The 134,187-nt window shown below is 43.3% G+C and overlaps 7 protein-coding genes across 27 annotated transcripts; 4 read left to right on the forward strand and 3 right to left on the reverse strand.

Moving 5' to 3' along the window:
- The first annotated feature begins 9,708 nt into the window (after nt 1–9,708).
- tcf3b (transcription factor 3b) lies at nt 9,709–36,597 on the forward strand. Of its 17 annotated transcripts, none has more exons than XM_076726137.1 (21): nt 9,711–10,034; nt 12,949–13,045; nt 15,002–15,074; nt 20,510–20,583; nt 21,256–21,331; nt 22,456–22,496; nt 22,739–22,871; nt 23,569–23,615; nt 27,817–27,916; nt 28,008–28,108; nt 28,569–28,662; nt 28,810–28,868; nt 30,013–30,088; nt 30,615–30,676; nt 30,857–31,054; nt 31,561–31,669; nt 31,915–32,062; nt 32,320–32,373; nt 33,054–33,286; nt 33,406–33,557; nt 34,147–36,597. In XM_076726137.1, the coding sequence occupies exons 2-20, from the start codon at nt 12,971–12,973 to the stop codon at nt 33,549–33,551; spliced, it is 1,899 nt and encodes a 632-aa protein (XP_076582252.1). In that variant the 5' UTR covers nt 9,711–10,034; nt 12,949–12,970; the 3' UTR covers nt 33,552–33,557; nt 34,147–36,597. The 17 variants fall into 17 exon arrangements, with proteins under 17 accessions (XP_076582257.1, XP_076582252.1, XP_076582250.1 ...); XM_076726135.1 differs by having other exon boundaries at nt 9,713–10,034; nt 31,558–31,669; XM_076726132.1 differs by having other exon boundaries at nt 9,727–10,034; nt 28,539–28,662.
- Nucleotides 36,598–38,060: 1,463 nt separating this feature from the next.
- Nucleotides 38,061–40,153, forward strand: LOC143318139 (cytochrome b-c1 complex subunit 10-like). Its single transcript, XM_076726152.1, has 3 exons — nt 38,061–38,192; nt 39,002–39,141; nt 39,968–40,153. Exons 1-2 carry the CDS (start codon nt 38,131–38,133, stop codon nt 39,120–39,122), a joined length of 183 nt encoding a protein of 60 aa, XP_076582267.1. The 5' UTR covers nt 38,061–38,130; the 3' UTR covers nt 39,123–39,141; nt 39,968–40,153.
- A 299-nt stretch (nt 40,154–40,452) lies between these two features.
- mbd3b (methyl-CpG binding domain protein 3b) lies at nt 40,453–48,592 on the forward strand. Of its 4 annotated transcripts, none has more exons than XM_076726149.1 (8): nt 40,580–40,678; nt 42,945–43,013; nt 43,576–43,735; nt 44,389–44,526; nt 45,419–45,509; nt 46,245–46,422; nt 46,970–47,122; nt 47,270–48,592. In XM_076726149.1, the coding sequence occupies exons 1-7, from the start codon at nt 40,665–40,667 to the stop codon at nt 47,115–47,117; spliced, it is 798 nt and encodes a 265-aa protein (XP_076582264.1). In that variant the 5' UTR covers nt 40,580–40,664; the 3' UTR covers nt 47,118–47,122; nt 47,270–48,592. The 4 variants fall into 4 exon arrangements, with proteins under 4 accessions (XP_076582266.1, XP_076582264.1, XP_076582265.1 ...); XM_076726150.1 differs by having other exon boundaries at nt 40,613–40,678; nt 42,948–43,013; XM_076726151.1 differs by lacking the exon at nt 42,945–43,013 and having other exon boundaries at nt 40,453–40,678.
- A 338-nt stretch (nt 48,593–48,930) lies between these two features.
- Nucleotides 48,931–60,906, forward strand: LOC143318008 (unconventional myosin-Vb). The gene is made up of 35 exons (XM_076725886.1): nt 48,931–48,957; nt 49,645–49,755; nt 49,874–50,042; nt 50,588–50,732; nt 50,812–50,968; nt 51,056–51,199; nt 51,293–51,374; nt 51,470–51,577; nt 51,910–52,022; nt 52,138–52,406; nt 52,516–52,597; nt 53,025–53,165; nt 53,300–53,431; nt 53,506–53,589; nt 53,685–53,801; nt 53,890–53,987; nt 54,102–54,188; nt 54,390–54,710; nt 54,865–55,021; nt 55,132–55,371; nt 55,485–55,694; nt 55,863–55,956; nt 56,042–56,190; nt 56,278–56,487; nt 56,627–56,727; nt 56,835–56,949; nt 57,056–57,152; nt 57,554–57,679; nt 58,034–58,185; nt 58,505–58,594; nt 58,845–58,977; nt 59,061–59,349; nt 60,169–60,343; nt 60,455–60,535; nt 60,620–60,906. The coding sequence occupies exons 1-35, from the start codon at nt 48,931–48,933 to the stop codon at nt 60,779–60,781; spliced, it is 4,968 nt and encodes a 1,655-aa protein (XP_076582001.1). The 3' UTR covers nt 60,782–60,906.
- A 2,811-nt stretch (nt 60,907–63,717) lies between these two features.
- Nucleotides 63,718–106,391, reverse strand: unc13a (unc-13 homolog A (C. elegans)). Its single transcript, XM_076726154.1, has 42 exons — nt 106,036–106,391; nt 101,227–101,256; nt 101,004–101,103; nt 99,637–99,754; nt 99,292–99,415; nt 98,826–98,896; nt 98,499–98,553; nt 97,751–97,780; nt 96,634–96,829; nt 93,261–94,073; nt 92,487–92,580; nt 91,350–91,396; nt 91,094–91,172; nt 89,445–89,450; nt 89,098–89,172; nt 88,792–89,011; nt 87,776–88,003; nt 87,341–87,482; nt 86,703–86,872; nt 86,481–86,596; nt 84,963–85,126; nt 84,714–84,867; nt 84,427–84,495; nt 83,991–84,080; nt 83,696–83,830; nt 82,314–82,447; nt 82,025–82,110; nt 81,039–81,165; nt 80,810–80,906; nt 79,855–79,998; nt 79,688–79,765; nt 79,496–79,573; nt 79,267–79,355; nt 79,042–79,188; nt 78,516–78,639; nt 73,116–73,172; nt 72,902–72,982; nt 71,463–71,610; nt 70,582–70,638; nt 66,598–66,690; nt 65,399–65,558; nt 63,718–65,316 (listed from the first exon to the last, which is right to left on the reverse strand). The coding sequence occupies exons 1-42, from the start codon at nt 106,055–106,057 to the stop codon at nt 65,028–65,030; spliced, it is 5,337 nt and encodes a 1,778-aa protein (XP_076582269.1). The 5' UTR covers nt 106,058–106,391; the 3' UTR covers nt 63,718–65,027.
- A 1,031-nt stretch (nt 106,392–107,422) lies between these two features.
- hmg20b (high mobility group 20B) lies at nt 107,423–111,467 on the reverse strand. Of its 2 annotated transcripts, none has more exons than XM_076727323.1 (9): nt 111,395–111,467; nt 110,922–111,070; nt 110,256–110,456; nt 109,663–109,783; nt 109,442–109,491; nt 109,280–109,346; nt 108,923–109,138; nt 108,485–108,617; nt 107,423–108,099 (listed from the first exon to the last, which is right to left on the reverse strand). In XM_076727323.1, exons 1-9 carry the CDS (start codon nt 111,465–111,467, stop codon nt 108,087–108,089), a joined length of 1,023 nt encoding a protein of 340 aa, XP_076583438.1. In that variant the 3' UTR covers nt 107,423–108,086. The 2 variants fall into 2 exon arrangements, with proteins under 2 accessions (XP_076583438.1, XP_076583437.1); XM_076727322.1 differs by having other exon boundaries at nt 109,442–109,494.
- Nucleotides 111,468–114,013: 2,546 nt separating this feature from the next.
- LOC143318142 (elongation factor 2b-like) lies at nt 114,014–121,171 on the reverse strand. Its single transcript, XM_076726155.1, has 13 exons — nt 121,066–121,171; nt 119,811–120,025; nt 118,576–118,757; nt 117,905–118,116; nt 117,564–117,742; nt 117,293–117,398; nt 116,740–116,992; nt 116,375–116,570; nt 115,888–116,254; nt 115,393–115,746; nt 115,090–115,272; nt 114,667–114,799; nt 114,014–114,388 (listed from the first exon to the last, which is right to left on the reverse strand). Exons 1-13 carry the CDS (start codon nt 121,066–121,068, stop codon nt 114,195–114,197), a joined length of 2,577 nt encoding a protein of 858 aa, XP_076582270.1. The 5' UTR covers nt 121,069–121,171; the 3' UTR covers nt 114,014–114,194.
- Nucleotides 121,172–134,187: the final 13,016 nt, after the last annotated feature.

Here is a 134,187-nt window from a genome sequence, read left to right on the forward strand (position 1 = left end):
AATGGAAAAAAAAAAAGAAAAAAACTTGAATATTTGGTATCTGGATTGAAGGTGGTTGGAGCTGCCGCCTCGTCTGGACATAAACAAACACATCTCTGTTATACTACCACCATACCTGTTATATGCAGCTTATTGCATAGTCACACAAAGGTAGGAGGGGGTTACAGGACAGATCTCCCCCTACCCGCTCTCTGCTTACTGTCTCAGATCTTGTTGGGAGAAACGTCATTTGATCTCATTTTGGGAGACTCTTTTTCTTGAAAAAGAAACCTGTATAACAGTTGCAAAGCTTTCTGAGAAGGCTAGCTGTGCTGAATGTTAAACATGCAGTGTTGTATCCACTGCAGAATCTCTTTGTCTGCAATAACGCCCTGGCTGTGTAGTTAAAGGCTGGATCTGGTATCCATATAGAGCGTAAAAGATTATGAATGACGGATGAAAAGGCCAAATGACCATCACGCACTTTTGCAAATCAGTACAGGAAAATTTGTTGGCCTTAACATCTATGTCAAATCAAGACTATTGCAGTAGAGTGGAAAGAATAATATTGATCATAATAAGCATTCAATAAATCCATAGTTCAGTCAATGGTTTAACTTGGGGGAGAAAGAAATAGGCTACTATTTATAATAGATTGATTTGTAACTGTGATGATAATCCTTTACAGAGGTTTTTTTTTTTTCTGATGTACATTTAAAAAGGCAGAATATGTCCCTATTTTCAAACCTGGACATCAACACGCTGAGTCACATGAGGCAGAAAACTGTTGCTCCACTTCTGTCGATGCGTTTAAACTTTCATCCCCGTCGCACATCTGACCACGCTCCACTCTGCTCATCACAACGAGTGACGCCCCCCCAGCAGAACACCTGCGGGGACGTCACTCCCTGAATGGCCAGATGTCGTCAAACGTTTTTTGAACCCGCACGGTGCAGCTGCAGTTTTCTTCTCCTGCGCAATTCAGTGTGGATTTACTTTTCAAAAAAAGAAAAAAAAAACCCTGTCTCTTCACAGAGGGTTTTTTTTTTTTTCTTAGCGTAGCAGTCTGTCAGTCCATATCTGTTGGAAGCTGCAGGGGAGGGGGGCGGGGGGGGGGGGGGGCGTATAGGTGATTTTTGGAGAATTTGCACTTTTTGGCGATGAAAAGAAATTGTATTGTACATGAGACCACTAAATCCACACAGTCTAAACCATATAATTCCATTTTGTGTCATTTTTTTTTTCGTTCTGTTCCTCTTTTTTTTTAATATATCCAAAAATGTCTGGCATCTGGTTGTCTGGTTTAAAGAATATAAAATCTTTCTATTAAAAACAATGGTTGCAAAGTTTTGCGTGGATAATTTTGTCTCTTATTCTAACTTATCAACCATGATACATTAGTTTGTTACAGGAATAAAAGCATTAGACAGGTTTATCTTGACAGCGTTATCTGTAGTTAGCGATTTATGGTAATTACACAGTACTTTTGCATGTTACTTTATCCTGTCAAATAACTTCATTTTTAAAGTACAGTGGTGGAAAAAATAACACACTTTACAGTTAAATTAGTACCTGTCTGATTGCTTCACAAAGGTATGTTGTCCTTTAATAATAGCAGGGCTTCTGTGTGGGATACATTGTATTGACGTGTTTACGTTGCTTTCATTGTGTGCTGTGCATCATGCAACCACTGAGGACAAGGCAGTTCTCCACATCAACCACAAGGTGGCAGTAAAATCACTGATTATCGTTTGAGGACGCAGTGATCCTCAGTGCAGCCTCACATCACTGCTCTCTCTCTCTCTCTCTCTCTCTCTCTCTCTCTCTCTCTCTCTCTCTCGCTCCCTCACACTCATTACAGACCACGACAGCACAGATCAAGTTAGTATCTACATTTCGTCCGATGCATAAACACGGTCATGCATCCAGCCTTGCTCAGATTACATCAAAGCGTCGCTGTATGTGGTGCGTAGACGGTGTGTTTTGGCCTGTCGTGCATCAGGAGTACTGTACTTAACTAATTTGGTTCCAAAGGCTATTTGCTAATAGAGGCTATGGTGTTGTTTGAGGATATATCTGTTGAGGTCAGGCAACCTATAGTGATTTTAAGTCTGATTTGTCCCAGAAGTCCAGCGGCAGACTGCAACCATGGGCTTGTTGTCACCATGTCTTCCTGTTTGTCTCGGTCTGTCTCCCTGAGGCGATCCTGTGGGGTGACAGAGGTCATAGAACAGCTCATTAACCCCACCCCAACAGCCCACACATTGCTGCAGTCCTCCAGCCCTGGCTAACACACACACACACACAACCACACACACATTTTATAATGCTCCACTAACAGCAGTTAAGTCGACTTAAGCCCACTCCGTAAGCAGTAGTTTTCAGGGATGCACTATGAGACATGCATGTGTCTTGCATGTCGTATGTAGTATCAGTGCATCTAAATATGCTCCTGCCAGACCCCTGAAATGTGGCATACTCACTTTTCCCTTATTTATATGACAAACTGCAATGCATTTTTCTTAAATTAAAACCCCTTTTCAACATTTACTGTAGTATAAATCCACACCAGTTAGCATATGAGAGTATGCCATGTTTTATTCAGTCATGTTGAACCTGTTGGCCAGATGTCTCGAGGCTCCAAGTCATTAATTGTTATGTTTGTAAGGTATCTAAAAACACAGTGGGATATGTTGTTATTTTCCATGTTCAGACATCATTGTTGCAGTCAAAACATATTGGATAAGAGGAACAGCCGCACTTCAGGGGCTAGGAGATGCCTGGGAGCTGTTGTCTGGCGTCTCTAGTCATATTATTCCCTCACTCCATGCATATGAGCGTGCATGCATGTGTGTACGCATGTGCCTGCAACATTTCTGTTGACATGTTTGTCTATATGCTTATGCGCAAAGGTGTGGTTTTATAATCTTCCTTCGCTTGTGTGCATGTGCGCGCACGCCACCGTCATTAAGGCTCACAGTAAATGAGCCTCTTACTGGCCTCACAATGAACACTTGGAGACAGGCTGTAATGTAAAGGAAAACAGCAACACACACTCACACACGCGCACACACACACTAGCCTCATTTTCACCAGTGCACACCTTTCTCCAGGGATAGAAAATGCCCCTGCCTCTGCACACTGTGGGACATGAGTTTCATCCAAACTAGCTGCTGTCCTCAATAAAGCCCACGTGAGCAATCTCTGCAGTATAGATTTCCAGTTTCTCTTAGGGTATATTTTGTTCAGATCAGGTGTTTAAAAGGCTCAATATGACAATAATTAGGCAGCACTGAAGACATGTGTTCTTTCTTATGTTGATAAGGGACATTGACCTTTAACCTGTGCACCCCTGTAGCCCCCCCACCACCACTACCCCAACCCACCCATCCCATATGCCCCCAGCCAAAGCCCCCCCCCCCCCTCTTCTTGGTCTGTCCAGCTCCCATCAGGAAGGATAGAGGGGGGATTGGACAGGCTTGGAGCCTTGCCTCTGGCCATCTCTCCTCCTCCCCGGAGAACAGAGGACTGAGGTGCCTTTAAACCACTGCGGCAAAAACCCTACCAAAACCCTGCAGTCATTAATATGCAAAAATGCAAATGAGTAGGTAATTAAGAGCTGGAGCTCTCTGGAGGCTCTTTGATTGCTAATGAATTCTAATCTGCAAAGAAAGGGGGGAGGGGAGGAGAAAAAGAGATGAAAGAAATAGAGAAAACAACGAAAGAGAGAAGCCTCAACCCGAAAATTTGTCATATCCATAAGTTTTCATATCGGATTTGTTTCTACCTTGAAGCTGTAATGTAAATTCTTTGCTTAGTTATTGGAGACAATTACTTGATGATATGTATACAGGCCGGGAGTATTTGGGGGAATATAAATGTGTAATGAACAGCCTTCAAAACACATCCATCTCAAATGAGGAGATGGGTTTGTTGTATTTTTTCTCGTGAAAATAAGAAGTCATGTATTCCGGAGCAGATGACATTAATGACGGGTCTCAATGGGCAGCAATCTGTTTGCAGCGGACACAGGGCAGTCATTGTGCAGATATAGCTTATTAGAGGAGAACATGACAGGCGAGCACACACTTCTGACCAGCGGCCACCAAAGAAAATAGAAGGTCAGATATCTTAGCGCCGTGTTCTCTGCCGCAATAGCAGCTGTGTGCTGAAGTAAAGGAGATGTCATTTCATCACTTTTGTGAACCATAACACATCCCCACTTCCACTCTAACTCATTCACTATGTCACTCACACACACACACACGCACACACTGCTGTTATTGTTGTTGCAGTGCTCCCACGACACCAACAATCTCTGCTTCCCTCCCCCACACGGGCTCACATCTATCTCCCTTTCACTCCCTCTCTTCCCCCTCCTGTCCTGGGCAGCCCTGACATGCCTACTTCAACTGATTTAGAGTCAATTCAGCTTCTGATCTGATTGTTATCATGCGACTTTTCGCACACCTCCCCCTCCATATATGACTACTGTATTATTTGCAGATTGGGGTAGGGATTTCTTTTTTTTTTTTTAGCTCAGGTAGGAACACTTTCTCTGTCTGCTTGCTCTGTTTCTCTGTTTCCTCTCACCTTCCCATTCTTCATCTCTCTCAGAACAAAAACAACAACAAAAACCCTGAAATTCTACCACCACAGCCTCCTATCTGCTCTTTTCCTCAACTGTACAGTCTGGCGGTGGGTCTCTCAATTGCCCGGCTTTGTAAACAGGAAGCTGGTGTTCTGTTCACTGTACCTGAAGCGTGGGTGGCAGAACAGGGGCACCCATACAACTGCACAATAATGAGAATCCAAGATGGCAGGGAGGGGTCCCATAAAATCACCAGAGAGAACAGAGGCAGGCGGCATCCAGGAAAGTCATTGTCAAACGAGAGCAGAGAGAAGTCAAAGGGATTGTTGATTTAGCTTTTCCTTTCGTAAATAGGTTGTTGATTTGCTTTGTGTCTGTCTGTCCGCACTGGATCTAGAACTGTAGTGTTTGGGAGGATTAATGTCATGGACAATCCCTCAAACTCATTTTCTTTCTCAATGTAGAGCTCGGTGGGAATTACAGTTTCAGGATGAGGGAGAGGGACATTTGACGATGGTCCCGTTTGTGATGAAGTGAAATCTGGGTTCACTGTGTCCGTTTCCAGTTTGAATGCTGAATTCGAGAAGATATGCTGTCCTCGCTTGCTCCAAAACAATTGCTCTGCTCCGCTTATGTTTTCCAACTATTGCTGGAAGGGGATAGCATAACCTTGGGGATTATTGCCCTGTTTAAATCACTCACTCAGCTCTGCCCACATTTTATTGTTGTTTAACATGTTGGAAGTCGGTGCGAGTTTGGGTGTTTTCTGCCAGGCGAGCTGTAATAGGGGGAAGAAGCTTGACGGGAGTCAGTTTATCATGAGCACAGAGAGCACAACAGATAGATTCCCCCTGTCTCCTCCCCTTCAGCACAGATAGACTCAGAGCATGGGCACTCAGCCAACACTATCAATCTATCCACTCCTACCCCCAGCCTCTAACTCTTATTGGAGGACAGCTTCCAAAGGGGCAAGGAAGCATGAATCATAGCCCGGCTATGAGAAGCTGTTATGCCTCTAAATACACGTGTTGTGGCTCAAAATCACTCCTTCGCTTCACCGTCATTGACAATCTCGCAAGTGATTGTCACAACGCTGTAACAAAGTTGTAGCATTCGGGAGGCTGTTCGGGGAGAGGGATTGTTGGTCTTGGCCTAGTTTTCTTGTCTGATCAGAAACCTGTGCACCTCTGCCCTTCCCCCACCCAAACCTAAGCCTCTACTATTACAGGCTGTGAGGGGCTCAGTATGGAACGAGGTGAGCAGCTTGCCTCACCGCCGAGCTCTGTGTGCGTTATGTGTGCTGCCTATGTTTACGGGCTTATCGTTGTGTGTGATATAACCCGGTGATGTGGTTTGGCTTGCATGACTGGTTTCCTATGAGCAGAGCAGGGTGGCAATGAGGGCTAAAGGTGTATATCGTGAGAGCGCCGAGGCAGGTAGCCAACATTAAACCCAGCTCTGAGCCTGTGGTAACAAAACAATGCTTTTTGATTGGAGGTTAAAGCAGCTAGAATCAAAGGTGGCATATGTGAGGCGTCTGTGCTATGATGCAGGATTGCCCTCTTTATTTGCTCTCTACAAAGCCTTATTGATTTTTCTTTTTAATCCATCACAAAATAATTGTTAAGCTCAGTTATTTTGTGATGTGTCTTTTTTTTTTTTTTTTTCCTCTGAAGATCCGTGGTATTAAACGCACTGGTTCTGTCTCATCATCTTTCTGAACTGAGACGCTATCGTCATTAATTTGTGAGAGGATTAAGTGACTAGCAGACATTATTACACGCTGTTATTTCTTGTGTGAATTTATGTAATGCAAAATATGTGTTCATAGATAGATATGTCATTAATATGCACAAATATATGAACGATTAGCACCGATGTGCCAAACATATGCTAATTTTCCATGTGCATTTGTTGTTAATTACAGATATGAAGCTGGGAATGGCTCGAAGGAATCAGCGAGGGCATGCATGACAGCATCCCTCCCCACTCTGCCTATAACTGTCCATACTGTGAATGTATTTTGAGATTATAGATGAAATGTTTGTGTTTTTGTTTGGTCCTCCATTATAATGACGCTGTAAGCTTTTAGGTTACCATGTGGTAGATTACCCATAGTTACTGTGGATAATGAAACATAATTGAAGCATAAAAAATGAGCTTTTAGAGGTCAGCTTGTGTTATTTTATGCCCGTGTTAATTAGGAAGCAAACAAAATAGTGGACAGCAGCATTATAATGTTACATATTCCAGGCTGCGCTAATTGTTTTGTAACAGCTGAATGTAAAATTGCATTGCTCAGTATCAGGAATTACACATTAAAGCAGCTATTGCCTTTGGCTCCAATGAGAAAGTGGTGCCATTGTAATTCACTTGTAAAAAAAAATATATATATATATATATATATATATATAGGTATGATGGCAATATAGTCTAAGAGAGGATAACGCTTCGGCTTCCTGTTATACAACCGATTCCTATTTAACCACATGTCACCGTTAGATGCACTGTGTGTTCATTAAGGTGAAGATCCTCACTATATATGTTTTTTTTATTCTTTTTCATCCACCCCCTCCCTCTCTTCAGCCTAGCTGCCCTTGTACATGCTCTCCATGTCAGACCCAGCTGTTACTACAAACTACTTGGAGGGCTTACAAGCCTCATTGCTAATACAGACAACAGCACTATTCTTACTCAAGGCCTAACGTCTACTGGAAAAAGCGAGAATATGAGAGATTTTCTCTGCCTCCACTAGAAATTCATTTCCCCAAACAGATGTTTCCATCTGTTCAAATCTAATCTTTTGATTAATACATTCCTCAATGAAAGGATTCCAAATAGGTGTTAGATAAATAACTCAAGATGCCCTTTCTTTGATAGCTGCGATTATTTTCTGACGCCACGGCTGTCTTGTCTTTTTTTTGTGAATGTGTGTGTGAGTACCTGTGTGTGGATGTCTGCGTGTGTGCACGTGTGACCAAATGTGGATGTGTGCATGGTATGTTTGTGAAGGTATTTATGGCCCATATGTGCGTTTGTTCCGAGCAGTAACCCCATTACATTCCTAAGACGGTCCATGAGACTAATTAATGTTCTGTGCCGAGGCTTTTCCTTTACCCGGGGGACACCCGATGGATTATTTACCTATATGTCCTATTGACAGCAAATCCCCCTTCCCATTGGTAACCTCTGAGCAAACAGACAGTTTGAGGCATTAGGGTGCATAATAACACTAAGCAGCTATGTAGAATTTGCATTTGCCATATGTTAATCTTGTTATACATCTCACATCCAAGACATTTGCATCCTGGCCACTTAGAGACTTAAGTGACACTTAAGTCAGTGTGGCCTTTGTCGATAGTGACATCAGCACGCTTACATGTTGATGCAATCTTTCTCTGTTTGAAGGTTTCTGTGGCTTCCTGCCTTTCTTAAATGTTATATGTCTGGAATCTATGTCTGCATAAATAGTAGTTTTGGAGGTTGTAGACTGGAAACAAAGAGGGGATATCTTAACTTCCCTGTTCTTTGACAAGGTTTGCCCTCGGGGTAAAAACAACAGCTGTCCAACACCTACATACACTTTTCAAAAGAGTGGTTATTGTGTGTGTTTTTTTTCATGGCAGGGATGTTGTGTGCATATTGGATAAAGGCAGGAAACACATTAGCTACATATCAGGGTCATCTAATCTTATTCCATTGAAAGTAGTTCCTCCTCATCAGGGGGAGCAAATATCTATCGGCCTTGCTCTCTTGTAAAAGCAGCATTTTAATGTCAATTTCAACATTTGAACACGTTTGCGGTGATCATCCGGTTTGCCCTCCCTGTTTGAACTGTTTTCTCTGAACTATCCCCCCCCCCCCTCCCCACTACTCTGTGATCCTATACTCTCTGCTCTCCCTCCTCTCCCCTCTGCTCTGGAGCAGGCAGTTACTAGGGCTGTGTTGATCTTATGTTTATCAGCCCATTCACAAAAAGTCTGGATGTGTAAAAAGTAGAGCAAAACAATTGGCTGATTTATCTATTAGTGGACTGACAGATAAACTATCCGTTTTTAAGGAAAAATGGCAAACATTTGATGGCTCCAGCTCCTTTATCGTGAGAGTGTGAAGCTTTTCTGTCTCATATTTGATAGAAAACGGAGTATTTTTTGGGTTTGGAGTGGCGGTTGGATAAAATGAGCAATTCTAATATATCCCCTTGGGCTCTGATAAGCTATTTCAGCTGAGATATTTTTTTTTGACATTTTATAGACAAAACAATTAATTGCTTAATTGAGGAAATAAGCAGCAAATTAATTAAAAATGAAAATAAGTGTTAGTTGCAACTCTAGTGGAAATAACATTTCATAATTATATTTTTAATACTAGTCAGTTGGACAAAATAATTTTGGAACCAGACAATGTTTGGAAACATGTTAATGTTAACATCACATCCTGTATTTAGCAAATGGCGTACAGTTGTATTGATATAGAAAATAAAATGGTAGTAAGTGCTAATAATCAAGCTAGGTTTACATGTAGCATCATTTAAATATCAAGACAAAATTTTCCAGTAAAACCTGAAATTCTAATGTAGTTTACAGATGCTGTTATTATTGTAATGAAAAATAAGAATTTAATGTCGTGTGTTAAATGTATTGTTTTTGTATTTTTTAAAAAAAGGAAAAGGGGACACACCAACCAAAGTATTAAAATGATGTCAGCGGGCATGTTGGAGCCCCCCTCAGCCAGCCTCCCTGAGCACACAGGGAAAGTGAGCGTCAGGAATAAGGCGGGCGTAAATTGGATTTCCAGCCGTTCGCTTGCTGCTGTTGCTGCCAATCAAGCGTACGCGCTTTCCCATTGGCTGAGCTCTTTCGCATTTATCGTGCCATCTCGTCAAGCTGCTGCTGTGTAATCGCAGGTAACTTTCTTACGATAGCCTTCCGCTGGACGACCTAGTGCTCGCAGCGCTCCCGCATTTTGAGGATTACAGATACAGTAAACAAAACTGAGCTCCGCCATTAGACATTTCCGTCGTTTTGGCCATCGGAAGACGTTGAATCTGCATTTTTCCCTCCGTAAAAAGACCCCGTCTCTCAAAGGCGTTTGAAATCGGACACCGCTGGCATTGAGGCCCTCACTTTTGTGCGGAGGGATACGGTGTTGCGTCTGACAATGTGGACGGAGGTGGTGAAGATGTCTACGAGAAGAATGAAATCATCTCAGTTGTAACAACAAAAAAGGAAGACGCCAGATTAGTTACTATAATAGATTTGTTTGCACACAGACTTGTAACATTGAAGCAAACACGTGGGCGCAGTGTGAAAAACAGGCTTACCGGGACAAAAGGAAGACATCTGCGGTGCTCCAATGCGTTTCATGCACTGAGGTCGAAATTCTCTTGAAGTTTTATGTTTTTCCCCTTGCGAGTCTCCGCTTTTCTTTTTACTGTTGGATATCAGACACTTGGAGAGGAGAGGTAAAAACACCTTCTTTCACTTCATGTTTCGGGGGAAGTTGCATGAATTCGATTGGTTTCACTGACACGTATTTTGACGCCTGCGATTTTCGAAAAGTTTTCGGGAATGTGTGGTTAAAGCGGGGGATGTAAGTTTTTGTCTGGTTTGAGGTGGCGAGCCAAGTGTGTGATGGTCTCCGCATCGACCACGGAGAGGAGGAAATTACTCCTTTGTTCTGCAAAAAGACTCGACTATCGTTAAATGTTAGTCCAGCCGAACGAGCCTCGTTTTGTTTTTCAGCCTTCGTCTCGGCCACCAGCTCGAGCCCCTGTGCGAAAATACGAAATCTTTACGTCGTGTAACGTTGCGGAGCATTTTAGCTAACTTTGTTGGTGGGCCTGCGTGTATTTTCCACACAAGCCAGAAACAAACTTTCCATAAAACCCCCTTTGCTAGCCCTTTAAACATCCCTTTATGGAAGTGTCTGGCCACCAGCTAGACTTTTATTTTATTGCACATTTGGCAGGAAATTCCACATGCTCCCACCCCCACCGTCTCCTCCACTGAACTCCCTCATAATGCACGACTTGAACCCTGATATGTGGAAGAAAGAGCTCCGTTATTTGTTGCATGAAGTTTGGGGCTTTGCTCGTATTCTCCAGGATTGCGGTCGCTGCACTTGGCTTTGCACATCGTTTGTTTTCCCCACGAAGGCACAGCTGAAGAGGATGGTGAGGATGGTGGGAACATAGTTCAAAATACACGGTGAATGGGTTAGTTGTCAGCAGTGGCTCGTTCCCTGGATGTGGCCTAGCGGAGATGATCAAATAATGTGCAGCCTACATCCTGTGGAGCCCGACATGTTTACTGTCATTGTTAGAAACTAGTTGAGCCCAAGTGGATAATATTTAGAAAAACGTGTTTGTGTCTTAAGACGTTTACATCCGTCTCTTTCGGACAGAATCAACAGTTGAATTCGCTTTTCTGCCCAGTTCGGCGGCCCTTGTTGTTCCCGTAGTGATCGCATTGACGTGAACGCATCTTCTGGTCACTTTTTATTCTAACATTTGACAGCAAGAATAGAGACAAAAACCTGCACATCCCATGGGCGGAATTGTGCTTTTAAATTGCACATTTAAAAAAAAAAAATGTCAACAATAGTTAAAGGAAAGTAATGACATGTTTGTTTGTCAGACAGAAGGAACTTAATTTGGCCTTTTTTTTTATTATGATTGAAAGCCGTGGTTGACTGTGATAGATCTCATATTAGAGAGAAGTTTTTGCTGTTTGTTTCACTGGACGTGCAGCCTCCTTTGTGGAGAATGACCTGCCTCCTCTGCCTTGTGTGGGGTGACAAAGACCCCTAATCTGCTTGCTTCAAATATTGATCCAGCAGTAGCTGAAGATGCCATTTTGTTACATTAAGCCCCTCCATGTGCTCTCCTCCATTTATCTCAGTGGTCTAATGACATTTATGCACGTGAAGTTGATTTTAGTGGTGTGTGTGAGCTGTTTTGTCCTTGATAGGCCACCTTATCCAAAAGTTTGGGAAAGCAATGACAGCCATGTTCCTAGCCTGTTTCCACTTGGGGCGATGTGTTGTGTGTGTGTGTGTGTGTGTGTGCGCCTTCACTTCCTTTCCTCGTCTCAAGGTTACATCAGTTCTGCTCGCCTGAGTTAACCAGACTTGGACTGCACTGTTTGTCACCCATGAAGTGACTTGTGTTATTTTCATCCATGTTGAAAATGATTTATTACATTTAATGCTTTTGTTTTGCTCTCAAGTGGTTCCTAATTTCCATTTTCCTTTTTGTCATGAATTTGTGTGTTCAATGTTCCCCTTGTTTACATTTTACAACGTGCATTTCTTCTAAAACACCAATCCATTTTTTTTTTTGATTGCATCAATTTATGCTAGTGCTGTATTACAAAAGAGGCTGTAAAAGCACACCACCTGTTGGTGTCCAAGTGCCTCTATTCCTCCACTCGCTCCCCCTTACCAACTAGTTCCCTGTGAAGCTCGCAGAGCCACCGCTCAGCATCAGAGAGCGGCCTCGGGCTTGCGTTGGAATGCAAAACACAGGGTAAATCCAGTGTTCATGCTCACTGTGTCATTTGACAAGGTTCTTTCTGAGTTGACATATGGTAATTTGGTAATGACGTGTTTGCATACAGTCATTAGCTCTGCCTTTCACCCCTATTTCCTTGGGCTAACAATAGTCCCAATTATGTCTGCAATTGTAAATGTATTACATTCTCTTTTATGTAGCAATGATCGACATATGGTTGTGGTGTTTGCCAGGGTTGCGTAAAATGAAAGACACTTTTTTTTAAGTCATTACTTGGTAGTAATTTGACTAAAGGCAGAGTATTCATCATTGCATGGCAGTGCAGTTTGGATGGGAAGGCGGCGTCTAGCTGAAATTAGCATTTTTAAGTAGACCCGGCTAAAGTGTTTAGTGTTAAGTAGCCTAATGTTGTCTGTTTCCCCCTCATCGCGCCGTGTTTCAGGCAGGCAGTAATTCGAGCTGTATTTTTGGGCCGGCTGAGACTCCATAGACAATCGTTGATTTTCATATGCAACTTCTCAGATGCACCAGATTTTAACCTCTCGCCTGGACACGCATTTTAATCTTACATTGAAAAATGACATACACAAATTTAACGGGTTGACAATAAGAAAGTTGTTGGTTGCATTTTCTTTCTTTATGTATTTAATTTTTAAGGAGAAATGCTGACTTAGCCCTGCATTGGTATCTTATGGGGGACTAACAACTTGCCAATATGAACCATCTGTAGGGTGGTGATGTAGCAAAGGTAGAGTAGTTTGAATCATTCATTACCATTATCCTCTTTATTTTTTAAGAGCTACATGTAACTTCTTTGTGCTTGCTAGTGCCATTAAAATCCTGTATCTGCAAATTTCTCTCATAGGGTTTATTAGAGACTGAAGGGTATGAACGAACAGCAGCAAAGAATGGCTGCAGTGGGAACTGACAAGGAACTCAGCGACCTCCTGGATTTCAGTGCGGTAAGAGAGTGGGAGAGCAGTCTGGGTGGTTCTGGGTGGCATTGGGAGGAAGAGCTAAAGAGAGTGCGATACAGGTCTGGGTATGGGCAAAGGAGAGCTGGAGGTCTGAACGAGAGAAGTGGGGAAGGGGGCGAGGGAAGAAAATAAGTGGGAAGATCTGCAGCAGAAATTTTTGCCATCTTTTTTTAACAATAGGTCACGCCAGCTCGAGATATTTTCATCCCTCATTCTTGGCATGCAGATTTAGCGATGATTACATCAAAGTAAAACACAGCTATACCTCAGGGTGACTGGTGAAAATGAGTTCAGGCCTTAAATATAGGTTATTCAATTATGTAGGTGATGCAGAGACGCAGCAATAAGGACGTGGATCCTCACTCCAGTGAACTGGTATCCACCTGAATCAGGAACGACTGCAGGAAACTAGAAATAATTTCACCCCCCGTTCGTCTTGTTAACAGAATCTGAGGGGGAAATGTTGTTATATATGAGCTGCGTTGAGCAGACAGCTTCTGCATTTCTTTTTGTCAGAGATGCTTTCAGAGCTATCCTCCAGACATTATCTACAAAGTAGATAAAGGTGTTCTGCTCAGCTTTTATTTACCTGTGTTTCATTTTGTTGTGAAGCCTTTGTTGAGCTTTACATGAGCATCTCATAGGCCCAATGGAGATGTGTTAGTTTTTTCCTCCTGAATAGATTGAGTAGCTGGTATGGCTAAATTGCCAGCCCTGGATATATGGGGCACAACAGGTAATTCCAAACTGTGACTCCTAATGAATATTTGTCAGCAGACTTAATGTCCCGTGAGATTTCTTTTGACAAAGAACAGCTGATTAATACTGAAGTGTTTATGCGATTGCAGGAGTCGTTGACATTTTATGATGTGTAACACTGGGGAACAGCAGGACTAGCTTTATCTCTTACTGATTTATTTTTTTTTTTTAGCATTGTTGTGTATGAATATTGTTGACGGAGCTCCGTTATAATGACTTGCAATTCAGTCAGCTACTTTGTTATTGTAGTCCTATCCTCTGCCACACCATCGGTATTCAAAGGAAACCTTACCTCGTGGAAAGAAAAACACTCCTTGTTGTGAAGGGGGTTTGTGGGAGGTTCTCATTAGACAGTTGGGTTTGTGTTAGAAAAGCTCAGATTGATCAGCTGCCAATTTGTGTCGGCAGATGTTCCGTCTAAATTTGACATTGATAATTGGGTGAGAAACTGCAGAACAATGCACAAAACAAAATTCCTCGTCCTCGTTCATTTGCTGGCTAGTCAAAGAAATGCAGCGGACGCGCGGAGCAAAGCAAAGCTAAACATGTTTGCAGTGTCTGCGAGCAAATGCAGCGACGGCGCCCGCGTCTGCTGCTGGAGTGTGTAGACTCACCCCGTTAAAAACAGAGCGATCGTGTGTGGTGGTGGCAGATTGTGTTATGGTGTCCTAGTTCCAAAAAGGTTTGGTTTGGTTTGCATAGTAGAGTTTGACCACATAGCAGATATTGAGAGCCCACCGCAGCCTGACGGTAAAGCCCACAGCGGCTCGATGACGAAACCCTCGGCCTCATCACAGAGCTCTGAAAGTTAAAGTTGAAAGTCCCATTTCAAACTGTTGTGTATCTGTTTTGATAAAAAAAAATAAAACTCAGCTGGATTTTTTTAATACAAAATAGAGATTACTTGTGTTTTAAATGTGTTGTTTTGTTTGCCAGTAAAGACCACAGGAATGTTTAACGTCTTGAGGTCTTGCATTTTTTTTTTGCTTTACTGTTAAGCTGGAAGTCATGTTTTTAAGTAGTTTACAGTAGACTGATCCAAACTGAAATGTCTGTCAGGAAAAAAAAAACACACAACCATTGAACGGCATGTACATGTGATGTGATGTCTTAGTGGAAATAGGATGTGTGAAGTGTGCCTTCCTTTGCTTTGTTAGTTACGGTATCTTTCCTCTTTTGTAGATGTTCGCGCCTCCAGTAGCCAATGGGAAGAACAGGACAATGACACTCGCCAGCAGTCAGTTTGGTGGATCAGGTAAGCTTTTAAGCTTGATCTGGAAGCCTAAACTAAGTTCCTGCTTTGTGTGTGCTGCATGTTTTTGCTAATGTTTTGGCGTCGTTTCATTGATTTAAGCATATGTGATTTTTACTGTGGCTGCACGTGTTCTGGCAAAGCAGCAATGAACTCATGCAACGTTAAATCTATCACTGTGAATGCAAACATGGAGCACAAATCAACATGTCTTCACAACCTGGGGCGTCAGAAGTCAGCTCACCCGAATCTCAACGTAGCTCTTGTGGTTTCTAGCATGCAGGCAGTTTAAGCTTGAGATCTCTGCCAAACGCCTCAGTAGGTACAATAGAAGTGAATTTTTATTTGTGGCTTTACAAAATTGCATTTTGAAAAACTCAGCCGCACAAATTTCCAGAACGGTTAATCCATAGACTTTGCTGATAACAGATTTCATTGGAATAATTTTCTACCAATGAAAATGTGTTGTGTCTGTGTTTGTTTATGCTAGCATTTCTAATAGATTGAGTAGTGTGAGTGGTTTTATTAAAAATTCTCATTTGGTGGTGTGCTGCAGCTTGCTTTGTGCTTGTTTATGAGGTTGTCCTTTATTTGTAAAGAAAAATTATCCATTTGGACGTGAACCCTGGCCCTTTAACTGTCTTAAATGTGGCTTTGATGCTGGTTTGAGAAAGAGAAACAAAACCCGCCTGTAGCCTAAATGTTAGCAGGCCTGGGATATTCTTTGTATGAAGAATTGAAACTGTGCACGTTTATTAATATGTCTGCATGAGCTTTATTTGAACAGCTGCCTGATCACTTTTTTGCATTTCTTCAGATAGTCTTTAACTGTTTTGAAGTATCTGCAGTTTACCCCCTCAAGCACCTGAAGCCTTAGAGAGAGCTTCTCTCTCTTCCTGAATGTTATTAGTACGTCGTGTTACTTTCGTTCCTCTGTCACCCTGCCAACCTGGCGTGTGAAATCAAGTCACACTCCCCAGTGTTCCCCAGAGTGAGAACTTGGCCACTGAGGAACAAAGGCAAAAAAAGGGGCTTATGGACTTGAAACGACTCCCCCACCCTGAAGTGTAAAACACTCCTCCCCCAACACGGCACAGGGCTCTTACCCCCACTGATCTGCAGGAAATGGCTTGAGTCCGAGACAATGTCCCTCACCCCCAGCTCGCAGCCTCTTAAACTGGCCCAGCATGCAGCGAGTGGCCAGAGTGGAAGAGGGAGCTTGTTGAATAGAGGGATCAGCCCATGGAAGGCAGGATTCTGTTTGTTTCTATTACAGCAGGCAATTACTAAGCAGCGAGGAGTTAATTCCTTCCCCCCTCCTCACGTCCTAAAGTGTGGCCCTCGGTCATTGACACCCATTTTAATGCCATACTTCAAGCTGTCCCATTTAACTTTGGGAGGGCTGCAGGTACCCTCTGATAGCACTTGGGAGTCCAAATGCGAACATCTGTGAGTTCCAGCAGCCTGTGTCATGTTATAACACATGTGGTTCAGAGAACAGAGTGTGTGTGTGTGTGTGTGTGTGTGTGTGTGTGTCGGGGGGGGGGGGAGAAAACTGGAAGCTTATGATGTACATTTTTATTTTATTGTGCTTTTTTTTTTTTTTTTTTAATCTAATGGCTGCGTTACAAGATCATCTTTTGAAACTCAACCCAAAAAGGCTGCTTATTATTCCAGAATACAATATGGCTGCAGGCCAGGAAATCTATTTATTACAGAAATGATGACCATTAAAGAGCAATGTCCATCTATGACGTCACTTAGGCGGCTTGTGTATTCAGGGACCCAGCAGCGCGGGAACGGCAGCGAGCAGCCTAGTGGCCCACCAGACCACCTCTATTCATCAACACAAAAGTGCTCAGAGGGGTGCTAATTGCATTAGGCGTCCTTCTCCCTTCCTCAGTGGCCAGAGTGTGTGTGTGTGTGTGGGGTAGGGTGTGTCGGGGAGAGGAAAGAGGAGAGGATTGGCAAGAAGTGAGGGATGTTTGAGAAGTAGGGGAGGCAGAGTGTGACGGTGTGTGGTGGGAGCTGGCCAAGCCCACAAGCCTTCAGGCAGGCGTCCCCTCTGTCACCTCTGCAGCTGCTGGCAACGTCTCCAACCCCCTTCACACACACAAACACACGAGAAGCGAAAGGCTCGCTTCCCTTAGGTCACGTCGAACAACGTTGTGAATTTACACATGCGGTCTCTCTCGGCGGCTAGCTTACTAGCTACGTGTTTGTCGTCAGCACTCCCGGTTGTGTACCTGCACGCGCCTGCTGTATTGTGTCACGTATTTCACCGTGCGCGGGTGGGTTGTAGTTGGAAAATCTAAGCCCTCAGAAAGAGGAAATCTCAAAGGAGAGTGGCTTCCCTCTTCAAATAAATTAGATGTTTTCAGAGCCTGCAGCCGTGAGAAGGCTTTGTGGCTCAGAAAATAAATATTTTTCTGGGTTCTGGTTGTGAGTCAGTATTTGTCTTGCCATGTGACTTTCACTGGAAGTACATTCACGCTAGCCATGCCAGAATCTGGAAGGATGTGATATACGTCCAGAGAACCTGTTGTTTTCGTGCCAACCGGGTGCCTTTTCACATTTCCTGTGTGTTTGTTTAACGAGCAGATAATTCAGGGTATTTTCAATCATAATCTCATTTTCCCAGTTTGATCGTCGTGTCATTTGACTGTTCAAATGTTCATGACTTGCCTCACTTTGAGCTTTATATAGCTCCAGTCTGGCATAGATTTTGGTATTGGATTTGTTAGTTAGCATGAGCTACACTGCTTAAGCCTGCAATGCTGTCTTCAAATTATCTTTGATGTCCTGTAAGTATGAGCTGCATACAGAAAGGCCACGTTGACATTAAGCATCTAAATTTTGCTTAGCATCCCTTTTTTTTCCACAGTTGGCATACATAATGTTAAAAAAAGTTCATCAGTATTTGTAATCCAACTTATCTGAATGGTAGGTTTCATAGTACTGTATTACCAATATGGTACAATATCCCATTTATGTTGTAACCATTTTCTTCTATCAGTATGATGTAAATAGAGAAAACAGTGTAAGCTGTCAAAGCACATAAGGAGGCGTTTAGGCGCTGATGTTTAAGCACAACAGTGACTATTATATATGTCATGATAATCAATTGCAGCTATTTTAAAGGCATCAACAGTAGCTGAGAACTGCAGCGAGAGACAGCTTTGTTTTTTATTTATTTATTTATTTTTTTCAACGTGTTGGACAGCAGCACTACTAGGCAACCAGAGAAGCTCAAGAGTGAAAGAAGTGATGAAATGAGGATGAAATAAAGCCACGATTGGGCAGATCTGCGTCTGCCCTTTTTTTGAATTTCACCGAGAATGCAGACTCCTGAAGCGCTTACAGCAAATTTTTTAGGTCACAGGCAAAGAGTTGGTTTAAAACGAAGTACTAAAAATATTTTTGTTGGCCAAAAGAATTGATGTAGGGGTACATCGCTGACCTACTTTGAATGGGACATATCTTGTTTTTACAATTAGTCTTTTAAAACTTGCTTACTTGTGCAAGAGCAACACAGCATTTAGATATTATCATCTCAAATGTAGTGGGCTGGTTATTGTTTTGACAGCACGTGTGAAGCCTGCTGGGTCATTTTAAGAACTTTATTATGCAGTATTTTATCATTGTGCTTGTCTCTCAATATTGCACATGACAAGAGATTAACAACAATAGAAAGGTCTCTCTTCTGGCGTCGTCGGGCTCTCCTAGGCTGGCTGAGCGTCAGTGTCACCTCAGCAGCTCTCCACCTTGTTTTAATTGCCTCCGAGTTAATTACTCCAGTAAGTGTGAAACAATGTTGTCAGACTTCTCCTGCACAGCCGTGCTTTCACTCTATCCTCTGCACCCCCGCTGGCCAAATGGAGGCTTCATAGGCGGATGAGTGGTGTATTGAAAATAGCTGTGAAGATTATGAAGTTACTCTCTTAACTCTGCTCGTTGGCTCGGTCGGCCTATTCAGTTCAGGGTGTTGTTGTCGTCGGCGCTGGTGTGTAATTTTGTGGTTTACCTGTTACAGTTTTTAAGCGTGTCGTGCATGTGAAAATACTTTGTGGTCTACCAGCAATTTGGATGGAGCATGAGTGTCTTGAAGTGGGGGGGAGAGATGAAGGCGTTTGAGTTAAAACACATCTCTTCACTGCAGGCCGGATGGAGATGAGCTCATTGTTAGCGTCTCTCCTGTGAAGTGCATTTTCATGTCGCTAATTTAATATCACTTTCCATGGCACCGAGCTTCAGCTGAAGCGTCTTCATACAAATTCTGTCGTCTGTATTTAGCAGCAGCGGCGTCCTCTGCCATTGGACGTGGTTGACGGTGGTGGACAGTGCTTCATTAGTGCTGTGGCCTTTCAGTAGGGCCGATCTGACGGCGAGCGAGGCTGATCTTTTGAGTTCTCCTCTTCCTCCCTTCTCGCCTGATTCTCCATGCCACTGGCATCAGCTCCATAGATCACGGCTGTCGCAGCGTGTGTAGGTGCTTGCACCGCTCTGTTAGTCTCATCACTCATTCTCACTCATCAGCCAGGCTGCTGATCTCGCCCAGACCCCTCTCACTCTGCCTTCCCTCTTGTTCCTCCCTCTCTCCCTCCCTCCCTCTCCCTCTCGTCCCCTTGCTTTCTCCTTCCACCCGCTCGCTCTCTCTTTTGCTTTCTCACACACATTTTTTTAATTAGGCAAAAATCAAAGACGAAATATGAATATTCATAAGGAAACTGCATTAATATGCACAATTATGCAAATCAGCATGCAATTAAGGCTTGTGTCTCCAGAGAGCCTGGATAGCATTAGTGCATAAGACAGGGAGAAGGGGATGATGGGGGTATTTTGGAGTTTTCTGCTCCACCAGTCTTTTGGCTGTGTTTTTCCTTTGTGCCACACATCGGTTCTTTCTTTACCTAAAACATTGTGGTTCATGTTTTGGCTTTATGCATATTGTTTAGCGTTATTTTATGTGTCAGAGTGACTGAGTGGAATTTAAATGTGGCTTGGATGACATTTCATCCTCTTAGATTGCATTAGGGATGTGAACGGTTAATTTTCTGCTATTCAGTGACCGTAATAAACACTAATGGGGACACTGAGCAGCTTTTCCTATGCTTTTTTTTTTTTTTCCTCCTTTCCCTCCAGAACATTACATTGCATCTTGAATGCAGCAGCGGCGTCTTTGATCAATAGTGGCGCTCTCTCCTGCCTCGTGTCAGCCCATTGTGGCCACTTAAGTACATTGAATGTTTAGACTAGGACACGGTGACAGGCTCTCTTGATATGACTCCAATGTCTCGTATACGTACATGCTCTCATTTGGGGATTGCTAACATCGCTCACAGCTTTAGTCCAACCTGCTTTTTGTGTCTTTCATCTCCACTACAGACAAACTTGCTGGTTTCCCTACCTGTAAATATTAACAATATGTCTTTTCGCAGCAATAGACGAGCGCAGCAGCTCTGGGTCTTGGGGCTCGGCAGAACAGAACAGCCCCTCTTTCAGCCAAGGACGGGTAAGATCTAAATACACACACACTCGCGCTCTTAAGTCGCACACGATTTTAAGTTTGGGGATCTGAGCATTAACACCAGATGCCATGATATTGTCACACAGTCACACATGTTCAGTTAATCACTCTGCCATAGATGAACACACACACACACACACACACACACACACACACACACACACACACGCTCCCCCAACCACCACAACAGCTTAGTAGTTTTTCACGCCGTGTGCCATGTTTGATTTGAAGTGGTAGTTTTACTTTCTACCTAATAACCTTGGCTCAGGATCCTGCGTTGGCAAGCTCTCTGGTAGCCCAGAACTTCTGTGGAAGCCCACCGGTAATTGCAGCTTCACATCCGCTGTAACTGTCTTGGCACAACTCTGTGTAAATACAAGGAACAGGGGGTGAAATAAATGCAGCAGGCTTTGATTACCACAAGTTGATAATTAAGAAAGTCAGTTTGAATCCCCCGAGCTGATGCAGATTTGTTTGGCATGGATCCTGTTAGTTAGACAGAAAAGCAGAGGGAGGGTAACCACTAAGCCATATAGGTGTGCTAACAAGATGATCATTTAGGCCCATGTGTGTCTGTCCATGCATGTTGTTATTTACATTTTTCTGAGCTTTTTTTCTTCAGGGGTACTCATCATGCTTTGTGCTCCATTGTTCCAGCAGGGCTATGCCGAAGGATCCCACTACAGTGAGCATGAAGGCCTGCCCTCTCCGTTCATCAGCTCAGGCGTCGCAGGTATGAGCTGTGTTTGCCTTCTTGAAATCATTTTTGTCGTGTGACACCAAGAACAAATTCACAGGCAAAAACAACCAGGGAGAGAAAACACAAAAGAGGAAGAGGTGCATATAAATAGAATTAATCACATAAGTTACAAGGTATGCACTGTTAACCATTCACCTAGTTCAGATAAAACGGGTGAATAGATTTCGACAGAGTGAATCCAGTTTCTCTTCTGCTTCAGCCACATCTCAAATGTTGGGAAATTTTCAGATGTCCTTCACTCTACCTGGCTCAACCACCCCAAATAGCACAGTTAGAGGGACGAGGGGAACTCCGTATTAAGAGCCTTGCCAAAAAAAAAAAAATCCACCGAATGACCTGAAAAGTTTGAGTAAGAGTTGATGAACCAGAGTTCTTTGATCTTTTGAGTATTTCACACACGTGGGTGAAGCATCTTTGAGTATTTTCTGTAAACTCGTGGGAGAGAAGTGCAATCGATTTGAATTATATCAAAGTGAGCATTTATAGAACTGCTGTGAATATTTTCAATACAGGTTTCCTGTAATTTCAGTACCCAATTCTTTCTGCCAACAAGTGACTCTTGTATGTAAAAAAAAAAATGGCTTGATGACATTTTTTTTTTTTAGCACTTTAGTGGAATGAGTGTATAAATTAACTGCTCGGTGCCAGAGGAGATGCTGCCTTGTCACACTCCAGTTTTAAAATAATCATGTTGATAATGGCCGATTCGACTGTTGTGCATACTGTATGGCTGATTGTTTTCTGGGTGGTGAGATGTGTGTGTGTGTGTGTGTGTGTGTGTGTGTGTGTGTGTGTGTGTGTGTGTGTGTGTGTGTGTGTGTTTGTGTGTGTGTGTGTGTGTGTGCATGCGCCTGTGTTCATTCGTTGAGTGTTGGGGATGTTAGGGCACTGAAGCGGAAACCTTCCCTAGGGTTTTGTCTGGCAGGCGGCTTTATGCAGCTGAGCGTACTGAAAAAGGGGAGGGCATCTCTGGACTTTTTGTACTTTAGAAAACCTACTTTTCATTTGTTTTAGCACACGCCATTGCCTCTTAAAGTGTGTGTAAATCTCAAGCTTTAACTCGCATTTACGTTGAATCTTTCACTTTGTGCTTACAGGTAAAAATGAGAGGCCACCGTACCCTCCGTTTGGAGGCCAGGTATGGTACCGCTCAGGTTATTCCTTACATCTTTGCCACTGGGGTGTATGTATGTGAGAGCTGGTGTCATGTGATGTATAAAGGAAGTCCTGTTGTCTCACTTCTCTTTTCAGGTTTAATACTTTGTGTTAAATGTCGTCTTTTCCTAGAAGACCAGCAGTTTTATGCTATGCTCTCACACGCCCCTCTAAGTATTATTAGCCATTGTTAACCATCTTTTTTTCTATCTTCCCTCCTCCTAGCCTGGGTTTCTTCCGAGCGACATAGCGATGCCCAGCCCAGATGCCATGTCCCCCTCTGGTCTAAAATCCGGCTCCCAGTTTTACCCGTCATACCCCAACAACCCCAGGAGAAGGCCGCCTGATGGAGGTATAGGTAAGATAACGGGACGAGATATGGGCCAATCATTTCTCTCTCCTTTTTTTTTTCTAGGACTGCAAATAATGATTATTTTCATTTTCAATTAATCTGCTCGCTACTTTCTTGATAATTGTTTGGTCTTAAATATGTAAGAAAATAGTTAAGGTGATTAAATGAATAAGATTCAAGTATATTCATTTCAATGCCTAAGAAAAACAAAATGCAGATGTGTGAGACTGGATGGACTAAATCTGGTATTTTTGCTCAAGAATTGTCTTAAACGATTGTCATAATTGTCAATTTTTAGCAGTCAGCTAACAGAATAATCACCTGTTTCAGCTCTGCTGTACAGATGAAACAGAGCTGACAAGCTCAAAATGAGCTTTTCTTATTTTTCTGTAACCCTTTTTGAACAGTTGTGCATCTCTTTGTTTGCGTCTTCGTCCACCTCGACATATCTTTTCGACGCACAGATGAATGCACGGCAGCGTTCGCTCACTCTGACAGACATGCACACACACGCCTGCAGACACGTGCTGTGCTGTGTTCAGTGTTTTCTGTTTTCCCTGCTGCAGTTGGAATTGGAGCACACGAAGAAACTGCACCTGAACTGAAGTAACACTGGCGAATGTGTGTGTGTTTTTTATGCTAAGTCCTTATTTGTGTTTTTGTCTCTCACCTTTTCTCCGTGTGTCCGCCCGCCTCGATGTAGACACCCAGCCAAAGAAGATTCGGAAACCCCCTGGCCTGCCGTCCTCGGTGAGAGCTTATTTCTGCTCGCCTTCACAGCTCAGAGCCAGTCCTTGCTCGCTCACTCTCTCCCTCTCTCACACTACACACACTTGCCACACATAGACACACACACTTAGACACTGCTTTCCCCACTCTGCTTGAGCAGCTCTGTGACAGACAGGGGTAAAGACCCTCTGCTCTGTCAGACTCTGTGAGCTGACAGTCAGGCAGCTCAGGCCCCAATAAACATCATCACTGTGGTTGTCTGTACACTACACTCAAGTGGTTTCAAGTGGTGTTCAGGGTCTGGTTGTCATGTAGACAAGCAAATTTAGAAGATTTTGAGGTACTTTGTCGAGTCTAGTAACCTGCCTTCTTCAGTGGCCCGATTTGAATTATAGGTTTTGTAAGAACACAGAGGTCCTGGATTTGGGGAATGAAGATACGCATGATTCAGGGAGTGACTGCAAGCAGGTTGGATTCCGGTGGTCGGTTCCAGTGCAAAGTTGATGAAAAGAGGAGTTTTTTAAGCCCAGTTTTCTCATGTTTTTCAACAGCAAAGGACAACGTGGAAACCATTCAGGAAGCTGTTTGACTAAATAGCAAATATCTAATCTGTCTGGTCAAAGTTTCACTTCTTAGAATATCAGTCTTAGGCTTTTAGTTCCTGAATATGAGGTTATTTGTAGCTTCTGTTCCTTAAAAATTGCTAAAAGGTGAATTGGACTTCAGCTTGTCAAGCGGATTTGATACTGAGGCGCTATCGAGCCCCAGTCCTGGATCCAAGCAGCATGAAGTCTCATACAGTGCTTTGATTCACTGTACCAAGTGTCGCATTTTGTCAGTGGGCCCAGAATTCCCAGCAGCTGATGTGTGTGGATGATTGCAACCACACATAGCTGGAAACACAAGTCACTGTTGCATGTTGGAATATATAAGGAATGAATCTCACTGCTGCTTTAAAGACAAAGAATCGAATCACTCCGCAGTTGCCCACATCGTTCCCATTTATAGATCATCTCTATTGGCTAAATTTGAGTCCTGTGTGTTGATTGCAAGCCAGTCCTTCCATTCAGTTACAGCTACTGTAGATCAGATGATTCAGAGGCCATTCGCTCAATTTGAATATAGCATAGTATTTTCAACACTAACTGCTATTAATATTTTCCTCTGTACATACATGGATGTTAGTCATGGCCCTGAACCAGCACATGCATGGCGGCTTTGCTGGACAGCAAACATGATATTTGAAGTCAGAAGGACCCTGCTGGGTAGGTGACCGTGTGTTGCTGTTGTTATTAGAGCCTGGTCTTGCTGCTTGAGCTGCCACTGGGTCATCAATATGAAATACTACCGTTACTCAAACATTTTCTGTAACCGAGTCCTCACGCTACTGTAGCTCTCAGATGACAAGAGTGACCTAAAAGAAACTGGGTATGAAGTGTTTGCATCTTCTCGCTCATGGCATCTGTGTTTCAGCACGGAGCCTTGAAGCGGTACCCAGGCGACTCAGGAGAGGGTGGAAAGACTAAGACAAGTTATCTACCAGTTTTTGTAAATATTGGGCGTGCTTGTGCTTTTGTGTTGTGAAAGTTAAAGAAAGTGTAAGGCTTCCTGGGTCACATGCCTGCACATACGCTCCCTCTTTGCCCCCTGATTTCATCATCTCCACAAATTTTGATGACAAACGTCAAAGGAAGATGGACTGATGTGTTTTTAAGGCACGGATGAAGTAAATACAGAGGATTTATATGGCTGAACAGGTCCAGATCACGGAGCCGTGGATGCGTAATCTGGCAGGGAATGAAGTCGAGCGTCAGTCGTGCTGTGTTCTGTCTCTTGGTTTGAGATAAAGTCGCAACAGATGCAGCCGCTGTGGACGGCTGCGTGGACTGGGTGGGTCAGAGCCGGACCTGGTGAACTTCACGTCTCGATCCCTCGTTCATTAAAGAAACAATCGAATCCGTACGCGTCTTAAAAAGGACATCGGCGCTGTCCTCCACCTGTGGTTTCATCGTGTTGAAGCGGCTGCTGAAACCTCTGCGTGCAGACACACATCGGCGCGGTGGCTACATCACAGAGATTGAGTGTGAACGCTCTGTCTGGCCGAGGCCCCCTCTCTTTCACTGTCTGAACCTCAGTCGTTCCCCGCAGTGTGAACGATGGCCGCGTGGTTTTAATGCGAATGATGTGTGTGCGTGAACCCCCCTCCCCCACTACACCCAGCCCTCCGCCTACGCTTCACCACATGATGGCCTGGGTGGGCCTCCCCCTGTGAGTGACCCAGTTGTGAGGCGCGGTGCTTGCGAGGCCTCTTAGCCCCGTGTCTGAGCCCAGATTAATGACTGCCGATGATGATCCTGTGGTCTTTCCTCCCTCCTACACTCCCTCCCTTCCTGCTTCTCTTCACCACCCCTTCAACATACTCTTCTTTTTTTTTTTTTTCACCCCTTCATCTACTTTTGTTACTGAAACCACGTTGCTCTAAATCAGCAAGTGGACAAACAATGGGCCGTCTCTCATTCCCCTCAAGCCCCCTGACTTTTGTGACCCACCGGTACCTGTACATAAGATCCTTGCCCTCACCCCATGAACCCTAACCCGCCCTCACCTGCAACAATCAAGTCAAACTCTTCCGCCCCCTAGTTGTCCAGTGGACTCATCACAAAGCCCTCGTGGTTGAATAAAGCGGTTTGAGGTTAGTTTGATGTTAATCTTCATCTACTCCCACCCCTTGCGACAACCCGTGTTTTTCCAGTGTAGAGACCTTTACACGGTCATAACCTGAATTACATTAAACCCCTATTAGTTGAGGATTTTACCCTAGAAATCCCCTTTCTTCCTGAGAATACAATTATCCAGCAGCACCAGTCATTGTGTAGTTCTCTGTTCCCATCTAGAGCAGCAGGATTCACTCGACATTGTTCCCCGTGAAAGAACAACTCAAAGCCTATTGTTAAATGAAGCCATCTCCGTCATGTTTTCCCCTGAATTAACCGTGATCATTTTAAATCCCCTGTTTCCTTCACACTCCCCTGGCCATATCAAGCTTTGTTTAAGTCATTTAGATTACCTTCTCCTGTCCCCCCTCAACACCCCTTATCTTTCTACCCATTTCATAAATCATCAGGGCCTTCATTTTTTTCCCCTCAGTCCTCCCCCCTTGCCCCTTTACCACCCCCCTACCCACTGCAATCTCTCTCTCTTTCTCTCTCTTTCCCTCTCTCTCTCTCCCTCTCTCTCTGACTGGATCCCAGCCCCCATCTCTCTCCCTCTCTTCGCTCCCTCTCCTCAGCCCAGCTGCCTGTGGAGTTGGATGTGGTCCAGGAACAGGCAGATGGCTCTGTAATTAGAAGTGCATCTCTCCATTCCCTTTCCACTTCTCCCTGTTAAATCAAATTACAGAAAAAATCCCTTCTCTGGATTAGCATTCTTTGCAGCATAGCCTCCATTCTCTTTCTCTCTTCCTCTCTCTGCCATGTACTACAGAGTAGGAGTGGAAAAGACTGACTGAGTGACGGCCGATGGTGTCGGGAAAACTGAGGGCTTCTCATGTCCGTCTTCAGTCTGTGGCTTTGGAGAGCGGGGATGTGTCACTGAAGGCCCGGCATCCATTTTTGTCAGCAATATGCAGAAAGGATGTGTGATTGGACCCTTTAAGGCGCTAATGTAAAATGTTGAATGTCATCAGCGCTGTCCACTTCCATGTTTTCTGTAATCCAATCCTCTGTTGATGCCATATAGAATGTGATAATGCTAGTTTGAGGGCATTGCTGGTGGAGTGTTCATGGGTGTGTGTTGGCTCACTGAATGCATGGTATGTGTGCGAGTGGATACTGAGTGTGTTACAGGGAGGGGCTGCAGGCCAGGCAGTGCGATGTCACTGGGGTCCTGGGAGCTAGAGGAAGCGCTCACTGTGCACTGGGATTCAAGCCGTCGCTGTGCCCAGCATGGCATGGCCGCTGTGTTCTCCTCCACAGGCGAGGAGCCGGCCTGCCTCCACAGCCTCCCCCTTGCCATCTTGTGGCCACTTGAAGCTACTGTAATTAAATGGTTTTCAAAAAGCAAGGGCAGAGTGGATTGACACCACACTACTTTGTCTCTCATGATGCTCAGGGCTACACAGAACACTTTCTAAATCCAGAATTATAAAATCTGCATATTTAAGTGTGTAACAGTTATTTAAGAAGTCAGACTCAAACTGCTCACTGCCTGCGTGTTTGTTTAGGTGTATGCCTCCACATCTGGTGATGAGTATTCCAGAGACAATGGTGGATATCCCGGCGCTAAGCCTGGAGCTGTCTACCCTGGCTCTTTCTATATGCAAGGTACCCTTCATCATGACATCACTGGAGTTAATTTCTTCTGTAATTTGTGGAGGTATTTTCACATTTGCAAACGTGTCTCCGCTTTTCTCAGAAGACCCCTGGTCGTCTTCTGGCTACTCTGCCATGCTGGGTAACTCTCCTCACATCGGACAGCCAGGCTCCTTCTCTGCAATTAACCCACAGGACAGGATGGTGGGTAGAAATGACCTTAATCCTATTCCAGCCATCTCTGTTTCATTTTCTTTAAGCTATGTGTCATCTGAGATTTTTGAGTTAAATTATTTTTTAACATTTTAAGTACGACAAAAGGCTGAATGATTAAACCTTAAACGTCCTCCATGAAGCTAAATGCATTTCTATAAATGTAAAAGTCGAGTCTGCACGGGAGTTAAGGCTCCCATCAACATTTACATGGTGGTGTAGGAATACATTTTTATGGGAGAATGTGTGCAGACTTTAATTTTTCCATTTTTTCACATGCACTTCTGTCCAGCATCTTGCATTTATCATGTAACAGTGTTGTTGCTTTTCTAATGTTTTTGCTAAATGCGTTTATCACATTGCTTTGTTTTCCTGTGAGGGGTGTTTGTGCCTTATGGAGATACTTATATCTCTTCTCCAGAAGCGTCAACCCCTGCCTCTGTCCCCACAGAACTATCCTCTGCATGGCAGCGAAGTCAACGGCTTCCACTCAGCCCCCGCCAACTACAACCACACACCCGCCATCAACGGAGAAGGCATCATGGGTAAGGAAATTTTCAGATGAACTTGTCGAATAGGTGTGCTGGTAGTGTCTGTCAGATTCAACTCCTGTGGTCATTGGATTTTCTTTTCCCCCCTCAAAAACAAATTAACGGGTCATCTGACTCACATTATTTATTTTGTCTCCGCAGCCAACCGAGGCACCACAGCTGGCAGTTCAGGAGATGAAATTGGGAAGGCTCTTGCCTCAGTGAGTTTGTTGCTTTTTTTTTTAGAATTATTGTGGGGCAATAAATCAATTACAGTAATTTTCCCCAGAGGTTTATTTCCTCTAACACAATGAAAATCTTTCATGTCGGATGATTCATGTGAAGAAAGAACTAATAAGGGCAAATTGGACTGAAAGTGGTGATGCTGACGAAAATGTCCAGTCAGTGGTTCAGCGTCTGATCGACAGCATGAATGACGAGTGTAAAATACCACAGAGGAAACATCCCAGTAATGAGAAAACAGTGAAATTTAAAGGACCTCATAGCTGTTGTATCCTGAAATGTCACGTATTGTTTCATATATCCGTCAGTACTTAATTTTAAGATGCACAAACAATTCTTAAGTTGATTTTGGGCCAAAAATAAACCCAGGTCGGACAGAAAACGTTACATTCGTCCTTTAAAGTTTAATCATTCTATTAATTGATAATTACCTGCCGAACCCTTTTCATTCTACTCTTAAAGTTTTACGACATGTTACCTGACTGATCCAACATGAATATTGTGTGATATAGAAAATATATTGCTGTCGGGTTCGACAATCAATTTAAACTTTAGTTTCAAACACGATTGATTTTGGCTTCAAACAATTCTAGTAACAAGATGATTATTGCCATTTATTACATTTTTGCATTGATGCTCTCGTTTTGTCTTGTGCAATAAATCCAGCGCACCCCTTTCCTTCAGGGCGGTGTACTTCTGCCTTAAAGCCTGCCTCAAAGTCTCATTTCAGCTGTCCTTTCTTTATATACCAATTAAAAACAGCATTTTAATACACATCACATACTAAACAAGTCTTAATATTGTTGTTTTCATTATTATTATTATTATTAGTAGTAGTAGTAGTATTTGTTTTTCTGTTGAATTATATTTAAAGTTTAAGAAATCCACTGATGAAAAGTTGTTTTTTTTTTAAGTTCAACAAATCAGTCAGTGAGTTATAATGTTAAATAATCACGATCTCATTATTCACCAAAATCATAGTAATTCATATTTTTGCCATAATTGAGCGGCGGTATATTGCCGAGCTCTAGTTTGAACCATACTGACAGAATTGTACTGAAAGTCACTGCTGTGTGTTCTAATGTTTTGCCATCATGTTTGTGTTTTGATCAATTCCTTCAGATTTACCCGTCGGACCACAACAGTAATAACTTCTCCTCAGCTCCATCTACTCCTGGATCTCCTCAGGCTATTGCAGGTACAGTTCAGTTCTCACACACAGAAAATAAGAGCACCCAGTTGTCACTACTCATACATGAAAAGTCAAAATGTTATGTACGGGCAATTACAGGCAGCAAAAGGCAATAATCTCCAATCACCCAGTAATGTGTTACCTTAAACATCGATATGAAGAAATCTGCATGTTCATAAACACGTTATTCTTTAAAGACGTCTTTATTTTCCTCGCGCGGTTTGGCACTACCTTGCTTTGATGTAAGATTCATTATCCTGTGCTTTATTCTCACTCATGCAACCTCAAATTTGGATAATATTTCAATTTCAGCCACAGAATGCCGACATCACTCCAATTTATTTAACTTGTTCAGTTTGATTGCGACCTTTTTTTTTTTTTTGGCACACAGAAAAGAATCAGTTGAAATTGTTGGAGCAAAAATGATCCTCTGCATGTTTAATGTTCTTCGGCACAGAAACGTGTCTGCAGCTCCATCTGCTGTGAAGTCAAGAATTACCACTATACACCCTTCCAATATTTCTCTCTGCAGGAGCTCAGTCTCAGTGGCAAAGACCAACCACACCCAACTATGAAGGGCAGCCACACGCACTGGTATGTTAAGACATTTCTCTGCTGCATCAAAGCTGATTCCAACCAAGATGTTGTCATGCTGTACTCGTTATATCAGTTTAAATCATTATAATTGTATCTCAAAAACATGCGATGTGTTTATGAGCTGTTTCTTGACTTTGTCATGGTGCCATCTAAGTGCATGCTTCTTTTTGTATATAGCAGAGTAAAATGGAGGACCGTTTGGAGGAGGCCATCCATGTACTGCGTAGCCATGCTGTGGGCCAGGGCCCTGGCTTAGAGGGCGCCCACTCCGACATGCACAGCCTGCTGTCCTCAGTACACAACGGGGGCCTCGGAGGCCTCTCTCCAGCTTTCCCCAATGCTAGCCTTGCCCTCAGCAACAGACATCCTGCTATGGTGAGTCACCCACTCTGCTCAAATTGAGTTTCGTCTGCGTGTGTGTGAAAGAGACTTGAACTTTTGGTGGTGTGTAACAGCAGCACGAAGCGAACATATCGATCAAAACCTTCTCTGTAAGGAGTTCATCTCATCAGCCATTGTTTTAAGTGTCAAGGTTAATAAACATCCCAGTTGTTTCTGACGAGGCTGAAAAGAACCATAACGTGAAGAATACACTTTGATTCATGGAGTGTGTGATAACTTTAGGCTGCCTGGGTACGTGGAATTTATGTTGTCTTTATATGTTGCGCAACAAATGAAAAATTAGCTCTCTGCTCTATTTAGCAAGAAGTACTGAGGAGGAAAAAACAAATTGAAATTGCACTCCTCATGTTTACCTCCACGAGGAACAAAACATGTCAATCTAGCATCATTTGTGCCATCTGCTGGCCAAAAGTAAAACTGCAATCAATTAAGAGTAAATTGTATTTTTGTGCATCATGGTTCTCCACCTTCACCAGCAGGGAGGGAAACACGAGGAGCCGACAGGCCTTCCTCCCAGCAGCACTCTTCTGCACGGTCACCACGCGTCCGGACCCACACCGTCAGTTGGCCAACCGGAAGGCTTCACCAGTAAGTCAGACTAACTGTAATAAACTGCATAAAAGCTCGACTTGTGCTTTGTGGAGTCATGGTTTAGTATCTGGGTTTTGAAATCATTTGGTTTTGCAACAATAACGGCGGCCGTTTGCATTGATATGCATTTGAGCACCTTCCGTCTTTATTAGCTCTCCAGCTTCATCGATGCTATTCTGTCCTCAGAGAGGTTTCAGTGCTTTGTAGCTTTGTAATTCTCACAGCTGTGTGTTTGTCCCCAGGCCTCCCTGGTGGTATGGCCCGCTCCACACACTCCTCCAGCAGCTCGGACATCAAAAGAGAAGACAAAGAGGATGATGAAAACTCATCTGTTGCAGACAAGTCAGATGATGAAAAGAAGGACTCCAAGGTAGCACGCAGTCGAACAAGGTAAGGTGGTCCTTACTCTGTTTTTTTAGGCATTTCACTTTAATTTAAAAGCACTGCAAAACTAGATTTACGACGTTTTTTAGTTAAATCACAAATCCGGAATTCAAATTATTTTATCCTACAAAGGATGATACAAATGCTGAGAATATAACAGAAGCCATTTTGACAGGCAGTCATGTGTCCCACTGATTGCCCAGACCATGTTAGGTATTTAACAATGTTGAAATCCCCCCCTTCCCTTCATCTCACGTTTTCAGAAAGGAGGCGTTGACCCTCCAGATGCTCTCTGGCCTTTCAGACCAGAAAGATGAGTAAGTTTCTCCAACAGAGGATCAATTTCTTGTGCTTTTGTGGGCTCTTGCCAGAAAGCACATGTTCGTGAAGCTGGTGTCTAAAGTCTGATTTTTGTTTGGCAGTAAAATTTTATGACATCCTGAACTTTCAATATTTCTGTACTTAGGCTGCAAATGAGTTTTGAGGTTTTGAATGGAAAGGCAAAACAATAGTAAAAACATTTACTCGCAACTAAACAATACAATTTGAAACCACACAACAAAACAAATCAGTTTTTGTTGAGCACAAAGGTGCAGACTGAAGCTGCAGCTCATTATGTTTTCCCTTCTTAAAGAACGTGATTTGGCTTGAAGACGTTAAACGTGGCAGGGAACAATGCACATGGCGTAGTGAGCATATCCAACTTCTGTGGGATAAACGTTTTGATCAAATGATCATCTGAAGTGGGAGATGCTGTCTTTCCAGCATGTAGTTTTATGTAGTACGGCTTTAACATCTCACAAATCTTATTTTTAGTGCATCTATTCAGTACGAAGCTCAGCTGTGGGTGTACAGGCCCCTGAAGCTAAACTTAAAGAAGCTAAATGCTAGTCATGAGGTAGCATGAGCACTACAGCTGACCAAGATTGACTTGATGGCATGTTTTGAAGTTCCCTCGTGCCTGTGGCTTCATCATATCGTCTCCATTTGCAATTAGTCCAGAGGAAGATGACGAGGACGTTCCGCCTGAGGTGAAGATGGAGCGTGAGCGGGAACGGCGAGTGGCTAACAATGCCCGCGAGCGTCTCAGAGTACGGGACATCAACGAGGCGTTTAAGGAGCTTGGGAGGATGTGCCAGCTGCACCTCAGCCATGACAAACCTCAGACCAAACTTCTCATCCTCCACCAAGCCGTCAATGTCATCCTCAATTTAGAACAACAAGTCAGAGGTCAGTCTGAAGCAGCACGTCATGGATTGGAACCACACGTATTTTTTACCTCCCTTCAAAACACACTTCATTGTTTTATACTGAGAAGGCCTGTTTCTGCTTTTCCTTTCCTCTGTCAGAGCGTAACCTTAACCCCAAGGCAGCATGTTTAAAACGCCGTGAGGAGGAAAAGGTGTCTGGGGTGGTGGGTGAAGCACCCATGCAGCTCTCAGGAGGCCATCCTAGTATGGGAGGAGATGGCCACAACCCAGTTGGCCACATGTAACACCAGGTATGAAGAATTAGGCACTTAAATAATACAGAAAAATGGATAAAGAAGAACAGCGCATACGTTGGAAATGTTTTGATGAACGATGGCTTACTGCACTTAATGCACTACCTTTCCCATGACCCCTTCACATTAAAGGCCGCTGTGTTCCACCAGTTGAATGCTTTTAATGTGAAAGGTCCAGTGTGTAGGTTGCAGGTGATCATACACTGATGAAAACATAATGAATATTATACTCCATGTCTGCCAATTGATCATCCTAAACCCTACATACTGGACCTTTTAAGCAGCGGTTGCACAACATGTTTGGTTTGCAAGAGCAGTAATTTCCTCTGAATCCTTCATGCGAGTGAGGGCAACTTGAATTTCAGCACGCAACCGCAAACAATGTAAAGTGCTATATAGAAACAGGTCAAAAGGGAAGTGCTATTACTGGAAAATGGGGTTTGATTCCATGAAAATCTTGAGGATTTTAAGTTAAAGTAAGGAATGTGTTAGTTTGTGGGAGTCAGTGTTGTCCTCAGTATGTTGTTGATGGCTTTGTTATATAGGAATAATATAACATAGTGTTTGTGGTCTTCCCTTTTCACAGATCCGATGGTGTTTCCTTGGCTGTCAGAGGATGTGGCCTTAACAGATTTCTTCCACCCATTATTCTCAGTGTGTGTGTGTGTGTGTGTGTATATGTGGACATGTCTGTGTATTGTCCGTTAAAAGTTTCAAGATGCACATTCACACACTCGTACACACATGCATACTGCCAAAACTGACACAGCCTGTTTGTCGCACTCCCAACCATGACTACAAGCTCAAATGTGAAGAACTTTTTTTAGTTTTGCTTTGTTTTATACATGTAAGATTTTTTTTTTTTTTTTTTTTTTTTTCCATGGTTTCCACATGATGATGGAACACCGGAGTACTTTTTGTCCTGCCACAAATTGGGACTTCACACACTGCCGAGAGGTCCTCTTGTGAAAGAAAGGAGACCTAAACAAACACAAATTGAATCAAGGATTTGTGCCTAATTGTTACATGTTTTCTATTTGACATTCAAGCAAATTGCTTTACATGTGAGGAACATTTATTGTGAGGGATTGCTTATGTGTATGAGCAATTATTTTTAATGTATGTCATTCCCAGCGTGATGGTACAGTCTTACATATGTTATGTAACCAAGCCCATAGTTGAATTGTCTAAATTCAGTGACCTTTCCTCGATCTGATCAGCAAATGTTTGGGGAAGGTGACGGAGGGGTCGCAAGGGAAAGGTCAAAGTTTTGACAGTCGAAAAGCAGCTTATGAAAGATGGGAACTCTGACCCAGAGGCAAGCCCGGTCTCGTCCCACGAGGCGTCCGGACACTTGGAATAGAAGACTCCTTCCTTGAAGGTTATGAATGATCCAAGTGGTAAAATCTGTTAACTACAAAAACTGTTCTTCCTATTTGTTGACCACGAATTCTAGAGTTACTCCAGTAATCCCTTGACATAGGTTCAGGTTTTTGTACTGCTTTATGGACTAAAGCATTCGTAGACGAGACGAAGCACAGTTGTATAGGTTTAGGCTGGAGGTTAAGCGTCGACCTGTTGTGCATTTCAGTCCCGGAAAGTCTTGCATAAAAAGCCATTTGAGACACTTGCTAAGTGATCAGCACCACTTAGTGCTCTTACTTACTCTAAATGGTTTACTGACAATGCCAGCAGACTTAACAGCTCAATTTTTTGCCCCCCCTCCCTTAATTGATTTTCTGTAAAAGACAAAAAAATCTCGGTTCCTTTTGACGGAGGGATCTCAGCAGTCCGCAGTTGTTTGAAGCAGACAAGCCTTTGTGTGACGGAGGCTTTCTTTTCCTAAACGAGCATTCCCACTGAATTACAGCCCCTCACCTTCCTCCTGAGTAAGTCTGTCGTCACATTTCGTACTGAGAGAAGAGTGACGTGTAAATTCACTTCATACATTACTCTGATATGTTTCATTTTTCAAAATTAAATATATATAAAAATATATATTTTTTGTTAGTCTATACATTGTAGATTTTTTACATAAATGGCAATATTAGTTTGAAGTTTAGAGTGTATTGTAGATGAGCTGAATAAGGGGATATTTGTCATTTAAATGAAATCGTTCAAAAAAAAAAAAAAGTTAATTCAAAATTGAACCGGGATGGCAGAGGACAAGGGTCGACAGATGGAAAGTGTTGAAAGCGTTTGGTGTATCCTTTATTCCAGTTTTAGTTGTGAGGCTTATCATCAGCTACAATATTTTTTTTTTCTTCTTTCCATTTTGGGGGTATGTGGACAGCGTTTGTGCCACAGTCCTGTTGAAGTGTTTTTACTTAAACAGCGAGGCACTGAGGAAAATGTGGGAAGGAATTTTTGTCTCTAACAGTAATTATGCAACTGGTTTTTGAATGTAGCTACCATACAAATGTGGATCACCTTCATTTTCAAAGTTGTGTTTCTGGGTTTTTTTTTCCAGTACAGTACAGTAGTTTTTTCATTTCACCTTTTTTCTAATATCTGCCCTCAACCAAGTGGCTCTCAGTGTGCAGCTCACTTTTTAGTAGCCTGCACATGAATTTTGGAGGCAGACGTCGGTATTTGGGTGTAAGGTAATGGATAATACGGAGAACAAAACAGTGTTATTGTGATGTTATTCCCATGTCATGTCATGTTGTGAATGGTTTTTACCAACATGTAATCACAAATGGGAGGTAGAACATTTTGTGTGTTTAATTTCTACAAAAAGAGATGAAGAAAAAGACCTATACAAATCAATAGTGTGGCCTTTTCATTCTCAAGACTTAAGATGACATGATGGGAGAGTGATACCTTATCAGTGCCTGAACTTGTATTTTCATTTAAGACAGTTTTATTTTGTGAACCATATCATTTCATTTATCGTGGAGATTAAAGAGGTACTTGTTCATTCCCCCACCCTCCCTTCTCCTAATGCTTTTTTCAATTTTCAGGAAGAAGTTTAAATGGTATAAAGAGATTTTCTTTCAGTGTATCTAGTTAAATAAATAAATGTTACGTAGATCTTGTTTAGTTTTTATTCCTTTTTTCCCTAATTATTCAACTGGATTATATTGTCCAAACTGCTGTTTTAGTTAAGGTCATGGGTCCAGGTCATAGGTTTTCTTTCTATCTGCCCTATATTGCTAAACCAATTGACATGACAGAGGTCAAGAGATGCTGCTTTTGGCTCTGACTGTCTGCTTTTGATGCACATTAACATGTTTCAGTGTATGTGTTGCTTCAAATTCAATGTAGGGAGTGAGTTTTATTTTCCGTAGTAGCTGGAGCTTCTAATGACTTGGAGCATTTTAAATTTCTGTATATCAGAGTGCAAGCCCTTTGCTGCAGTGACTTTCAGTATGTTTAGTCTCCAGTGACAAATTTCACCTCTGACCTTTTACTCTTGCAGCTCTTTGATGGTGTTGACGGTGACTTTTTGTGAGAAGTTCTGATCACTTCTTTCAAAGAGTTGTATTTGAAGTTTTGCTTTTTATGATTACAAGATTATTAAGTGTACTGAATATTGCTGATTTGTTCTAAGGGAAAATCTGACTTGATGTCATTTAGTATTCTGTGAACATCCCATTAGCCTACAAGCTACATACTCAGACTATTCTTTGGGGGGGAACCTTATTTCTTAACATGAGTCTTGACATCGACACAGTTTGAAATCTGCAGAAAAGCAACCCGACCGCTGCAGGAGCACATTAAGGTCAACAGAAAATTACAATATTAGGATGGAAAATGTTCAGTTGATGGGCTTGAATTTGTTTTGGTATGAGAAAGCAGTAATAAAACACTTGCTTTCAACAATTTTGTCATATCTTTGTTGAACTATAAAGGGGGGAGCCTCAGCAGGTACAGAGCCTGACATCATGGAGGGAGGACACTGTTGACTCCTGCGGGGTCCTCTGAGTGCCTCACTCAATCTTTCTCTCTCTCCCTCTCTCTTGCTCTCTCTCTTTTTATAAATATATATAAATATATATAGTTGAGAACTGTCCTGTATATAACAGTAATGTAGCAATAAATGTGCCATTTTTAATAACAGATTATACCTTTTCCAATGTCTGGCTTTTGAATATTGTATACACAAAAAAGGAAAATAAAGGAAAACATTGTAATAAAGGGTTTATTGTAGTTCGGAAAATGAATTTGTTCATAATTTCTATTGCCCATAGACGGTTAGGAAACAAATGCGTTTGTGACTTTTTTTTTTTTTTTTTTTTTTTTTTTTTTAATTGTACCACAAAGGCACCACATTTAATGCAATACATGACAGCAGTTAATGCTATTGATTTCATAAGGTCAACACGAACAGGTCTCGAGCCAAAGTTATATTTGGGTGGTTGCCAAAGACAGAGCATGATTATTTTTGAAAGCAGCTCTGTGGTAAACGGAGACCTTTGAAATGGTGGCCCGAAACGACCCAGAGCGGTCGCACGCAGCCTGTTTGTTATTTTTAACAGGCATCAGAAGAGGCAGCCCGGGGTCCTTCACAGCTATAAACCAACCTGTGGTGTATGGAGTGGAGAACTACAACTGAGAGAAGGTCAGAATGGTCCAGAAAATACTGAGTAAAATCATCGGTGCCAAGTATATTTCTCTTCTAAGGGCGTGGTAAGTTACATCAATAACCAAGGTGGACGGCACTGCCGGGAATTGTTTTTGGGGGGTTTTGTGTTGTTTAAAATTATGCTATGTCCTGTGTCCTGTGTGACCCGTTTGCCTTACAAGCTAACATTAGCTTAGCCTGCTTGTTTATTCCCTACTGATTTAGCTAGCTGTGCTAATTAGCTTGCTACCTAGATAACGGAGCAGCTAAGCTAGGAGCGAGTGACAGTGACTGTAAAGATAAGTATTTGTGAGTATTTGTGCTAGATTACAATATCGAAATTAGTAAAAAAAAAAGAGTTACCTGCCTTCACTATGTAAGTTCAAACTGCTCGTTTGCTAGCATATAATTAATGGAGCATAGCTCATCTGACCAGTTCATTAGTCTGATAAACCTCATAATTATATACAAAATCACGACTAATTATAGTGTGTGGCTCAGTCACATCTTTGCTATCATAATAGTAATTCAGTACGCGTGTTAATGGCAGGAAGATAAATGTTTTTGTTTTCTCCCTCAAATTTACTGATTTTCCTTATAGTGAAAAATGCTTTTAAGTTAAAGTCAATTGTTCTTGACAGCTGTTTGTTTTTGTGTAAACGTTTTGAGTACATAGAGCTATAACTGGATTTTGGAAAGAGTGCATTCTGAAACTTAAAAATATCACCCTGACTAAAGCATTTCTTGCAAGATCATAATGCCAGCTGAATTAAGGCGTATAATTATCCAAGTTGCTCTTGATGTGTGTGTTGCAGTCGATGGTGTGGTTAAATTACTGTTTCATTTGTGAATCTCATTGGTTTCTTCCATCTAGGGTGCCAAATATGGCCACTTGGGGAACAGTTGGCGGAGTGGCGCTCATCCATTTCACAGACTGGCGATTATTTCTAGACTATGTGCCATACATTAAAGGGAAGTTCAAGAAGGACGAGTAAAGTCCCACACAACTAAATTGTGAGTGTATTGTTATCACACACTTGTTTGCTATGTTCAGCTGGGTTGCTCATTGACTTTAGCCCAACCCCTTGTACTCCTGATAAGGTGCAGACAGGTGCAGGCCATGCCAGGTGCTGGAACTGAACGTTCAAATAAACACAAAGCTTCTGTCACCTTGCTCACACCTGGCAGTCTGTTGGAACTCTCCTCATGCATCTGCACAGGCGACCCCACACTGGGGTCATTCTCAAACATCTGCAGCGCTCACTAACCAACGCTTACTGCAGGCTGTAGGAATAATGGCCACAGAGATCAAGCTGCTGCAGGCATAAAGGCGTTATGCTTCTGTCTAATTTAAAGCTTTGCAGAGGGGTCAGAGTAGTTTAAAAATAGAAACTGGGTCAGTTTATGACTAAATGTTTAGAAAAAGGTTTCAGATTAATTTGAATTTCAACTCTTCAAATGTATTAACATTTTAGATATTTTTTGCCTCTTTTCATAATTATCACAATATGACATATTATTTTTGGTACCAAGCATTTGTGCTTTTCTTACAGTGGTCAAGTATAATATCAGTATTTTAATACTTACATTGCAGCCTAAATCCCAGATAATATCCGCGATATCCAGTCTGACATCACACTAGAGACATTATATTGATTTTTTTCAAACCCTATTAAAGTTGACACCCACCCCATTCACCCCTCTGCCACTCCCACCATCTCCCCCTGAACCCCCTGTCAGAAATCCAGACTCAGAGACAGGGAGAATGTGGTTTTCACACATTCAAACATACGTGTCTATGTACGTTTTGCTAATGAATAGGGTCTGTGTCTGCCTACAGGACCAGAGATTGGGAATGGGCTCATGGGTGGATTTCTTACACATCGCAAGCTTAAGGGGGATGCGCCGGCTCAACAATCACTCACTGTGGGCTTGTTAGGAGTTTGGACAACAGGATGCACTCTGTATAAATGCTGCTCGTCGTGGAGTCTTATTTAATGTGAATAAATCTTTAATTTTCCCCAAATGTGTCTATTTATTCTGCAAAATTCCAGCCATCCAGATGTTTAAAGTGCTTGGTGAGAGGTTTTAAATCTATTATGTGTTCAGTGCGTCACAGGCAAGTCCAGTGTGTTTTGGATAAAATTTCTCCACAACTGCATTTACTCATATAAAACTAGTGTTCTTTTGTATGGAGCAGGTTTATAAGCATGGCTTTGCAGATGTGACCGACTGGTCGTGACTATTTGTATTGTAAAAGTAGTGTGAAATAAATGTTTTTATGGAACAGAGCGCGTATGTAAAGTGTCTGATAACATAATTATTAATGCATGCAGAATCACACATGTTCAAGGTGTTACGGGCCTGACAATACGCCAGGTTCGAGCAGACATTATCCTCATTTTATCGGCCAGACTGCGAAATTTGCGTGGATAATGTCTTTCATTTCTCCCATCGAAGGGGGAGGGGACTGAAAGAGGAGAGGGGAGAAGGGATTTAACATAGCGAGAGGGAGAAAACGAAATAGTGTCTTCAAGATGGATAAAAACGAGTAAGTACATCATTTGTAGGCCAGTAAAACAGTCGAGATGGGCTTTAATTGCAATTGTAGCGTTGAATGCGCGATGTGTCGTTGTCATAATATAATCGGAAAGTGTTTATCATCGATTAGACAGATGCAGTCGGTGGGCTCGCGTTTGCAAATAGCGATGCTGTGCTCCTCAGCTAGGATGTCGGTCTTTTTCTCGCACTATCGTAACACGGTTTAATCCTGCTGGTATGTGCAGCTAATGTTGAATTAAGCGTGGATTCGGTGTCACGTACTGCGTCGACACTGCGATGTCGACATAGATTTTAATCTCACAAAGCAGATCATATTTTGAATGCATCGTCGTTGGATACACAAAGCCTCCATAAATGCATGCCGTGCATTTAAAATGGTGTCTCTGTTTTAATCGATAAGATCTACTTTGTTCATTCAGAAAAGCCGGCGCTCCAAGTCTGAATGACAACGGTGGGCATTGTCGTGGAGAAACGGCTCTCCAATTTCACGTAGCTAGCTTACATGAAACTTTCGTATTACTGAGCAAGCCACAAGTGAAGGGCGCTATTTTACGCCATCTTGTAGATGTAATTATCCTGCAGCGTCCATGATTGTTGTCACTGCCGCTGCGTGATTACTATTTACGGTCTATTTGCAGCAGTAGCCTAATTTATGTTTGCCATAGGTTAACGTTGATGTAGTGCTAGTGTCCAGCGTCAAGTGTGACAGACTAGAAATATAAGACTTCCGGTAAAACATTTCAAAACAAAAGGCTGACTTTTGGCCCTAAATTTTGGTGTTTCACAACGGGAATTATTTTCACGTGACCTCTCTCTGTTACTCAACGGGGTGTTATGTTAAGTAACCGAAAAAAGAAAAAAAAAACTATTCAAAGAATTCTTAAAATATTTGGATTCAAGATGGAGACCGCTGAAAACTCCGTGAAAACCTTGTAAGTGAAGCTTGAATAATAGTGAGTAAATGTTACTTTGTGGAGCCACTTTTTCACATGGTGAAGAATGAACCTTCCTGTTCTCATAGATATTAAGAGTTAACACAGAACGTCAGTGGTTTTTTCCAGTATCATCAATTTCAATCCATCCAACTAGTATGTTTGAATGTAATTATAAATACACATCTGCTGTCATCATTTAAAAATATCTAACTGATGGCTTTATTTATTTTATAAATAAAATTGCACTGAAAATTTGCTTGAAAATGAATTTTTAACCTTGAATTTCTCTTTCTTATTTCACAATAGTGACGTTATTTGACGAATTTTAGAAAATACACCCAGTTTTATACAGTAAATGGTTGCTTACTGTAGAATAGTGAAATAATATTGATCATGACTTTTTTTGTATTCATTTCTGAAAAATTGAGCGTGCTTAATTTAAACGCGTGGGCCTAGCTGGAGCCTCTGAGACAATCAAATTGCGTAACGTGATAGTACATGTTTGGAAACATTTAGAACCTGAGAGATGTGTGCTTTTATTCTGACGTGAAAACCCTATAAACTTCCTGTCTCCCCCGCGCTTCCTCGCGGTGCATGGACGCCGCCGCGCTGTCCTATGTTATCCTTGCGGATGTAGCCCTCGTGCCCCGGCAGGCCAGGCAGGTAGTGATGTGGCTGAGGTCCGCGGCGGAACGATCTGCGCGACGACAAAGAAACGAGATGTTGTTAGCAGGGAGATCCCATTACTGAGGACGCATGTTGTAATATGGTCGAAACAAAAGCGTAAGAAGCGATAGGCCTGCCGTCCAAAATATCGACACGTTTCCTCAAATCCATTCTGGTTATTAACTTTTAGTGGATTTATAGGCAACTCGCGTGGGAAATGGAGAAGAAAAGGTGGGATTGCACAGCTCTCCCCAAGGGCTGGAAAATGGAAGAAGTGACCAGAAAGTCGGGTTTGTCAGCTGGAAAAAGCGATGTCTATTATTTTAGGTACTAAACGAACGAAGGCTTTCACAACCTCATAGGTGCACGAAACAGCGAGTTTGCGGACGGAAACGGGCAGGAGTATGACAAGGGGGACGGTGGTCGGTATAAAGTTTGGGGTGGGAAGGGAAGGGGGGGGGGGGGGGGGTGTTTGTACGTTAGCAGGCCAGCTCTTCTCACAAGTGAGCGGATAAGAAGGAGACTGTCCGACCGTGCAGGATAGCACTAGCGTCAGCGGCAGCAGCTGATGAATAAAACTGAGTGTCTTCTTCAGATAATACTCTTTATTCCCCATTGAAGTGAATCAACAACGCCAGATTTGTTCTCATTTAGCAGAGGAGACGAGCAAGATGAGGAACAGAGGCAAGAGAGGGGGGAGGCGGGTCGGTTGTATAGTCTGTGGTAGGCTAACTGTACAATCATACCGGTGTGAACTGTGGTGTGTGATGTAAGATACATTTGCATGAGTTTAGTGGCACGTTTCCACCCACAGGTGCTCCTTCTGTTGGTCATTGCTCAGGCTAAAGTGGAGTCACAATGTTTCCATCCAGAAACATGTTAGTGCTGCCATGTTTACGTTGTGCTCACTGGTCCTCGGAGGTCAGTGTGAAGGCTGTGTACACCATGATGTCTGTGGAGTTATGACACCAAGATGTGTGCGGCTTGTAATGGATGACAGGGCTCAGGTTGAGGATTCATCAAAGATTGCCTCCATCTCACAAAGTGATGTGATTTCAGTGTCATCGCTCACTTGAATGTGCTCTGCTTCTGTTCTGCTGTTGACTTGTTGCATGTTGTGGTCCTCCTCTGTGTCACCTGTCCGCCGTGTCACCTGTCCGGCCTTCGTCTCCGTTCGCCTCCCAGTCTTGATGTCGTTTGTTCTGTTGTTGTTGTTGTTGTTGTTTTTGTGTCATACGAGATGATGTCAGTCTAATGGTTTCTGGTGTCTCTGCCTCCCCGTCAGTCCATCTGGGAAGAAGTTTCGGAGCAAGCCTCAGCTGGCCCGTTATCTTGGTAACCAGATGGACCTCAGCTCCTTTGATTTCCGCACAGGGAAGATGCTGATGAGCAAGCTGAACAAGAACCGCCAGAGACTGCGCTACGATAACAACAACCAGAACAAGGTGAGGCACACGGGCTGGCGATGAGCAGCCGCCGGCCGCCAAACACCACCGGTGGCGGCCTGGACACCGTGTTTTACAGGGGAACGCTGACTGGTGTGGTGAAGCGTTGATAGATTGATCACTGCACCCACACAGTCACAGTAATTGCAGTCTAGAATCACTTGTTTAGCTTCACTGTAGGTGGGTGCATTCTCAACAAAAGAAGTGTTGTAGTCTAATATCACCATGACGTCACTGCACAAGACTTTCAGTAACATCGCTGCTTATCCATAAAGTCTAGATATGATAGTATACTAATACAGATTTGTGCATGTAAGGTAGAAAACTGCTCAACTGAAGTCTTATTTGACTTTCCAAGAGTTTGAAGGAGCAGTTTTGTCTGTTGTGATAACCGTTAGCACTAAGCTGTGTTTTTGGACCTGTACAGTCTCAGATGAGATGAATTTTAATGAATACTTGTATGTAACGGCTGATTACGTTGAACTTGGGTTCATTTCCTCAGCGCACCAGATGGCAGCGTGTTGATAAAAGGCCTATCTCTCCTGTCAGACTTGGATTTCATTTGCTGGATCATTTCTGTTAACTTTGAGCCTCTGAAAGCTGAATGAATGACACGTTGCCTCTGCGTGGCCTCTGTGTTCGCTATCTTTCAGGGCAAACCCGACTTGAACACGTCGCTCCCAGTCAGACAGACGGCCTCCATCTTTAAGCAGCCTGTTACAAAGGTCACCAACCACCCAAACAACAAAGTGAAGACGGATCCCCAGAAAGCCGTCGATCAGCCCAGACAGGTGAGCGGCCTGCTACTGTTAGGCTTGATACACCTGAAACGACTGTTATCCGACACTGTTTCTTCTCTGGAACTGGATGAACCAGACTTGAATTCAGACACGTTGATGCATCGCACTCACTGTCACCTTTCTGGTTGAACGCGATACAACAGGAACGCCGTGAGGGAATTTCCTCAAAGTTGAAACAGACGTTTGACTCCAGGATGAGCTGATTAGACTTCAGTCACTGTGGCCAACACATTTTTGGCCACAATACAAGAATTCTTCCGCTATTCAAGGCAAAATTTCACGCACATGTCTCAATGGATGAAATGAGGGATGACATATCCAAAAGGTCAAAGGTCAGCTTCACTGTGACATGGTAATGTTCCTTTCAGGCCATTATTCAACTCCATAACTCAGAACAGAAGGAGGATTTTTGACCATATTTAACATTTGGTCAGATACTGAATTCATGTAAGCTTCCTTGTTTTACAGTATGTAGCTTCTTTGCAGCAGCGTCCACATTTGAAGCTTCGTAGTCCACCACAAGCTGATCGGCTCTGCTGATGTTGAGCTTCAGGTGATCGTTGTTGCACCGTGTGATGAAGTTCTCCATCAGTCCTCTTTGAAAATAGTCTCTAAGTGAAGACAGCACGTTTCTCACGGGAATCATACACATCAGTATAGTGAGAACTTCCATTTAGCCAAAATTACACTCCTACAACCTTTGATTAAATTCAGCCCTGTACATTATGAGTCTGGACAGACATGGATGTAAACTGCGTCTTGACTGGATGGCCGAGGCAAACAGCCGCGAGGCCGTGCTTCTAGCTCGCTCATCGCTCATTTTGGGGCTTTCTTTCTGTCAAAACTGCCTGCAGCTAACATTACTCTTAATTTATGTCTGCAGCTCTTTTGGGAGAAGAAACTCAGTGGTCTTAATGCTTACGACATTGCGGAGGAGCTGGTGAAAACAATGGAGCTGCCTAAAGGTCTGCAAGGTAATAAACACAAGCTAAACACACGTTCTTCACACCAAATGAACAGTAAATACTCTGCAGTGGCATTTTTTTATCACGTGAGAACAGAACTTGTTAACTCTTGTATCATGCTTTGCCCTTTTCCCTTTTTACTGATGCTTCTGTCCCCTTTGCTGCTCTAAACACTGCAGATGTCCTGCTGTGGCATTAATAAAGGATTATCTTATCTTAGTGTTATCAGGGGACCTCATGTGATTTCTAAATCCCCCTCCCATCACCACCACTTTTGTTTTTTGTGTGGCGCCTTCACATGGAACAAGCGAAGTCTGTATTTTACCCAAATTAAGTGACAAGGCTCTGTGTAAAATCCACTTCCTGATCAAGAAGAGCAACAGGCCTCCTGAAATTTCACATCAAAACGCTGTCAAACCTTCTGTTGGAAGTGCTGATAGAGCCTCTGTAATTCTTGACTGGAAAAGAGGCAGAAAAAAGGCTTAAAGAAAACAAAAACCCTCAGAGTAGAGATGCCGATTTTCACGGGACTGATCACATTAAACGTGGTCGGTTGCTTTACAGTTTGCAGACATGTCAGAGGACTGAGATCATAGATGACCTCTGTGGTTATTAGAATTTCCTACCATTCCTCAGGCGATACCCGTCTGGTGTGAATAGGCCTTAAGATGTAACAAACCTGAGTGCAGGTACAGCTTGGATGTCTCTTCAGATTGCCCACTAACCGCCTGGTTTGCCCCTCAGGTGTCGGTCCAGGCTGCACAGATAAGACTCTCTTGTCGGCCATTGCGAGCGCTCTGCACACCAGCGCCGCTCCCATCACCGGCCAGCTGTCGGCGGCCGTGGAGAAGAACCCGGGAGTGTGGCTCAACACGGCTCAGCCGCTGTGCAAGGCCTTCATTGTCACCGATGAGGACATCAGGTGGGCAGTCACAGAACACGGCGCGCGTGGATCACCTGTTTGTTTTCACTGTGTCAGATCCTGAGTCGTCACCGGAGCCAGAATCCAGAATGCTGTTCCTCGTTTGACCTGGCTGCCCTTTTGGCTTTAAGCAAAATGTATCAGAATATGAGCCTGTGACACGGTCGCTTCAAATCTTTGTCAGATCTTCAACAGGAAATAACAACTGAGGGAGCGTAAATTATGTCAGATGTTACCTGTTCTACTAGTTCACAAGCTGTTGCTGTCCATTTTATATACTTAAGCACGATAACGGCTATAAAAGGGCTGAGCGGCCGAGAAATAATGGAGAAATCTTCCAAATTAGAAACGACCTTGAAGATTTGGTTGTGGCTTTTTGTCGCCCTCGATTCACCCAAAGATAAGCGAGTGGAGCCGGCTCAGAAATCCCACAGCCCATCAGAAGTGACCCTGTAAGAACAGACCATCTGTTGTGTGCTGATTCAGTGGCTGTTCTGGGCAGCTGCAACTGCCAACTGTAACAGCTTCCTGTTGTGTTCATGTGTAGGAAGCAGGAGGAGCTGGTGTACAGTGTGAGGAAAAGGCTGGAGGAGGCGCTGATGGCTGATATGCTGGCCCACGTCGAGGAGGCTGCCAACGAAGGAGAGGCTCTGAAGGAGGAGGGCAACGGCAGTGAGGACATGGAGAGCGTATAGCACAGGTTGGTTCATTTAGGCTGATGAGCAAATTTAAGACCGTGTCGTCCTGTCCTGCCTTAAAGCACATAATGAGTGTAAGATGCACCGTAGCAAACCCTGAAAGACTAGAGAATATGCTTCTTCTAACTGCAGATCTTCTCCTCTCGTAGGGTTTTGTGACGTCCGGACGGGTTTGTTCAACACCTGCACAGACACACACGACCATGAACAGTAGGAGCCCTGCAGCAGTCCAGCCCTGATGAACTGTCCCCTTGTATCTGCATCCAACCTGAACCTCAACCTGACTTCAACCGGCCCCCGTTCAACCTAAAGAACTGCGTCCCGCTCGGGATCACGCGGGAGTCTCAAATGCGTCTTTTCATCTTAAACTTCCACTGGATGGGACTCCTCGACCTCGACACCAATCCAATCACTCGACGTATTTCTGAGCTCAGTTGATTTTTCACTCGGACGTTTTAAAATATATCTTAAAAAAAAAAATGACATGAAATGAACTTGCAAATATTGAGAATAACTTATCTAGAGTTTGTCAAATTCAGTGTTCAATGATAAGCGTATTTTTTACTGAAAGGCTTTGAATGGGTTTGTATTCTTTGTGACAATCATGTCAAATCCAAACATTTTACATCAGCTAAAGGTGGATATGGGTGCTTTAGTTTTGGGCCGATTGGAGATGAATGTTTTGTACTTTTGACGTGTCTCTCTCTTGAATTTTATGATGCACTCCATGAGTAGTCTGACATGAAACACACAGACCGTCTTTTCGGACGGAGCCAGAGCGGAGCTGACTTAAATCAGCCTGCAGGCGGAGGGTGTTACCGATGCAGACGGTGTAGTTTGAGTCCTGTGGAGGGGTGGGAAAGTAAAGTTATCTGTCATGTCAGGTGTGTTATCCTGGGAGTCAGTGTTGACCAAAGAGGAGGCATGTCATTTTGAAGAGGGCGGAGGTGTAACTGAAAGTCTGTTTTGTGTTGAACCATAAACGATTTTATCGGCTCTGCTGAAAGTTGAAGGTACACCTGACGGGGCCGAGCACTACGGAGCAGAAATGACTTGAAACCTCTTTATATTGTTACTGTTTTTAACTCTCATCATCATCATCATCATCATCATCATCATAGGTGCTTACTGACATGAAACATTGCTGTTTAGTGCCAAGGCTTTGTCACAGCTTCGGTCCACTTTTTTTTTTTTTTTTATTATTATTCTTTTGTATGTGTCAATGTTACCACACACATGCTGCCTCCTCGTATACCCACGCACAAAATTGGTGACACAGCAAATTACACTCAACATTTAGTTTCATGTCTTTTCATTTATTATTGTTTCTTATTTTTTTTTGGTCAAGGTTTGATGGTGAATAATGTATCCAGCCCAAATCATGAAATTCCCTTCTCGATATCAGCAGGCTGATTGCTGAAATGAATTTGATTGTATTACTTATTAAAATGAGTCGGTATGTCATTAACTGCTGCTGCTGCTGTGTCTTTTTCATTTGTTTTAAATGTCCTGAAAATACCCCTTTGTAACTGTGGTTACACCTGTATTTGGATGTGTCTGACCCCCCTAAAAACAGGCTTTCTAAGGGGCCGCCATGCTCAGCAGTAATGCCTCAAACTCTCCATCCAGTCAGTGCGTCCTCCCACAGATTAACAGTTAACTTGACAGCCCTCAGCGTCTGTGTGAGCCTGGACAAAGTGCACCAGACTGTCACCAGAGCACAAAGTGGCTCTCGTGCACAAGTGTGGAGGATACAGACTGTTTGATTTGTTTTAAATGATGTTTTTCTGCTTCTTTTAACGTGGTTAAGATGACTTCACTGGATCTGTACAGCAAGGTAAGACTGACTTTGACTTCTCCTTTCATTTTTGGAAAATTATGGGCTATTTATCGTTGTCTGCTAATGTTCATGAGTCCTTTAAAGAAGAGTAATGATTTCGATATAAAACAATTATGTGAGCTTCATTGTGTTTGTTTACGTATCTGGTATGTGCTTGTCAGCCTTTCCCAGGTGTGTAAATTTACATAAAATCTGCTTTAGCGTCACCTGATTGTTGTGTGTTCTTGAATAGGCTACCGTCAATGTAAGATGTGATAAAATCTGCAAAAGGCTGGCATTTCCTGTCCTTATTTTCTGTAAATTTAGTGGTAAATAATGTATAGGATTATCATGGATGAAAACTTTGTAAAATGCAAAAATTAATGAGCAAATTAGACACGTAAGAAGTAGATAATGGCTAATCCGTGCAGGTGATTGAGAGTAGGATGACCAGTGTTAATTTTTAACACTGTTTAGGAGCCTTTTTATGCTGATGGGTGACAAATGTCTTGTCTGGGTGAGGCCGGGCAGTGTTACAAGTACCTGATGGGACAGAAAATGCAGTGTTATGTAATGAAAATCTCTCCATGGTATCTAAATGGGTCCAGGACATACAGAGTCTGTTCAACCTGCAGTGTCACTTTCCCTTTTTATCATTCAATCAGGATTTTTGCAGTTTCACAGTCTGTTCTGTTCTTTTATCAGGGAGCGTGCGTGTGGATTCCTGACCCAGATGCAGTTTGGGTGTCAGCCCTGCTCCTCCAGGACTACAGTCCTGGAGAGAAACATCTACGGCTGCAGCTCTCTAACGGACAGGTGAGACACACAGTATCTCGGCCCTGGTGAGGCAGCGTCATGCTAAGCTCCAGTGTGCTCTCGCTATCATTTTAAATTTCCCACAACAAGACCTCCTAACTTCCCTCTCCCTTGTCAGGAGGTCCACTACCCCGCGGTGTCCCCCTCTGATCTCCCACCGCTGGGGAACCCCGACATCCTGGAGGGGGAAAATGATCTCACAGCTCTCAGCTTCCTCCACGAGCCTGCTGTCTTACACAACCTGCGGGTTCGATTCCTGGACTACAGCAGCATCTACACGTACTGTGGTGAGCGCCGAATGGGGGACAGGGATGATTGTCCGTCCAAAAGTGGGAAAACAGGAGTGACAGAAGGCCTTTGAGATGTGTGCCAGCAACAGGCTGCTCCCGTGTGCTTCTGTCTGCATGATTACAGCTCGTAATGTGGACTATATTACAGTAGATCAAAGGTTGAGACAGGCAGGCTGGCAGCTGCTGCGGGTTTTAAGGTGTAATTACATATTTGATAAAGATTTTAAGATGTTAAGTTATTTTTTAATTTGTGTGGTTTTGTCATGAAAATTGACATTTATTCGTCTTAAAACTGTAAAATGAGGTAGGTCGTGTGCTTATATTCACAAGAATTATGAGTGACATGTACTTGACTTTGCAGACATATTGGATGCTAGAAACTTGGGTTTCTCTTTAGATTTCCACTGTGACATTTACCAAAAAAAGGATGTTATTAAAGATCAAAATGATACAGCTATTGCTAAATATTTGATTTCTATGATCTTTCTTATGAAAGCTAATCAATATATCCACGCTGTGACTTTCTTCTCCGGCCCCTCCAGGTATTGTGTTAGTGGCCATCAACCCCTACGACCAGCTCCCCATTTACGGCGAGGAGGTGATCGATGCTTACAGCGGTCAGGACATGGACGACATGGAACCTCACATCTTTTCTGTGGCCGAGGAAGCCTACCGCACCATGACCAGGTCAGAGGTCAAAGGCGAGAGGTCGTGTTATGATCTCCAGTCTGTAGGATTTGATAGTCATCACTGTCTGTGTGTACAGGGAGGAGAAAAACCAGTCTATCATCATCAGCGGAGAGTCTGGCTCTGGGAAAACGGTCTCAGCCAAGTTCACCATGCGATACTTCGCCGTGGTTGGAGGAGCAGCACAGCAGACCAGCGTCGAGGAGAGGGTCCTGGCCTCCAACCCAATAATGGAGGTGATGGATGGTTGAACTTAGGGATGAGGATTTTCCTGTCAGTCATGGTTTTCTAAAGATACAAACAGCCCACACTTTTGTCCGCAGTCTATCGGGAATGCTAAAACCACTCGAAACGACAACAGCAGTCGTTTTGGGAAGTACATCGAGATCGGCTTTGGCAGGAAAGGGGACATCGTTGCGGCTAACATGAGGACGTATCTGCTGGAGAAGTCGAGGGTCGTCTTCCAAGTAAAGTCTTTGGAGATAGTTCATTAGTGACGAGGTGAACTGTTAATCCCTCAAATGTTCTTAATATAGTCTCTGTATGTTCATGTGTGTCAGGCAGCAGCAGAGAGGAACTACCATATCTTCTACCAGCTGTGTGCCTCCAGAGAGCTGCCTGAAATGAGATCCTTCAAGCTGGGTGAGACTTTACTCTTAGAATATCACCAAGGCTGCACCTCTGTTCCCTTCACTCGGTCGCCCATGTTGCATACAGTCTGTGTTCACGTCCTCCAGATGCTCCTGAACGTTTCCGCTACACCAGCCAGGGAGGAGAGATGCTGATTCCTGGTACTGATGATTTGTCGGACCTGGAGCGCACTCGCAATGCTTTCACCATTCTGGGTAGAGCTGCATTCACACACACACACACACACACACACACACACACACACACACATCCATCACTTCAGAGGACTTTACATTGACATGAATTCATTTCCTGAAGACTTCTACTAAAGTTTTCACCCTAGATTTAATGATTTATATTATGGGGGCTCATCCCCAAAAGGAAAGTGGGTCCCCACAATGTAACAGTGCAGACAGATTTATGTCCCCATAACATGAGTAATACACATCCACACACTGTGTTGATAATGTGCCTGTTCTGACTCTTAATCGCGTCCTCGGCTATGAGGATGAAACAAACTTGTCGGTGTTATTTGTTGAAACTGCAGGTGTGCAGCCTGACCAACAGATGGAGCTCTTCAGGATCCTGGCAGCTGTTCTGCATCTGGGAAATGTCAACATCCAAGCCAGTGGGAGAAGTTCTGACCGGGGTTACATTGATGTAAGACATTTATTTCTACTATATGTCTCCTCTTCCCTGGAGCTCTTCTTCAGCTGTCATCCTGTTTCCTCTGTCAGTGCGCATTCTGCAGCAGGTCCTTTATTTTTTGTCTCAGGCAGACGACCGCTCTCTGGCCGTCTTCTCCAAACTGCTGGGAGTGGAGGGACCTCAGATGGCCCACTGGCTGTGCCATCGCAGACTGGCTGTAGGTGGAGAGATGCTGGTCAAACCCATGTCCGCTCAGCAGGCCGTAGACGCCAGAGACGCACTGGCCAAACACATCTACGGCCAGATGTTTACATGGACAGTCCAGAGGCTCAACTCTGCTCTGTGCAGCCGGAGGGGACAGACCAAATCCTTTATAGGGGTGCTAGACATCTATGGGTGAGCGATGAGCTTTTGTGCTTAAATTTGTTTAATCCCACCAGAATTATTACGCCGTCGTCTGAAGTGTGTGATTAGAAAGTCTGACAAGTCTTCTCTCTCGGAGCAGGTTTGAGACCTTTGACCGGAACAGTTTTGAGCAGTTCTGTATAAACTATGCGAATGAAAAACTGCAGCAGCAATTCAACAGGGTAAGTCATGTGACCCGCAGACATGTCTGTCTGTGTTTTGGTGTCATTGCATCTAATTATTTTTAGCCTTATCACCACTGCAGTGCATCATAGTGTCCAGCTTGTTCTCAGTTTTGCAAGTTCATTTGCAAGCTAATGCACATTTAACGCATTGTGACATATAAAGGTTTGTCTTCCTCGTAGTTATAAAATACAGGAGGAAGGGCTGCTTGGTCCTGGCGTCTCTGCTGTGAGGGAAACAAGCACAGGCTGTCCTCCCAGTGGGACGATCTGTTCTCCGTAGCCAAACTGCCCTCGCTGCGTTGAACTTGCCGAGCAGTTTTTATCCTCGGCTCGTCCGCCTCTTCAAACCCTCTATTTCGAGTCAGTTGTTTTCATTTGGTCTCAGTCTCAAGGTTTTCTATTTGTATTTTGTGTTCGCCTGCAGCACGTGTTCCACTTGGAGCAGGAGGAGTACGTCCGGGAGGAGCTGGCCTGGAGCAGGATTGAGTTCAGTGACAATCAGCAGTGCATCAGTCTCATAGAGGGACAGCTGGGCCTGTTTGATCTTTTAGATGAGGAGTGCAGAGTGAGTCATGCTGGCCCTCTTCTCTTTTTACAATGCATGTGGCTCAACCTCACAAGTGAAATGTAAAAATTTCTCTTTTTTAACTCAATGGCTTTAGCAATTATGTTTTAAGCTCTTGTCTCTGTGATCATCAGATGCCGAAAGGTTCAGATGAGAGCTGGGTGAGGAAGCTGTACGACCAGCACCTGACCAGCAAGCCCCACCCTCACTTCCGGAAACCTCGCATGTCCAACAGCGCCTTCATCGTCCTGCACTTCGCTGACACAGTGAGTGATGAGCTGAGTGAAGAATCATGCCACATTATGATTATTTGTATTCACAGCTTTTCCTTTTCCGTCAGGTGCAATATGAAGGTGATGGCTTTTTAGAGAAGAATCGAGATACGGTCTTTGAGGAGCTCATTAACATCCTCAAAGCCAGTCAGGTCAGACGCGTGTTACATATTTCAGAAGTTCATTTATTGTCTTTGTGACCAGGGGACGGCTGACTTGTGTCTGTGTGTGTTCATGTGTGTGTCAGTCCGAGCTGGTGGCTGAGTTGTTCCAGGTGCAGGGAGACGTGTCCACTGTGGCCAATGGAAGCGTTCGCTCAGGGAAAAGAGCCACCAGAGAACACAGACTGACCGTCGGCTTCCAGGTGAGCTCCCTTAACCGCATCCTTGTGTTTTGTGAGTAGAGAATTTGCCTTTAAACTTTATGCCTTGTGTTCATTGTGCGGCTGGCAGTTCCGTCAGTCCTTACAGATGCTCATGGACACCCTCAACAGCACCACTCCTCACTACGTCCGCTGTATTAAACCCAACGATCTCAAACAACCCTTTCTGTATGTCTCTGTTTGGCTCGTCTTCGCAAAATTAAAAGTTTATGCATTTGATTTTTGTGTTTTCTCTGACGCTGGTGTACGCTCTAAGACAAGCTAACAGCCTTGCTTTGTTAGGTTTGACCCCAGGAGGACAGTCCAGCAGCTGAGAGCCTGCGGGGTGCTGGAGACAATTCGCATCAGTGCTGCAGGATATCCATCCAGGTACTGAGTACTTCCTGGACCGCCATCTAACTCTCTGCAAAGCTGTTATGCAGTGTGAAAACATGCAGTGTTAAGAAAGTCCCAGATGTCCTATTTTACTTGAATGCACCGCCATGAAATCAAAACAATCTCTGATGAGTAACACAGTGTCACCCAGTGATGAAAACATAAATAGCGTGTCTTTATTTACTTTATCTCCAGATGGACGTACGAGGAGTTCTTCAGCAGGTACCGCCTCCTGCTCCGTGGTCCTCAGAGCCAGGCCCAGGCCCAGGCCTCGTGCAGACAGGCCCTGCCTCAGCTCATCCCAGACCCAGACCAGTACTGCTTTGGGAAGACCAAAGTGTTTTTCCGGGCCGGTCAGGTGGCTGTTCTGGAGAAACTGAGAGCTGAGAGGCTGCGTGTTGCTGCTGTGATCATCCAGACCCAAGTCAGAGGATGGCTGGTGCGGATTAGATACAACAGGATCTGCTGGGCAATTGTCACCATTCAGAGATACTGCAGAGGAGCTCTGGCCAGACGGTGAGAGTAGAGTAGGCTCATGTTTGAGACAATGTGAGCTACAATATGTGTAACACTGCACAGCACAATCTATGGAAATATCTATCTAAGGATCGCCCAAAACTTAAGATTAAATGTCCTGCTCTTGAATTTCTCTTTGTCGTTCTGGCTGCAGACTGGCTCTCATGCTGCGCCACTCCAAGGCTGCATTAGTGATCCAGAAGACCTACCGCATGGTGGTGGTCAGACAGTTGTTCCTCATGATCCGACAGGCCACCATCACCATCCAGGCGTTCACCAGGGGAACACTGGAGCGCCGCAGATACAGACTGGTCAGCATTTAATCACGGCCTTAATCACCTCGTTTCATGCTTGAGTTTTTTAGTCACATTTTCTTTATAATTGCAGTCTGAAGTCAATTCTGCCTATTCTTTCTCCTCAGATGATCGCAGAGCGTGCCGCTGTGCTGCTTCAGGCCAGAGCGCGTGGGTGGTTGGCGAGGCAGGCGTACAGGCGAGTACGAGCGGCGGTGGTGTTCATGCAGTGCTGTGTGCGCCGCAGGGCTGCAAGGAGGGAGCTGCTGAAACTAAAGACAGAGGCCCGCTCTGTGGAGAAGTACAGGGAGCTCAACAAGGGCATGGAAGTCAAACTGATGCAGCTGCAGCTGAAAGCAGACCAGGAGGTGGGTGGTGGGAGTGTGGCCCTGTGATGTGATCCTTCTAAGCTCTAAAATGTTTGTCAAGAGGTGATTTTATTCTATATCCTCATGATGAAGGTGTGCTTGTACCTGTTCAGGCCAGGGAGGGCGCAGCTTTGAGAGAGACCCTGCGAGCAGAGCGAGAGGCCACCAGTGCTGAGCTGGAGGCTTTGAGGGCGACGATACAGAAGCTGGAGAGCCTGAAAAAGGAGAAACCTCAGCCCTGCTCCGTCATCAGCGAGAAGGAGGTGGAGGAAAGGAGGAGAGCTGAGGAGAAGGCCGCCCAGGAGATCCTTCAACTCACACAAGTAGGTCCAGTGACCCAAGAATAACTTGACACATTTCAAACTGTGCTGGGGATGGTGTCATTAGGAGTGAAGAATATTAGTTGCCTCACGATAAACATTTTCTTTTCCTTCTGTTGGAAGCTGAGCTTGTTTTGATTTTTAATTGCTCACCCTCTCTCATTTTTTAAGGAGCTGCAAGCCCTGCAGAGAGAAAAGGACAGCTTTTGCAAAGAGAGAGAAGATCTGTCTGCCCGCTTGCTCGAACAAGAGAAAGCACAAGAAGGTAGCATCACACAGGCTGAATTATTTCACATGTAAGACTCTAGTCTTGATCTCTGAGTGTTTTATTGTTCTTTGCGTGTGTGCAGAGTGTGTGCGTCAGGCTGTGTCTCAGGCGAGTGCAGCTCTGAGGGCAGAGCTGGATGAGGAGAAGAGAAAGTATCAGGGCCTCCTGAGAGAGTTCACCAGACTGGAGCAGAGATACGACAACCTCAGAGAGATGAACCTGCTCACTGAGGTTCATAACCACAGCCACAGACACACAAAAGCACTGACAAAATACCAGTTTGGTCTAAAACGCCATCTTGGTTTCTCCTCATGACAGCGCACCAAGGCCCACAGAAGGACGGACTCCATGCAGAGTCTGAGCTTGGAGCCTCTGTCCCCGACTCTGCTGTCACCCCAGTCCCTCACCCCACTCTCCCTGTCACCCTTACCATCTGCCTTCCCCTCCCCGGAGGAGGTCCGCAGGGTCAGCGTGACGTCTCCCACCCTCGAGAGGAGGCCGTCGGTGTGGAGCTTCGAAACGGCAATGGTGAGAGAACGAAGGAGAAGTAAAAACAAAACTCCAAGAGGAACGTCACAAAACTTCCTCAAGCTTTTCCTCTTGATGATTGTTGATGCTCAGCGTGTCATTAGGTCATGTCACAGTGTGTTCCTGTTCGCATTGACAGGACCAGCTGATGGAGACGATGGATGTGGCCAAAGACCCGGCAGTGAAGATGAAAGGAGAGGACCTGGCACATGCTTACGATGCCGTACGGGTGGCCAACAAGTCAGTCTGCTCACTCGTTCATGCCTGCTAGTGTATTAACTTGCTTCCCTCTCAGTTTTATGTCATGATTTATGTTTGATGGGTGGATCACCTGTTGTCTGTGTCAGGTTTCTGGAGAGTCAGGTCCGTGGCCAGCACAGTCAGCGGGAGGACGAGCTGGAGGCTCTGAGGAGGCAGCTCAGCCAGGCCATCTCTGGTTTTTCCTCTGCTGCACAGCAACAGGTATCGACTCATGGAGGGATTCATCTGTGGCGCATGAAGGCTGTTTTATTGAGAGTCCAAAGTTCAAACTTCATCATGTGAGTGTCTGTGTGTAAATGAACTGCAGGAGCTACTGGAGGCCAGAGAGCAGGAGTGTGTCAGACTGAGGAGAGAGCTGAAGGAGCTTAGAAGCACAGTGTCGCTCAGAAGACTCCTGACGCAAGGTAAGATCTCATCAGGCCGCCTTCAGCACACAGCTGCTGCTGCTGTCAAGTACTCTAACTCATTATTTTGGTCATTTTAACCTGAAGCTTCATTTCAAAGCTTTTGGTTTGCTGCACTTGCTGTTTTCCTTCATCCCTGAAAAGACTAGTTTCAGTATCTAATTATACTTGGATCATTAACTTATATTGCTCCTAAAATGATGATTTTTAAATGTGCTAAGTAAACATTACAGAAATGTTATCATGAGATCAAAAGCTAGCTTTAAAGAACTTGGTATAGTTTCAGAAATTGAGCGTCACATATGAAGCATCAGCCTTTGAGTTATTATATGCTCTCTCATGTCTCTGTAGTTTTCTGCTGATGCAGCTGCGTCAGTCGTGTTTCTGTGTGTCTTTTCCAGTTCTCCCATCAGCTTTCGCCCCAGAGACGACTTCCTGTCCATCCCAACCAAAGTCAGCAGCAGTCACTGGTTTGCTGGAATGTAGGAAGAGAGACGAAACCAAGCTCATCAAGAACCTCATCACAGGTGAGATCAAGTTTAGGCACATCGAAGCATTTCAGCTTTTATACAGAAACCCCACAGAGGTCATTTCCAGCAGGGCCACAGAGGAAACTGAGATACTTCTAATTCTGTGTCTTTATTAAAGTTGGGACTGCATTATTGTGACTCTTTAAACTTCTTGTCTTTGTTGAAATGACACATTGGTCTCCTTCAACAGTTTAATTTGATTTATTAAACGCTTCAGAGACCACAGCTTTGTGGCGTTGCCTCTGGGTACCATCTGAACAAACTTTTGCTCTCACTAACTCGTCCATACCTGACGAATCTGACCCGGCCGTGTTCTCTCTGCCATTGCTGCTCTCTCTGTCTGTGCTGCAGACATCCGCGTTGACAGCGCCCTGGCTCTGCCTCCCGGTCTGCCCGCCAGCGTGCTCTTCCTGTGCGCTCGTCAGGCCGACTGCAGCGGAGACCAAACTCACGCCCGCTCGCTCTGTATGGCTGCTGTCACGGCTATGAAGGCAGCTCTGAAGGTAACCTGAGTTCTGAAGCTGCTCAGTGCACCATATGGTTGAGGTTTCGTGCGTGAGGGCAGATCACCTCCCGTCGGGTAGGCTGTCGCTTTCAGAGAAGCATTGACGGCTGACTTTGAAACACTCTTTAATGTGATTGTTTTGTCCTGCTTGTGTGTCCAACCCCAACAATCTGGCGCCTGAGGAGAAAGTAAAGCACAACAAAGCCTGTGTACCTCTCTCTCACACACACACACACACACACACACATACAACATGCACACACATGTTTCACTTCATCACATCAGTGCTAATATTTTCATCTGATCTGTCCCTGCAGAAACACAGTAACGATGTGGATATGACAGCTCTGTGGCTGAAAAATGCCTGTCTGTTGCACGACCTGTTGACCCAGCACTCCCCAGCACAGGTAGACTGAACATGCCTTTATCATCATTTACCTCTGGCTGACTGAGAGCATCTTCGTTGCTAAAAAACAGTGAAAACTCAGAGTGCTATGAGTCAACACCTCAAGATTTTTTCCCCATCTTGCACACAAGCTAGTCCCTGAGTTTAGAATTAAAAAAAAATCTTTGTAGTAGTTGCAGATCCATTGATTTCTGAAAGGATCTTAACACATCTTGCTATAAGAACGTATGACTGGATTGATTTCTTTTCAGACCCTCGACTCAGACAATCTGGTTCCGCTGACCACTGATGTGAGCGACTTGATCCGTGCCCTGAGCGACCTCTGCATCCAGGCCTACCAGCAGCTCCTCTCCATCACTGAAAAACGTCTACAGAGCATCATAGGTACCGCTACAACGACAGCTAATATGAAGGCTCTCGCCTCCGCTGCCCCTCCTATCTCACCTCCAGCCCCCTCTCTCCCTCAGTCCCCGCTCTGTTGGAGAGCGAGACCATCCCAGGTCTGACTGGCTCTGCTGTGAAGTCCAGAAAGCGAGCAAACTCAGACCCCAGGAGAGTAGGAGGCGATGCTCCCACCATGGCATTGGTGCTGAGGGAGCTGGGAGCCCTCCACGCGGCTCTGTCCCGCCAGGATCTGCCCCCGGCACACTTCAGCCAGGCCTTCCACCAGCTCACCTACCTCATCTCTGCCTCCGCTCTCAACAGCCTGCTGCTGAGGAAAGACATGTGCTGCTGGAGTCGTGGCATGCAAATACGGTAGAGATTGACACACATAAATGTCCATGCATGCAACATTTTTTCACATCAGAATCGGCTTTATTGGCCAAGTATGTGTGAACATACAAGGAATTTCAGTCCAGTTTATACATTGCACTCAATGTACTTGCATAGGAAAAAAGTTAAATAATGCAAAAATATAAAATAAATAATATATATGAAGAGTAGTGAGGCAATAAACAATATATACAGTGAATTTTATAATGTGTGTTGACAGTCACAGTCAGTGGTGAATGTGCAAGTTCAAAGTGCCATCCCATATCATGGACTATAGCATGTGACATGATATGACCCAGGGTTGGCCAATATGAAGCTTTACTCCATGAGATGATCTGATTGATCATGATTTTGATCAGTAAATGACTGAAACTGTTAAATTAAATAGATTTAATGTATTTAGATTTCAGTTATTTGAGTTGAATTTTGATTCAGTTTATCTGAGTTAACTGAATTGATTTTTTGTACTTCAATTTATTTTGAGTTAATTAGATTTTTTTTTTGTATTCTTTAACTTAATTGTCATTGTAATGTACTATAATTTGATTTTTATGTCATTTTTGATTGAACATCATTTAAAAGGAATTAATGTAATCATCTATTTGTTTCAGCTCTACTTCTTTTACATCAGGAGGAGAAAATATTAGATCCTGACTGTATAAACACACCATAATACCATCAATACCTCCCTGAAACTGCATCAGCATTGATTAATTGTACATATGAAGTGACATTTTACTGCATAGCTGATGCATATTTTGCATTACAGTGCACCTGTGATGTCTTTCTCCTGTCATACAGCTACAATGTGAGCCTGCTGGAGGAGTGGCTGCGGAGCCGAGGTCTGCATGCAGGGGGCGCTGTGGCCACACTGGAGCCCCTCATCCAGGCAGTTCAGCTGCTGCAGGCGGGGAAAAAGACCGAGGCGGACGCACAGGCCCTCGTTCAGACCTGCACTGCCCTGTCCAGCCAGCAGGTGTCTGTCTATCTGTCTGTCTCTGTCTGTCTGTCTGTCTCCAGCTGGCTTGAAGAGAGAAAAAATTGTATCTGTATGTGACCTCCTGCTGGTGTCTGCTTTGTTTAACAGATTGTGAAGATTCTGACCCTCTACACCCCCAACAGTGATGCTGATGAAAGAGTCACGCTGAATTTCATCCGCACCGTCCAGGTAACGTCTCCACCTGCAGGCTTTTATTTATCACTTTTAAGTGGTGTGTCTGACGTGAGCGCTCTCTTGTCTTTGCTCCTCCAGGGGCATCTCAAAGGCCGTTCTGACGGTCAGCCTCCACAGCTCCTGATGGATGTGAGGCGAGTGTTTCCCGTCACATTTCTCTACTCGCCTCCCCCCGTCCTCCACGCAGAGCAGTTAGTCATCCCGGATTCCCTCAAGATCTCCTTTCTACGCAGAGTCTGAAAACCAAGTCCATTTTGGCTAATTTAACAGCCCTTTGAAATTTAACGAGCCTTATTCCTGATCTCTTGTTTAATTAACCTTTTAATTATCAGTCTTGTATGCTATTGAAGGTCAGAGGTCATGTGAAAAATGTACATCTCAGCTAAGTGGGGAGGTTAAAATAGCATGAATGCTAATAGTATGCAGGAAAATAAAGTTTTCTTTTTAAAAAAAAGGTAGTAGATTCTGCTAAAAACATAAATCAGGCAGTTAAACTACGTCGTATGCTATGGTTCACTACGTCTGACAGCTATATCTCAGTACAGTTTGACAAAGAAGGAATGAAATTATGCTCTTTTTTTCATATTTTATTGGAAGCAGAAACACAATGAGACTGCAGTCCCAGTAATCCCCAATAAGAACAACCAGAATAAAAAAACCCAAAAATTAGAAACATCTCGTGTATAAAAAAATTCTCATGCGAGTACTTTGTACCACTACACATCAGTAATACATATTTATATATTCACAAACATTTGAAAAATAGAAAACAATAATGAAATATCAAAATAAAGGAGACGACAATTGGCATCAAACATCAAATAATTATGCGTGCTGGCACAATACGTTTTTTTTCTTTTTGTTTTATTGTTCCTATCATGCACCATTTCTGGAAGTACAGGACCGGCGCCGCTGTGCAGCTGTCTGTCTGTCTGTGTGGCCTGGTCAGCTGGACAGAGCAGATCATGCATGTCTGCCCGCTTTGTGTCTGTGTGCTTTTCGTTGTGCTTCTGACGTTCATCCTCGTCCTGAACTCCCGTGTGCGATTCTGTTCAACACGCAAACTGAGCCTCTGAGGGAGGAGAGCCCCCTCGACTGAAGTATCATTGTCAACAGCAATAAATAAAGATTTATTTCGTGGCATTTCCAGCTATGTGACAGTTGTGTACCTGTTATTTAAACATATTAAAAGACTGTGCAGATGTCCCCTTAAATGAAAGACCTTGTACACACCAGAGAGTGACACAACATGTTTTAGTGTAGGTACATAGGTAGTTCTGTATATGATAACATATGATGCCAGTGTGAAAGTCAGACGCTAGCTGTGTCTTTGTTCAGCTCTTAATCAAGCCCGTTAAATACAACGCTGATTCCAAAAACGTTAGGACGCTGTGTAAAACGCAATGTGATAATGTTTTAGCTCATCAGCGTCACTGATTTTTGTAAAAATCTGCTTATTCTGAATTTGATGCAGCAGCACGTTTCAAACATGTTGGTTCAGGAGCAACTAAAGACTGGGAAAGATGCTGAAAGCTCCAAAAACACCTGTTTGGATCATTCCACAGGTGAACAGGTTCACTGGTAACAGGTGAGAGGATCATGATTGGGTATGAAAGATGCATCCTGAAAGGCTCAGTCGTTCACAAGCGAGGATGGAGCCAGGAATTAAATAATTAGCAAACAAACTGAGTTCACCATAGACAGTGTTCCTGAGCCCATGCAGTAATCTCTTTTATCACATCATGTGTTCACCAAGCGGTGAACCTCCTCGCTCCATCCCTGTGAACGACTGAGCCTTTCCAGGATGCCCCTTTCATACCCAATCGTGATCCTCTCACCTGTTACCAAGGTGTTTTTGGAGCTTTCGGCATCTTTTCCAGTCTTTTGTTGCTCCTGTCCCAACGTGTTTGAAACGTGCTGCTGGACTCAAATCAAGAATAAGCAGATATTTACAAAAATCAGTGATAAAACATTAAATATATTGTCTTTGCACTGTTTTCAATTGAGTGTATGTCAAGAAGAATGACCAAGTTAGCTCATTCTGTTTTATTTTTTACGCTGCGTCCCAACTTTTTTGGAACCAGGGTCGAGTTGTGCAAATTGATCGTTATTCATCTCCAGTGTGTACACGGCCTTCCTCTATCTTTCAGTAAGAGCTACATATCCAGATTGGGCACCCACACTCACATAACTCCCGAATGCCCGGTCACCCAGAGCAAAATTCAAGTCTACAAAAGAGCAGCAAACTTCACTTCACATCGTCTGACATGTGTTTGTTACATCCGAGCTATTTACAGTGCCAATCAACAACAGTTGTTCCAGATTATTTTCCTCTGCGCAGAGAAGCTGTACAAACAAATTTCAGTCTCTAATCAGCTCTACTACAGCTGTGATATTTGGCCCATTACAATAAAGACAGCATGTACAACATATCAGACAAACACTTGTGCTGATATAATAAGAATAATCCACAATGTAAACATTATAAGACTGCTTCGAAAAAATGACTCGTCTACGTAGAATTTTCTAGATTAGATGCATAGAGTTCAGTTCATACACCTTGTTCAAAAGAGGGGGTCCGTTAAATTATTCATTTACGGTCAAGTGCCTGGGGGGTAGAGGCCCTCGTCAGTGGCATCTTAGAACACCCTGTCTTTACTCAGCTCGTTTATGAGTCTGAGGGCCGCATCATTTTCTCCCCTGGATGCTTTTTTTTTTGCTCACAACAAACCTCTCATAGATAAATAAACTGATCAATCTTTAAAAAAAACAAAGGGCATTCATGAAAATAGAAGTCGAATTAAGAGTCGTGCTGGAAAAGTCAATTCAATTTCACGTGAAACTGACTCTTAGAGACAAGAATCGAACTGTAGGATGAGCTGAAGCCTTGACGTGCACTTCTGTAAACAATTACTGAAAAACAAACAAATAAAAAGATTAGAAATGAGTTATTACGGGTGCATTAAAGACGCCTGTGCTTCTAAATGTTCACGTCTGCGCTAAACCGTAGGCCCTCTTTTGAATGTCAGCGCCAGACCGGGAGTGGTCTGGATCTGCAGCCCTTTAGCAGAGGTCTGACTTCTCGAGGATCAGGGATCAGGGTTACAGCTGGATCATCAGGGATCATGAGGGACTTGTGCTGTCCCTCGGGTGCAGGGTTTTTTTTTATTTTCTTTAAGAAAAGCATGTTTTTCTTCTTCTATGGTGCACCTCTCACACTCAGCACAGGGCTGTCTGGCCGTGGAATGTTTACAGTAACAATAAAATTTGGAAATAACCGTCACAGGATAATAAGACGCATCCTCCTCAAAGTAAGAGACACTTAGAAAATCTAATCTGAAGACGAACACCCCCCCTCTGTGTGACGTTCTCTGCTTGTGATGGCTTCCTGTGATTACATTAGCAGGTAACAGGCAACACGGGCGGCTACATGAGGTCAACAATTTGAACGTCTCACAAACGCACTCACGCATCACGCGCTCGGACGCCGATTATACATTCGCACGCGGACGTGATCGTCCTCACACGCATTGCTCTCTCCACGCAGTCGCTAGAGAGGACGCAGACATACCGCACGAGGGTCAACGAGACAGAAGGCATTGAGGGTGTCAGGCAGTGTGCTGTTACAGGGTAGACGGACAGAAAGACGGACAAGGACAATCTTTCAAGTACCACACGTCCATCGAGTAATCCTGTATATATCTTTACATATGTCCTTCATATATTTTATATTATGATATATATTTAAATAGAAATATAATTTGGAAGAAAGCAGTAAATAAATATTAAAAATTACCATAACTAAATAGTGCTTTTTTTTTTCCCCAGTATGTGTTCCCCACCCGATATCTGGAATGTTTGAGGCCTTGCAGCCGTTTTGTAGTTGCTAATCAGTTGGACAGTTGGTCCTGTTGTGCTTAGAGCTGGTCTTGGCATATTTCAGCGATTATCTGTTGGCACTTGCGGCCCCTTCTCTGAGCGGGTGCAGGCCAGAGAAGGGACGGGAGGAACCGGAAATAGGACGGGGAAAAGTAAAAAAAAAAAAAAAAAAAAAGGCAGAGAGCAGTGAGAAAGAAAGCCAATGTGTTGAAGGCTACGAGATATTTCTCACCCGAACCGGTCAAACCGTGTGTGTGTGTGTGTGTGTGTGTGTGTGCATGGCATGACTCACCTCGACGGACAGAGGAGAGTAGATATATGCTCTATGATTAAACTCTATGTATTGTTCATCAAAAGGATGGCTGATAACATCTGCAACAATGAAGACACCGGTGCTGTCTGAAGAAAACGAGCGATGTGTTTAGCACTGTGTCATTTCTTCTGAAATGAATGTATTTACAGCACTGGATGTGTGACTGTTGTCTTATCTGTGCTTTTACAACTCTGGATCGTCAGGGCAGTGGATAGCAGTGGCTCAGGGAGAGCTCCGGGGCAGTAGATGGCGACGTCTGATTGACGGCGTGGGTTCTAAACTGTGTCGTGTCTCTTAGCTGCGGCCCTCCTCTGCGGAGCGCTGGTCGGACTTGAGCTTGACGAACTCCTTGGCCACGTCGTCGTTGTTGCGCTGGGAGAGGATGCGCAGGACGGTGAGGCCCGTCTCGTCCATGTGGATGCGTTTGCCCAGCGGCAGCCAGCAGGCGACGCTGCCTTTGGAGGCCACGTCCTTCAGCTGCAGGACGGCCATGCCCACGGTGCGGTCCTCTCGTGCGAAGCAGTAGTCCTTCACACACACCTGCAGCTCGTAGCACTCGGGGCCCACCTCGTTACTCAGGGTGCTGCAGCGGAGAGGAGGGTTAGTTAATTTTCTGCAACCTTAGAAGAATAAAACAACCAATCAGCATCAGCATCGTCACTCACAAGGTGAAGGTTTCATTGTATTTGGGAGCCCAGCTGTTGTTCTTCGACTTGGTGGCGTACTTCCTCTTCTTGTCGCTGAGGTGAGGCCCGATGATGTAGACCTCCACAAACGGCCGGAATATTCCCTGCGTCTGCCACCTCAGGTCATTGGCAGCCACCACTGAGGCAGAGAGGGAGAGAGAGGGGAGGTGTGAGTGAGAAAAACAAGAGAGGGAGACATTCGTGTGGACAAAATGTGTGGAAAGTGAGAGGAAAGTGTGGGTGAGGAGAAAATTCAGAACAAGAGAATGCTGGCTCTCCCTCAGGTCTCGTATTCAGCTCCTTGTTCAGAAAGTGAAGGAGGAGAATTTTTATTTCATCACAGTCATATTTTTCTTTGGCAGCTGAAAAGCAGTCAGGCGCTGGCTTTTATGCTTATATGTGCATCCATATGACTTTCCACACGCCTGTCTGTACCTCTGATGTGGAAAAATGACATTTATGGCTAACTTTAAAGCTTGCATTCATTTCACTTACTAGTTTTTTTTACTGTTAGACCATCCCAGCTCTCCTTGGCAAACATTCATATCCCATATACTGCATACTACACCCAACTGAACTCTATTTTCTGTGACTTCTAAAACCAATTGGCTATTCCAGTGATGAATACTTCTGCACACATGTACAGAAAGCTGTCTTTTTCTTGATTAAATCGTCTTTAATTAAACGTTGTAAAACCTTAGATTTCTTTTAAAATCACAGGTAACAGTCACTGGATTTTTTATTTGTAGGAAAAGAATAAGTGAATGTGCCTTCATCTGCTTTCTCCAGAAAACTATTCAGAAAATGATTTAAAGCTGGTGACTTTAGCTGTTATTAAAGGCTCTTGGCTCACTGCAGCATTGTATTTGCTCTGTTAAAATTAGATTTAAACTGACTCATGCATGCTGGCTCGATGCTGGAGTACTACTGAAAAAACGTCTGGCCAATGTGACTTTGGTTGTTTATATTTTTCCACGGTGCTGAAGAGCTGTTTTGGTTTGCCTCAGTTCTACTTTTTTGGCCAATAGTACATTTAAAATAGCCTTGATAAGCCTTATTTATGCTATTCCACATATGTAAACAGCTCGTTTGTCGCATTTCAAACATACTGAAGTGGACCTTATGCCAAGAATTATCTCTCCTGCTCACTGATGGAGGGGGCAAACCTTTCCCTTTACCTTTCACTGTGACCTTGTGCTCTCCGGTGTTGGGGTGAGTGAAAATCTCCACGTGGATGGACACCTCTCCCACGGCGTCGTCCACCCCGGAGCCTGACGGGACAGACAGAGCGAGGGGCTCGTTAATGCCTTTGAATATGGAACCATGGACTCCTGTCGCAGACCAAACACTGACGCAAACCACTGTGTCGTCTATTCCAAATTCTCCCGCTCATTTTGAAAGGTTACAGACCGACTCCATCTCAATTTCAAAAAAGTGGACACGGAAATGGATTTGGCTATAACCTTCTGGACATCACATTTCTTTAAACCAAACTTATCAGTGTGTGACAGGAGGACTTGAAATAAGGCACAGTGATCTGCTTGTGCATATGTTGTGGTCTGGAAGTGGACGATCAGACAAAGCTGCTATGAGTGGGTATAAGGGCTTTAATATAGGTAGTGCTGCCATTCACTGTAATGCATTATAATACATTTACTGATGACCTGATGGAGCCTCTTGGAGCGGCGAAACATCTCTCAACAACTCTACAACTGCAGTCCAGAGGATGCTTTCGCACTGACCTGAAATAACTGTATTAATTCCTTCAGTAAGGCATTCTGCATTATAATTAGACGCTGAGTGAATAGCCTTTGTTCAGATTCAGCGAATTGAGAGGTAACAATTTGGACCCAGTGAGGACAGTAATTTGTGCCCACTCATAGACGCAAGGTGTCTGTCAGGATGCAGGGTGGTTAGTAAGAGGCAGAGAGGAAGAAGAAGAGACAGCAGAGAAGCTGGAGAAGGTCAACTGACAGTGTGGTTCCCCCGACATGGATCAGGTCAGGACATGCTCAGATGGATCGAGACAGGTGGACACACCCATTCCTTGGTAAACACTTTTACCCAAGCATGGAGGGACGAGAGAGGGAAGGAGCTTACGGAGAGAGAAGCAGTTCAGCCTCTCACAGCCGTCGGTGAAGGATGGCAAGACTGATTCGCAAACGATTCAACTTACAGATCCACATTTTTCAAACACTTTTTACTCTACTTATATCATCTTTATGTTTCTCCACAGTGTTTTATCACAGCTGTTTCTATCTACCCTTTACGTCATAGAACATTACTGCATGTCTGTGCATCCTATATCTCTCCTCTGTTGCTCTTCCTGACTTCTTTCTTCCCTGTTAAAGGGCTTTTATCTGAGGAGTGTTGTATGCTGCAGAGGTTGTAAAGGCAAAATGTTGATTTTAAATTATACTAATTAACTTACGTAGGATTGCAAACAGTTGATGTCAGAGGTTTTTTCTTTTACATTTTAACTCCAAATACCAAATAGACTTGAGTTGGTCCACCCTATCACCCACGATAACTCAACTCTGGACCTGGGCTCAAGTTCAGGTGCGGGAGGTCTTGCTCCATACTCAGTTTTTGGGTACAGGAGACAGTGATGGCCCCACTCAGGCTCCAGCTCTTTTGTCTGGGAGGGAGACGGTGGACAAATCTTTCCTCGGTGTCTGTATGTGGTTTTGTGCTGCATGTGAACAAGTGGTTGAGATCCACATACAACTCCAGCAGGATACGGTGACAGATGGACATTAATTTTCAATGTTTTAATTAGTGTCTTCACTCTGTCAACGGTATCCTTGTGGCGACGACCAGCAGCCTGTGTGTGTGTTTTCAACCAGCCGCCCACTAAACAAGGTGTCTGTGGGAGTTAGACGGCAGAGTGTTCCTGGCATGCAGCGCTCTGCATCTCTCCAGGGAGCATTATGGGATTGTTGGTCTCGCTGCCAACAGGACCAAAGAGAGCAGCAGTCATCCATCTGGCCTTGTCTACTCTGTGGAGGACGTCCATAAAAGATGAGAAAGAAACTTCGCTGGCTGGGAGGCAGGGAGGTGATGCCAAGAAAACGGAGGCTTTTCTTCCTCAATAAACAGCAATCAGAGGTGCAAATTTAGTACCATATTGCCAATCTTCACCAGAACAGACATTAAATCTCAAACTTGTACTGTGATTGTGGCAAAGCGTCACCCGAGCTCACCGCATATTGGCAAAATGATTATTTCGGTTACAAATAATGCAGCTTGTAGCCTGCGGTGAGTAAGAATGACAGTCATCACTGATCAGCAGCAGTCGAGTTCATAAGAGCGAATTCCACTGATCTTCGATCAGTCATCCTGCTGTAATCATCGACTCTAATACGGCAGGAAAAACCACCCAGTGAAATCTGCTTGGCAGGAAGTTAATTTGCATCCTTGTTACAGTGGAGGACATCCAGCAGCTGGCGGGAAGGCTAACGACACACCACTTTGTTTTCTATATATATATCTCCACTGTGGAAGCAAAGACAGACCATAATAATTTGAATTTCACAAGCGACAGAATACCTAACTTTTTTCCTAATTTAACCACGACTGAAAACTTCATGTTGGAATTTGAATGCGACTGTTTGGATAGCGATGAAATCTTTGAGTTTGAAAACCATCTGCGTTGTCTGAATTCTCCTGTTTGAAACTTCCAGATGGCAGCTTCAAGTTTTCCATTTTCAAAAAACTTGATTTCTGGTGTCATAGAGAATGAATGAAGAATGGAAAATATACATATTATAAAAGTTGATTAAATTCGTAGTTTTCTGGGCGAGCCAAAAACGAAGTAGCTTCACTGGAATTCATCATACTTCTGTCCTGTCAGGCTGAAATTACAAAACTTGAAATGAACTTCTGCAAATTTCAAAGGGCAAACAAACAGAAAAAAAAAGGTTTTCAGCAGTGGTTAAATTTCCCAAATAGACATTCGTCTGCTGCTAAAATTCAAATTATTATGGTCTTTCTTTGCTTCCATTTTTCTGTCGATAAACTTGGTACGCAGTATATTTTTAGAAGCCTCTTACTGGAGCCTTAATCATTTTACATACCACTGTTGTCCATCTGAGAGGACTGTCAGTGAGCTGCACCGTCAAATGAAGTGAGACAGTGACGCCAAGTCAACGCACAAAGACTGAATTATGTGAACGCACACAGCTCCTGCATCATCCCGCGTGAGTGTTTGTGAGCAGGAGTCAAATCCTTTGATACTAATCTAAAGTGACAGAAATCAGACCACCTGACCCGAGGGACTGTTTCTGATTGGCTCAATCTGCGGAGGGTGGAGGGGGGGTGAGCTAAGCACCCTCTCTCGTCGCTGCTGCAGGGAGGGCCGCGTTGCACGTGGGAGCGGGCCGCGTGTGTGTGTTTGTATGTGTCCATCTCTGCGTTTGTGTGTGGCGATAGAGCAGGCAAGGACAGGGAGCCCTCCCAGACAAACTAGAGCCAACAGCCATCATCATCTTCAGAAAAATCCTACTTCTCTTCATCAACGTCTTTCTGCTCAAACAGGAGTGGGAGGGGGCGGCAGCGCTGGGGAAGAGGATTTCCTCCCTGTTTTCCTGGCTGGAGACAGACAATACACTGATACGCTGCGCTTCTGCTTCAACAACCTTTAGGACAGTCTCACTCAGTCACATTAGCTCTGCTCAGCCTCTCACCCATGTGCACGAACGCACGCACACACACACACACACACACACACACACACACACACAGGCTCAGCCCTCGGGCTTCTGTCGGTGACATCATGCTGGATCAGGATTCCTCCACACTTTAATGCATTTCTATTCTTTTCGTCTGATGTCAGCACATCATGCTTTAGTGTCTGCTCATACATACAGTCCATGGCGTATGTATTCAGCGCAGTTCCGTACATACAGACATCAGTGTGTACATTACATGCATGAATGCATAAAGTCTATGTTCGTATTGTTGTGGTGGGCATGTACAGTAGAGAGGAAAAGAGAGGAAATATGTGCAGTCTGTGCATTGCATTTGTCTGTTGGGATGAGTTTGAGCAGGCAGGGGAGTTTCAGGATGCACATGGGGGGGGAGGGTGGAGGGAGCTGGGCTTTGGTCTGGAGGCTTTCTGGTAGTCCTGGATGTCTCAGGCCCTGAGCCTGAGTGCCACATACCCTTGTCTGGGTAAACATCCTCACTAGTGGTGAACCTCACCCCCTTCCCGCCGAACACTGGCCCACAGACGGGGCAGAAGGAGGGAGTAGACAGAGAAAGGAGAAACATGTAGAAATATGAGGTTTGCAGAGGTTGAATTTAAGAATTACAGAGAAGAAAAACAGGCCAACATTTATACGTCTTGTACCTAAAGATGTGAGAGATCCTGATAGATACATTTCTCTGCTGTGCAATCCTGCAACATGCACAGCCCAAAATGATCTTCTGTTGTAAAATGTACTAAAAGTATGCTCCAAAAACCGCATGGCATTTCGCTAATTAAATTTTAAACTGCCATCCACTCAAATGGCATTTCTACCAGCGGTGCTCAGGGACAGTGTGTCAGCATCAGCGCTTCCACAAAGATGATGTCTGTTATGTAGCCATCTGACGGTAGGATGGAGGCTGAGCAATAGAATCAAAGGAGCGAGAGCAAAGAGGGGGCGGGTATTTATTTTTTCATTGCAAATAGCTGTCAGATCATGTAAAGAATAGTCTCTGTGTTTCTGGAGGCAGGCTACCAGGAGACTCAGCATTTCAGAGCGGAGAGAAAATATTGTGCAGCTAACAGCTCCGACTTCATGCTCTGCAAAGCATGAGAGATATTTTCAGGATGTAGTGCTCAGCGTTTGGGAAACCCTAACATCAACAGAGGAGTGGGAGACACTGAGTAGAGAGCATAGCACAAACGGGGAGACAATGATCTCAATCAGAATTACGTAACATTAGAAGTTAAGTTCGGGCTCGGCAAATGAAGACACTGGAAATAAAGAGAATCAAATAGTCTCCCAAAGACAGAGGAAGGGAAGCGCGTCACACAGAGCAGAGACCATGAGGTTACCTTGTGCGTTCTGGGACTGGACAAAGGTCTTAATGAGTTTGTCTGTCGCCTGCGTGTAGAGGGACAGAGCGTAGTGGAGAGACTGGAGGTCAGGACTCTTCTCCAGGAAGGTCTTCTTCAGACCCACACCACCAGCATGGAAGTATTGCTAACATACACAAAGGCAGACGGACAGAGCAGAAGACAGCTGTTAGTTTACTGTTAACCTTTATTCTCATGAGAAAAAAGATCCAGACACGCAACGACTGGTCGATTAGTCGATGACTCTACTTGTCAAAAATGCTAAACGTTAATCGTTGTAGGTTGTAAAATGTAAGAATGAGCTGCTTTTCCTGGTCCTACATTATATTAAATTGAATATTTATCAGGCTTTGGACTGTTTTTAACAGACATTTCATGGGTTCTAAATTGTGACGGGCATTTGTTCCACTGTCTTGTCATGTTTTATACACAAAGTGATTATTCAATTGATCTATTTTTCTAATGGAAAATAACTGTTAGTTGCAGCCCTACATTAATCCAGCTCACAAACTGACTGTGATGATGGATTTTGTCTCTGTAGTAGGAGCTGCTGGTGATTCTGGACCCACTAAGAACAGCTCAACCACGGCATGTCCAGCTCTAAACCTCCTGAGCTAATTACTTCTGCTCTGTAGATGCTCGTGTTATCTTGAGTAAGTTCCTTTTCATATGAATGTCCATTTCAAATTTCTCTTATTTTCTCTTTTTTCACACATTTTCAAAGAGCGAGAAGCTCAAAAAACATGATTTTGTAGCTTAAAGGTGTTAATTATGTATACCGCCCTGCCATCTGCTCTTAGAAATACCATGAGTTACTGTTAATTGCTCCTATGGTCTTTCTTCTCCTACTTTCTTCCTTCTTGGTTCAATCTGTGGGTTTTAAGTCTAAACTTGGTACATTTCTTTCCTACATAGAAAAAAGGTCCAAATAGGGAACATGCCCTCACCTGGAAGTCTTCCCACCAGGTGAAAAAACATTATACTTTTGTGATATTTTTGCTGCCTTCAACTTTACTTAAGTGTACTCAAGTAGTCCTTGAATGCTGCTTGAGTAATATCTAGTGTAAATATTTGCTAAATTGGCAGAACTTTTTCCAAACTTCAACCTGTACTGAAGCACACCAGTGAAAATCCTGATTCATGAGCATTCAAAACACACTTGCAGTACAATTTTTATATCACCATTGTGTTGGAAATATACTCAAACGTACTTAAAATGAACTGAAACTAAAGCACACTTTAATTAAGCATGCTAATAGTGTATTACACAGGACATGACGTTTATAAAATTTCACTTTAAGTATTGATTTTTAGTTGAACTTAATGACATCTATTTAGAAGTACACATTTTTAAATCAAATGTCAAACATACATTAAATTACGCACAAAAAGTGAAAGTGCACATGTAAAGTGTGTACCTTGATGGTGTCCAGGGCGAGCTCGATCACAGCGCACTGCTTAGGTGTGAGCGCTTTGGCCTCCTCACGCACCATGTGCTCCTGAAGACGACAGCAATGGAGGCAAAGACCAAAATGATCCATCTGCCCGACTTATATTTTCTAAGCAATTACAGCCCTGATTTGAAGCACTGATGCCAGGTCCAGAGCATAATGGTGTGAAAAGATATTGTACCTTCAGCTTGGACAGCTGTCCCAGCTCCTTGGCAGCATTAAAGATGAGCTGAGTGCCCTGGAAGAGACAGAAAGAGAGAGGGAGAAAGAGAAAGACAGATAGAGGTGAGGTAGAGAGTAGGAGAGTATTGTTATTATCATGACAATGCAGGGCAGCAGTAAACGGCTTAGTGTCACACAGAGGACAGCGACGTTTCTGACACACACATTCATAAACAGTCACTCTAAGCCGCTTTAACAGATGTCAAGGTACTTTTTCCCTTCAAGTGCTGTTATCACACTTATCTGTGTTTTATTCATTCCAAAACATTACACTCCGCTGCACACACACACACACACACACACACACGCACAGTTAGACATTTCAGTACGAAGAGAAGGGAAAGTGGCTCAGCTCGTTTTGAGGGCAAGAAAGTACTCGTGCACTCATGAACACACACGTGCAGGCACACACACACACACACACACGTAGCAGCTATGCAGTTGCACTGTGCTGTAGGCAGGTATTTACCGGAAGTCCAGCCTAATGCAATTCTCTGGTAAGAGAATATATCGCTAAGTGCTGCCAACTGCACCTTCACATCCTATCTTTGATTACAGCCTGGCTTTAGATTAAGTCATGTGAGCGTAATCCAGCCACCCTCCACTGCTTCACTATGTGAAACTGACAGAAGATAAGGTAGACAGCTGTGGCTTTTCTTGCAGGGGCTGCTGTGATGAAAATAACTACTTCATGTCAGGTATTCTGACCCTGCCAGCAGACTTTTGCAGCGAAAATGTGCCACAAACTGCAAGTCACAGTGCCAGCCGTCACTTACTTGCAAGCTTTGCTTCGTGAAGCTCAGCCGCTTTGACTTGCATGGCTACTTGCAGCTGAACCACGCCCTATTTTTTCTTTTCCGAGTTGCACTGCAGCAACGTAAATAGCCTTTATGAAACAAAACAGTGTTGTTTTTAAAATGCAATTGAGTTTAAGTGACGATTAAACTCCTTGACTCCTTGTTTGTGGTGCATTTGAGCCGCAAATGTCTGCATGTAGATTAGAGTGTATGACCTGTGGTGAGGCTGGGAGTGTGGGCGGCTACTGCTACAGCATTTCACAGCATATAAACAGCACTACAGAGGAATGTTGTGTGAAAACAAAAGTGAAAAATCAATATTTCCACTGCTTTGTTTGACTGGCGAGCTGAGGGAGAGAGACAGAGACACGGAGAGAAGACATAGAGGAGAGAGACAAGACACATTGATCTTAAGGGGTTTAGTCCTTACATCACTGTGAGAAGCACTCTTCAGCCTCCCCTGGAAAGAGAGCATGTGGTTAATACTTCAAGCAGTGGCCAGTCCCTGCAGTCTGACTTCACTCTCACTGGCTACATGAGAATATGCAATCAAACGTGCATATGCTGCTTTGCAAAATGTAAAAAATAGAAATAAATAAGAATTTGAGGATACTTCACTGCCAGGGATGTCACCTCCTTTCATTTCGCTCAATAGCTTGCCCTCAAAAGCAACAACAACAGATTTTGTGCTTTACAGCAAAACAAATTAATATATATATGTATATACAGTTGGAAGAGCAAGAACAGCACACTAGCTGACCGGAGTAAATGGATAGCTGACAAAATGTGCTTAAAAACTGCAGTGACATTTGCTTTCACTGCATAGCTTTCAAACCCATTTTGACCATTTCACATTACTGTGCTATTTTATGGGAGGCTGCAATTAAAGGACCTTACTGTGGGGTCTGATACTGGGGCCAGGCCACTTATACTTTACAGCTAAAAAACAAAGGGAGTAAAAATCCACACATGATGACATCAAATGTCACTGTGACAAAAAAAAAAAATCGATGACATAAAATAGACTCCATAAATGTATAATAAGGAACTAGTTGCAACATTTTGAGATTTTAATGCTACTCTGATATCTGTGTGTTCAGTACAGAGCTAGAGCAGAAAGATGATTAGCTTAGCTTAGCATACAGATTGGAAACAGGGGAAACAGCTAGGCTGGCTTTATCCAAATCCATGTACGAGCACCTCTAAAGCCCACTAATTAACACATTATATTGTTTTTGTTTGAGGAAAAGAAACACAGGCTGTGATTCACAGGGAGCTACGTCATAGAACGATGTCAAAATGCTAACAAGGTGCTGCGTCTTGGCTGCTGGTCGGCAAGAAACACATCTTGTGACTCCCAGAAAATCCACAGTTTAACAATTTAACATATTTGTGTACAGATGAAATCTGACATGTTAATTACTGAGCTTTAGAGGTGCTGCTGGGTGGATTTTTGAACTTTGGAGTGAGCCAAGCTAGCTGTTCTCCCCCACTTCCAGTACTTTCAGCTAAGCTAAGCTAAGCTAAGCTAAGCTAATGAATGCCTGCCTCTTGGTCCATACTTAAGGCACAGATAAGACAGTGGTATCAATCTTCTAATCGAACTCTCAACCAGAAAGCAAATAAGTCTATTTCCTAAAATGTCAAATGATTAACTTAAAAGAAAATAAGATTAAACTCACTACATGACAGAATTCAATAAATTTAAGTTCTGTGTGATAGCTTGGTGTAACAATGGCACCATGGACAGAAGATCAGAAGGCATAACTGTTGTACTCAGTGGTGGAATGTAACTAAATACATTTACTCAATTACTGTGGTTAAGTACAATTTTAAGGTACCATAACAATCGGGTTATGAATTTTGCTGTGGTGTATAGATTTTACTGCCCAACAGTATACAAGGTAGCTAAAGTTAGCAATAAAATGCTATTGAAACAAAAATGCATCAGCAAAATAACTAAAAAATATAATATAAAACTATACTATAAACACTCACAAGCACCATTTTTCTTTTTCATACTTCCACTTTTGATACGTTAAGTACATTTTACTGATAACACTTGAGTACTTTTGCTTGATTTTCAGGACAGTAAATTTACTTGTACTGGATTATTCTAATAGTGTGGTATTGCTTCTTTTACTCAAGTAAAGGAACTGAATACTTCTGTCACCACTAGACATTAAACAATAAACATGCAGATCACAAGATACAGACATTAATTCTGTTCATTAGAAAAAAAACCCATCACTTCCTGTGCACCACTAGTTTTTTTTGCCTGTGTTACGAAGTACACTATAGATCAGAAGAGACTGTTCTAAAAGGTCTTATGTTGAGGAAGATGCTTTGTCATATCCTGTAGGAGTCAGTTACAGCATAAAGGTTCATAGTTCACAATGTAAACTTCATCAAGAGGATTTTTTTACAGAGTACACTGAATGCACCCTTTGCGACTGACATCGAACCAGTAATGTCTTGTAAGAAGAAGCCATTCTTTGCATCAGGACCAGTGACATCATACCACCATTACAATCATCATAGTAACAACAGAACATGAAATCAAACCAGGACAGACCAACATGACAGGTCTGCAGAGACATACAGTACAGTGTTGTACAGTATACTGAGAGAAGACTGCACTGTTGAAATAGATCAGATGCAAGCAACAAACCCACAGTGGGCGGTGGGAGGGAGGGGCAGGACACAGTTCAAACAGGTGGGAAAGGTGGGGACAGTGGGGGGGAGGGCAGGACACCAGATACCAAGCCACCGAGAGATCAGAGTCACCCCACCAAAGTCTCAGAAAAGGACACAATGCATGAGAAGAAACAAGGCAACACCAGGCGCAAGAGAGGAGTACCACTTCCTGTTTGAGGAGAGTGTTCAGGAAGAAGAGACAGCAGAGGAGGGGGGCATTGATTGGTGGAGACTGTTGAGGGGGAGCGGGACCTATCAGAACCAGTCAGGAATGCACCATGCGTCTGTCTTCTCTACCGAGAGACAGTGTTGGAGAGGAGAAGAGAAGAAAACAGAAGAGGAGAAGAAGAAGAGAACAGCGGTAAAGAGAAGAAGAAATGACAGAGGGATGGGACAGATCTGAGAGGTGAGGCTGTGAGACGGGAGAGGGTGTGATGTGGGGTAAAAAACAGGGGAAGATCGCAGCCACATATAGCAGAGAACCAACCACCGTGGACGGACAGACAGACACACACGCAGGAGTGCTGTACTTACAATCATCTGTGGAGGGAGAGCGGTGGGAGCGGGATGTAATAGTAATCACAACAACAACAACCAGAGAGAAGGGTCAGTCAAGCTGCAAAGAGCCCCACATCAATCAAATAACACAAGTCTGGGCCCCAGGGCTGGAGTGACGTGGACCAATTGACACCTGTCTAAAGCCTGGACTAAGTACAGGTAGAGAGGGGCCAGCAAATAAGTGACTTTACTGTAGAATATCTTACAATATAGCAAATAAATGTTTTAGCTTCTAACAGCATTTTGTTCTGGTGATGATTTTGTGGCATTTGTGCACCCTCAGAGTTCACTACGATAATCTAACTGAATGAACTCAATTGGACAGGTGCTAACTGCAGATCTATGGTGGCCACTGACGCTCACCCAGCAGTGTTGATCCTGGCTAGCACCGTACAGGGTGACCAGAGATGAATCACCACCGTCTTAACAGTGATATGAGGCTCTTTAGTTAATAATCAAACACAAATAAGAACACATATATCCAAAACAAAAGAAAACAAGAGGCTGCTTTCCAAAATGTATGATTCTGTTTGGAAGTGGGCCAGATCCTCTGGGCAACAAAACAAAAAAAAAGAAATTCTGCCACTCGGTTGTGAGTTACTCATAAATCAGGAATCTCTCCAAATAATTGTTGGCTGACATGCTGGAGAGCAGCCGTGAGCTGGTGTTAGGATGATATGGTGCACTCCTTTTTCCCCCCTATTTTTTTCCCATCTTGATTGTTCGGATGAATGAAGGCACTGGGGGCGATGTTAAATTTAAAGTGTGCGGGGGTTAAGAAGTGGATAGGGTGCCGTGTACACGTGATGCGAAAGCAGTTTGATCTTTTGTTTATAAGAGGGCCATCTTGAATCGCAACACACACACACAAAATGTCTGCCTTTGTGTTCCCTCTCCTTATTCTCCACCTCCTCCGCCTCCTTTATTTTTCTCTTTTGATGCTGCATTGGCAGTTGGAGGTGTGTGTATTTGTGCATGTGTGGGTGTTCATGTGTATACAGCATTTCTCTGCATTCTACCTTACTGCTGTGGTCAACATCAGAACATAGCAAATAGAGTATTTCTATCTCTTTGTAGCAACATTCACACTTAAAATAATCAGTGAGCCTTCTGGAAAACAGACCTTTTGTGATGTGCATGCGTCTGTGTGTGCATATCTGTTTATCCACACTACAAATAAGCATCACTCCTTGCGTGTACAGCAGGCTCAGTCAGCAGTGAGTGCCAAAGTAACGCGTGCAGCTTAGCACTATTACTGTGCGTATTTGCATGGTTGCATATGAGTTTGCAGGTCTGAGTGCTCTCACCGTTTGGTCGGTGAGCGGCGGCAGAACGATGGTCTTCTCCATGGTGTTCATCACCAGCTTCCACAGCTCCTTCAGCACACGTTTCAGCACAGTCTTCTCACAGATCTTAGCAAACAGCGTCAGGCTGGCAGGAGGAGGAGACAGAAGGAAGGACAGGGGGATGAATAATAAGCAGCAGAAGGAGGCAAAGTGGTTTCCTGAAGAAAAGAACTGATGAGACAGAGAAGAGGAAAAAAGGAGGTGGTTGCCTGAAATCCCTGGATGCCTTTCTTTGTATTAATATTAGCTCCATACAGGACTGGAATCAAGTAGAAATTCCTCTCAAATGTAGGGAAAATCCATTGAAATATGTGGATTTCTGGTCGAACTCCTCCTGCAGCTCAACCTCACAGACATGTACACATTGACTTAAACTACAACAAAAAGACCATTCAACACACCTTCACACTGCACAAACAGACATGAGTTTGTCTAATGCAGGGTAAGCAGCAAGTAAAAAGCAGGTAAAAATGGCAGACTGCCTCACTTGCTGTCCAGGAACTCCATGATGGGCTGCAGGACGTTGTCAGCATCCTGGGCCACGCTGCTGGCATTTCCCACATTTGAGGTTCCCTTCACCTGCGCCAAGATGTCTCCCATCTGCTTCACGTTCTCCTCTATGTGAGGCTGGAAGCTGCAGAGGAAAAGCAGGATTTTAATGAAGTCAGCCGTCCTGAACGTGCATTACAGGTATGTCAGAGTGTGTTTGTACCTGACAGAAAAGACCCTGCTGAGATCATCCATGACATTGTTGAGCTTAACCTGCAGGTCTTTCAGGATATCGCTGGCCTCCACACACAGCTATAAAACATACATGTAAACACACACACAGCTGGTTGGAGTGATTGGACAGAAATAATGACACCAAAGGACACATGTCCATGTTAAGCTAGTGAACAATACCGGCTGGGAGAATACAAAAAAAAGAGCGAATCACTCACATCTTTTCCACCCATGGCTTCAAACATCTTCTCCAGCTGAACTCTGAGCTGTTGGATGTTGTTGATGAGGATGCAGGGCTGAGGGCAGAGAGATGACGCACGTCTGTCAGTGCTCAGGAAAACACTTAACAACCGGATCAGCCTTCTTGTCGGTCAACAGTGTTCAGCTGAAACAAGTCATCGACCACTCACCACTTTCTCCATGGTGACATAGTTGGCAAACAACTTGGAGATGATATCAGCGTAGGACAGAAGCACATTGCTGATGGTCTGCAGAGAAACACATGAAAGGGCATTTAAAAATGTTGTTAACTGTACAAAAAAACCCTTTCACTAAATTGCAGTTTGACTGAATCTACCTTAGCGAATCGCTTCATGTAGTGTCCTACGATCTGCGGATCCGGACACTCTAGTTTCCTGATGATCTCAAAGCTCTGGTTGAGCTGGGAAAACACGTCCACCACCGAACAGGAGAACAAAGCGTGTTCTGATGTGACCTGGAACTGTAGCGCAGAAAAGATGCACGAGAAGATTAAAAACTCGGGATGGAATAATGAGGGAAAAGGCATATGTTATTCAAGGATCAGTTGACGTTGACAGGTGAGAAGCTGGGATTCAAGGGATGCTAGCAAGACGTGACCTCTGGGCACCTATGAACATATAGACGAATCAACTGAAACTATATCAAACTGGACCTTTGATATCTTTCCCCACAGCCTCAGACCCCCTAGAGCTAACCATACAGCCAGTTAGACAGCCATCTGGTGACAGGTGGGAGATCCTGTCTGTCTCCTTGTAATTGGCTGCTGGTTAGCACCGGTCCCTAATTGGCTAGAGGTGAGTGTGTAGGTGCTCCTGTGGGGAGTCTGGGTAATGAGGTGAGGACAGCTTTCCTGCAGTCGAAGCTCTGGAATAAGGCCATTAATTCACAATATCCTGCTGTCACAGAGCTATCTCCCTCCTTGAGTACATGCATGTCTCAGCCGCACGCCTTTAAACTTCCAAAGAGTCGCTTTATGCGACGAAGCACTTTGACTGAACATCCTCTTATCCCAAGCACACTTTCTGCTTTGAGTCTCCGTCTGTGCCGCTGTGTCCACGCTTCTATTGTTGGCTTTGAAGAGTGCAGGAGAGGCAGGGGGAAGTGTGGGAGGCAGAGCGGGAGGGAGGGTGAAACTTTGGCTGATAACTTTGAGTGTGACAGAGGAAGTACAAAGGATGGATTACAGTAATTCTGCCTGAACAACAACAGCGACTCAGCGTTTCCAGAGGAGTGAAAGGGAGATAAGGGGAGGAAGAGCTGGAAATTCTTACCCCATCTTTTTTGTCTCTCTCCAAAGCACCGTGCAGAAAGTCCCGAGACACTTCCTCGTTTTCATCCAGCCACTGAATGACAAATGGCTCAAACCACCTACGAAGAGCAGAAAATATGTACGGATTTATGCTTAACGAGGAGCCCAAGATCACACAAAATGTGGATTTTTATTGCTTTTTTATCTTTGTTTTCAGTATAAGTCTGTGCAGTGGGCGAGTTGCAACTCACGCAGGGTATTCAGGCACTCTGCTCTTGAAGAAGGGCAGGTCTTTGCAGTACTCGTTGTACAGCCACTTGACCTTGAAGTGCAGGTTCATGTAATCTGCACTCTTGCACAAGCGATTTTTTTCATGTTCTGAGAGAAAGAAGAATAAATGCAAATGCATGTTGGGTCAACAGCAGATTTCTCTACTTGCATTTAAGCTACTTCTACCTGCCATACCACAGATTTATTGTGCATACGGAGCGTTGACCCACAGGCAAACACACACACCCTCATGGACTCACTGAATATAATCAATGGTTTAATTACACAATCGCAAAGTCGGGCTGGGCTATGAAAGACAGCTCAAGACCATTATAAAAAGATGACCGATAACCTCAATTTTATTAAAGAAATCAAATATTAATCAAACCTGAAAATTGAGTATGACCTTTCAGGCTTTGCACAATTTGGGAAAAAGTTTTTAAATTGGATGGAAATCATTGATCGGATCTCTGCCGGCTGAGAGTTTAGCAGTACAATACTGCACTCGCTGTGCTTGTTCAATAGACGACAATGATCATCGTGTTTCATCAGCCATCGTCAGTACATGTCTTAATGGATGAGGAGCTCCTGTGTCTCTAAAATCATTTGAGCAATTGTCATGAAATTTGACATGCTTCATAATGAAACTCTTCCAATACCTTCAACTAGTGTGATTTACTTCATATTGTTATCCTTTGAAACATTCATACCAAGTTTCATGCAAACTGATGAAAGTGCAGTTGAATGGTGATCAAAGCAACCTAGTTCTCATACCGTATTTTAAACTAAACCAATGAAAACGGCAGAAAATTGACCCGACTCTCTACATATCAGATAAACTGTCATACAGGTTTGTGCGTCTGCTTGTATTTGGTCATTAGCGCTTTATCATTAATCTCACCGGTATTCTGTGCCCTGATGAGACTCAGCCAGTTCAAAGCTCAATATATCATTGACTTGCACTCACCCTCCATTGCATACTTCATATCCTGAGCGAACAGGTTCCACATCACTTCAGCACTGATTTTACCCACGTTGAGCTCCTGGGGAAATCTTGATAGAGGAGAGAAGGAGGGAAGGCTTACCGTCTATGCACTCAGAGAGAGAAAGTATATGAAACCCAGCAAGCAGATAAGAGGCTGAAAGTGTACTTTTAGAGGTACTAAGAGAGACTGCAGAGAAGAGATAGGGCAAAATTGAAATGTCATTAAACGGGAACATGAGCAAATTAACATAGGAGGGGTAGAGAGACATACTGGTTGAGGCAGGGAGTGTAGGAGTTCTTGTCCTCCTCAATAATGGAGACGATAAGCGTGATGAGCTTGGACCAAAAATCCAGATTCTTGATGCTGGGACCCTGCTCCTCCGGAGGCACGGCACCCTGTTTGGCCTGGAAAAACAGAGTCACCACAAAAAACAGACTTTTTCAGGGGAGTTTAGAGTCATGCGGATAATTGTATTCTTCTCAGTCACCAAAACATTGTCCTCTTCGACATGAATTTTAGGTCATACTACACAAACCAAATGGTTCATTATTATTATTGAATGGTGTGACCATTTAGTCATCTTAATTTAAATTTTACTACTGGTATTTTTTTTATTGTCTGAGACAGAGAGGTTTTTTTTGGAGGGAAATCTTCACTGTGTTGTTAATTCAACACCTCATACATATTCAACGTTTGCCGCGCAAACAGCTTTAAACAGGCTCAGAATGTCAACAGTCTGGATGACTTCTTTGAAATAACTGAAGATGCGCTGGAAGAAAAAAATAAACTAAGCCGAGCACCGCAGGGGTTGAAGAGTGTAGAATGATCTTGCAGAGATTTGAACAAAATATAGCAACGTCCCTCAGGATGAAATGTTTTATTCAAAGGGGGAAAAAAATGCTTATTTGAGATTCACGAGGGAGTCTGAATGGGGCTGACGCTTTAATGAGGACTCAGAGCAAGTTCTAGAAATCCCCGTTGAAATCCGATGCAGGAGTGATGGATGGCAGAGCCGAGCCGACCCAGACTGAGAGGACGACGCGCTCAGAAGTGTCACGGTGCCTTTTACTCGACGCCGAGGACGACGCAGAAATCGAGCAAAGAAGGTACGCGAATAACATTCAAAAATCATTTTGCACCAGTGGATCTGATTAGTCAAGGACACCTCTCTTTGTAATGGATGATTTATGAAGAAAACTGCTGGCCAGACTTTAAATGATTAGTGACTCAGCTCTTTCAGCGAGCCAGGCAGTGATTTATCCTGCTTGTTCCTTCTGAGAGAGTGAAGTCAAATTACAGCCAAAGAAAAGGAAAAGTACATCAATACCTGGACATCTGTGATAAAAAATTAAATGCTTTTTTGCGCTAACAGACAGTACAGAGTGGCAGATTATCAAGGCACTGTGAGCAATTTGTTTTTCTTTTACTATTGCGTACTATTTCTTTCACTGCTAGTACACTCACATGGCCTTTGGCAATACTGCATTTAATTATGGTCATGCCAATAAAGCTAAATGAATATTTGAAATTTTAAGAAAGGAGAAGAGAGAGAGAGAGAGAGAGAGAGAGAGAGAGAGAGAGAGAGAGAGAGAGAGAGAGAGAGAGACACTGACACACACCTACGCAGATATTCAATAAAAACTGCTTCTTACCGGGTCTGTCTGATACTCGCGGCTGTACAGCTCATGACAGTTATTAAAGATGTACTCGTAGGTGGAGTTGAGACAGGCTTTGACGCAGTCCTTCACTACCTGGCTGGCTCTGGGTGGAGACTGAAGCTCTTGGACCTGAACACACACAAAGAGGAGACAGTTAAACCAGGCGAGTGCACACACGGACGTTAATTCACCAAATTATGGCATTTCAGAATTGCTTAAAAAAACGTGGGTGAAGTTCATGACATCCTGTTTATACTTTGACGGACGAAGATGAAGGACGGGATGGTACCTTCATTCTGAAGAAGGTGATACTGGTGAGGAGGTCCACTGTGGACTTGAGGTCCTGCAGCCTCTCGGGACTGCTGGCAGGGAAGTTGTTCTGCAGAAAAAAAAGCAGTGAGCCACAACACATGACATCACATCCATCTTTGTCCAGTGTGTGTTTTGTGTGTTTCTGGGCTCAGTCCAGCATGGCGGCGCAATTTCCAACACTTGTTACAGTGTGGGTGTGCAGTGTTTCCTGAATGTGTCTGTGCATGTTTCAGAGGAGCTGTCACTCTAATTAACACATCGGCCTGCTTTGTTTTCCCCGTTTCTCACCAAGAGAAAAACGAGGAGAGAGAAAAGCACAGAAAGAAAGGAGAAGCAGAGGCGGGTTGACCGTCCAGCAGTTGTCATGTATGAGAAGCTTTTCAATAGACGAGTGTAAACAGTAAGAGTCTTACTCTGTACATGGACAGGTCAATCCTCAGGGAGTTGTGAAGCTGATCTAGAAGCTTGACAAATCGCTCTTTCTGTGGGCATGACAACACACACGGAAACAGATTTTAACATTAGCCAACATACGGCAGACAAACCACACTGCTTGATACATAAAGGCTCAGCCCCTCAGCACCAACATTACAAATGAGCATATTATGTCGATAGCAAAGACACACTTCAACTTTGTTCTTGATATATATAACTGTGGCGCCTGTTATTGATTCTGCTGAATGTTTCTGCAGTGACTCACCCCAAAGTTAGAGGCAGCAAAGCGGTCGGAGGCAGACACGTTGTTGGTTGCCTGGGTGGTGTGAGCATAGTAGGCATTGATGTTAGCCAGTAGGGTACTCATCACAGCAGGCACACCTGGGCACATGTACTTAGAAGACAGGCAGGCAAAGTGACTGCAAAAGAGGGACAGACATGTGAGCAGCTACAGGTTACACAGAGCTTCCACACAAACGAAATAATCATGTTCTGAAGTCAGACGGTAACATACGTCATGGCCTGGTAGATGGACTCCACTCCATAACGCATGGCAAACTCATCTACAATCTCCTGGGGAGTCTCCTCAAAGTAGACCTTCCATGCATCATCCCCTTTGGCGTCGGGGATCTTCACCACGCCGTTGTTCTGGATATCTGTCACGTAGTGGAAGAGGTTCTGCAGAAAGGAAAGTGAGGAAAGAAACAGAAATAGAAAATAGAAGCAAATAAGAGCATTGAAGGAGATGCAATAGAAGAGTGAGAGGAAATACAAAAGGGAAGGTCACGGTAAATGGCCATTAAGAGCTTCGTCATGTTTAGGGATATAGATGTGTTTACAAGAGTAGCCATGACATGTAGATAAGGTGTGTGTGAGTGTGTCTCTACTAGCCAGCATGTTCAGATGATTGTTCCTTGATTCTGTCATTGCAAAGCTGGACTGATCATTCACACGTCTCAGCTGTAATCAAAGTTTCTGTATGTTTTATTGTACAAAAACAGAGCAGATCACAACCTACGGTGTGATTAGCTTTAAATGGGTGTGCTGCATGAATAACCATTAAAGAGCATTACGAGGCCGACACAAGGTGCTGTCTCGACTACTCAACCATAAAGCGTTACGGTGCTGTAAAACATTCTGAGTTGGCTACGTGGTTTATGGCCACTTACGTGCAGCAATAACAGCGGTCATTTGTCTGTTAAGGTTCAGCTAATATGCTTTGTTGAGTAATGGGCCGAGTAATGACTCCATACAAGGCTGTGATTGGTCCACAATCAATCAGGGGAGTTTTCCACACAGAGCCAGACTAGAAATGTGTCTGATGTCTGGAAGTGGTCTTTATCTTATGAGAGCAAAGCAAACTTCACGGAGTATTAACTTAAGTTTAATTTGGAATGGATCCATTATGGAACTGAACATCAGTCAAGTAAATTAACCTGTTTGGCATGGCTCATTAGGACGACTCTGCACGGAGATGAACACAGATGCACAGACACTCACACAGTGTTTGGAAAAAGTGTTACACTCCTTAAGTAAAAGTGGCAATGCATCAGTCAGAGCCCATATGTAATGCACAGTTTGACATTAGCGTGAAGCGTTCGCATCCACATACAATAAAGACTGTCGAGACTCAAGTGCATGGTCTTCATAATGATCTGCATGCTGTTATGCAGACCAACAATGAAGTTACTGCAGATCAGGCCTTTGAGAAAAAGCTGTAAAATGGACCAAAATTTTCAAATGTTAAAATATTAATGCATCAGCCTGGTTAAGTGCTGTAATGTTTGGAGGGGCCTGGATGTATTTGTTTTGTATTGTTCTTGCATTTGTCTGGTAATAAAAAGTTTTGTACAATTTTCTGAGGATGTAGTAGCGGTGGAGTAAAGGCACAAAGTCTCACAAATGCACGTGTAAAACACAATCAAAGCACAGCTCTTGAATAGACGTATTTTATGGCTTGTTCAAACACACCAGCACATGCGCGCACGCAAGCACACACGCACGCACACACGCACGCACACACTGAGCTTACTTCATGCAAACAGGTGTACTGAACGTGATAGGGGGCGACCGTCTCCTCTCCTTTGATCTCCACATTAATGTGCATGCGGATAGCTCCAGACACAGCTGATTTGTCTGTACGCTTGTCTGTGAACAGCAGAAGACACACAGTTAACATGTAAATCATGTCGATGGTGGCAGTAAGAAGCCGTGCTATCGATACAGCGTAAGTGACGACTGTGACTGAACTGACCGAGATTGTACCAGACGTCCATCTCTCCGCTCAGGGTGCGGACCTCGATGATAGTCTGACCGAGGAAGTCATCCGACTCCCGCTTGAACTTCTGCTTCACGCGAGACTTGATGTCGTCGTCCTCGTCCCAGACTCGCACCTTGATGCGGTCCGAGGAGTTGTGACATTCACTGAACAGACAGAGCCAGACAGTCACCCACAGCTTCCAAATACAGTACTTACACTGATGGCTGGCCAAGACGACCAGATGAATTACTACCATGACTCATTAGATATCAAAGGTGTAAACAAAGAAACAAATCTAAACACAGAGAGAAATGTTTAACTGCATCAGTGCCACAACTAGAGCTGGAAAGTTTAACTGACTCTCAGAAAATAAATCCAAAATATCGCTAATCAATTACAATTTGCTAGTTGCTAATTATAAATCAAATATCTTTGGGTTTATGCCTTTTATTTGGCCAAAACAAGCAGTTTGGAGATGTCATCTTGGGCTCTGAGACATCCTGATAAGCATCTTCTTCTGATATGACATTTCACTGGCTTATCAATGAATATTAACTGGTAGTGAAAAGAATCATTATTGTCAGCCCTTGTTATTACAAGTTTCACATATTTTCCTAACAGGTCTGACTCACAAGTTAAAGGTCTCCTCCCAGACAGGGTTGAGGTTGCCGTAGATGGTCTTGGTCCTCTTTTTGGTCTTTCCCACCTGGACGGTGACGTAAGGATCACTGGAACCTGTTTTATCCTTGGCTTGTAGACCCTGGGCACACAACACTAGGAAGAAGGAAAAGAGGGCAAGCTGGTCAGCCACTCTGAGTGTGTGTGTGTGTGTGTGTGTGTGTGTGTGTGTGTGTGTGGATGCAAACAGATGCCTCTTAAATCATCTGACCTTCTGCTCTACTGCCCCACAAACGCCACCTGTGCTCTCTTCATACAAACGGCAGCTTGTCTCTTTTTATAGACACAAACACCTGACACAAGCCGTCTCCTCTGACTTTGATGTTGACGGTGCTGGCCAGCTCTGCTCAAAGTTACTGTACCGTACCAATTCTGACCCGACTGCTCACCTGTGATGCTGATCTTGGCCGACCATTTAGAGGTGCCATCGAGCACGCTCTGCTTGATCTGCTTCATGTGGGTGACGTGGGTGGCCTTCACGATGGCGAACACCTCCTGAATGAGCTCGAAGATCTCAGGTTTGTTCCTCTCGCGGATTTTCATGCGGTCTTTCAGAACCATGATGATGTTTTGGGTTCGGTCCTCCGCACCATGTTTGGAGCTCTTCTCTGCTGCTCCTGATTGGCATAAAGAAGGTAAAATAGATGATGTGCTATATAAAAAAAAGATGGCTTGTAGTTGTCATACAGTCATTAAGGATAACAAAAACTGCATGGAGAACATGTTTCTATAATTACAGGAAAACTTGAAAGTGAGATTTCAATTTAAAATACAAGCTACAAGAAGAAGCCAGTGATGAAAAACTTGGCCATATTTCATGAATGAGAGGCGGACATATTTGCAGAGCTATAAAATGCTGAGTAAAAGAGAGGTGGATGACAACAAAAGACAAATGGCTTTCAATATCCTCTCAAGAAAACAAAGCAAAAAACAATAAGAAAGTAGGAGTGAGAGAAGGAGGGGGAGGACTCTGCGCTTGGCATTGATGAATAGCGATAAGAGGAAATAGATGGACTCCATAGTTTACTATTATTAATAAAAAAAAAACAGCGCTGACACAAGAAGTCTAAAACATAAAGTCAGCAAATGGTTGTTCAGCTCCTGTAAATATACAATGTGGCAAAAGGCATTCTGGGAAACAGGCTTATTCACTTTCTTGCCAATAATTAAGATGAGAAGATCGGCACTGCTCATATGTACATCAAGCATATATTTTTTCTAGCTTTGGATGGAGCTGGGCTAGCTGTTCCCCCTTGCTTCCAATCTTCATGCTAAGCTAAGCTAACCGGCTCCTGGCTATGCATTTAATGTGCAAACATGAGAGTGGTGTCAAGTGGTGCTAAATTGAATTAAAATCATCCTTATTTTTTTTTTTAAATCACTTCCTTTCCGATGCTTTGCTTACTTTGCAGACAGTCAGCGTTGAGCAGATCTTGACACTTCTCGTGGCATTTGACTCCACACTCGGTACACCGCATGCCCTGGCGAGCAATACCCCACAGCAGTCCCTCGCACTCGTAGCAGTAAGTGGGCGTGGTGGCTGTCCACACGTCAAAATTGTGTGGCGTGGTGCAGGAGATGGGATATATGAGGGCCTGGAGGGTCTTCTTGTAGACATGACTCTTCTACACGGGGACAGAGGGGAGAAGAGCACGGTGAGTGTGCTAGAATGACTTTTTGGTGTGAATTAACACTGTAAATGCGCACTGACCAGTTCTTCGTTGTGCAGGGTGCTGGACGTCAGAGCCGAGGTGATGCCTGCCTTCCTGGAGTTCTGGACCAAGGACTGAGTGGCAGGAGAAAGGAGGGGTCAGTTTCTCTCAGCTCCCACCTTAATATCATTCTTTATCGAGACAAATCTCAGCGCAGCCTATGAGACCATGTGTATTATTACTGTCTGTCTGGCAATGTTCCCCTGAATAGTTTCAGCAAACTGGAGGTGACAGCTGCAGAATTTAAAGTGCTTCCTTTCATAAGAGCGATCAATTTGCCGTTAAGACGAGAAAACTAGTAAAAATTCATAAGCTACGTCTTTTGATAACAAATGGTGTTACTCACCATAGCCTGTGGCAGTGCGGTGAAGGTGGAACAAGGGAGAGATTTAATATTAGAAAAAGGCAAGAAAGAGAGGGGGTTTCCATGGAAAATAAACAATGCAGAAGAGATGCTGAGGAAAGGTGCATTCATTGTGCGTATACTGTAGTTACTGTGATGAACAAGAATGAACATCCAGAATGAAAACATGGGGGAGGTGGGGGGATTCAAACAAGGTGAATCAACAGCCAGATGTGGAGACTTTAACAGCGAGGAAGTCAACCAGAGTTGAGTGTTTGATACGTGAATGAAAAAGCCTGTGATCACTGCTCGTTCATCCAGGACTCCAACCTGTCTGATCAATTACCTGAGACACTCTGACAAGTCGCGAGTGAGTGTGTGTGTGTGTGTGTGTGTATTTGTGAAAGCGAGAGACAGAGGAAAGACAACCGTCGGTGCACCTGTCTGTGACTGTCTGTCTCTGCTTCCAGACTGTTTATTAATGAAGACAGTCATCTGAGCTAATTACTTGTGTGCGGTAAAGCTTGGATCTGGCGTGTTAGGGAAAATGGTACACTGAGCTCTGCCTGACAGTTAATAAAAAGAGCCAAATTGCCTTCAGTTCCACTAGCCTACACAACAGGATGCATTTTCGCGTTGAAAGCAATAGCTCGACATTTTGACAAATGCCATTCGCTTTCTTTTCAAGAGTTCGAGAAAACTGAAACCACTCTCATCTTCAAGTTAGACATAAAGCTGCAGCCTGCAGCCAGTTAGCTCACCTTAGCACAACGGCTGATAACAGCTAGCCTGGCTCTACCTGAAGGTAATAAAATCCACGTAGCAGCAAACACTAACTTGCTTGTTATATCTAATTTGTTTAATCTGCACAAAAACTGATTAAAGTTGTGGTTTTACAGGGGGAGTTGTCAGGTAAGCTGTTTCTCCTGCTTCCAGACTTGTGGTTGCTCAATTAATCCTCTGTTCTTACTCTTAGCAAGAAAGCTAACAAGGATATTTTGCTAAATATCAAATTTTTCCATGAAGGCTTTCTTTTACTTGTCTTCCTGAAAAGTTGAAACATGATATTAATGTGAGCTTAATGTGTATCTATACCTAAAATTTGAGCGTCCTGTTGTTTTAACTGAGAAGTGATGATTCTGTCCAGGCTGTGTTTTAGCACAAGATACTCTTGTATGACTTGCATGAATGAGTTACAGCTTTCTGCAGAGGATTTATATTCCCCACAGTCTCATCTCTAATGAGGCAGTGTCAGAGAGGCATGGGGATGATGGCAGCGTGGGGTAATGAAAGGTCTGTTATATGACAGCACATCAGTGTCTGTCAGAGGAAACCTCCGGCCTTGCCTGTGGCCCCTTAGCCCTGCAGCTCGCCCTGTCAGGCTGTAATAGCAGGGAAATGCATTGTCTCTTAGCAGAGTGGATGTAGTGCAGAGGGCTAAAAGACAGAGATGAAGAGGTTTGAAGAGAAGGAGAAATCATTAAAGAAAAGAACAATAAGGTAGAGAGAATAAGACTGGAAAGGACTGCAGAGAATCAGAAGGAAAACATGAGTAGGTTTAGATGAGAGCTGCTGAGCTGAGTGATAGATGGACTGGGGAGATGTGAGACACTTATCCAGGGGAATATAAAGAGATTAGCGCAGAAACTCACCAGATCTCTGACCAGAGGCATAGCTTTCCTCTTCCTGAGGTCTGGCATGCTGTCAATGCTATACAGAGCGCCACCCATCCTGGGAACAAAACGCACACCAGCTACTATTTCAGCTACAGTTGTTAACTAGAACCTGGACACGGCAAATCAATTAGACAGTAAATGCATCTGGACATTAAGGCTATGGGCTTGCCTTTCGGAGGGTAAGTTATAGATTTTCAATGACTGTAGTAGTAACAGCGTCATGGTTACTTACCCTGCTGATAAAAGCAGAGAGGCGATGCCAACACTTTCTCCTCGGGCCTGAGGAGAGAGAGACATGAGATGAGAAAGTGAGGCGAGCAGAGTGCCGTGAGAGCTGTGGCTGGTATATAGTACTTTCATATTATTCTTTAGACTGATAACGACAGAATCGAGAGATATTGCATGGTGTTCCTCAGCAAAAAGCAATATTTCATGGTGAGTTTCTCTAGTAGCTGTAGCCACAATGACTGCAAGTGTTCCCAGAACTCACAAATGAATAATACAACAGTGCGAGAGGGAGAAAGAAAGAAAAAAGGGGGCGATTAGGAGAGTGGTGGAGCTGAGTTGTGTCTGTCTGTGTGAGTGAGTGAGTGTGATGATTATTGACATCAGCGGTGGCTTCTCTGTGTTTGAGAATCATAGTAAAAGCAGATTACAGCCAGATGGCCATCCGTGTAATCATTCTTCTAATTCTATCTGCTCTTTTATTGAAAGACATGTTCTTTGTCTGCCTGCCTGTTCAAAGAATGACACACAGCATTGATACTCACGTCACAGTGCCGCACAGAAATAGTCATGATTGGTATAAATGCCAGGCTTTGATAATGACACTTAGCAGGCTCACGGCAGCTCCCTGCGTGTTGCTTGGCTCTCCATAAATATATGACCGGCACATGATGCAAACAACATAAACTAGACTGATTAACACACTACTGGCCGCACCCACCTGAGCGTCTGCTCCAGCCATAGGTAATCAGAACGGACTACATGCAAATCGCTACGAGGATGGCAAACAACTGAAAAGAAAATAATGAAATGGCAAAAAACAGTACAAGGGGTAAACAGAAACTATCAAATAAACACAAGACAATATAATCCACAGCAATAACCAGCTAATAACTGGGAAACATGGTGGACCAGTCAACAGAAGCTGGAAAAAAAAAACACAGTAACAGTCGGACATGCAGGGACTGATGCAACAAGTCAGTGAGCTCAAACAGTAGAGTTATTAAAGCAGAGCAACGACAGAGACGACATTTTACCCACTGTTCACAGCTCAGGCATTCACCTGGCATGAATGCAGGCTGCACAAGCACACATCTATGTGCACAAAGACACACTAAGACACACACACACACAAAGGCTGTACCTCTTGCAGCTGTAGTCGTACTCTGCTGAAAAGTCGAAGCCAGTTGGCTTTGGCTCTGGCAGGACCGGGTTCCATGATTTCCCTCTTTGGGAAGCTAAAAGAATGATTGAACAAAGCTAGTCATATATGTGCTAGTGTGTGCTATATTAGCGAGTGTAGTGAATGTACATTAGCTCATAGCAGTAAACCCGTTACAGGTGCACTCCACTGGTTTTACACGCTGGGTTTAGATTATTTGTCGCGAGGAGTACGACACAGCATGTGAAACTGGTTTTCTAAAGTATGAGAAAATGACCCTGATGGCGTCACCAGTCATTATGTTGCTTTGGAGGAAATGTCGGCTTCAGCCTCATTCGAAACTTCGGCCATACTGAGGACTAAAAGTCAGGACATCACAACCTCTGCTGCTTCAGTTTTGATCAATCCTCTTTTGAAGCATGTCTCACAAATCCTCCGACTTTGTGGAAGTACAATATTAAATCAGTGGAGTAGCCCATTAATTGGAAGGTTAACGATGAAGCGAGTCTCAAAGAAAAGCAACCTGTTTACAGATCCCAGCCCCTTCCCCAGGGTCTGTTTCCTGTGTTCCTCTTTTGGATAATTGGCTTTATGGTCCCCATTGGCTGGTGTCTGTACATGTACTGTATGCACTTACTCGAATGAACTGCCAGATCTGTGTACCGAAACATAGCTAATGCAGCTAAATGTAGTGTTGACAGTGTGTGAAAGCTTATTTTTGCTCTGTGAAGCTGAGAGTGTATGAACAGTGCTCACCTTGGAGCAGGTGGCTCCTCTGTTTTCTCTTCAGGAGCAGGAGGGACACTCTCTGCCTCTGGAGGCTGCTCAGGGGGTTGAGGTTCCTCCGGCGGCACTTCAGCCTTGAGCTCCGGCTCCAGGGGTTCGGTATCTGGAGCTGGGACCTGTGATGTAGTTGTGGGGGTGGATGTAGTGGTGGTAGACAGAGCTGGCTGGGTGGGTGCAAATGCGGGCTTGATGGGTTCTGCAGTGAAAGGAGGCAAATGCTCATCCTGTGTGGCTGGAGGTAGACCAGGAGCTGCACTGGGGGGCTGGAGCTGATCATGGGCTGGCCGCTGCTGATGCAAGGACGCCTGCTTCTCCAGTGGTGGCCTGGTGGAGGACAGACCATCAGAGGGGGGCATCAAGGTGGGGGCAGTGCTTGTGGGTGTGGGGGTGTAGGGTGGCTCCTGGTCTTCGCTAAGCGTCCCATCAAGTGGATACATGTCTTCATCTTCCTCATAAGGCATCTCCTCCTCATCCTCATAGTTGTACTCTGCTTCCTCCCCGTACATGTCACCCTCCTCTTCTGCATACAGCGCCCCCTCTTCCCCTCCATCTTTGAGGTAGCCTCCCTCGTCGCTGTAGACGCCCTGGGGGTCCTCGCCGTCCCAGCCCGGGGAATCCTCTTTGCCGTAGCTGACGGAGGAGTGGCAGGAGTGGTAGGAGTCGTTCTCATCGTAGAACTCCGAACCTCGCAAGCTCTCGCCGTCCTCAGCAACGAACTCCTCACTGAGCTGAGAGCTGCCTCGGCTCAACTCGCCTGACGAGGCGTAACGACTGTCTGTGGGACTGAGGGGGGAGACACAGACACTCGTTACAGAAACACACCCACACAGGTTCAATGGTAAACTAGGGGAGTTCCCACACTTACACAATGAGGAGTTTGGCTGTCACACTTAAGGAACTTGTGTTGGGGCCAGGGAGGGAGACAGCTAACCAATAGGAAAAGAGGAGTGACTTTGAACCAACCAATAAGAGAACTCAGAGCAGGGGAGGTTTAGGGTGTGATGCATCTATGTAACTGCAAAGGGAATCATTGGTATGGATACTAGTTCACACGCAAATTAAGACAGAAACACACACCGTACAAAAAGATACAAATAGACCCATTCAGACGACAGAGGGTGAACCTGGAGAGGTTGAAGATCATTTGTTAGCCTGGCAGAACAAAGACAGTTCCTTTCTGCAGATAAATAAGTGAATAATATTTATTCACAATGATGAATGAGGCTATTAGACATCGAGACAGACCAGAGAGATCTGAGACACATGCAAAAACAACTTCTACACACACACAAGGACACGCACCCACACTTTATTGTTTCGTCTCCATTGATTACAGTCATGTTGGTTCAATAACGCACGGTGCAGGAGCAGTAAAGGGGAGAACTGTGTTATGGCTCCGGGCTGTGAGCCAGAGGGAATAAGTACGGGTGAACACATAAACACTCCATCACGACACCCCTGTTCTTTTCTATTCATCATCTATCTCTCAATCTCTCATCCAACACAAAGACTGACACGGTGACAAATGCTTGCATAATGCGTGAGTCTAAATAAATGTCTCTTTCTTAGCAAAGAATAAAAAAAAAAAAATGGTGAAACTAAGATGAAAATGAAAGTAATCTGCCTTGGCCTCTCTGCTAGGGCCCCGTTACTGGGCTGAAGGCCTCCTGCTGTCTCACAAGTGGAAATGACACGTGTGTAATTACAAAGTACGGGACACCGAGAAGAAGACAGGGCTCTTCTTAAAGTCTCACATACGGGATGAGGCTGTAATAACAGGCTGTCGCGACAACAGATTCGCACACAGATTCACACAGGCTCTTCCACAAACTCCAACCAACAATTAACCTCTCTGCCTCTGACTGTCACGAAACAACACACACATACACGCACCTTGTCAATCAGTCGCCCACACACATAGACACAAAACTGCGCAACACTCACAAGAGTTGAACAATGGGGAAGATGAGCATGATACATCGTTTGTGATACTGATTCGTGATTCTTCACCAGGAACACAGTAAATATAGATGCAGGACCAGTAGTTTTCTATAAAAAGTATAGAATATACATATACAGAGAAAGGGTAAGAGCGCATGCATGCAAGCACAGCGAGCGAGGAGGACGGGACAAGTCCACCACTGACGTCACAGCGAGACGGTGTCACAGGCCGGAGCGGGAGAAGGAAGAGGAGGAGGAGTCGGAGAGGAGGTACAGAGACCCACCTATCGGACAGTGAATGCCTACTGTCTAGAGAATACTGACGACTGGTGCGCCGGCTCGACCCTGAGCCTGAGTCGATATCGCTGCGCCCGTTGGTGGCCGAGTCTAAACTATCATAGCGTCTGGTAAGAGGAGCAGGGAGGGAGGAGGAGGAGGAGGAGGAGGAGGGAAGAGGTGGGAGAGGAGCATCAGTAGAGCTCAGTGCAAACCTTTCAAAGAAAGCTCTAACCAAACTGAGCCTCTGCACTGCACGCTTAAAGGATAGGATCGCAGTTTTTCAAGCCCGTCAGAGAACAACAGCAACTTCTTTCCACGTACGTATAAACATCTGACTATTGTTTAAGGACAGACTTGAAGAAATGTGACTTTATCCTCTGAGATTCTACTCAAAGACCTCTCACTGAGGTTGAGCACTTGAAGGTTGATGTTACCCATCTAAATCTAACCAAATCAAAAAGGTCAAACTTCCTGTTGCAGCTTTTCTGAGCAATGCATGAGTTCTGACGATCTGCCGCCTTTGAAAACATGTCCAACAATGTTCAGAAATACTGTCATGTCCAGCAGTTCATTTAATTTTCTGCACAAGTTAGCGCAGGAAGAGATCACGTGGGATTTCTGATGCTCACACACTCGACATGCACACAAAGATGCAGGCGCGCGCACACGCATTCACACATGCACACACGCACACAGACAAGATAACCACAAGGGCCCACTTCATACATGACCTGTATACAAGAACTGTGCGCCCCAGCATGCTTGTATACACTGAGGCCAGGGTTATTCTCTAGAGGAGGAGAGCACAGGGGGACAACATGTTACCATGTACAATACAGAGAACAAAACAAGGCCGCAGGGGCTGAGCTGTCTCAGGGCTAAAGGCTAGACTCCAAACAAAGTTAATCGCTTAAGGAATATTTGTTAAAGATGGGAAGCGTGACATTACATTTTCAGCATGAAACAGTTTTGTTCTTTTGGTGTTTTTCTCTTCATGTCTCACCAAAATAAAGCCTTTCTCCCTGTTGCTGATACATTCTGGCAGCCTGCCATAGGAATCTCATGAAAAGATAACCAGTCTGTCTCAGTTGTGGCTGCAGGGTGGCTGTGGGGTGCTTGTTACCTCATGCCTCTGTGGTCGTAGTCCAGCTCATGTATTTCGTCGTTGTAGGAGTGTCTGTAGTGCGGGTGCCTCATGGGATACTGGTGCATGGAAGCGTTGGGCTGGGAGGTGGTGTAGTAGGGAGGCGGGATGCTGTTACTGGTCTCACTGCGGTAGTCGCTGTCCCTGTCGTCCACGGCGCTGTCTGGGTCCTCGTCTGTTCACGCAAACACAGCGGGAGATGGGACAAAGTGAGGGGGAGAGACGAGAAGAGGGTGACGGGTCAGAATTATATCACACATTGTCTGTATAGTGAATAATACAGGGATATAGATTTGGTTTAAATTAATTGAGCAAATTGAAAATAAGTTGTTGTGTTTTCCATAATAATAATTCAAAGACTTTAAGTGCTATGTAAACCTGTGTTGTAACCCTGTTTCTATTATAGTCAATTAAATACCAAATACTTTCTGACCCTGTTTTTGACTAATGTACAATTCTAGCATCATTTTAGGAGAATATTAACTATAAATGAAAATATAGATTATTACATTTGTGCACAGATCCTTTTTTCAGCTGTAAGTAGTGTCTGCAGGTATACATTTCAGGCTGCGTACTGCCCCAACTACTTACAGCAATTAGGTAAGAGAGCCTGTATGTAGTCTAAGAGGCACGTTTGCATCAGTCACTGCAGCTCGTTAAGCTTGTTGCTTAGTGCACGGTAATAACTGAAGGTGACTCAGATGAGTGTATCATCTTGGATCTTCTGTGATCTGGACTGTGGTGGTGGGACAGTATAAGAGCAATGTCCACAGAGACTTGAAGGAAAAAAATCAAGCAGAAAGTGTAAAAGTGGGGGAGAGATGTCCCACCCCACCCACGGTGGAGAAAACCACCACCAGGTTCATTTTACTGTAACAACGCTTGGTTTAATTCTTATTCTTTAAATCCATCAGGAGACTATAGAAACGAGCTGAAAGGAAGCTCCGACAGGATGTGTGGAGAAAATATATATTTTCCTGGCAGCTAATGGTCTCTGAGGAAAACTACACAAGGAGATCATTACATTAAGTGAGACATGGGCAATAAATACAGAATTACTCCAAGTCATTAGCAGAAGCGCATGAAAGAAACTTACTTTGCTGATCTCCCCACAGACTCCAATTACCTGCAAGGAGAAAAAAGGGTTGGGGAAAAACCAAATTAGGTTTGGGCCACAATTAAACACATTGGCAGTCTAAAGCCAGGTAAACAAACATGTAGAGATTTGCAGCCCTGAGAACTAATTACTTTAAGGTGTAAATATGTGTGCAGAGGGTTGATAAGTGAGGTAAATCGCTGTGTGTGTACATGTGTGCGAGTCAAGAAAAGCACAAGGTCTTCCGAGAAGCTCGAATCAAAATCAGCTTCTGTGCAAATGCTGCTGGCCTTGGCGCTGCTAAGTAACACAGAACAGGACACACACGCATGCTGTTATCATCTCTGCACACACACGAGCGTCATGCCACCGACCAACCTCCCCGCCCACAGATTTATACTATACACACTTACCCACCTGCACCCTGTGTCATCATCACTACACAGACAGACAGTCAGACAGGGTGGTGTGTGTCTGACAACCCTGCATATGTCGGTTCACATTCATCACACATCTAACACCTATAAGTCATTCTAGTTTTGCTTGCATGCATGATTCGTCACATCAGCTTCCCTCCCTCCTTCCACGCTTTGCTTCGTCTATCGGCCTCATTTCTACGTCCTGTCTAGTCAGCGCGAGATGGAGCAGAGGGAGCGAGGAGAGGAGAAAGGGGAGGCATCAAAAGGGACACGGCTGAGGACAGAACAGGAGGAGGGAGGTGGACGCAGGAGTGGCGTTTGACACTCACAGCACTGGGTGGATGGTGCATGGAGTGGCCGCTCCTGTTCTTCTTGATAGGCATACTGTGGGAAAAAAACAACAACAACAGCACATCTTAGAAAATAACATCCAGCACTTCTTCTGAGGAAAATTGCTGGTAAGAATTATTGACTCTGGCAAGTCGGCCGTTATTGGCAGCCATAGAGTGTAATTAGAGAGAGTGTGGAAGACAAAGAAAGAGGTGGAGAGGAAACACAGTAAGAAATGGGCTATGAAAGAAAATATTCTAAAGAGGAAGGAATAAATGAGGAGATATAGATGACAGATGGTGCAGAGAGAGTGATGGGGATCTTACATCTTGATCTCTCATGGCATTTAGTTGTTCGAGTTTTTTGGCCCAGTATCGAGCCTCTTCCTCTGGAATGTCTGCAGCACAAAACACAAGCGTGTTTCTCAGCACATCAAAGACTGTACCTCGTGGTGAGATCGTTTTGCCAACTGCTGTTTCCAAGGTCAAGAATGAGCTTTCAATCTAATGTAACAGCACTGGAGGCAGTGTTAGTGCTGGAGCAGCAGCAGAAACAGCATTAGTAGTAAATGTAGTAGTGCTAAGACAGTACAGTACTAGATGTGGTCCCAAAAATAACATTGATAGTGGTCCAGACAGTTGTTGTGTGTTGTAGTGATAGTTACAGTATAAATTGCATTTTCCTGTTTCCTGTCCGATTATCCATGTATCTAAACTTCAATTTATATAGTCGAAACAAAGTGCAGCATAAAGCAGCAGGCAGGATAAACATGACGATGATGAAAGGCCAAACCTAGTGGCAGTTCAAAGCGGGTGTCGAGCAGCAGCCGGTGAAAGGTCGGGTCTTTGGTTCCACAGATCTCATTCTCAGCCATGATCGCATTGGAGTCCAGGGTCAGCCACTGGCCCGGACCCTCCTGGAAGAGGGGCAGAGAAATGTGACTGCAGCAATCCTTACTGCATGATAAATGAGCCTGGAAGTCTGTCATTCCTCTGAATATCTCCCTATGTCCTTACCCATATGTGAATAAGATTATTTTAATAATTGCAGCCAATCATCATTCTGACTGGTGTGCATGTACAGGAAGTGCAGCCAGTAAAACCTAATGCTGGAGACAGAGAGTGAGAGGGAGTGTACCTCGTTGGACTGCCGTATGCTGCGCAGGGGGATCCATAAGGTGCCCACCATGGTGTCCCAGATCAGCCCTTTATTCCACACCTCCACTGTCAGGCCCAGATCCAGGCGGTTTATTTCGCTGCTCGGCAGAAAGAGGAAGAGGCAGATCAAGCAAAAAGAAAAATGAAACAGAGGAAAGAGAGCAAAATAACACAGACAGAGCTGAGCGGAGACAGGGTGGTACACAGACACCTCAGGTTTCAATGGAAATACAGTCTATGGCATCAGGAGCTGCACCTAAATCTGGTGATGGATATGCACTGTGATTCAATCTGCTGAGGGAAATGAATCATTCAGCACAAAGATGGAAAGAGCAGGTGATTGTCAACGAGGCTGTCAGCAGGATGTAAGAGAGAGCACGACTGGACAGCAGCGGGGGCTATCTATATTTCTGTACGGCAAACAAAAGCGAACTCATTTCTCCATCAAGCAACACTCATATGCCGTCCATACAGCCAAGGTCTGGACTAGCTGGGGTTTTGTAAAGTGATTACAAATCTGACTGGCAGATTATTAGCTCAATAAGCATCTCTTATTGTCCAACAGAGCCTCTTCTCAAGCCCACTGGCTGTCTTAAGCGAATCAAAACCTAATAATAGCCCAAGCTTTGATATGAAAATGCATCTTTCTGTTTCCTTGGGAGTCGACGAAGTGATCTGGCAAATGGCTGAATGGTGCGTTACATCACAAAGGAGAAAGAAAAGAAGAGGGGGGAGAAGGAACGTGCTGTTTTTTAGTTAGGTTTAAAGATATGACCGAATAGCGGGATGACAACACGAGTCATTTTCATCTGTTGTGTATGGCGGCGCTTTTTCTATTCAGTCAACTTGCTGGAGTTATGAGGTGTACTGAAGCCTGGAGAAACCCTCTGCTCCGGGTGCGTGAACTCTGCTGGAGCAGCTCAAACATCACAGGTGTCATGTCATACGCACTCTCAGTGTGTAAAGCAGGTTCTCCTTCAAGTCAACTGACACTTCCTTTTGATTCATTTGATGGCTCCAGTTGTTTGCCTGTGAGCATTTCTCTGCCTCCTGCCTGACTTCAATGGAACATATGAAAGAGAAAGCAACACTCTGCCAACGTAGAAACTCTGAAAAAGCCCTCTATCCATAAAACTGCAACCATAACTTTGTGGGTCATATGGATGCAGGGAGAAGGCTCATCATTACACTACAGGTGCTATTTAAAGGAGAACTAAGTGAGAGAAGAGGCAGAAATCATGAGTGCAGCAAAGACTGTCCTCCAATTATGCAACATTGCCCAGTCAGAGGAGGAAAAGAGGGGAAGACATGATGGGATAAAAGGAAGCCGTAGACAGAAGTACTCACAACATGAAATCCTGCTCCCAGCATGGCTGACTGCCGCGCACAGCGATGGTTGTGCTCTTAACATTCTGCACCTTCAGGGTCACGTATGTGTTAAATTTCTCTGCAAAAGGTAAAATACAAATACCATTACTCATGCTACAGTGTGTGTTCATTTGAAACAACCTGATTCATAAATGATAAGTAACTCATGGATGATATCGACTGGCCAAAGGTCCAAACTCACCTTGGGGTCCATCAAGCTTGGCTTTCTTCACTGCAAAATCGAGAAAACAAACAAGAAATTAGTCTAACTATGGAAAAATAATGCTAACCTGACTGTTTTCACATTTTTATGCTGCACATATAACATTTAGTGACTCTCAAAGGCTTCTCTTCTCTTCTGCCAGTGCTGTAGCTCATATGCATGAAAGTAAGCTGGTTGGCTGGTGATTGACAGGAGCCTGGCATTTCAGAGAGTGGGGGGGGTCCCGCTCTTCTCATCCAGGAACTCCTCTGTCCTCTTTGGCCAGAATGCCACAATCTCAATATGAAAGACGACATCCGTTCAGCAGGAGGTGTCAGGATCTCTGAGTCACAGGGCCAGAAGGACAGTTTGTGCAGGTGAGAGTAAGAGCTGATGCCAGGAAGGAGAGCGGCCACATGCCCCGTCATCTCTGAATGATGTATGTGTATGTATTCCTGCATGGCTGACAACAGGGGGTGGTGGACAAAAGACAGAACAGTGCTGCTTTTTGTCTCACACAATGGATGAGGCTCTGCTGAGGTGCCACTGCCAGCTCCTCCACGCAGGGACCTCTGGAGGTACCAGACTGACTTTTAAAACCAGTGACGTCAAAAGCCTATTCATTATTCATTCAATCCGGCACCCTGCCGATGCCCAGCATCCCCATGTTCAGCACTGAGGTATTAATATTCCGAGCTCTGGTTTTTTAATCCCTGCTGATTGCTTCTTTTCACTGATGTTACATTTCAGGAAAGAAACACAGGGAATGATTTAAAATCAATCTAATTGGACTCAACAACAAACTCCCTGATGCTGTGTACTCGGCTGCAAGAAAAATGACTTCATAATATATGACCTACGGTCCGACTCGCAGTAATGGAAAAAAACTAAATAAATAAATACTCCCTGTTATTCAGTCAAGCATTATTAGGGTAGCAGAAGTGATTCTGACAGAGAAACACATTCTGAGTCATTTTTCGTGGTCGATGACAGCAGAGCAAGCGTGATTATCATTGTGGACAAATTGGCTTCTAAAAATAGCGTCACCCCAGAAAACCCTTGAGATGTTGCTTATCGCTCAAATATTGGTCTGATTCATGAGGCAGGTGCTGGAGTAAGGGCTGTGATGGAGCATGTGCTGCTTAGCCAACTTCAAAGTCAAATCCCCTTCCTGATATTTTAGCTGCTGACAAGGCAGTCACGCCTAAGGGGTGAGGAGGGTTCTTTTCCGTGGAAGCATTTGACAAAGAGGCGTTCAAATGAGTTATTTCTTTGCTTTAAATAGATAGCAAATGACAGATGCACCTTGGCTGCACCCTTGCCAACACTCCCTCTCATACACTGTCTTCTCTACACCACCAGCCAGTCATGGGTCCTCTCTCTCCCTCTCACTCAATCACTCGCTCCTACAAGCTCCCCCTGCCATGTGGTGAGTATGCACGTGTGCTCCCTTTCTATCTCTTTCTCTCGTGCTCTATTAATCTCTCTGTGCAGCCGGATGCGGGCAGAGTGAGCTGCATCCCCAACACTAAAAATAACCACTTCAGTGTGACAGGAGTGGGGGGTGCTGGAAAGGGGTGTGTGAGTGTGAGGACGGGGGTGGGGGTGGGTGGGGGTACTTACAGCTCACAGGCATAAGACTAAGCCACCATTGCTGCAGTTACAGCACAGGGGAAGGAGTGCAGGGGAGTAGGTGGGAAAAAAGAGCGTTATATATTTTCTGCAAACCCTCAACAGAAAATGTTGAGTACCTGCCACAGCAATTACAGAATCTCAATTTCTCTTTCTTTGCCGGGGAAAATTGGACAAATTCTCTCATGCCCTGGTATGGAGGAGCTAAAAGGTCTTTCTATTTCCTGAGGTTTTCCGATCAAACGCTTTGAAAGAGCCCACACTTCAGAGCAATTACTGTTGCTCTGGAACAACAACGCAAACCTGCAGGCAAGGGATGCAGCGAAGAGAAATCAAAAGATTATGAGGAAAAAAGAGAGAAGTGCACAATTAAGTGAAGAACAGTTATGACTGAGAGGTCATTACAGCATGTCCCTGTGAGCTCACTCACTCACTCACTCACTCACTCACTCACTCACTCACTCACTGCCACGTAAGATTCAGTCACACACCTGCAGCACACCTTTGGGAATATGCCACTAATGGTGATTAGAGTATGACACAATGGTTGTCACTGATGATTGAATGCTCCATTCATAGAGACTAATTAAAGCATTTGAGAAACAGAGTGCAAATTATAAAGACATACAGTGTACATACAGTGCTGTATGCATTCCAAAGCTCTATATAACAGTAGCCTTAGAATCACGAACCACAGAATATTAATGCTTCATTACATCTACTGTGCTGTATATATTTCCATTAAAACACAATTGATCTTTGCTCCTAACTATTTCCAGACTCCCAGTAAGCAGTAATTATCACAGTAATGCAGCAGCATGTTTGAAATGGTAATAAGATGCAGAACTTGCCAAGGACGGTTTGGTGCTAAATCACATTCATTCCTAAAGTTGGACGTCCTGACTTCTTTTGCAAAACAACGTTGCTAATGATCTGGATACATATGTAAATAGTCTTAAATAGATGTTTGGAATGTGTCTTACCGGAAGAAGGTGACACTAATGAGGATGCCTCACTCTTTTTAAGTCATAATGCATGAATTGGCATCTCACTACAGGGGGTGACAGTAAGAGGATGGCTGCCAGATCTAAGTTCGCTTATTCAGCTTCTGTGGCGCAGGCTATCATTTCAAAGGCTACATCTAACATCACGAGACATGGAAGCAGAGCACACACACACATCTCTGCCCAGGCAATGCCTCGTCACTGCTGCTGCCATGTTGATCGGCCCAACGCGCGTTATCATGCAGCTCAAGGTAAACAGCCATGCACATCGTCCTCTGTATTCGCTCATTCTTCTCACAGCCACCGTGCAAAAAATACAATATCAATAGAAACCTCGCTGCGGGCCTGTAACAGAGTGTGTAGAAACTAATGAGAAAATGTCAGCAGAGACCTAAAATACCATTGGGGTTGCTATGCCAACAATGCTTCAGGACATAAAGAGACCACCAACAGGCCTGAATCTCAATCCTGACATCAGTGCAATCAGCTCTAGCACTGGTGTCAACAGTATAGCAGCCTCTTCATGAACACTACAGGCCTGCTCCAGCCTCCCAGTGATCTGCAGAGGAAGCTGGAGGGAATCACTTTTCCATCTTTCCTTCACTGCTCCCCGATAAATCATGCACCATGTTTATCAAGCGTCTCATGGCAGGACTGGAGCCCAAACTGACCAAGAAGTCTCAGAGTGCATTGTGCAAATTTGTTCTTAACTTTAGGAGTTAAGGTGTTTTTAAAGTGCCACAGCTCACACCAATTCACTGAGGATTTAAGGGACCAGCAGATTTGTTCAAATCTTTAAGAGTAAGATTTTTCTGTGTCAAAACTTTAAGCATGATTCAAAGGACGGGAATGAATGGCTTTAAGTGTTGGTTGCCACAGTGGGGTGTGGGGATGACCAGACGTTGATGAGAAGGTTACAGGGGATCTCCCGGATAAAAGTACCTCACTGCCCAGACGTTCGCACAATCCAGCCAGCCAGTTTCCTCTTGGACAGTTATGCAATTAAATTTAAACCATATCTGACAGCAAGGGCTCAGCTTTAGTTAATTAGAAGAAATGAAGTCTTAATAAATGGAGATCTTCAGCCTTTTCCCCAACTTTACATCTTTGATACAACCACATAAAATCTGCCAATAGATGGTCAATTATTACAGTGACTGAATGACATTTAAGGACTGGTCACGGCTTATTCAGCACTTCAATGTAAAACAGATTAGATCTCTTTTGGGTCCACTTTCTCCTTGTTTCACTGGAGAAACACATCACGGACAACAACATGGGCTTGACTGAATAAAAAACAAATCACCATGAATGGCTGAAGGGAGATATTGCCATAATAAGGGCACAGTGTGATGAGTCGGAGCCTGTTTATACAGTAGAAAACCAATTTGGGCACCACTGTGGAATCTTGAATTATTCAAAGCCAGAACAGGTTGTGGTTGTCATTAGAGAGCTCAATCAATGGGAGAAATATAAATTAAGAATGCTGCAACCAATCACGTGTCTTAAAGAAATATCCTTCCGTAAAGAAACCCGACGGGCAGCTGCACACGCCTTTTTTTCCCCTTTTTTGCTCCGCGCAATTACGCATGAAAAGTGAGATGATATGTCAGCGCTGGAGAGGATTTGTAGTCAAAATGGGATCTGATTTTTGACGCGAAACCTAAAACACCCCACGCTTCTGTTACACGGGGACGAACTGAGAGTGGATTACATCTTGTTTTACTATGTTTGACAGCGGCTGCCAGAAAGCACACACCTACTCCATGAATCGATCCGGCTGAAGCAATGCCGGGTTTTGATAAATGAACCCAGGCTGGCAACCAAGACAGTAAGAGTGAAATATCTCAGGATAGATTACAGTCAAAACGGAAAATTAGGAATATGCAAAATCGCCAACGGTGATGTTAAGTATTCCCCTTCTTAATGGGATTTGAAACAAATTGGCGTTTAATAGCGCCGCAAATTTTAACAACAATCCTGCGCAAAATGCAAGACGCAAAACATTGATGCACATATGGTTATCCTCACAGGTAAATCTCCAAAAAGCTGCAAAAAAAAAAAAAGAAAAAAAAAAGACTTGAAGCTATTTAAACCGCTCGCACGAGAGCAGGTCGCGGAAATGGGCAGCAAGTCGACCCAAGACATGCATTGTTAGTTTTTCTTCTCTTACCTCCAACACACAGCAATGACATTTCTTATATGAGCCTTTGGTACAGGGTCCAGCTTCTTCAGCAGCCTCCGTGATTGAGCTAATCTGTGCAGAGGAGAGCCTGGGAGCGAATCGCTGGGGCTGGGGATGGAGAAGCCTGCCGTCGCCAGCAGAGACGGGGCCTGGCAGCGGCTCGTCGCGCTTGACAGAAATAAAAATCTTCACGCTTGGAGAGTGAACGCCAGCTTCGCTATCCTCTCTGCCTGTTTTATGGCGTGTCTGTCTGAATTTGAGACTCTTTTCGCGACCCCCGGCTTCTCTCTCAGCTCTCTGCTCCCCAACACACAGCCATCTTGTTCAGCTTCAGCACCACCGCTTCTGTGGACAGCTCCTCTCAGTGACGTCAGAGCGGCGGAGGGGGTGTGTATGGGTTGCGGGGGGTGGAGATGCTGAAACACCTGATTATTAGCCTCTCCCCCCATATTTTCAACAGACTTGTCAGATATCTTAGAAAAACCTCAATTGGTATCCTCAGACAGCATCCACATGGAGAATATTGTGAGAACTGGTTTTGTCAGTATTACCCAGGCCTACTTTTTAAGGAAACACTAGACCTCCAGAGGAGTTCTGGGTAATAATTACTTAGAGGTGATTCAGATAAAGGATGTTCATCTTCACATACTGAAAGCAGGAGCCCCTGACACTGTCTCTCCAGCAGAACTTCAAGTGGAAAGAAAGTAAAATCATTTTTAAATCTAATCGTAGTACTCAAGACTGGCAGCCTCATTGAAATGCTAATAATCATGTGTTTACTGTCATCACGTACTGGGCTGCATCCACCTGGAATTCAAGAGTTTAAGATTTCACAATTTCAGGGAGATGCAGGGACTTTTCTGTAAGAGGGTAATAATGGTGCACATGAATGATGCAGGAGTTGAGTGGCTCTTGACTGGAAGCAAACGAACTGCGGATTCCTAAACTCACAGAAAAAGCTAAATAGATTCATTTGTGCCTCCGTGTGTCTGAGTATCATCAGGCTCAAACTGTGTTGCACAGGTCATCCCACTTTCATCATTCCAGTCAAATAAAAACGTACACAATCAGACTGATGTGACTTAAAACGCTGCCCCAGGAGTCAAGGCTTTTTCCAGTGTGGGCCAACAGCTCCCCCTGCTGGACCACAACATCTCCTACATCTCCACGTTCTCTCTCTAACGCTGGCTCACCAAAAATCACACCAAAGCATATTTCTCCAATTCGTCCAGTCGTATCTGGCCTTGCATATTTGAGAGGGGAAAACAAGTAGTTTCATGATTTAACTAAAAGTTGAGATGGGGCATTTTAAATAATTAGATGCGTCTCAAAACTATTTTTTAAAAAGTAAAATTGCACACATTTATCTTTTGTTGGAAACATTTTCAGTATGGTTTAATGAACATTTCAGAAAATACAAATATACTTCACAAATATATATAATATTCCAACATGTGAAACTGCTTCTCCATTCAACAACCTGCTATTATCAATGTAAAGTCATTGTATGTATGCAGTACCCCAACGTTTTTCACCTTTTCCAGTTTTTTTTTTTCATGCATTCTAAATAACACTACGTTCACATTCCCCAACCACCAAATGCCAAATGGCATTTACTGTAAACTAATAATTAGGCTTGTCTTATTGGACAGGTCATGGGGCCTGTAGCAACTGCTGATACTACACAACCAGGTTATGGCCAAACCAAATGAACTGAGTTAGCAGTCGAGGAGATAAAAATACATTACGTTTGATGAAATTCCTGAACTGTCAAAGCCGTCAACACTGCCACACAGATTTACATTCACAAAAATGCATGTGTATGAATACACATATTCTACAGAATACACATATTCATAGAGAAGAGGCATGTACACGTGGATTATGTGTGCAGTCTTTTGAAGTGTTCGTACCCTTGCCTTTACTATCCTCGAGAAACCCACATGCTCTGTTGAATGGCACTGACTTGACCAACACCACCAAGCCTGCCATGTGCCGCCTCTGCTGCGGGAATGAAAGGGTCTACAGCGGGAGCCTCCTCATATCTTCTCACTGATAATGAATTAAAGCATGCAGTTAAAAGAAAATCGATTGAGAATGTTCAACACAGTAAACAGAAAGTCATGTGGGGCTGAGGTCCAATAATAATGTGATGTTGAAGGAAGTTTTCAAAAACAACTTGCTCTTTGTCAGGCACCTAACCCAGTTCACTGCAGGCTGTAATAATCACTCATCTAAAATCTGCATGGCTGTCATGCCGCCTGACTGCCTCTCATGTTAGTCACAGACCTGTTTGCTTTAAAAAGCCGTATTTCAGCATCCAACCTCATGGTAAACCATCCCCTCTTAGGGGGTTAGAGTTAGAAAAGATGCATAGCTGAATGATGGCGGATTCATCAGAGGAAGAACCAGGGTGCATGTGGCTGATATGGATTACCTGTCCAGATGAGAGAGGACTTCACAAAGCTGGGTGAGCAGGGCACGATGCTTGTGAGGGTTTCCCTCCAGCACTCCACTGAGACGACTCAGGTACGAGTCCAGGTTCCCAAGAGATGCTGTCTCACCTGTACCTGTTCAGGAAAGACACAGAACAATTAAATCCACACATCCTCTCAAGGTGGCACATCATGGGATTTAAGCACTGACATGGAAATCCAATTCTTCTGAGAACTGCATGATGAATACTGATGTTGAAGACACTGAAGTCTCATGTGGACTGGTCTTTGACTATGTTAGCAATGTCAAGGCATTTATACTACAGGACTAAACAAAATCTATCTAACATGACAAATATAACCTGATAGCAATAGATTTATCTAATATCCATCCATACTGCCTTTCTCCTCTGACTAGATATAGCCAACTGGCTGCTGACCTGGCAGAGGGACTGCTGACAGGCTATTGACCAGAGTGTGTTTAATAGCCAGCAAGTGCTGGTGAAGAGCCTGGGTTCGCTTCTCGTCCAGCCCCAGTTCAGCCTCCAGGCGCTCTTTAGCTTTGTACATGTCCTGAATGTGCCGTTGAAGCACCGCATTCTGCTCCTCAAACTCAATGTTGGCCTTACGAAGCCGTCGCAACTCAGCCTCTCGAGCTGAAACCCCAAAGAGAGAAACAAAACAGAATTTTGATGAGAGTAAAAGATTATGTCTTACATGATGTTTATTGTCAAAAGGAACTTACGCCACAGTTCTGTCTATGCTTTATTACTGAGCCATGTAAAGTGGTTCGTTACCTTTGTTCTGATCGAGGAACTCCTCTGTGAAGATAGGGATGTCGAATCTGCTTGGGAGCTCAGAAGCCTAAAAGACATCATCAGACAATTTAACAGTTTGAAGTCTATGTTGAAAATGACATTGCAGAATATACAGTGACAATATGCGGATGTGTCACGTACCTTTGATAAAGATGACTCTGAACTAGTGCTGATGATGACAGATGGAGTGTCTTCTGAAAAATACATGTGTATGTTACAGCTTGCACGGCATAGAGTAATGAAGCAGCAAATAAATGGTATCTTGCTATGTGCCCTGGTGATGTGGTGGTTATTCTAAAAATATTCACACGTGAACAGTAACCAACATGGCATATATTACATAAGCAGAGCTCGGTTGTCACCTTTCTTGATCCTCTTGTCTTGTATCTTAGCAGTGGTGATCTGATAGGCCTCCGTCTGCTGATACTCCTTCAGTTCCTGAGCATACTGCATCTTCTCCCGTTCGGCCTCGTCCAGGTAGCGCTGTCAGTGCACAAATAACATTGTGCTGCTTTTCTCAGGGATACTTTTGTCTTGCTAACTGACGGTTACTTGATTTTTTGAAACCTTTTATTACAAGCATGTTTTTGAAAACTGGTCATGTAGTACATTTTATTATAAAAACGATTGCCAGCACGCACATTTGACAACCATGGAGCTGATAAACACCGCTGACGAGAAGCACCTTTTAAAAAAACAAATCCAACATCTGGATTTGATGTTTGCAACGTCTTTATGAAAGTAAACAAGACAGATGATGGTGCTCCTTGCAGTAAAAGTCAGAGATAACATCTGCAATTCTGCTCTTGACTGTGGTCTCTGTGTGCAGCCGAGGAAACCAGCTCAACTGGCCCAGATGCATTAAATACCCAGTTCTCACAGTGATATGGGCTACTGAATATACTATGTTAACCAATACATGTGACACGCATACCAGCAAAACTTGAATGAGTACCTGTTTGTCATTCTGGGCTAATCGTGTCCACTCTGCTCCGAGTCTCTTGGTGATTTCTGGGAATGGTAAGTCAGGGTATTGGGCCCGCATATGTTCTCGCCGTTCGTTGAGGAAGCGGACATATCCCGTTACCGGTGCCTTGGGACCATTTGGCAGTACCTTCTTCCTTTTCTTTCCCTTGGGCCAGCCTCTCTTCTTTGGCTGCAGAGACGGGGAACAACACCGTCATGACGGCAGGGGCTGCTCACTAATCTGTGCTCCTTGCTCAGAAGAAAACTGCCATTGTTGACTCATTGTTTCAGCTCTGCTACATACACAGAATCCTACCAACCTCATGGAGGTTGTACTGAGAATATGTTCAAACAGTTACAGAAGGCTGTAGTCAGTGGTAATGTTGAATTGAATTACATTGAAGTGAGGAGTATTTTTCTGTTTATGGTCAGTTTCCAGTTGTATTTATTGATACCGTCTGTGTGTGTTAGGTTGTTTCTACTATTCTGCTCAACTGTATGTGCTAAGCCAACCTACCTTGAATGAATAAAAAGCTAAAATACAATTCTAATGATTTGTTGGCAAAACTTCACAGGCTTACTCCTCACACTAAGAAGGGAAAATTAAAGCAATTAACAAATTATGCTGCTCCTGGTCAGATGTAGCTGTACCCACCTCATCTTGTGGATGATCTGCTGAATGTGACGATTTGGGCTGCTGCGAAGCATCACTCTGCTCTTGTTTGATCCCTCCCATGATCTTCGTCCGTACAACGCAGTGTAAAAACGGTCTTATTCCGTTAAGGTTACACCGTGGGAAGACGTCTATGTAGAATAACAGGGGATTTGTAAAAAAGGCTGCGAGGAATAGTAATTTTCAGCCTTATTTTCTGTGCTGGGCAGCCGCTTGTTAAGCTAACCTGACTGCTAGCAGTGCGGTGCAGCTAACTGTTCGCACTGAGCTGTACAAACACAACGGACAACATTCACTCAAAAAAGCTAGCCAAACTGCTAACTGTTCACAAAGAAAAAAATTAAATACAAGAAATTATGTATTCGCGTATGCAATAATGTTTATTCGCTTCGGAGAATGGCAGCTTTATAGAACTATTTCTACTTTTTTTTTTGGATAAACGTCTTCTAACTTACCGGATAACGATTCCCTCGGCCAAACAGGAAGAGAACGCTGTCTGAGACCTGATTGGTCGGTACGGAGAGTCATGATTGGTCAGCTGGGTGTAAAGGGACTGCATTGTCGTGGAGTGTAAAGTAACATAAAAGGGAATTACCGGGTAATTAGTTAAAATAATACCACGAAAGCGGCATACTTTATACTTTATTATTCTAATAAGGCGTACATTAACAGATTTTCTTTATTATTACTCACAATATTTGAGTCATTTGTATTATACTTTCCTTTCATTTTACAGCAATGCCATGTTTTTGCGTACTTGTTATTGGAAGGTGTTGTTTTATGCTTTTATAATATGGATGATGGATGACTGTCATTGGTTGTGTATGAAACTTTGATAAATTTTAATTAATAGGCATGATGCATGCCTCTAGTCAACGTGCTGAAGTCACGTGCCCATAGTGAACCAACCTATTCAGTCGTCACAGGGCGTTTCTGCCTTTTAGTTTGAAAGTCTTCATCAGATGTGGTCGTTTGTGCTTTGACTGCCTGGAGTTTATGTTTGTCGTGAGTGTATTATCATAAATGTTCAGTGCCCTCAGTAACCACAGTAAGTGACTAGAAGGGCACTCTTTTATGATATGCAAATTTGCAAGCGCAACCACTGTATACCCGGATATATTTGTTAGTATTAGAAAGTCACATTTAATGGTGAGTAACAGTATAATTAGTTGCATGATATGTTCTTGATGTTACAGTTGACGTACAGTTCCTCCATAGAACAACTGGCCCTGAATGCTGCATAATGACTGCTTTCTGTACGAAGTTTGTGCAACTACATGTGTACCAGAGGATTAATGTTCCCTGTGATGCTGAGATATGCAATGTTTTGTCACTACTGAACTTTACTAACATCTACAGGATTATAAGATCTATGACATTTATTCCCTCGAGGCCAAATACCCCATCTCGCAATGTTAACCAAAGTTGTGCTCATAAATGAAATATATGACTGATCACATAGAAAACTTTTACTTTGAGATCTGACTGTGCCCTTTTTAAATCAGAATGACTGAAAGCACCCAAATTGCCCCGATCAGACGCTTACCTGCCCTTGAATAATTGGCCTGATAATATACAAACCAGCTGTTTGATTGTAATTACTCTTTCTTGGCGCTAGAGAGCATTTCATCCAGGGCTGCACTGACTTTGCTGAATACTGAACCACGGGCCAAAAGCAGTTGAACTTTCTAAATCAGAAAAAGCATGGAGAATGACGTCCAGGGATATAAAAATAGAAATCAGTAGCGTTCAAAGTCTTAGCCACAACTGCCATGTCATGAGACCGAGTGACTCCAAACCAATGCAGGATTGTTTTATTACTCAGGACAAATAAGACCCATACCATCGTGATGTGTTTTAGTGCCTCTCATATTTTATATGAATAGTTTTATCTCATTTGTCCAAGTGTAATCTGATATGGATTTTGAGTCACTCGGTCACATGACATGGAAGCTACTGAAAAACAACTTCACCTCAGTAACTTATGACATTTTTCTTCCATTGTGGCATTTTTTAAAGGTACAACAGTGGGCAAATTTTCGCACTTGCTAGTCAGTTACTCAAATAAAACAGTAAATCTAGTGCACTATAGAGCAAAAAGGGAGTCATTTCAGACGCGGCCTCACTGCTCACAGCGAGGAACTACAACTAAACTGAATCTGAAGCACCACCTTTGTAATATTGGGGGCTTGCACATCTGACTTAAGCCAGTGTTGCCAATGTTTTGTATTAACATGGGTATCTGTCTGTTGCAGGTGCTGTCGGAAAATGTACCGTTTTACATTAAAATAACTTCATTTTTCATCATTTTTTGAGGTATTTTTGAGTTGGAGTGATTTTATTTGTATGTAGGGCTGCAGCTAGTACACTTTGTCTCAATGAATTGGTCTAGAAAATATCAAAAATGGCCAAACAATTCTCAAGAAGCTTATGGTGATGTCTCTGAATTGTTTGACAAAGAATACTGGTATTATAGGTACTCAACCTATAATTATAGACTACACCATGTAGACACACTGTGATCAAAAGGTTAAGTTCTAATGGTGGAAAACAGAATATGGCACAATCATTGTAAACCTTGAAATAAGTTAATGTCAAACTTTCAGAACTGTCCTGGCCCTATGCTGCACTCACGCTGAGGCCGTAGCAGACTTCAGTTCTTTATCCACATAATTTACACTCTGAATATTGACTTGCTGGACATTGAGACATGAATGAACTGAAGCTCTTTGCAACCAGCTGTATGATTAAAATATGCAGCTATTCGGCACATCATTGCATCCATCCTAAACATAACTCCATATTTAACACATTTAAGGGAACAAATCAGAAGCACTGAAATATAGAGAAAACAAAACAAAAAACCTAACTGAACACATTAAATTCAGCATCAAAACTGTTAACCAGCAAGGCCATAAAAAGGCCCCACTGCATTAACCTCAAATTTGGCTCATTTACAATATAAAATTACTTTTACTGAGTTCTTCACCCCTTTATTCTTTGAACTGTATCCACAATAAATGAAGCTTCCACATGATCATCCCATAAACGGGTGAAAAAACGAGCCCGATCCATTCAAGTTTTTATTTTCCTTTATTTATCGTTTACAATTTTTGTAGTTTATTCATTATTGTCAATCCTTTTTTTTGGCAAACATTAGTGCTCACTGTTCTGTACAGTCCGGTCCCACAGCGTAGACTTGCAATGTGTTGGGGAGGGAGGAATGAGGCAAAAGCCACATGGGGTCCCTGGCTTTTACAATTTGTCCAGGTAGTTGTCCAAGGCTGGGATACCTTCTTTGAGACCCTTACGTTTGCGTGTCTCCGTCACAACCACACCAGGCTTGGATGCAGGGTCCATTGGGTCTCCAGCAAGGACCTGCCAATGGTCGAACACGCACTGTGGGAAGGCCTGGCCGCCAGTGTTGGAACGAAGGTCAGCTGTAAAACCTGGGAATGGACAGAGCAAAGAACACCTCAATATCTTCCCTGCAAAGTCGTTATTATTGGTAAAAGGGTTACAAGGAGTGAGTGCAGCAGTCACAACTGTGAAAGTTAATGTTTGTTTTCCCCTCTGGTCACTGGCTAGGGGCTTTGATCTCACATGGTAGCTAAAATTACCCTGTTACGACACCAAAGAGATGTGGACATAAAAACAAATGTACAGCAGTTATATGGTTGGCCCGAGTTAAACAAAAACACACACTTAAAAAAAAAAGGGAACTTACCAAATGACTCCATGACAGGCAGGTAGGCCTTGGTGACACGCATGGGTGTTCCCATGACACTGACTTCCTCAAACACGTGTCCACGCCTCCTGGTTAACACACCGTAGATTCCACCCACTGCAGTTGCAGGACACTACAAAGTAGATGGGTAATATTCGTTATATTCGAGTCATACAGACAACACTCCAATTTGGGAAAAGACAGGCAAGTCAATAATGGGACAAAAAAACTATTCTGCTAAATTCCAGTCAATGTGTGACAAGTCAAAATGTTTCTAAAGTTTACCACTGTGCCCTGCCAACCCCCAAAAGGTGTGACAAACATGAGCAAGTTTGAAAAGTAAAGGCTTTTTCATAGGGCTGAACTGATATATTGCCTAACTAGAATAAACAAAATGCAGACTACATCTCCAGTGACACTTACCTGGATCTCCACCAGGTACACAGGCTCCATCAATTTAGGGTCGGCTGTGAGCTCGCATGCATAAAGAGCTCTACGAGCTGTGGGAATAATCTGACCACCACCACGGTGAATGGCATCTGTATGCAAGGTCACATCGTGGATGTCGAAGCGAATGGCACGCATGTTCTCTTCACAGAGGACACCCTAAAGACAACATTGAGACACCAACTGTAGATCAAGTATATTCACTGATGACTGGGTAGAACACAGAATCTTATCAAGTTTAGTCATTGTATCAGAATCTGCATACTCTGGTCCTCTCACCTCCTTGACTGCCCACTGGAAGCCAGCCACAACACTATCCTTGATCTCATTTAGGTACTGCACTCCCTTGGTAACGTCCACCAACAGGTTGGGGCCGGTTCCATCAGGTCCAAAGCACCAAATCTTTCTGGCCTCAGCGACGTCCCACTCATACTTGTCAGCAAGGTAGCGGGCACGGGCCTTGAGCTCCTGACGACTGGAAACTTCACCCTTCTCAATGTCTTCTGCTAGACCATCTTCCAGGGGACGGGCCTTCATGAACAGACGGTTGTGCTTGTTGGGTGACTTTGACAGACACATTATAGATGACTCCGCTGTGACGGTCTCTCTGTAGGACACCACTGGATCAGATTTCTAAAAAGAAGAAGTTTCAATACAGAAGTGTTCACTTTCAGGGGCAATATCAAAAATCGTTTCACTGTTACCCATTTGATTTTTATGTCTCTTAAGATCACCGGTGCAAATGCATTTTACTCAAATTTTGCTTTTAATCACCTTGAGTGGAATGCAAGCATGATCCTCCTCCAGATCCTTCAGACAAATCTCCAGATGCAGCTCTCCAGCACCAGCAACGATATGTTCTCCAGACTCCTCAATGATACACTGCACCATAGGATCAGACTTGGACAGACGCTTCAAACCCTCCACCAGCTTGGGCAGGTCAGCAGGGTTTTTGGCCTCTACAGCAACTCTCACCACAGGGCTGACACTGAACTTCATCACTCTCATGTTGTGTGCATGCTCAAAGGTGGTGATTGTTCCAGTCTTGACGAGGAACTGGTCCACTCCAACCAGACCCACGATGTTACCACATGGCACATCTTCAATGGGCTCAACATAACGGCCCATCATCAAAATGGTCCTGGCAAAGAGCAATGCGCAATGTTAGATATCACCAACATCTGACAAATTAACTTCACATAACTGCTACAAATCAAAACATGTCAGCTAACTCAGCAACAGGCCAGATGGTGAAACCAACCTCTGAATTGGCTTCAAGTAGAGGTCGTCCTTCTTTCCAGGGACATAGTTTGGTCCCATGATGCGTACTTTCAGGCCAGTGGAGACACTCCCAGAGAACACACGACCAAATGCGTAGAAGCGACCCTTGTCACTAGTGGGGACCATCTTTGAGATGTATACCATCAAGGGAGCCTTGGGGTCACAGTTCTTGATACCTGATGAAAAGAAAAATAGTCTGACATTCAGTTCAAGTTCCAGAACAACCACAACAAATACAAACCTGGCTGTCCTGGCCAGGTCTTATCACAAGCAACTGAAACTATGCATTTACTGTGTAAACTTTTTATTCCTGTTCATTCATGCAAAACAAAATAAGTTTCATACCCATGGCAGCCTCATCATCTCCAGGTCCTTCATAGAGGAGCTCACAGCGGTACTTCTGGGCAGTGACAGGGGAAGGCAGGTGGATGGTGATCATTTGCAGAAGAGCTTCTCCAGCAGGCAGCCAGCGGCGCATCACAGCCTTCAGCAGAGGCTTACCCTCTTTCTCCTTGTCTTCAGTATCCAACTTGATTTCCAGCTTCTGGATCAGTTTGGCTGTTTCCTCCTTCTTGAAGTTCATGATGGCATCAAACACCTAAAGGAAATTAATTTCAATTAGTGGACTGCAATTTAACATAGCTAAGCCAAAGACGTTAAAATAAAGCTCTGTTTCTGTGCCCCGCTCAGACTGAAGGATATCACCACTGGTCACTCAGGTCAAAGTGAAGAATGTTGAAGTCATCACTTACAGGTACACAGCAAAATTTGAGCAAAATAAAGCAGATTTAACATGAGACAGAATCACCCAATACAAAATGTACTTTGAACCATGCCACCTTGTTTTCTAGATGTGCTGTACCGCAGCAATATTTGAAGAAAATCTGTGTCTTATTACCTTGAAGATGGGGTCCAGGATGAGCGCAACAAAGGTGCGGGGGTACTTGGTGCCATCAGGTGCAGTAGCAGATTTTACGAACTTTGAAGCACCCATGTCAAAGTACCTAGAGTAATGCATAAGGTGTGAGATTTACCAATAGTCAGAGAAACCACAACACCAAAGGGAAAAAATTCCATGCAAGACACACACACACAAGAAAAAAAAAAAAAAAAAAAAAAGACTTGGTGCTCTCTATAACTAAGCACCTATCTCCATTATAGAGACTCACCTATCACCCCACAGCTTCTTCATCATGTCTTCCACCTTCTTGCAGTGTTCAGCTGGGGTCATCTGGGTGTTGCCCTTGGCAGCGAACTTGGCTGCGTACATCTCAGCAAACTGCTTCAGGGTGAAAGCCCATCCATGGAGTCCAGAACCAAAGCCAACGGTACCAATGACTGGATCGACCTTGGAGAATTAATGACACCACCTCAGGACATGAGTGCATTTTTTAAAAAAAATCTTCAATAAATACTTATTTCCACTGACAACTGATAACTTTATTTTGGACACAAGTTTAAAGAGACAAAACGCTCAGAAATGTTAGTGTCAAAAATGTCAGCCACTCACCATAAGGTTGCCCATTGGTCCATTTTCATCTTCTCCGTAGGTGGAGATGATGACGTTGACTGATTCAACTATACGCTGGAAAGTCTGGTAGAGATCTTCAGGTTCAAGCTGCAACTCCAACAAGGCACGGTCCATCTTGTTCATCATCAGGACTGGCTTGATGCGCTCACCAATAGCCTGACGGAGCACTGTCTCAGTTTGCACACAAACACCTGGCAGGGAAACAGAGAATTTAATGCACAAGAATGCAGATTAAGCTGTGAATCTACTGTCACACAAGCTGTACAGTGATAAACATAGTATGAAAAACAATGCCTTTATTTAAAAAAAAAAAAAAAAAGTTAATCAGCATGTAAGGTTTTCCTGTAGCATGTGCACATTCTAAATGCAAGCAAAGTTATTGGGAGGGGAAAAAAAACAAAACAAAAAGTGCCCTTAAGATTCTTTTGAAGACAACTATTAGCAACACCCTGGGGCCAAGACGAGTGCATATTTTTGTATTAGTTTTTGAGCATGCGCGTCTGACAAAAAAACAAAGTAAATGTCAAAACAAATTGCCTAACTTTTACATTATTGTGAATTTGATTTAATAGTTTCAACTATGAAATGCATCTAATAGAAAGTTGCTACTGACACTGATGTTGGCCAGGATTATTCAGCCACGTCCTTACCAGACACGCAGTCCACAACAACCAGGGCTCCATCAGTGACACGGAGTGCAGCAGTCACTTCTGAGGAGAAGTCAACGTGTCCTGGTGAGTCAATCAGGTTAATCAAGAAGCCAGCACCATCCTTGGCCTGCTTGATGAAAGCCAAGTCATTTTCACTGAGCTCGTAGAACAGGGAGATGGCGCTGCAAGTCAGGAAAACTAATTAGACAAAGTCACATACTAAATGTCATACATTTTTTTACATTCAAATACCACCTGAAGAACTAACATGATGTAAGTGTTTCTCCAGAGTTGATACACTTAAAATAAATGTAAAATAAAAACTAATTACTACAGTGACAGGGCCACAGGGACACAGGGATGTTCATATTGATTGATTCTCACTGGATGTGTAGAAATTACAAGAGCATAATCCCTTTATAATGTCTGTGCGAAGATCGAGATTTCAACTTTCGTCCTACTTACAATAAATGTTGGAAACAATATAATTACATGCGAGGGTACGAGTCAATATTATTTCATAAATATGTTCCAGCCAACTCAGGGCTCCTCCCAGTCCAGGAATGCCATTTACATGCAGTCTGATATTCAAAAGTCTGCAACGCATTATCTCACAATATAGCACAAACAAAATGTAATGCAGACTTGAAAAACTTAATAAATGCAAGTTTTACAAGTCTGATACTGGTGTTGAGACCATTATGATAAAGTAGAGAAAGTTATTTTGTCACAACAAACTGCATGGTTTGCAAAATGGTTACCTATGACATAACCATATGTGTGACTTGGGGCAAGAGCAAAACAACTTTACTGTCCACTAAGCAACTGAAAAAGCAAGGACGCCCTCCTGCTTAATCCAACTTTTTCAGCAAAGCAAGTTTTGACTGGTTGATAGGACCGAAACAATATGAGGTCACAAAAGAGTTAATGCAACCAGCATTGTGTTATACACAAAAATAGCCACAACAGCCAAAATAAACAGTGCAATAGTTGACCACAGCTGTCAAACTTGCCATAAAAAAACAAACAAAAAAACCACAGTGGAGCTGATCCATGAATTTTCTATGTACTGACACATTTTTAGACAAACGACTGAGCAGGTGCTGCATAACAAAAATGTTTGCCCCCATCACCCTTAATGATAATCATATACTTGCTACCAAACGTCAGCAGTGTAAAAATATTAGCGAAGAGGCAATGCAAGAGGGCAGTTGGAAATATTACAAGATACTTACGTAGACTTGATGGTGATGCAACGTTCCTGTTCGTCTTTCCGTGTGTCTGTGAAACGGGTCTCTCCAGCACGAGCTGAAGCAATGATGCCAGCCTTAGACACAAGCGAGTCTGTCAGGGTTGACTTTCCATGGTCTACGTGCGCAATCACAGACATATTACGGATGTTGGCCTTCTTGTCCATGATGGCACGGATCTGGTCGACGGTAAAGTTCACCTAAGGGGGGAGAACGTCAGATTAGAACATTGACAAAAAAAGAAAGAAAGAAGCGCAATAGCGCGATTGTTTAAAAACACTATGCATCAATCCGTTTTGCTAACTTACAGCAACTGATGTTCATGATACTGTTAAAGTCAGTGTCAGTCTGTATACAACTGCGATTCCTTGACATAACGCTAACTACACACCCAGTAAATCGCAGACTGGTTGTGACGCACAGTGAACTGCTGGGCACTTCCACTCGGGGCGTTGGGTATCCGCCATCAGCTGTGGCGTTGTCATTATCTATATTTCGCCGATTTTTCCCCCCAACCCCCTGTCGAGTTCTATCAATATCCAGCGAATACCAATGATTTACTAAGTTAACAGTGTAATCAATCAATCGCTGGTAAATTTAGGTTGAACCAAGCAACAACCGGCATAATATGTAGGCAAGAACAGGCCACGTGTACAGACTTTGACACCGTGCTAAATGCTAACATTGGCTTGACTGCTAAGCTAGCCGGCAGGGCCGGAAAAAAGCAAAGCCGGCAAATTATTCTCCTAACCTGTTACAACAGAAACATGTTGCTGACACCATAGACGGTACTTCAAAATGCAGTTGTTCCAACACAGCTCCATTCGTACCGACATTTGCAAAAAATGTTCCTGAGACAACTGATAACGTTGGAGCGAAAAGCCTCCTCAGTAAAAGTTAGCTAACAACGCCACACCGTAGCGTCACCCACTGTTAGCCATTTAAACCGTCATAAAATAGCCAGCCGACAAACTAACACTAAAAACTATCCAATGTTTTAACTTGGGTTAACAAACAAATAATTAACACAATTCAGAACCGGTTTTCCACAGTCTCAGCATGACTAACGGCACAGATGACAGACTGGCTGCCATTTTGATCAAAGCACAATCCACAAAACTGACATGTAAGTAGCCTAGCATCCGTTAAAATGCCCGTGCGAAAATCTTAATATTGACACTAATGAAACCGTCTGTGCCCGCTTATTCATTAATTAGATGGAGAATAACGACAAACTCACCATTTTGACGGATGGTTTGGGATTCGCTTAGTGGCGAAAAGAGACAGGAAATTTTACACTGCCCACCTCACGAGGGCATAGGCAGGGAAGAGGCCGCTGACGTCAGAAAACAGGACTTTATAAGACGTACGTCATGACTGTGCGTCTTTACGTACGAATGTTACGCTTACGCTGCTTCCTGCCCATAAAGATAAAGTCAAAGGAACTTCATCGTTATTCATCACAGTCAGCGATCATTATTATTATTCCTCATGCCAACCATTAATTATAACGCAGCAGTAAACCTATTTATGTTAATAGTACAATTCTGTGAAGCAAGCTTTAAAATAGGCATTTTTAACTGCATATTAATAAATATAATACAGACTGATTAATTAAAGATTTCTGATATGATCAATTTATTGATATATCCATTGCACCAATAAGAAAGAAGGAATGGCTTGCTTTATAGCCAAATTAAATTCTTCTCAATTCACAACAGACTGTGATTATTCAGGCAGAGAAAGACTTTTTCCAATTTCTGAGTCTAAGTTGGCTTTTACCACATTCTCTTATCTCAGAATTCAGTAATTGTCTGATTGTACAGCAGTAATCAACCAAAATAAATCTAATTCAATCTTTTTTTTTTTTTTTTTTTTTTTTTGAATGATTCAAGTTGTACACTAGGAATGAAAACTGTGACACAAATGTTTCACCACCGTTTTAATAGAAATCTTGAACCATGATGTTCCACATGTTTGTCATGGAAAATCACAGCATCACAAAGCAAAAGAGCAAATTTCTTCATTTCAAAGGTGTAACTCACATGCTCTAAGCACCTGTGAGTGTTACATCTCCAGATTTGGACACTCGGCTTTTCTTCCTCTTCCTCTCCACTATGTCGCTGTAGCCTTACCCATAACTCTGCAGTTCTTTCTGGCAAATAGCACAGATGGTATACAAATCCTTAAAAGCCTTTACCACAAACCTTGTCTTAAGCATGAATTTGTCTGGGTGTCACATGGTGGTGGTCCGCACTCCAGTTTAAAATGTAGATCATTTTGAAAAATGAAATCTGTTTCCTCAATAAATGATCAAATCTCAGCTCTAAATGTGAGATGTTGTAGCTTGTAACATTTTAAGTTGTGATTTTTCAGTTTCAGTGGTGAAAGGTAAGTCAGTACATTTACTCAAGTAATGTTCTTAAGAACAGTTTTGAGGTCCCTGCACTTTACTTCAGTATTTCCACTTTATGCTACTTCATTCTTCTGCTCCACTACATTTGAGAGGCATATAATGCACCTTTTAGTCCACTACAATTTTACAACAGCTGTCATTATCGTTACTTTGCAGATTCACATTATTTGCTCAAAATATAATCAAGAAATAAATCCTGATGTGTTATCATAGATTAAGAAACACAGCAGCACATGCAGCAGTTAAAAAAGCTACACTTTTACCAGCTTCAACATTAAAGTGATGCTTCCACATTGCTCAAGAATTATAATCCAATAATAAATACTCTGTTATTCTTGAATGAGAAATTCCACATAATGAGTGCTTTCACTTTTGGAACTTTAAGTATATTTTGATGCTTATACTGCTGTTCTTTTGCTTAAGGTTCGTTCTGAATAACTCTTCCACTACTGCAGAAGGTTGTCATTTGATTGCAGCATTTGAAGATTAAGCGGAAAAGCTGATTTGTTCTTTTAGTTTTTCCATTTGGTTTGGGTCATAATGTACCATTCTAGTATAATAAATCAAACATGTCGGGGATTACATGCTCGTATCAAGCAATGTTTTCTTTTTGATCACTGCCTGCACCTGCTCTGTAGTTAATCCCTGTATATTGACTTCTCTGGGGAAATGGCAAACAAAAATAAAATTCTATGTAACTACTTAAAATCTCACATTATTATTAGCATAAAATAATTATTAAGGAATATTAATACTGCAGCGTTAAATGAAATCTCTGGCCCAAAGCTGTCACGTCTTGTCATAGAAGGAAATGGGCAATGGATCAAAAACGAAAATGTGGTTGAACAGATCATTTCAATGTACAATGACAGTATTTTTTTAACCATTACCCAGCATGCTGATGATAAACAAACAAAAAAGAAAAAAAAAATGAAGACCTGTACATTTCAATTATCAACAGATTGTGGAATTCTTAGTCAGACTCTTCATGCCTTGTTGCCTTATTCTGTTTCTCCAGCAGATGGTGCTCCAGTTTTACGTTCAGGCCAGCTTTCAGCCCTCCAGTCCCATAAAACACAGGTAATACTCAGCTGAGTTATGGAGGTAATCATTTCACCCTGTACTGAAGGACGTAGTGATTATGTTGCACTCACAGAGATGCCTTACAGCCCATAAGACAAGTTTAGCATTACTTTTCTTCATGGGCACGATCAACATCGATATAAATACCTGATTGGTGTCTTTGATCATGCTGGAATTAATGCACCATTAATCTCCAATTGAGCCAACCTTATGAAAAGAGACATTTGTACCTTACGTTTGTAACCAAGGCTTACTCTTACTGTGTGGTTTTAAAGAACATATACAGACACAGAGCGGAGGGAGAAACAGCAAAATAAGCTGTGTGACAGCTGACAGGTTGTTGCGGAGGGCTGCTGTTCTGTTCACCTTCAGAGGACATGTTTGTTATAAACTCTCAGTGGCAATGAACAAAGAGGACGTGAATGATGAAGTATTGCTCTTTGTCAAAAATGATGCATCCAAAAATCGTTTGCACAGTCTTCAGGTGGATGGGTTTCCAGTACCTCCTACCAACAGTCAGGGTTACATTCAATGGCAGTTTTCATTGCATAGAAAATTCTGTATATATGCACAATACCCAAGGATTCCTGCATGAGGAAGGTCCTTGACTGAAAGGCTGTCCATGAGACGTTAACAATCAAGTTCTTTTAAAAGTTTGAACAGGATGTACAGGGTTTTTTCTGTATTTTGTGGGTTCTCATCATGCTAATATTGAGCGGAAAGAGCAGTTTTTACACAGAATATGTGTATTGTTGGAAAAAAAATCGCATTATATGCCAACAGTCAGTTCATGATTATGTGCACGAGGCAAAAATAATACAAATTCAGTGTGGAGGCCCTCGTTTTCAAAGTAGTAATTTTAACTCAAACCATGATGTTTCCTTAAACCTAACAAAGTTGTTTTTGTGCCTTTAAGCTAAACTTATCCATAGATTTGTCACATTATAAAACAGACTGGAATTTTAGTTATTTAATGGTTTTGGAGGCACAGACAAATGATGTTGTCCTGCTGTCTGATCAGAAAACACGTCTGTGTGTCATTCTAGTGGGGCATAGACAAACAACATATTTGACAGGCTGTAAGACACATTAATGTTGCTTTTCTTAACCCGACTGATGTCTTCTTCGATCATGCTCAAATAGTTTGTCTCCAATTAAACCAACAGTAAATGCATTTGGTGCCCTGAAGTTTTGTGATTTAACTGAATCCTATTAGCTTTATAACCAAGGCTTTCTCCAGCCATGTGGCTTTGAAGTACACATTCAGGGACACAAAGAAGTGGAGGGAGAAAGAGCAAAATAGAGCTGTGTGACAGCTAACAAGTTATAGCAGAGGCTGCTATTCTGTTCACCTTCAAAGGACATGTTTGCTTTAAACTCTCAGTGGCAATGAACAAAGGGGACGTGAGTGATGAAGTATTGCTCTTTGTCAAAAATCATCCAGCAAACTTCTTTTTCATTCGCACACTCTTCAGGTGGATGGGTTTCCAGTACCCCATGTCAGAACACTGCATGTGTGCTACTTCTATTTAAGCATGACCTCCATAATACATAGAGGAAGACAGAGGCTATTTATTTTACCAGATATTTTAAAAGTACATTCTGTTCACAGGTTTTTACACCTCAGCTGTGCTATTTGAGTAAAGGATTTATTGACAAAAGGGTTTATTGACTGGCTGGAGGCTGCAACATGGAGCCCATAAGAGCATCTCTTGCTGTTACCAACAGTCAGTGTTACCTTCAAGGACAGTTCTCAATCCCACTATATACTGTACTGTATATATGCATAATACCCAAGGATTCCTGTATCAATGCAGAGACACAAAGAAGGGGAGGGAGAAACAACAAAATAAGATGTGTGAGAGCTAACACTCTGGTGTACAGACTTTTTTTTTTTGTACGTTTTAGTTAACCTTTATTTAACCTGCTGTGAAGTCTCATTGAGATGAAAACACTTTTTCTTCAAGACTGTTCTGGCAAAGACAGGCTGCAGCATAGCTGCACAGTTGCAGACGTGAAACAAACAACTTCAAATGAAAACAATGAACAAATTACAGAAAAAAAAAACCATTGAACATTTAAAGCCAAATTTGCTTGCTTCCAAGTCATGTAGAGTAACTTTGAATGCATCTGGTGTGATCAGGTCCTGAAATCATTGAGTGCTGTTGTTCTGTTTTCCTTCAAAGGGCACGTCTGTTGAAGCTCTCAGTGACTGTGAGCGGGATAATGCCCTTCAAAGTGTCTGTAATCAGGAATTAATGAACTCCACGGAGGCAACCGTTCTTGCCTCCCCGTCATCCATTAATTCCTGATAATGAACACCTCCACAGACATTATCCCTTACATAACCCCCATCATACATTCAACAGGACAGGTTAATTGTATTACCACATATGTTTTGATTCATTACCATAGATAATACTGTAAATCCCAAGGATGCCTGCATGCTGAAGGTCCTGGACAGACACAATGTTATTGTGTGTGTATGTGAAGGCATGCACTGCATTCATCTCCATTCCCACTGACTGAACAGACTGAACACAATGTGATGAATTGTATGGACATAGTGTCACTAAACTCAGGGTGAGGGGTTGGTGCAATCAATTAGAAAGCAATTAGGCCTAAAAAAAAAAAAAAAAAACCCCACAAACATAAAAATGAGCATATTTGACAGTTTTAATTTTCTGAACAAGAAGTAAACTGTGAAAAATTTTCTCATTTAACGCCGTCGCACCTGATCTGCCTGTCCAGCCTTTTGCTGCAGGCACTCAGCTGCTGTCATATCTGAAAACACTCAGCCAGCATGACTGACTGGGAGAAATGGCAGGCTGCTCAGTCTGAGTAATTGACTATGGATTGAAATGACACCAAACTTTCAGAGTCGTGCTGTGATTTCTCTTTTCACAGCTCTCTCTGGGAATGTATGATGTGAAAATTCAAAGTTGTGGTGATTAATTTAAGAAGAGTCCACGTTCTGCTGCTCCTTTGTGTGATGGAAAGAAACAGAAGTTTGACATTCTCTATCCGCACACTTGCTTCATTCTGATCCTGAAAAATGCATGCACGCCTGAAAGTCTTCAACATCTGTGCTTCATCCAGAGTGTCCCTCTTGCTCTTTTGCTCTCTTGCCTTGATCCTTGCTCTGGTTTGCTCCTCATATGAGAGCCCAAACGTCACACACAACCATCAGTGTCATTAGTTTAGAGCCAAAAAACTAACTCCTGAAAGCAGTCGTAATACTTCTGAACTTCTGTCTGAGGAAGCAAAAGAAAGACAAAGTCACAGTCATATGCCAGTGCTTACATCACAACAGTGTTTAAAGGGTGTGTTCAAGAGCCCCAAAATACATTCAAAACACACTTGTACTTGTTCAGTCATAAATGCTGCACAGAAACACAACATAAGCACCCTGTCCCCCGGAGCCTCTCCAAGGTATCATTGTTATGGCAAACAGCAAGAAAGCGCTATAAATAATAAAAGAAGCAAATAAACACTTTTGTCTCGTCAAATAACAGAGTATAAGCCGAGGTTATATAAGATTCTGTATGTCACCTCCTGACAGTAGTGACTCTTTCACAAAACAGTACAAACGTATAAATAATTCAAATGTTGATCATTGGTACAAAAGAATCAACGTCATTGCCCAAGTATGCTGACACTTAAAATTTAAGTTCAGCTTTCAGTAGCTCTCAGTCAACTTGTACTAACACATAGCACCAAGAACGAATGCACAGGAGCCAAACTTAAAGACACTAAACACGGCAAAGCAAACATAAACATTGCCCGTTTGTACCAGGAAGTTATGTTTCTTAGCATGTGTGTCTATAGGGGATATGGGGCATGACATCACTGATACAATCGCCTGTTACCATTGAACCTGTTTACCTTTACTTTCCCTGTCTTTTGTTGTTCCTGTCCCAACTTGTTTGAAATGTGTTGCTGCATCAAATTCAGAAAAAGTATATATAAGCAGTTTTTACATGCAAAATGTGTACTAACATTGTATGCCAACAATCATCTACATGATTATGTGTACAGGGCAAAAATAATAATAATTTAGTCTGGAGGTCCTTTTTATCAAAGAAGTCATTTTAACTCAAACTGTGATGTTTCCCTAATCCTAACCAAGAGGTTTCTGTACGTGTTGTATGATGTTGTCACATCATACAACAATGTGAAGTCACAGTGTGAAGTCAGTGTGATGTCAGTGTGTGATGTCAGTGTGTGATGTCACATTGTGATGTCACATTGTGATGTCACATTGTGATGTCAGTGTGATGTCACAGTGTGATGTCACTGTGATGTCACATTGTGATGTCATTGTGATGTCACATTGTGATGTCACTGTGATGTCACAGTGTGACGTCACCGTGTGATGTCACATTTGTGATGTCACATTGTGATGTCACATTGTGATCAGTGTGATGTCTTTGTGATGTCAGTGTGATGTCACAGTGTGATGTCAGTGTGATGTCATTGTGATGTCAGTGTGATGTCAGTGTGATGTCATTGTGATGTCACAGTGTGATGTCTCATTGTGTGAAGATCAAATGTTTTTGTATACTCTTACTTATCCAGATGTGGACATTGCTAAAATCAAATCCCATACTCCGTTGGAACCCTGCATAAACAGAGGATTTTAGATAAATGCTTCATTGGCTGGTGAAAACATGAGTTGTGACATGACTTAAATGCAACACTTGTCACTTGAAAAAAGGATATGGAGCAGTACCAGATGCTGATTATACCTAAATGGCAAAAAAGGTCACTTATCAAGTACTTCTAAGATGAATCCAGTCTTTTGCTGATCTGGCAAGACAAGACACACCAGCACATTAGCACAGCACCAGGGAAAAAATGTCTCTCATGACTGAGAGACACTTACATGGACTGTTGGTAGAAGATGGGATGCAAACTGTTGCCTCTGCTGTCAATGACAGACTTTTTAAACACGAAACCTTCCACACCATCTTCACCGTTATTGACAGGAAAATGCCGACGTGGGCTGTTTTATGCCATTTGAACAACAGTCCTTTTGTGCCTCTGGAAAGAACTGTGTTTAATTACAGAGTCTTGGCATTTTGGAAAGATAATGTGCGTGTGTGTGTGTGTGTGTGTGTGTGTGTGTGTGGTACCTGCAATTGCAGGAAACAGTTCAATCATTGTTAGCCCCTTGACAGCCCAGTCACTCGTGTGTCTCTGGCAGCAACTCGTTCTGTATTAACTGAAATTATAACTGAGGGTCGATGTGATGTTCCACCAGCCTTCAGTTTTACCTCTTTCAGTGCAAAACTATCCATCCACATGTGTATCGACAGCAGTCACTTACTTATGTGTTACTCTCAAAGCTGCCTGTCTGTGGTGTGAATTTTCTCTAAAATACTGGGAGGTATGCCAATCATTCTTTTCATATAGCACTTAAGAAACCTTGCATAAACAAGGCACAAAACCACTTTCTTGTGAGGCATAAAAATATGAGTAATGGTCACATGATGTATTATAAAGGTTATTGATAAGGATGACCTTTAGATGGCCAGGTTTTCAAAAATCCATTTGGTTAGTGCACAAGTGGTATATCCTCGCCCAGTATAGCTTGTTTTGCTGTTCTAGCCCTTTATTTCAAACAGAAGACCCTTACAATTGACCATTTTACCTTAGAAAAAAGGCTGCAGGGCATCAAGTGCAGACAGCTACAACTGCAGACTAAATGGGCTGTTAGAAAGAGACAACCCAGTCACCAGAAAAAAACGATGGCATTGTATGTTTCTGCGAACCAAGATATGTTATATTTGTATGTTTAACATGTATCATATCAATGTTTCTGCAACAGCTATCAAAGTGACATTGCTGAGATTACAGGTACATGAGCTGACTGCCAAGCAGCAGAGTAGTGTTCAAGCCGTGTTTCTAGCAACAAAACTGGGTATTTTAAGCCAAAAGATGATCTTTTCCTAATCCTAACCAAGTGGGTTTTGTGCCAAAACCTAAGCAGATCTTAACCACAGCACTGTCACAACAAAAAACTGACACCTAAAGAAAAGTAAAGTTTGAATGTAAGGACACATAACTTTTCAACATATCCTTTGTTTGCAGAAATGTGCAATGCTAACATCTGTTCTGGCGACTGGGTTGAAAGTGAATCAGTCATTAATAATTGATAAATATCTCTCTTTCTTCTAATAAACCTGCATGTGAGGAGCTCTAATGGTGCTTCACTGGGACAAACTGACACAATATTTAAGGTCAAAGCCACTTAGAGGAAAACAAGACACTGATTTTACTAAGATTTTTTGTTTGTTTGTTTTAAAAGTTTGTTGTAGTTGGTTGATAATTTACTCATTTTAGTGAGCTTTTTTTAAAATCATTATTATTATGTTCCATAGCACTAAGCAGTCAGAGGGGTAGTTAGTGTCTCCCTTCCCACATCCATCTGATAAACCTTTGCATTTAATAGCTGTTTTTTCATCAGCATGGGTGTTGGAAAGTGCTTATTCTCTACCCTTGTTACTGTACAGCCTTGCACCCAGCAAGTCCATTTCTCCAGGTAATAACTTGTTTTTCCATTTGTCTGAACTTGGAGCCAAGTGTGTGAATCCTCTTCTACAAATGTATTGAAATTCAGTCTGTTTCCTTGGTGAAATTCCCGCTGTGGCTTTCTTGAACATGTGTTTAGGTTCTGTCCAGGCTTCAGTCACACCAGGAAGCTTTCATCTGACAGCAGTAATCTGTCATGCTACCGCACTGCTGCTCTCGAATCTCAAATGAAAAGGGTAGCTACAGTAACTACGATGTCTCTCTATTTTCTGTGTCTCTCACACTCACTGACTAAAGCCAATCTCTGAGGCTGCTGCATCTAAATGATTTTTGACTGAACAGGTTAAGACACCCAGTGTGTTTATTTGGCTGAAGGGTCTTCTCAGCCTTTGAGGAGTCCTCATGGGATTTGCAGTGCAGATGAGGTCACAATGGGTCTCTAAGACTACATTTGCAAGCAAGAAACCAAATTAAATTTTCAATGTCAAGAGGGAACTTTCCACCTCAACTTCTAAGCCTGTGTGGATAAGATGAAATAGTTTTGTCAACGCCATTTCTACACCTGTAAGAAAATGTGCCATTCTTACTGGCGCGACAAAACAAAAGCTATTTGATCACTGAATGAGAAACGTTGGATCAAAAAAGACAATTATATTATCTGACATCCTCTGGGTCATGGCCCATAGACAAATACAAAGCCAGCTTATCAGGAAACGTCTATAGACTGAACATTTAACCACAGTCAGTATACTGATCTAGTGGCAATACTACAGTGTAAAAATACTCTCTTAGAAGTAAAAGTCCATCAAGATATACTTGATAATAATATTTTAGGTTGGTGAAAGTGGGGCTAATTTTAACTACTTTATATATATTATCTTTATATATATTTATATGCAACATAATTTATTTGTAAATTATATTTTGCATTAATATCTGGTTCAACTCTGGCTGGAAAGTAAATATTGCAGATTAAAAAGTAATATAACATTTAAGCAAATCAAAGAAATTCTAATCAAATACATTGTATATTGTATTTTTGCGCAGGGTGGTGTTTATTTCCATGATTGGGCCCCACCTCCTCCCTACATTCCTCCACTGGAGCTGCACATGGAGCTGGGACTGGATTTTTACATGTTGCATTAAGATCAATACCAATCTTTTTCAATCTACCCAGGACAACTGAAGTGCTATCCGCTGCTCCACCTGAGCTGGAATTCAGATTGTTTCATCCCTGCTCATCACCTTGAAAGAAGACCTTTCATGCTTGTTTGTGCCTTCTCAATCTCTCCACTGCGCTCAGAAAGAAAGTGACTGGCAGGTTGAAAATTTACGCTCAGAATTAAATTATTATTTGCTCTGTAGCAGAGGCATGGCGATAAAATCAATCATGTTTTAGATTGTATTTTTTCCCCAGAATTAGATCGATTATTAAGGTAGTAGCACAGTCATAGACAGTTCGATACCTTGTTGTGTTTGGCACTGGCAGGACATTCAGGCAGGTAGAAGAACAAAAACTGAGCTTTAATAACCAAAGCTGAAAAAAAAAAAAAAAATACAAACGCTTTCAAAATCCACACAAAAACTTTATTTTATTTAAATGACCAATTAAGATGATTGTGCAGCCTCGGTGGAGTAGAGGTATGAGCAGCCTGTATTTTCTCCTTTCAGAGTCAGTGCATCGTACCTTTTAGCAAGCACTGCATAGATCTGGGCTGAATCAAAACAGCCATTCATCACCCTAATGCACAGAAAACAAAAAGTGAGATGATATCTGAAGTTATATGTGTTCTTTGTGAGAATGCAGATGTTATTACGGCAGACGTTTCAACGACAAATCAGCTGAAGTCCTATGCTTGGCAGCTGAGCCTGTTAAAATCAAACACAAGAGACAGAGAGGACAGTAACAAGAGACGAGAGGACCAGAGGGAGAGATGAAGAGAGGAAGGGATAAAAGAGAAAGAGGAGGCAGGGGAGAGAGGCGGGAAAATATAACAATTTGTACATAGCTGTTATGCCCTGCAGGTTCTACCAGTTGCAAGAAGTGCGGCGAGGGACAGGTAACAGGCCGCTGAGTGTGAAGGTAATGACAGCCTTTGGTGACGGTTGACAGCTTGTTCTTTGTCTCATCTCACTTTTTTTGTTTGTGGGCATTACCTGACTGAATGCAAATGAGCTTAAAAAGGCAACAACATTTTGAAAACAAGCCCAAAAATTCAAAATGACAAATGACCCAGTTCTAACAGGACAGCCAGCAAAACGACTTTAGTGAATTTGTTCACATTTTCTAACATCTTTTTTCTTTGAACAAACATTAAACAGGTCCCGGTGGTGTGCCTCTGATAGCAGCCAGCTGAAAGGATTGCACTAAATTGCAGTGGCACTCATATCAAGAGGACGATGTTCAGTTTAATGACGTGGATTGTCATTAGATAACACGATCGGGAAGTCAGTTGAAGGAAGAGAAGTCACGTGTCTTGAATTGATTGTGTGTTTGTGTCATCACGATGCCAACGACAAGCAAAATCCAGATTGGAGCCAGCTTCATGGACAGAAGGCGGCTTATTGGAGGGCAAAGAACTGAAAACTGTGGACATGTTGACTATAAGCCTGCTTTTGTCAAAGGGGCTTCAAATCCATGCCAAGCTGTATCGGCTGACTGCAAATCTGCCAGGCCCATCACATTTCACTGACATCATTTTTAAAATGTCTTCATGTTTGTATTTACTCTTTACACTGATATGAGATCCGCTGCTGTCATCACTGCTGCTTCCCATATTCTACCTGTTGTAGTTCTGATCTTTCCCTATGCACCCTGGAGGGTCTTAAATTCCAAGATAATTGGCATTGGGGGATTATTTCCTATGCTGCCTGCATCTTATTTATCACATTGGTGGGTAGTCCATGCTGTTGTGCTTTATTGCCTCTGCAGGGAACATACCCAAGAGTGCAACTGGGCTGCCAAGTAAAATAGCCTTTCAATTTACAATAACTGGTGAAATAAAACGATTCCCGGCTGGGAGATTTCAAACAAAAAGCAAGCACAAACTAATCTCAAGGTCTCGTCTCACTCCGTTATCAGACCGGCCCTCTCTAACTGCACCAATTCAATAAATGTTACCATACATAAGGTTCCCTGAGGCCTCTCACTCAACAACCAAATGCAACCACTGTGTTGGCTTGCTGAGGACACAAAAACAAGCATGTTAACCATCTAGAATACAGTAACTGGATGTTTTATATCTTTATGTCTTCATGTGCTACAGCCTTTTAAAATGCATGAGATGGAGCTATATGACACAGTACTAAAGGCTTTGTAACAAACAAACCAGCCACAGACACGTTATTCAGATTGTCTGTAATTGTGTCCATTTATTATTATATATTGGAAAAGTATAACCAAGGAACTCTTTTCATTTTCCTTATGGAAATTAAAATGCAACCAAGACTGGTTTTGCATGGACTGTACCCTTTGACAGCAAAGCTCCCTCTGTGAAAGAAAAGGCGCATTTCTGCTTCAGCAGATTAAAGAAAAATCCTCAGCTGTATTGCGGTGTACAAAGTAATCCGTAAGGTTCCTCTGAATGAAAGTTTCACTGCTACTTTAAAGGGAAAAGATGATTTATGTTATTTTACCTGGTGACCAGTTGTAGCTCTGTACAGAGCAGAATTCTGGGCTTAATACTAAGTGGTAAACCAGTCATCCTATGTGAGTTTATCAAAGTCTAACAGTAAAAAATTGTATCTGTGGACTGGGGGGGGGGGGCTAGAGAACTAATAGTTTCTGGTCTAATTTTTATTGAGACTTAAGTACAATACATATAATACAAGGACAGTGAGGCCATCCAAATAACTGATGACGATGAGAAAAGTGCCGTTTAGTGAACATTGTTGTACATTCATGATTATGACATGTTATTGCCAGCTGGTCGACCTGTTTGTGTCTGTATGTGCTTGGTCCTCAGTTGTCATTACACATTTTGACTTCTTTGCTGTTCACGATTCTGTTATATTTTTCCAACAGTCAGTGTTATAATGTCTTTGGGAAATTGGAAAAAGGGAGAGAAAAGGGCATAACATGCAGCAAAGGTCACCGGCTGGAATCAAACTGGTGATGCTGCAGCATTGGTGGCGATCGATGCACTCTAATATATCTTAATGTTAACATTTTACAAATGCTTAGTAAACTGTATACATCACAGTATATTGTATACAAACCTGTGCATTGAAGTTTGTCTGATTTCCCAGGAGCAACACTGTTATCATGTCTGAACATCAAGTTTAAGTGGAACTGCTGTTGTCTATTATGGGCTGTAAAATAAGAATTTC

Source organism: Chaetodon auriga, chromosome 3 (genome assembly GCF_051107435.1).
Source record: "Chaetodon auriga isolate fChaAug3 chromosome 3, fChaAug3.hap1, whole genome shotgun sequence".
NCBI lineage: Eukaryota > Metazoa > Chordata > Actinopteri > Chaetodontiformes > Chaetodontidae > Chaetodon > Chaetodon auriga.

What these genes read in the sequence shown, in the direction of transcription:
- tcf3b (XM_076726127.1), top strand. Translation starts at nt 12,971, where the DNA reads ATGAACGAACAGCAGCAAAGAATGGCTGCAGTGGGAACTGACAAGGAA. An exon ending in TGGCTCTTTCTATATGCAAG is followed by an intron (nt 27,917 to 28,007) that starts GTACCCTTCATC and finishes CGCTTTTCTCAG; the next exon opens with AAGACCCCTGGTCGTCTTCT. An exon ending in AAGGGCAGCCACACGCACTG is followed by an intron (nt 30,677 to 30,856) that starts GTATGTTAAGAC and finishes TTTTGTATATAG; the next exon opens with CAGAGTAAAATGGAGGACCG.
- LOC143318139 (XM_076726152.1), top strand. Translation starts at nt 38,131, where the DNA reads ATGGTCCAGAAAATACTGAGTAAAATCATCGGTGCCAAGTATATTTCT. An exon ending in ATTTCTCTTCTAAGGGCGTG is followed by an intron (nt 38,193 to 39,001) that starts GTAAGTTACATC and finishes TCTTCCATCTAG; the next exon opens with GGTGCCAAATATGGCCACTT.
- mbd3b (XM_076726148.1), top strand. Translation starts at nt 42,508, where the DNA reads ATGGAGAAGAAAAGGTGGGATTGCACAGCTCTCCCCAAGGGCTGGAAA. An exon ending in AGCGATGTCTATTATTTTAG is followed by an intron (nt 42,618 to 43,575) that starts GTACTAAACGAA and finishes CCTCCCCGTCAG; the next exon opens with TCCATCTGGGAAGAAGTTTC. An exon ending in ATAACAACAACCAGAACAAG is followed by an intron (nt 43,736 to 44,388) that starts GTGAGGCACACG and finishes GCTATCTTTCAG; the next exon opens with GGCAAACCCGACTTGAACAC.
- LOC143318008 (XM_076725886.1), top strand. Translation starts at nt 48,931, where the DNA reads ATGACTTCACTGGATCTGTACAGCAAG. An exon ending in AGCTGAAAGCAGACCAGGAG is followed by an intron (nt 55,372 to 55,484) that starts GTGGGTGGTGGG and finishes GTACCTGTTCAG; the next exon opens with GCCAGGGAGGGCGCAGCTTT. An exon ending in GGAGCTTCGAAACGGCAATG is followed by an intron (nt 56,488 to 56,626) that starts GTGAGAGAACGA and finishes TCGCATTGACAG; the next exon opens with GACCAGCTGATGGAGACGAT.
- unc13a (XM_076726154.1), bottom strand. Translation starts at nt 106,057, where the DNA reads ATGTCATTGCTGTGTGTTGGAG. An exon ending in ACATGAAGCGATTCGCTAAG is followed by an intron (nt 79,766 to 79,854) that starts GTAGATTCAGTC and finishes GTTTCTCTGCAG; the next exon opens with ACCATCAGCAATGTGCTTCT. An exon ending in TCGCCCTGGACACCATCAAG is followed by an intron (nt 71,611 to 72,901) that starts GTACACACTTTA and finishes TGTGTATGTTAG; the next exon opens with CAATACTTCCATGCTGGTGG.
- hmg20b (XM_076727322.1), bottom strand. Translation starts at nt 111,467, where the DNA reads ATGACTCTCCGTACCGACCAATCAGGTCTCAGACAGCGTTCTCTTCCT. An exon ending in AGACAAGAGGATCAAGAAAG is followed by an intron (nt 109,495 to 109,662) that starts GTGACAACCGAG and finishes TGTATTTTTCAG; the next exon opens with AAGACACTCCATCTGTCATC. An exon ending in CAGAGTCATCTTTATCAAAG is followed by an intron (nt 109,347 to 109,441) that starts GTACGTGACACA and finishes GATGTCTTTTAG; the next exon opens with GCTTCTGAGCTCCCAAGCAG.
- LOC143318142 (XM_076726155.1), bottom strand. An exon ending in AGATGATGAGGCTGCCATGG is followed by an intron (nt 116,571 to 116,739) that starts GTATGAAACTTA and finishes TCTTTTCATCAG; the next exon opens with GTATCAAGAACTGTGACCCC. An exon ending in GCCTGTCATGGAGTCATTTG is followed by an intron (nt 114,389 to 114,666) that starts GTAAGTTCCCTT and finishes GTCCATTCCCAG; the next exon opens with GTTTTACAGCTGACCTTCGT.